Source organism: Mesoplodon densirostris, chromosome 9 (genome assembly GCF_025265405.1).
Source record: "Mesoplodon densirostris isolate mMesDen1 chromosome 9, mMesDen1 primary haplotype, whole genome shotgun sequence".
Taxonomy (NCBI): Eukaryota; Metazoa; Chordata; class Mammalia; order Artiodactyla; family Ziphiidae; genus Mesoplodon; species Mesoplodon densirostris.
Window position 1 is genome coordinate 102,027,702 of NC_082669.1, and position 142,135 is coordinate 102,169,836.

The 142,135-nt window shown below is 47.5% G+C and overlaps 5 protein-coding genes across 5 annotated transcripts; 2 read left to right on the forward strand and 3 right to left on the reverse strand.

The window, feature by feature from the left end:
* The first annotated feature begins 1,994 nt into the window (after positions 1-1,994).
* On the forward strand, positions 1,995-8,738 carry EPHB6 (EPH receptor B6). Its single transcript, XM_060108259.1, has 16 exons — positions 1,995-2,094; positions 2,378-2,442; positions 2,711-3,464; positions 4,133-4,288; positions 4,586-4,924; positions 5,019-5,143; positions 5,328-5,490; positions 5,713-5,827; positions 6,067-6,119; positions 6,301-6,420; positions 6,534-6,781; positions 7,028-7,201; positions 7,681-7,830; positions 8,040-8,245; positions 8,369-8,524; positions 8,630-8,738. The coding sequence occupies exons 1-16, from the start codon at positions 1,995-1,997 to the stop codon at positions 8,736-8,738; spliced, it is 3,033 nt and encodes a 1,010-aa protein (XP_059964242.1).
* A 902-nt stretch (positions 8,739-9,640) lies between these two features.
* On the reverse strand, positions 9,641-23,510 carry TRPV6 (transient receptor potential cation channel subfamily V member 6). The gene is made up of 15 exons (XM_060108126.1): positions 23,280-23,510; positions 15,822-15,919; positions 15,558-15,680; positions 15,043-15,180; positions 14,659-14,757; positions 14,337-14,512; positions 13,688-13,834; positions 13,373-13,585; positions 12,982-13,068; positions 12,804-12,880; positions 12,392-12,557; positions 11,961-12,027; positions 11,355-11,623; positions 10,212-10,318; positions 9,641-9,911 (listed from the first exon to the last, which is right to left on the reverse strand). The coding sequence occupies exons 1-15, from the start codon at positions 23,405-23,407 to the stop codon at positions 9,641-9,643; spliced, it is 2,166 nt and encodes a 721-aa protein (XP_059964109.1). The 5' UTR covers positions 23,408-23,510.
* A 14,911-nt stretch (positions 23,511-38,421) lies between these two features.
* Positions 38,422-66,081, reverse strand: TRPV5 (transient receptor potential cation channel subfamily V member 5). Its single transcript, XM_060108123.1, has 15 exons — positions 65,954-66,081; positions 63,802-63,899; positions 63,540-63,662; positions 62,945-63,082; positions 62,561-62,659; positions 62,237-62,412; positions 61,705-61,851; positions 59,328-59,540; positions 47,605-47,691; positions 47,417-47,493; positions 47,007-47,172; positions 46,738-46,804; positions 44,742-45,010; positions 39,825-39,931; positions 38,422-38,722 (listed from the first exon to the last, which is right to left on the reverse strand). The coding sequence occupies exons 1-15, from the start codon at positions 66,079-66,081 to the stop codon at positions 38,422-38,424; spliced, it is 2,196 nt and encodes a 731-aa protein (XP_059964106.1).
* A 4,169-nt stretch (positions 66,082-70,250) lies between these two features.
* Positions 70,251-71,111, forward strand: LLCFC1 (LLLL and CFNLAS motif containing 1). The gene is made up of 2 exons (XM_060107747.1): positions 70,251-70,392; positions 70,933-71,111. The coding sequence occupies exons 1-2, from the start codon at positions 70,251-70,253 to the stop codon at positions 71,109-71,111; spliced, it is 321 nt and encodes a 106-aa protein (XP_059963730.1).
* Positions 71,112-71,786: 675 nt separating this feature from the next.
* Positions 71,787-91,995, reverse strand: KEL (Kell metallo-endopeptidase (Kell blood group)). Its single transcript, XM_060107893.1, has 18 exons — positions 91,948-91,995; positions 91,581-91,725; positions 91,111-91,287; positions 88,941-89,065; positions 88,495-88,641; positions 85,570-85,629; positions 85,288-85,476; positions 84,909-85,057; positions 83,217-83,346; positions 75,997-76,107; positions 74,844-74,942; positions 74,519-74,596; positions 73,977-74,077; positions 73,705-73,815; positions 73,504-73,571; positions 73,105-73,274; positions 72,666-72,761; positions 71,787-71,948 (listed from the first exon to the last, which is right to left on the reverse strand). Exons 1-18 carry the CDS (start codon positions 91,993-91,995, stop codon positions 71,787-71,789), a joined length of 2,166 nt encoding a protein of 721 aa, XP_059963876.1.
* Positions 91,996-142,135: the final 50,140 nt, after the last annotated feature.

Consider the following 142,135-nt stretch of genomic DNA (forward strand, 5'->3'; position numbering starts at 1 on the left):
CTTTTCATGAAAACCATCTGGAGATAACACTGAAGGCTTCAGCTTACAGCATAGCCAGCATTAACTGAAAAAATTAGATGACAGAAATCAAATCATGATTCTCATATTAAAATTAAATATAGTTTAATTGCTTAGTTTCAGCTTCAGTGTGAAATGTGTAATTTTTAGGTTCCAACTTCCGACTGACTTTTTTTTTTTACTCTCAAACTCGTGTCTTTTAAGAAACATGCCTCTTGTTTCCTTCTCAACAGAAATAAATGACCTCTACTGTCCATGCAACTCACAGACTTTGAGACTCAGTCACAAGGAGAGACATAGCTCACCACTAACCTTAGACCAACCATCAAAGAAAGGTCTGAGCCTGCTTGTCTTCACCGTGACCCTGGAGGCAGCCAGCACTCCTGGGCATGTGCTTGTGAGCCGCAGCGCTGTGCTTCTTAAGGCTCGGGAATGTTTTACATAAAAGCGTGAAATCATTTTGAGAGCGTGAACACTATTTTGATGCGTTTTATTAAACAGTTATTATTTATGGATTTGAATGAAATTTTAATGATTTCATTGAAAAATAATATGTATGCAAGATTTTTAAAATATAAAAGTTTTAAGGGGATATAGTAAGTGTCTCTTGCACTAGCCCCCATCCTCTCCCTCTCCCCTTCTTAAAGATCCTTACATACATATGTATATGTAGGTCTTTCTTAAGTTACCCATCAATCGGGAGCATACTGTATATGGCTCTGCAATGGACTATGTACTTTCACTTGGAAATTATTTTCATATCAGTATATAAACACTAGTCCTTATTCCTTCTGAAGGTTGTGCCATAATTTTTTAACCATCTTCCTATTGCTGAACAGTTACTTTACAGTCTTTTCCCTTACAAGCAATGCTGCAATAAATATTCTTGTTCGAACATCTGCGCAAAAGGATCCAAGTATACGATACCTGAAGGACAGATTCTTAGAAGTGAAGCTGCTAGATAGACATCATCAACTGTCCTAAGAGGATCCACCAACTGGAGCCCGTATGCGCAATGAATGCAAAAGAGCCTATTTCTCATACCTTCCCCACCCAGGCATTGTTAATCTCGTAGAACAAAATGGCATTTCACTGTTGTTTCAACATGCCTCCCTTTCACTGTGAGCAAACTAGGGAGCATCTTTTCATATACATGAGGCATACATTTAGTTTTCCGTGAGCCAGAGGAAAAATGTGCCCCTTGTGGAGAGAGGACCTTGGTTCATAAAATGTAGGTGTGCCAGACCTACATAGCTCTATCCCCTCTCTGTCCCGGCTCCTTTATCAGATGGAATCTTTCCGCCTATGTTCTTCTCTGCGTCTGCTCTCACACCCTCCCTCCCATCATACCCCCAGCTCTCCTTCTTCGGTCCCTCTCGCTTCACTGCCTCTCTGAAATGTCTAGGGTATCCGAGTCTGATGGAGGTTGGGAGGTGTTGGGCAGGGGGAACTCTGTGTCCCCAGGGAAGGAGTAGCTTCTAACTCGCCTGCTTTTAATGAGAAGAATCTTCTGATTTTCTATGCAGGGTGGCCATAGGAGGAAGGGAGGAGAGCAAATGAAGAGAAAGAACTTGAATAGCTCCTTCCAGAAGCAAAGGGGTAAGACTGGCCCAGAACTACCCGGTGCTCTAAAGGGGAGGGCCACGGGAAACAGATGCTCAGAGATGGGTCACCTGTGGAGTGTAGTGGGTGACCGGGCACATGGTCCTCCAAGATGGTGGACTTGACACAGGTCAGGAGAGAGTCAGCCTCCTGCTGGCCCTCACCCATGCTTGGTGCTGGGGCACTTTGCGAGCTACAGGGGGAGGCCCAGGGCCAACTCTGAAGCAATGCGGTTCCCTCCCACCGGCCTCCTCTGGTCCTTTGTGTCTCCCTAGGAAGCCAGCTTGGCTGCAGACCCCAGTCTTACGAAGCAGCAGCCCCACCTGGGAGCAGGGTGGTGGCCAGAGCAATGGTGGGAGCCCTGAAGATGCCTCATGGCTGCTGAGCGGGCTGCCCCGTCAGGGAGCAGGGTGGCGGGCATGGTGTGTGGCCTGTGGGTCCTGGTGCTGGTGTCCTCAGTCCTGGCTCTGGAAGGTAAGGGGGAGGGGAGACGGGGGAAACCCCCCACCTGCCAGGGGAGAGCCAGCACTGACGGGAAGTGGGAAAGATTCAGAAAAGGCAGGAAAGGGTGAAGACGTCTGAAGGGGGAAAGGAAGTGGGAGGGTTTCAGAGAAAGGCTCCCGACAGACAGCTGTGCTCCTTAGTGAATTCAAGGAACCGGGCAGGGCAGTTCTCTTTTTCCTAATGGGAATGGGGTGGGGTGAGACCTTCTGGCTGAAGGCTTGCTAACTGCGTGCCCCTTCTTATCACTGGGCAGAGGTATTGCTGGACACCACTGGAGAGACATCTGAGATTGGCTGGCTCACCTACCCACCAGGTGGGGTGAGTGTCACGCTTTCATTCTGAACCCAACGCCCCCCCCCGCCCCCCCCCCCCCCGCCACCGCAGCTAGCGTGTTGAATTTGGGGAGGAAACCCTGAGCAGAGATGGATGGGATAAGATGCCTGCCCTCCAGAGGAGCAGATCTTCCGGGTATCCTCAGCTGCTTTGCATGTCATTACTGCTAAGTTTCACCTGGAGGGATATGCCCCCGCCTCCCTGCACCTTTCCAGCCCGGAGCAGCTAATGCCCTCTGTGGTCCTCCCTGCAGTGGGACGAAGTGAGTGTTTTGGATGACCAGCAACGCCTGACTCGGACCTTCGAGGCATGCCACGTGGCCGTGGCCCCTCCCGGCCCCGGGCAGGACAACTGGCTGCAGACACACTTTGTGGAGCGGCGAGGGGCCCAGAGGGCGCACATCCGGCTGCACTTCTCCGTGCGGGCCTGCTCCAGCCTGGGCGTGGCGGGGGGCACCTGCCGGGAGACTTTCACGCTTTACTACCGCCAGGCCGAGGAGCCCGACCGCTCCGACAGCATCTCCTCCTGGCACCTCAAACGCTGGACCAAGGTGGACACGATCGCGGCGGATGAGAGTTTCCCCGCCTCCTCAGCGTGGGCGGTGGACCCGCGCGGGGCGGGGCAGCGGGCGGGGCTCCAGCTGAACGTCAAGGAGCGGAGCTTCGGGCCCTTGACCCAGCGCGGCTTCTACGTGGCCTTCCAGGACACCGGGGCCTGCCTGGCCCTCGTGGCGGTCAGGCTCTTCTCCTACGCCTGCCCCTCCGTGCTCCGCGCCTTCGCCACCTTTCCTGAGACGCAGGCCAGTGGGGCCGGGGGGGCCTCCCTGGTGGCGGCCGTGGGCACCTGTGTGGCGCACGCAGAGCCCGAGGAGGATGGAGGAGGGGGCCAGGCAGGAGGCAGCCCTCCCAGGCTGCACTGTAACGGGGAGGGCAAGTGGATGGTAGCCGTTGGGGGCTGCCGCTGCCAGCCCGGGTACGAGTCTGCTCGCGGAGACAAGGCCTGCCAAGGTGAGACCCCGCTCCCTTGCACTTGCCCCCCACCTTTGGGATCCTCTCCTGAACGAGCCCACACTTCATTTTGTCCCCAGAAGGTTAGGAATAAGTTATTTTAGGAAAAGACCCCTGTTTTCTCCAGATTTATTTCCTAAAGCGCACAACCTTGCTCTCAGCCACTCATGTGAAACTTGTAGAACCTTGGAGACTTCCACAGCGATTGCTGGGGATCCTAGGGCTGCAGGCCTGAGAAGGGCTGGAGATGAAAGGACTTAAACTCCTAGGCTGTCTTGGGATGGGGTCCTTTGTCTGCATTTGCCATCTAGCTGGGGGTGGCTCACCCCAGGGCCAGGTGACCAGGAGGCAGGTAGAGGAAGGCCGTGGATACAGCTGTAAAGAATCCTGCGGCAGAGGCAGGATATGCAGTCGAACCAGGCGGCTACATCCGGTGCATGCTCTGCTGTAGCCCCTACCACACCTCACTTTTTCCGTCAATGGAAATGTAATTCTGTGCCAGCAAAATGGCAGAAGTAATGTCTGGCTGAGGGAGGGAAAGCGGGGAGAGAGGGGTGACGAGGAGATAGATCTCGGAAGCCTGGGAGGATGGCTGTGTGCAGGTGTGGGGGGCTCAGGAGGGGATGGACGGGGGGGGCCTGAGGCCTCTACCCTCCTCTGCCCCTCAGCCTGCCCCAGGGGGTCCTACAAGGCCTTGGCTGGGAATGCCCCCTGCTCACCGTGCCCTGCCCGCAGCCTCGCCCCTGACCCTGCGGCCCCTGCGTGCCCCTGCCTGGAGGGCTTCTATCGGGCCAGCTCCGATCCCCCAGAGGCCCCCTGCACTGGTGAGTCCCCCCTCCACCCCGGCCCCAGGGATGGGCGTGGGATGGGAGTGGGACCAGGAGAGGGAGAGCCTGGAGGGCAGCAAGGGGCAGCTGGTTTGCATTTGCAGTGACTTCTTTCTCCTGTGTCCTTGCTTTCCTTCCCCGCCTCCTTCCTCTCTCGCCCCACCGCTTTCCCCTGCTTTCTGTCTCCTCCCTCCCGGCCGTTCTCCCTCCCCTACCTCCTTCCTTCCCCAATCACCCCCGCCCCACGACTCCGGCCTTCTCGGCCTTTCCCTGCCGGGCACACGCCCTCCCCAGCGCCCCCGTCGGCCCCTCAGGAGCTGTGGTTTGAGGTGCAGGGCTCTGCTCTCATGCTGCACTGGCGCCTGCCTCAGGAGCTGGGGGGACGCGGGGACCTGCTCTTCAACGTCGTGTGCAAGGAGTGTGGAGCGGGCGGCAAGGGCCCTTGTCGCCGCTGCAGGGATGAGGTGCACTTCGACCCCCGCCAGAGGGGCCTGACTGAGAGCCGCGTGCTCGTTGGCGGGCTCCGGGCACACGTGCCCTACATCTTGGAGGTGCAGGCCGTCAATGGAGTGTCGGAGCTCAGCCCCGACCCCCCCCAGGTTGCAGCCATCAATGTCAGCACCAGCCACGCAGGTGAGCCTTGCCCTCCCCTAAGCTGCCAGCCACCTCCTTAGAACCCTCTCCCGCTCTCCCGCCCCTGGAAACCGCCACTAACCCCCCACGCCAGTTCCCTCTGCAGTCCCTGCTGTGCACCAGGTGAGCCGGGCCTCCAGCAGCATCACCGTGTCCTGGCCACAGCCCGACCAGACCAACGGGAACATCCTGGACTATCAGCTCCGCTACTATGACCAGGTGGGGATCAGAGGGGCGCCTGGCGGGGATGGTGGGAGCCGGAAGTGCTCCGCAGTGGGGCTGGAGGTGGGGAGACAGGGGAGGCGCCTCGGAGCCCTGCCGCAGGGGCTGTGAGGGGCGTGGGCAGGAGCAGGGGGCGAGGGGCCCTCACAGCCGGCAGGGAGTGAGCGGCTGTCGCCCCCAGGCAGAAGACGAATCCCACTCCTTCACCCTGACCAGCGAGACCAACACGGCCACCGTGACCCAGCTGAGCCCCGGCCACATCTATGGCTTCCAGGTGCGGGCACGGACGGCCGCAGGCCACGGCCCGTACGGGGGCAAGGTCTACTTCCAGACGCTGCCTCAAGGTGAGAGGAGGCCTGGACGGGGCGGGGGCGGCCCAAGGCATCGTGAGGAGGGGTCCAGGAACCATCCAGGCCTTGAACCTTCACCCCAAACCCCCCAGCCTGGGAGAGTGGCTGCCCACCAACCTTCGGGTCTGTGGGGGGACGGGGTGTGGGGAGGTGGGTGCTTGCGGGGCGGTGTGTGAGATCTTCCACACCTGTGACTCTGGATGGCTGGTTCTCCAGGTGAGCTGTCCGCCCAGCTTCCCGAGAGACTCTCCTTGGTGGTTGGGTCCATCCTGGGGGCGCTGGCCTTCCTTCTGCTGGCGGCCATCACCGTGCTGGCTCTCGTCTTCCAGAGGTGAGTCTCTCCCCGCCATGGCCTAGCACCACACTCTCCAAAGCACGGTCCCAAGCCCTGATGGCCCCCAGGTTCCCTGCAGAAGCGCCCACGAGTGTCCTCCACCACCACCCAGCCCCCGCCGTTGGGCCCAGCTCCTTCGAGCCACTGATCCCTGGCAGGACCTTGGCCCTCGTGGGCAGACTGGGGAGGAAAATGGGAGAGGGAGTGTGATTGCAGGACTCTGGTTTGTCCCCCAGGAAGCGGCATGGAACTGGCTACATGGAGCAGCTGCAGCAGTACAGCAGCCCAGGTGTGGGTGTGGCTGGGATGGGATGGGATGGGATGGGGGCCGGGAGGGCACCAGGCAAGGCTGGGCCCCCCAGGGTTGAGGGCAACTCCTGGGCACCGTCTTCAGCAGTGAGAGAGCATGCCTGGGGTGTGTGGGCCGCCCGCCTGCACACCTCCTCATAATGGACCCCGTGTGCCTGCAGGGCTCGGGGTGAAGTACTACATCGACCCCGCCACCTACGAGGACCCCTGCCAGGCCATCCGAGAATTCGCCCGGGAGGTCGACCCCACATACATGAAGATCGAGGAGGTCATTGGAGCAGGTATGGCAGAGGCAGAGGGAGGGCACGGAAGGGGTCCCAGCAGGGTCCCTCCTAAACAGGGCAGGACACCGAGTCCTTCCTGGAGACCCCCCAGCCTACGCCTGCTCTCCCAGGCTCCTTCGGGGAGGTGCGCCGGGGCCGCCTGCAGCCCCGGGGACGGCGGGAGCAGGCCGTGGCCATCCAGGCCCTGTGGAGCGGAGGCGCCGAGAGCCTGCAGACGGCCTTTCTAGGCCAGGCCGCAGTGCTGGGCCAGTTTCAGCACCCCAACATCCTGCGGCTGGAGGGCGTGGTCACCAAGAGCCGGCCCCTCATGGTGGTGACGGAGCTCATGGAGCTGGGCCCCCTGGACAGCTTCCTGAGGGTCAGTCAGGCTGGTGGCAAGGTGTGGGGGGCGGCTCGGGCCGGGAAGGTGGGCAGTTCTCAACTGTCCTGGAGCCAGAGTCCCGTCCGTGCCTTCGCTCCCCGCTGCCCCACCTCCAGGGTCTCCGTCCTTCCTTCCCAGGCCGTTCGCTGGTCCCCAGGTCCCTTTGCCTTTTGGTGCCAGTGTCTCTGCGTGATGTGCCGAGGTCCCCCACCCCTTGGCTGACCTCTGCCCCCCATCCCTCAGCAGCGGGAGGGCCAGTTCAGCAGCCTGCAGCTGGTGGCCATGCAGCGGGGCGTGGCCGCCGCCATGCACTACCTGTCCAGCTTCGCCTTCGTCCACCGTGCACTCTCTGCCCACAGTGTGCTGGTGAACAGCCACCTAGTGTGCAAAGTGGCTCGTCTTGGCCACAGTCCTCAGGTGAGAGCACAGCCTTGGGGCCCCGCATCCCTCAGGGGGTGCCGGAGGCTGAGCTGGAACTGGGGCGGTGGATGCCTCAGGTGGTGTATCTTAGTGTCTGAAAGGGCAGAGCTCACCTGTGGGATGGAGGGATTTCAGGGACTGAGGACACTGGGCAAGAAAGGGGACGGGGAGGGTGGGAGTCCTAGAACCACCTCCTTCCCTTCCCTAATGCTGACTAATGTCAGAGCCGCTGGGTTCAACTCGTGAACACGCCGCCCTCAAGCTCTGTGACTTTGCACAAGTTTGTACGTCTTGATGCCTCAGCCTTTGCATCTGCAAAATGGAGATAACGGCATCTATGCTACAGGGTTGTTACGGGATTAAACGAGAGGCTTGATGTGAAACCCTTGACGCACGTCTGGGCACATAGTAGTGGATCAGTAACTAGGACCACTGCTCTGATGATTGCTGTTGTTACTTTCAACCCCACCTCTCAGGGCCCAAGTTGTATGCTTCGCTGGGCAGCCCCAGAGGTCATTGCACACGGGAAACATACAACATCCAGTGACGTCTGGAGCTTTGGGATAGTGATGTGGGAAGTGATGAGTTACGGAGAACGACCCTACTGGGACATGCGTGACCAGGAGGTGAGCTCTTGACCTAGACACTGCCGATTCCCCACCGCTATCCCTCCAGCCCACCAGCCTTCACAGACTCACATATTTCGAAGCCCTCTGTTCGTGGCTCTCATTTTCCATATCTTTTAAGTTCCTTTCCAACCTTATGGTTACCTGACAATACATTCCTTTCCACTAGCAATAGCCTCCAAGCACCATGTGCTTCCTTTAACCCCCAGGTACTAAATGCAATAGAGCAGGAGTTCCGGCTGCCCCCGCCTCCAGGCTGTCCGCCTGGACTACACCTGCTTATGCTGGACACTTGGCAGAAGGACCGTACCCAGCGACCGCACTTTGACCAGCTGGTGGCTGCGTTTGACAAGATGATCCGCAAGCCAGACACTCTGCAGGGATCAGAGCAGTCCGGCGGGAGCCCCAGGGACAGGTCTGGAGCTTGGGGCTAAAGCCTGGGAAAGCCAGGGAGGGATGAGGCAAACCAAAACGAAAACTGAGGCGAAGGGGACTAGGATGAAGAGGGGACCTTGACCTGCCTGCCCCTCCCACTCAGACCTTCTCAGGCCCTTCTGGACCCCGTGGCCCTGGACTTTCCCTCTCTGGACTCCCCCCAGGCCTGGCTCTCGGCCATCGGCCTGCAGTGCTACCAGGACAGCTTCTCCCAGTCTGGTCTCCACACCTTCAGTGACGTGGCTCAGCTCAGCCTGGGGTAAGCAGGGAGAGGTGGGGGATGGGAGCCCAGGCCCCAGGGCAGGGGTCGCGCCTGGGATCTTGGAGACACTGGCCCCGATTTAATCCACTCCTTCCCCACCAGAGACCTGCCAACCCTGGGCATCACCCTGGCCGGCCACCAGAAGAAGCTGCTGCACCACATCCAGCTCCTGAAGCAGCACCTGAGGCCGCTGGGCTCCGTGGAGGTCTGAGCCCCGGGCAGAGAGCCGTGAACTGACGATGCCTGTGACCCAGTCCTGGAAGCAGGTCCAAGGAGGACATGTGAGCCCGTCTCCACCTTGGCCTCCGTGAGAGGCGCCCACCCACCACACTAAACCCGAGCCTGGGGACGCCTCACTCCCTGGCCCTCTCTGCCCCTCCACCGCCCTCCCCCACATTAAAGGGAAAGAAGGGATTTTGCAAGTTGGAGGCGTGGTGAGGCCTCGGTCTGCAGGGAAGGGGCGGGAAGGCCTTGGAGCGGAGAGGCGGGGCCGGGAAGACCACACTGCAGAGAAGGATGCACAAGGAGAGCAGGAAGGACTTTATTGGAAGGTAGGAGGTGGCTCCCCCCCCCGCCAGGCGGTACCCATCTCCTCATTACACCCTTCCCCAGCCTCCTCCGATGTCTGCAACTGTGACACCAGGGTGGAGACCGGTGTCTGAGGCAGCAAGCCTTTCTTAAAGTGCTTGGCTCAGACAGTGCAGCCGCCAGGGTGGGTGAAGCTGGGTCCTTATTTGCGCTGGGCCCTGTGCTTACCGTGAGGCGTGGGCCTGCTTCTTGGTTTCCCTTTATTGTGTTCTACCCTCTGGACCTGGCAGATGAGAGGTCTAGGCTTTGGGGTTTTTTGGGGTTTTTTCTGTTTGTTTGGTTTTTTTTGCGGTACACGGGCCTCTCACTGCTCTGGCTTCTCCTGTTGCGGAGCACAGGCTCCAGACACGCAGGCTCAGCGGCCATGGCTCACGGGCCCAGCCGCTCGGCATGTGGGATCTTCCCGGACCGGGGCACAAACCCGTGTCCCCTGCATCGGCAGGCGGACTCTCAACCACTGTGCCACCAGGGAAGCCCTAGGCTTTGTTTCTTGATGCTGCTGGGCACCAGTGTGGGCGGAGGCACTCAGATCTGGTACTCCCAACCCTCCCCGTCCTCCAGAGCCCTGTCCACCGTCCTCCTCCGCTCTCTCCTCCGGGTCGCTTCCCTCAGCCTCTCCCAGTTCACGCTGCCGCGGGAAGTACTTCGAGACACCGAGGGGACAGGAAGGGACAGGTGGGTGGCGAAGGGGCCGCCCAGCCACCGTCCTTCCGTGTCATCTTCGGAGCCTGGGTTGCAGAAGGCTTGCGCGTAGCCCCGGACGTGCTGCCGGTTGAGATTCTGTCTGTCTTCCACCCTGGGGGGAAGGAAGAGTTGATGGAGAGGCTGACCTTGGACCTTGTCTCCTGGCCCCGCCCAACCCTACTGCTGGTGCCCTTTTCCCTCATCTGCAGCCCAAGTGGGCACAGGGGTTGCCAGGCCTTGGGAAGCAGCACAGAGCCGAGTCCAGCAGCTCTGGGGATGCTTTCAGGGCCCAGGAACCTAGCAGGCCCCCTTCTCCCAGCGAGGCCTGAAGCCTAGGGAGCACACAGGCCTGCACAGGGCCCCTGGGGGCAGGAGGTTGAGCAGAGGGACGCCAGCCCCCGCTGTCACTCACCGCAGGAACCAACGGTCCCCCAGCCCGAACTTGCGCCCGCAGATCCCGGAGCGAGGCCACAGGCAGCGAGGCAGCTTCTTTTCCAGCATCACTGTGGTGGCCACGACCTGCGTGTGGGGCCAGAAGAAGATGAAATCAGAGGCTGGGTGCGGACCAGGAGAGGAGAGGAGAGGACGCCAGGCAGAGGGACGACAGCTGAGCAACATCTGGGAAACTCATGGTTTCCCAGAGGTGACAACACCCCTGAGGTGGGGATGGCAGTGTCAGCTTTTGTCAGCCCTCTTCTGCGGGAGAGAGTGGATGGGCCTTGAGCCCTACAGCACTTCACCCGTGACCTGCCATCCAGGCCAGGCTGGTCCTGTAGCAGGTGGGGAGACCTTGCTCCAAGGAGACAGGAAGGAGGGGAGAGCAAAGAGAAAGGGTCCGCAGGGCTACAGAATATTTTGACCCTCCAGATGTAAAGGCCACTTAGAAACACAGACATCCTGCAGAGAAATCTCATATCAATACATTCGCATGGAAAAAAATATTTTCATCAGCAAACCCTGTTTAGCCAGCTAAGGGTTTTTTTAACTCCATTTTCTACACAACACAGTTAGATGCCATCCAATTTGAGGGATTTCCATTTATTTTGCTGGAATTATTTTTGTTGATAAATTATTTTGTATTTTGAAATGATTTGATCCAATTCGTTCTTTTGTCCCCATCACAATTATCTGACGGAAGATAGTTTCTGCTATACAGGGAGTTGGTGTGGCATTACTTTTAACAGGTCCAATTTTTCTGGGTCACATTTGGAAGACTTAAATATTGCCAGAAAGATGTGATACTCCAGCTTTTTTATTCAGTAACAAAATTTACTGAATGCTGTTCTAGCCACTACTAAGCGTCATTTCTTGTTGATTCTAGAAAAGACAGATTTGGCTTTTTGAGAAAACCGTGAGGAATTCTTTTCAGCTATTCCAGTATTGCTCAGTCGTATTGCTAATCCAGTTCTGTACACTTTGCATAATCTTTTGTACTGTGCGCTAACCGTCCAAACCTATGTTGGGGTCAAAATATCCGGCCTCTTGAGTTTGGCCCCGTCCTTGGCAGGAAGGGAATGACTTGCACTAACCCTCCCAGCCACCAGGGGGCGCTCACCTGGGCCCTCCAGAGCTCGTCCCGCTCGTGGGCCACGCGCCAGTGAGTGTCCCCCATCATAGCGATGAGGAGGTTGAGCATGAGCAGAGCGGCGATGATGGCGAAGGCAGCGTAGGCGATGCTGTACATGAAGGGCAGGTCCACGTCGTAGTTGGCAGGGCCGTCGATGATGGTGAGGAACAGCTCGAAGGTGCTGAACAGCGCCATGGGGTAATTGTTGAAATGGCCCAGCTCGTTAGGGTCCTCTGTCTGGAAGATGATAAAGAAGGCTGCTCCGCCCCAGGGGGTGAGAGTTATATGTGAATAAACCACAGCCAGCTCTTTGCTGCCCATTTCAGTGCTGTTTTCCTTCCTCTCCCACACCACCATCCCAGCCCTGCTTCACTCTGCGCTTTGGGTTCTTTCAGTCCCATCAGGGGCTCACCCTCCTGACCCCAAGAGCCACCGCCCCCTAACGCTCCCGAGGGACAGCCCATCCTTAGAGCCTACGGCGGCCTCTTACCTCTGCCTGTCTTCCCACCTCCCCCCCCGCCGCCACGTTTATCCAGAGGTATCCTGTGCTATCTAGTTTCCTCCAGCCCAGGGCCCCCATCTCAGACGATGTACCTGAGGCAAAGCCCAGGATGACCACGGCCATCAGCCAGCAGAATCGCATCAGATCGCCAAAAATCATCTAGACGGAGGGGAGGGAGGGGAGGACAGCGCCACATCAATCCCTGGAGCAAATGCCCCTTCCAGCCTCTAAGAGGTCTAACCCTGAGAAGTCTTAACAGCTCCACCCCTCTCGCATAGGGTTGGCAAACTGGCCTGCTGGCCAAATCTACTTGGTCAGGTTCGGTTGGCCCTTGAACAAGACTTTTACATGTTTAAAGGATTGAAAAAAATTTAAAAGGAGGAAGAGAAAAAAGGAGAAGAAAATCAAACAGACTAGATGTGGCTCTCCAAGCCTGAGACCTCTGTTATCTGACCCTTTACAGAAATGTTTGCAGCCCCTACCCTAGGACCTTTCTCTAGAAAGCTTGGGAGGCGGCACGGACCTTCTGGATCATGACGGTGAAGGGGCCCAGCATCTGGAATCCTCGGGCGAAGTACATGACGTTGCACCAGCCCAGCACCAGGGCGAAGGACATAGGCACCACCTCCCCGTTGGTGTTGGAAAGCCTCATCGCCATGGTCACCAGCACCGTGCAGGCATAGGTGATGCTGGGGGGAGAGCAGGGAGGGGGTGATGAGAGGGAGACTGGGATGATCCTGGGGGTCCAAGAGCAAGGGGGTGATGGAAATGGTGCCCACACACTCAGGTTCAACCTCTGTAAGCTCGATACACAGGGTCACACACATACCAGAGGGGGGCCTCTGGAACTGGCGTTCTCCAGAGGTCAGGGATCCGGGGAGTAAAACTAGAGCCTCGGTGAGGAAAGGGATGGGGGTGAGAGAAAGGAGGCTCACAAGAGGACGTGGAAGGGTCCTCCAAGGATGGTCTGTCCAAAGAAGCGAGTGACCCCCACGCGGAAGATGTCTGGAATCTGGAGAGAGGCCAGGAAGACACAAAGGCCCTTGTAGACTGAGGCTCGGGCTGGATCCCCGCGGCAGACAACCTCACCCCCAGATCCCGACCACACCACACCTCTATGAGCAGAATGATCACAGCTCCAAAGACGGACACCAGCTCTCCCACCAGTCGGAGGTGATCCTCGGGGGTCACATAGGCCTCCTGAGGGGAGAGACATGGTCAGAGGACTCGGGGCTTCCCTGCCTGCCCCTGGGTACAAGTCAGCGTCCCTTGTCTAGGGTCACAAACCAGTCAGGTTCTTTTTAACCTGTTAAGTTTGGCGCCCTCAAACTCTGCTCTTAGAGCATCGCTATGTTTCTGTGTGCATGTATTTTGAATTTGTGCCTGTGTGTTTGAGGCTTGAGCGAGGGAGAAACGTGGGTGGTAAGACGGGAACGTGATTCACGTCTAAGAAAGGGCAGAGAGCTGGATCCCACCCGAAGTTCTGCTGCTCCTAGGGTGTCACCTGAAGTAGCTTCTGCTGTAGGAGGGTGTTGTCCCGGGGCCTAGTTTGGTTGTGGGTCCTGGGATCGAGGGGGCGGTAGACACAGCACGTGGTAAAGCAGACCATGTACAGCAGGTAGGTGGCGGCCAGCATACAGAAGTATGGCCGCCCGTATCTCTTCCACTTGAGGTTCACCAGCTCCTTCACCGGCGTCTGGTCCAGGATCTGGCGAGCCTGCAGCAGAATAAGAGGAGGGCAAGCAGCTCGGAGACCCCGACTCCCCTCCCCCGCTGCTCCCTACCCTGAAGACCACACACCGCCCCCCATACCCCGTACCTCCCGCTTCTTGGAGGTGACGATAAGCTCCAGCAGGGATTGCTCCTCCCCCGAGGAGTCGATGTCCGTGAGGTCGTAGAGAGTGGAGGTCAGTGGCCCGTACGTCCACTGGATGTGCTTCCGTTTTTGCATCAGGTTTTGGAACATCTAAGGTTGGGGGTGGAGGGCAGGTGCGTGCAGAGAAGCAAGCAAAGGGGACTGTCACAGGGTGCGGCTGGGAAGCCTGCCCAGATCACAGCGCCCTGGAAAGGGTGCTCGCTGTGCACTCAAAGACCACAGCCTTGCGGGCAAAAGAACCCATCTTCACGCCAGCCTCCAAGTTCACCCTCTTCCCCCGTAACTCCCTCTAGAGCTTGGAAACAAGAGGTGAGAGGATGCAGGGCTGCTGCTTGTGGGCTGAAAGGACAAGAGGACGTGGGCATTTCACACCACTCCAGGGTGGGATCTAGACCCTGTAAGTCCCCAACAACTCAGGGGAGAGAAAGTGGGCAAGAAAGAGAGACAGGGGCTGTGAAAGAAATTCCAATTGAAGCTGAAAACGGGACCTCAGCATCGGGGATAACTGGTGACATCTATTTCCTCAAAGGGCCAGAAACGTAAGATGAAGGTCAGGAGAAGGACACGGTGGGATTGGGGGAGGGTCCCTCACCGTGGTGTTACCCTCCACTCCAGCCAGCTTGAAGGGGGTGAGGCCCTGGTGATTGGGCACGAGGTCCAGGGACTGCAGGTGGTCCCCGCGCCCATCGTAGGACAGCAGCAGGTTGTACATCTGGCAGGCAAAGGTTTTGTTGGGCTGGAGGACGAGGATGTGCAACACTGTGTTTCCTGGGGGAGGACACGGGCTGTCACGTGGCCACTGGGACTAGAGTCCCTGATGCTCCCCGTGACCTCCCCCCCAACCCCCGGGTGGACCTGAGGGCTGTCCCGGCCCCTCCTCTGCAACCCAGCTCCCCCTCCAGCCCGGCTCTCACCCAGGGAGTCCTGGGCCCGGATGTCAGCGCCGTGCTCGATGAGCAGCCTCACGATCTCCTCGCTGCCCATGCAGGCCGCAAAGGACAGAGGGTGCTCCCCTGGGGATGCAGAGGGACCCGTGGCTTGAGGGTGCAGGCTGGCATGGGCAGTCTCTCCAGGGGACTGCCTCTCCCTCCCCACATCTCAGCTCTGGGCCTGGGGACACTTGTCAGCAGAACCAGAGGCGGGGACGGTGCAGAGTGCCCTGCGTCGAGGGTGGGCTCTGGCCTTCAGCCTTAGGAGGGCGGCCCTCCCAGCTTCCCCCCGCATGGAGCCCCCTCAGCCTGCCCTCCCTTTGCTCTTGGCCCCCTCCCCACCCTCCCAGCCCTGGCCCTGGCTCTCACCAAAGTAGAAGAGGTTGTGGGGACCGGGGCGGAAATTGGAGCCTGTAACTCTTGCAGACACGTTGGCCTCGCGGGCAAGCAGGGCTTTCACCAAGTTCACGTTCTGGTTCATGACGGCCATGTGCAGTGCCGTCTGACCTGGACAAGAGAGCTCTTGTCATGGGGTCTGTCACCAGGATCCTGCAGGGGGTCCCTCCCATGTCTCCACAGGGTCCTCTGAAGACCAGGGCAGCCTCTCGCGGGGAGGATGGGGTCGGGGTTTGCTGAGCCTGGCAGGGTTCCCAGGGGATCCAGCTGCTGCCTGCCTCTTCCCACTCTAGGCCTTTCCATTTCAGGGGTTGGTGCTCGAATGAGCTGCAGTGAGGATGCTCAGGTAGAAGGGACATGGAGAGGGGGATAAAGAGGAGGGGGGCTCACGTTCCCTCTTGGTTTCCCCAAATGATCCACCGCCAGGACTGCCCTGAAACACTGAGCTGGTCGCTCCTCCCTCCATCCTGAGCCCCTTGGCCTCTCACCCTCATACAGCTCAGAGGTAATGGGCTCGTCGACCAGCTCCGGGGCGGCCTCCATCAGCACGATGGCGGCCTCCAGGTGGTCATAGAGGGCCGCCACGTGCAGCGCCGTCTCCCCCAGGGCTCCTGACGTTGACAGAGAGAGTCACATGGCTTTGCTGGAGCAGGGGAATGGGGACTGGAGAGATTTGGGGGCCCACAGCGGAAGGTCCTGGGGCTGTACTGGCAGGAGGCTGGTGGAGGGCGAGCTGCGTGCACAGGGCTTACCTTTCTGGTGGACGTCGCAGGCTTCATATTTGAGCAGCTTGCCGAGAGCCTGGACATCGTTCTCTTTGGCAGCCGTGAGGAGAGGAGACTCCCAGATCCTACAAGGGAGGGGAGCGTGTCCGCTTGTGGAGCAAGGTCCGTCATACCCCCCAGTGGCAACGAATTCCACGGGTCCTCATCCAGAGAGGTGGGGCCGTTGGGGGGGGGGGGGAGCGCTGCCTGGTCTCTCTTTCTCTGACCCGTTAGTTAACCCAAAGCAACTTTTCCCCCTTTTAGCTTGCGTGGGAGAAGGTCAGGAACTGCTTTCCTTTCCCCTGGGTGCCGTGACCAGGGTGTGTGTGTGTGTGACCTGTGCACCTGGGGTATAGAGGGAGGAGTTCCAGTTAAAATACTCATTCACCTCCTGACCTATTGACCTCTGGAGGAACCCTGTTTCAGCTTCACTCAAAGTCTTGAGATCACTCTCCAAGATAAGCTTTGCTTTCATGGACTAAGGGTACAAGGAATGCCTTCCTTGTGTTTGCGGAGGCGGCTGACATGTAGACGCCGGCAGATGTTCCTCCTGTTGTGTCTTTCTCGCCGCTTTAGACCTCGGCAAAGCCCTTTGACTCCGGCACTTTCCTTCCTACAACAGCATATCTGGGGGTCAATCGAGAAGCAACCGTGGGTCCTTTTTTTCCTTCTGGCCCCTACATCCGATTACAGTCTCTCCCTGCTTCCTATCTGCTTCTCACTTGTTTTAGGCAAAGCATCATCTTCTTTGACTTTCCAGTCTTACACCTACAACGAACTAAAAAACCTTTTGTAGTATCAAAACTTAGCCCAACTAAGACACACGGGGTCCCGTTTATTTAATTTTCTCTCCTGGCCCAGAACCACTTGGTCTTTCTATGGGAGTGAATGAAATAACACCATTTATCCATAGATGGCCAGTTATGTGAACAGGAGCTCATACACCAAAGAACCCATAGTAGCAGGAAATTGACTCCACGAGCTGGGGGGGTGAGTGGGTGCTCAGGAGAGGAGGAGAGAGCACGACACGTCCGTCTCCCTGAATGCTGTGACCCCAGCTCCCCGCATCAGGCCACGGAGGCAGCCACCTGTCAGTTCAACATCTCCCTCCGTTGAGTCCCTGCCTTCTCATTCCTGTGATGCTCATTCATCCACGTCCTCATTCTCTAGGCCAGGATTAGCAAAATATTCTCTTTCCCTACACCCCTATTTACCTCAATCCATTCTTCTGGATGCTGCCAAGATACTCTCTCTAAAGGGCAAATGCAACCACGGTTCACAAAAGTCTTGATGGGTCCTTAAACACCCAGGAGAAGAAACTCAGAAATCCTCTACAGCCTTTGTGCAACTCCTTTTCCATGCTCTCTTCCTCTCTTTGGCCCTCCACCCAGCATTTCAGCCTCACCACCCCAGGGCACACCATCCTCCCCATTCCTGTGCTGTAACTCAACTCTCCTTCCACCTGGACTCTAATCCGCGACCCCCCCCCCCACCGCCCGCCCCCTGCCGTAATCACTCTCTATTCTGTGCTCGCGATGCCTGGGAATATGCCCAGCGTATGGCAGACACTCATTGCCAGTAGTAGAAGGAGTGAATTGTAGCAATGCCAGAAGGTGGATTGGCTTTACTGCCCTTCCTTAGTATCTCCATCAGGCCACCCCCTAAGCCAATCTTAGGCAAACGTATAATCTAAGTAAAAAATAGTATGCTTGGTATGCGCACACAGCTGCAAAACAAGTTTGTTACACCTTCCACCACCCCCACCCCCATCACCACTACCTTTCCCAACAATTTGCCCAAAGCCCCCCTTTATAGATGTTGTAAAGCAAGCAGTATTCCCCAACACACACACACACACACACACACACACACACCACACAGCAGGAAGTTTTCCACCCTCTCCTCTGGCCTTACTTTCCTTTTTAGCATTTTCACTGTGTTCTGTGATAAGCATCTGTCTCTTCCTCTACACTAGGGGCCCTTGAGGTCAGAAAGCAGCCACTTTCTCATCTTTGTAAACTTTCTCTGCCCCCCTCCAATTAGCTTCTAGTTTTGTGCCCCATTTTGACTGAAGGTTAATGGCAAAGCTAGAAATAAGTCCAAGGGGGCTTCGGACCCAAGTGCAGAGTCTCCTCCCTGCTTCCTAAGACATGAGGGGGGAGGCTAGTCAGTGGCAGCCCCAAAGATGTCCCTCTTGGTCCTGACACATCTCTGATGCCCATAAATGTCTCTCACAAACCTCCAGTCCATATGTGTTCTGTTTCTGGCCTCTGCTGACTGCCCTACTGGCCTGGGAAGAGAAGGGAGGTATTGTTCGAATGGGGCTGGCCAGATTTACCAAGTAAAAACACGAGGATGCTTGGTTAGAGTTGAATTTTAGATACACAGAAAATAAGTTTTTAATATAAGTATGTCTCATGCAGTATGTGGGACACACATATACTAACAACTTATTTGTTGTTTATCTGAAATTCAAATTCAACTCTGTCTTGTATTTTATCTGGAAACCCCAATCAGGTTTATGGAGACCTGGCCTCCTTCGGGTGGCAAACTCCAGAATCCAGCAAAAACGGAGGGCAGTGTCTGTCTGAATGGTTCCCAGGGAAGCAGGCAGAGGCATGACTTGCAATAGCATCACAGGGCCACAAGGGGGCAGCCGAGAAAGCCCTTGCTCTCATTCTTGGCAATAAGGCAGATCCCGCCCCCCTCCAACCACCTGCCTACCCTTGTGCCCCATAAAAAAGGCACAAGAGCAGACGCATCCAAAGATTCTTGCGCCTGGGAAATTAGCTTCTTCCAAAGCAACCCAGCACAGACGTTTAGATCTGGAGCAAAATCTACACATCTTCACCAGACACCTCCCTACCGCAGGAAGAAGAGACGATATTGCCAAAATGTCTTCTGATTTTAATGGTTAAATTATACTCCCTCCCTCCCAGGGGAGAGTTCACTTTATTTAGTAGAATCAAGAATGCTTAACATTACTACCAGAATCTCTTACTTACAGTGATTTAGAGCAGTGGTCCTTAACCAGCGGTGATCCCCTCCCGCCTCCCAAGGAACTGGGCAATGTCTGGAGACATTTTTGGTTGTCATGACTGCAGGAAGGGGTGCTACTGGCATCTAGCGGGCAGAGGGCAGGGGTGCTGCTAAGATTCTTACACAAGGCAGCCTCCTGTAACAGAGAATTATCTGCCCAACATGTCAAAAGTGCCAAGGTAGAGAAACCCTGACCTTGAGGTATAATTATTCATAATCTTCTTAGGAAAGTATTTTTCACATTAAATAGAGTAAGGAATTCCCTCTGTGTTTTCTTACAAATCATTAAATACTCAACTAAGAAAAAAAAGGTGAAGCCTTTCAAGCACCCACTGATTAAGTATTTAATAAAAGACTTAATAAAAGAGATCTGAAATTACAACGATATGAAAGGTGTTTCTGGAATTTAGAATGTCTTAGTTTGCTTGACAATTATAATATTGAACGGTATGGTTCACTCATGGACTAGTAGAAATGCCACTATAGGATTTCTGGCATAAACCTAGCACACTTTCTCTAGAGTAAATACGTCATTGATCTTCCCTCAGGGCTCCCTCTGGGCCCCAAGGATCTGTCACTCGCCTTTTCTCCCGTCCCCTCAGCCCGTCCCCTCTGCCTCCATTCTTGTGGATACATACACGCACATCTGTGTGTGCACTCACACGTGGACCTGCACACGTGGGTGCCGTAGGCACGCATGAAGTTTTATATTTGGTTGCTGGGAAACAAGGCAGGATCAAAGAGTGTCTAGAGAAGAATTCAAATCTGAATTTTAGAGCTAGAAAGTCCCTAGAAACTTAGTCTAATCTGTTCATGTAATCGATGGAGAAAGAAGCCTGAAGTCCTGAGGTGATTTGTCCAAACAAGTCAGAGGCAGCGCTGGGACTCCCAACGGCCATTTCTCTGTCCCTATTCTCTCTGTTAATCAGGATCCAAAGACGGGTCAGAGCAGGTACGGGGGGCACGGGAGCCACACGTGTGGGTCCCACTGGTTTCTCCACCAGCCCCTCCTGGAGGAGCGTGCCAGCTGGGCAGGGGAGGGCCACACCATCTAGAAGCCCTGACTCTGGTTCCCTGGGTGGATCCGGCTCTGACAGGAGGAAGCTCACAACCCCTCTAAGTCCTGCCATCACTGGGACTTGCCTTTTGACTTTCCTTATGTCTTTTTTTTTTTTTTTTTTTTTTTTTTGGCGGTACGTGGGCCTCTCCCACTGCAGAGCACAGGCTCCGGCCGCGCAGGCTCAGCGGCCATGGCTCACAGGCCCAGCCGCTCCGCAGCATGTGGGATCTTCCCGGACCGGGGCACGAACCCGTGTCCCCTGCATCAGCAGGCGGACTTTCAACCACTGTGCCACCAGGGAAGCCCCCTTATGTCCTTTTTCATCACAACAGTCCCATGGGTTAAATGTGCTTTTTAGCTTCCAAAACAGCATCTCACTTACTATCACGTTTGCTCTTTTCAGCCCCATGACACAGGCTGAATCATTCTCTCATTTTTCCGCAAAGGAAACCGAGGCAGCCAAGCCAAATCCTTGCCAGAAGATCAGACAGAGTTTAAGGCAGAATGCTTGGCTGAGAACCTAGCCTCAGGCTCTCACCACTCAATTATGCGGTTCTTCTAGTTTTATGGCTCTTCCCAATTTTTCTGGCGGTGGGGGTGAGGTTGGGGGAGCAGCCGGTGCAGTGACCACAGGTGAAGCAAAGAGCAGCCCTGAGTGGGGAGGAGACGCGCCCTGGCCCCTTGGGGCGACCTCCCTCCAGCTCAGGTTCTGGGCGATGGGATGAAGAAGCCAAAGCTCGGAAAAGTGGTTAATTCCAGATTTGGCCGCCTTTCTAGTTGCCAGAACCGCATCCTGCATGTGGTAGATGCACGCTCCTTCAGGGAGCGTTCCTGAGGCCGAGTCCTCACGTGCTGCAGGGTCCCAGCACTTACCTTTGACAGACACGCCAGTTCACAGATATTAATACAGGGATCTATCTAAACAGAAAAGAACCCCCAGTGTTCCCTGCCTTTTGCCAACTAGCGGGAGGGTGACCATGCCAGCGAGGGGGTCGGGGGAGGGTCAGGTTAGGCAGACAGACCCTGGAAGCTGCTCAGCACACCCAACACCAACCAAAATCAGAGCCTGCACTGTCCTCCTCAAGGGGCCCATGAGGCTTGTTCACAGCCTTCTGAGAACACTCGCTAAGCTCACTTTTAACCCAAGTCGATACCTACTGGTGCGTTTTGCCCATGAGAACGTGAGCTTCTTGAGAGCAGAGAATGTGTCATGTTCATTTCTGCAAACCTAGCGGAGAGTTTTACGCTCCGTGTCTAGTACATTGCGTCTCAGGAAATAAGATGCAAAGCTGAGAGAGATGATGCAGAGGAAATGAGAGAAAGTGACGGTTCAACTTGGATCCCAACAATATCCATTTAGGCAGAGGGAGCGGCGACGAAGACCCAAGAAGAGAAAGAGGGATGCTGGGTCCCCCATATTCCTGGAGAGACCTGGATGGCTCCCTTCTCGCTGGACCATGCTCCACCCCCAAGCCCACCCAGAGCCCCCTCTGCTCACTCTGGGTCTGCCTCATTCCCAGGGGGTGGGGGGATAGTAACAGGCCCTTCTCACCTGGCCATGCTGTCCTCACTCACATGGTCAGCTCACGTGTGTCTAGCTGCCCACAAATCTTCCCTTAAGCTGGTTGATGGCACAGCCTTGGACTCTCCCCTTCCCGGCACTTTCAGGTCCTTCTGGGGAGTATCCACCCAGAGGGGAATCAATATCCCAGGATCCTGGTGTCCGGGAAGAGGCGGGGGTCAAAAAACTGTGGAATCAAGACGGGGGAGATCAAGAAGGGGGGAGAATCAGGCCTTCCTAGCCCAGGTGACATCAGGCCTTCCTAGCCCAGGCCTGCCAGAGGAAAGCCCACCAGAAGTCCCTAAGGAACAGGGGCAGAAAAGACAAGGAAAGCAGCCGCGGGCTCCGGCCCGGGTCTTTCACTCTGTCCTCGCCACACATAGGCACACAGGGAGCCTCTGCCACCACTTCCAAGCCCCCAGGCCTTTCTGGGCTCCCGCCGGGCTCCCCCAGGCCCCGAGGTCCCGAGAGTGGGAAAGGGATGAATGGAACCAGTGATGGCCCCGTCTCTGACAACAATACATCCTGTTGCCTCAAGACGTCATCCGCCAAACATGTGCTCAGCCCCCACTCTCCCAGGCCTGGGGGGAGAGAGGTGGGCAGCTGGTGTGAGAGCTGGGAAGCCAAAACTCAAAAAAGGAGCACATCTCCAACCCTGAATCCTTGAGCAAAAGAAAGGAAACCGCAGGGCCTCCAGATAGCCGCCAGCCTCCCCGACAGGCTCAGGCAGACCCCTGCACTCGGAGGTGGAGAAAGACTCTCAGACACAAACACTTTGGACCTTCCCCTTTGAATAGACATAATATCTGCCTTCTCAGGGGCCCAGGAAAGTCCCAAGAGGAGGACTTCCTTCTAGCCTGCCAGCCCCTGGGTGGGGAGATCACAGAGACTCTGCAGAAGAAACCACACACTGGCATGGCCTCGAGCTTTCTCCCTGCCCCTCCTCTCCAGTTCCCAACTCTAAGCTGCCATGGAGAGGGGAGGAGCATCAGATGAGTTCAGGGCAGTTTCCAGGGGCTGGAAGCAACAAGTGAGATTTGCTTCGGGCTCAAACTCTAGAGCCTCTCAAATTCCTCAACCTGCATTTGACAGTGAGTTCCAAGCACATCTGGAATTTGGGCCCATTACCCATGCCTCTCTCCCTTAGCAGAGGGTAATAAATTTCAGGGCTGGGTTCCAGCTTTGTTGTCTCCATACCAACCCCCCTCTACCTGCCCCAAGAGTCTGACCCAGAGAAGGGCCTGGGTCAACGGCTGATGCAATAAGTGCACAGGAATGATGATTAGCAAATTTTGTCTTCTTTTGTGGTTACCAGTGCCTGCAGTTCCCTCTCTGCTCCATTCGTTCATTCATTCATTCCCACATGTGTACATATACGTGCTATGTGTTTCTGTCCGAGAGACTGTTCTAGGGGCAGGGGGTAGAGATATAAAGCACCTCCAGGCTGCAGGTCTATGATGCCATAATCCTTCCCGGGCCCAGCAAGGTGCCTGGCCTTCCGGGAAGTACTCACAAGAGGCTTCCCTAATTGATTGGATCTTAAAGACAGCAAACACCTGGGTCACCCATGCCAGCCCCCTCCCCTTCCACCTGGTGTCCTGGGGCGCTGGCCCCACAGGCCAAGACCCCTGAGACCAAATGCTCCCAAGGAGTCAGGCCTGGAGGAAGTCTGCCCAGACAGAGATGCCCAAAAGGGCTTGGGGCCGGGGGGAAGAGGAGAAGAGTGATTGGGGGGGGTGTGTGAGGGACCCGCCTGGGGGTGTAGGAGGATCCCCTTGAGGCTCACCTCTTCTGCTGCAGCATGTTCTGCTCGTCTCGCCTCTGAGCCCATGACTCCTGTCTCTGGAACCACCTACGGAACTTTCTCCACAGGCAGAGAATGTGCCCCTTCTCCCTGGGCAGCGGCAACCCCATGGAGTGTAGGGCCGGCTCCTTGGGGGGCCTGGGGCCAAGGCCAGACCCCGCCTGGACTCAGCCCTGGGGCCACCTCAGCAGCCCCTAGGGCCGGCCCGCCTTGTCCCCTAGAGGTCCCGTCTAGGGCCTCCCAGGTGCACCAGCCGGACACAGAGGCCTCCGAGTTTGTTACACTTGGCCGAGCTGGGACTCCCGCCACTGGGGCTTCTCCTCTGGCAGGAGCTCTCCTGGGAGCAGCAGAAGCCCTGAAGACACTCCCTCACTCCTCCCAAATTACCTGAGATTTAAAGAGACAGGCCAGCAGGTCTGCCTGCTGAGAGGGGCCTGGGTAAACTCCCTCTCCAGCCGGGTCACTCCCCCTGCCCCCAGCCAGTGGAGGGAGGGGAGGCCTTCTGAGAGAATGGAGAGGTCTCCTTGGACTTTGGGACACCCGGTGACCTTTTGTAGATAGGCCTGGACAGGTCAGTCTAGCCTGAGAGACTCGAGTCAGTGAGGGCGGACAGGGGGGTAATCAGGCAGGGCACCGGGTTTGAGGGGCCCGCGGTCCCCAGTGAACACACCTTCCTCACAGGGTCTTTTGGGCCTCCCGTCCTGGAGACGTAGCTTTGCTTAATCTCTCGCCTGGCCCAGAATAGGGACATAAATACTGAAAACTCTCACGCCCCTCACCAACTTGTCCTGTAAAGGGCCAGACAGTAAATAGTCTAGGCCTTGCAGGCTGCATACAGACATACAGAATCTGGCACACATTCCTCTTTGTTTGTTTTTATAGCCCTTAAAAGACGTAAAATCCATTCTGAGCTCACAACTAGGGCAAAAAATGACGCTGTGGGCAGGATGTGGCCTCCTGGACACAGTTCGCGGACCCCTACTCCGGAATTCTAGAGACCGTCCCCAACACGACATATAAGTACCATACAGGACACTCAATTCAATTTGAATTTCAGATAAACAACAAAGAACTTTTTAGTATAAATATGCCCCAAATATTGCAAATGTTTTCTCTGGCAACCTCCAGTGGAGACAGCATTTATTCACCCAGTACTTCCTGCCGGACCCTTCACTAAGTCTTCCCACGTCAACTCACATCGAACCTGTGAGGCAGGTATTATTATCAGCATTTTACCAATGGAAGAAAAAAAACGAAGCTCGCAGGGGTAAAGGAAATCACCCAAGGTCATAGAACCAATTGTAGCAAAGGCCAGATTCAGCCCATTTCCCTGACGCCCAAACCCCCATCTTTCTGCCCTACCACATTCCCTCATCCCAACTGGCAAAGAGCGTTCCAGAAAGAAGGGACCTGCACAGTCACACTGAAGAGTGATGACGGGAAGCACAGCCCATCCTGGTCCCACAGCACAGGACTCTGATGAGAGCAAGCTGGGAGCCCTAAGATCCCTCTTCCCCCTGGAAAGGAACGGAGGCCCTGGCTTCTGCCCAGCCCACGCGCGAGCCAGGGACCCGATGGCCTGGGCCTGTAGAGTGACAGGTATGTGTGGGTCACTCGCAGGCTTCAGAGCCTGTTTTTTCCTACCCGTCTCTGATTCAGAGAGCTGGAGGGTACAGCAAGGAGTGTGCGCGTGTGTGTGTGCGGTCTGTGCCTGTGTGTGCACCCCGTGCACTGTGTGGAGGGGGGAGGGGAAGCTTAGGTGCAGGGGTGGGGTGTCTCTGTGGGCGGGGGGAGGAGGGCCACCCTCAAATCTAAAGGGATAGCAGCACTTCTGTTCCTGCTGTTGGGCCCAAGCCCAGGCCACAGAGCCTGAGCAAACAGTGCCTTCGATTAGCTGCTTTCCCCACCCACCCGGGGGTCAGTGGGTTCGGGCTGGGGTGGGGGAAGACACTGGAACCCAAACCTTGAACCCAGGACCTTTGTGCCCATTAAGCCAGTGTGTGTCTGCCTGCCGACCCACCCACCTTCTCTGTCCTGCTGGGCTCCAGGCAAAGACCCCCATTCAGGATAAGGCGCTGAGGTATTCGTCATGGTGGGGAGGGGACCTCCAGGAGGACCCGGCAGCCACTGCCAACTTTCCTTTCCTTTCTCACCTCTCTCCACCTGGTGCTACCTTTGCAGGGTCACCAGGGCAGATGGGAAATCGAAAACAGACTCAAAATAGGTGTGGAGGGCTGCAGCCCAGCCCCGCTTGGGAGCATCGGAGCTGCCGGATGCTGAGTTCTCTCCTGGGGGCATGGTTCCTCCACCGGGGCACAGCTGATAGAGCTTGTTTGTTTTTAATATCTATTTGTTTGTTCGCTTGTTTATTTGGCTGTGCCAGGTCTTACTTGTGGCACGTGGGGTCTTCGTTGCGGCACACGGGATCTAGTTCCCCGACCAGGGATTGAACCCGGGCCCCCTGCATTGGGAGCGAGGAGTCTTAACCACTGGACCACCAGGGAAGTCCCCAGACTGATATTTTGGAACAAGTAATTCTGTAGCGTGGGGCGGTCCTGCACATTGGAGGATGTTTAGCCGCCACTCACCAGCACCCCTGCCCCTCCGCTCAGCCGTGACCATCAAAAGTGGCTTTAGGCATTGCCTGAGGTCCCCCAGGGAGCAAAGTACTCTCCCTTGAGAACAACTGATTTAGGGCCCAAAAGCGTTTACATATGATTTTTTCCTGGGTTTGTCCCTCTGGGTTTGTTCCATGTCTTTCTGTGCTTCCCTCTGGTGTTCCTCTCTCACTGCTTCTGTCTCTCTGCAACTGTATCTGCTCCCTTGGTCTCTGTGATGGCAAGTGTGGGGTGTGTGTGCATGTGTGTGTGCATGTGTGTGTATGCTATGGGGTGTGTGTGTGTCTGTGGCCATGACTCTGAGTGGTCTCTCTGTGGAACCCTGGGTTTCTTTCTCTTGACCTCCGCCCCTGTGTTTGTTTCTCTGTCCGGCTTACTGTGTTACCCCATCCCTGCTCCCTGCGTCCTCTTGCGGGGTCTCTCCTTAGCTGGGTTGTCAAGTGCAGCACTGGCTGGGCAGGCCAAGAGGCTGCAAGGATGGAGCCAGGCTGGGGCAGTGAGGTTAAAGCCACCTCTCAGTCAGCCTGGAGTTTGTTCCAGTCACTGGGTTCACGAGCCCTTGTGTGCCACCCACCCACCTTGTGTACCAGCTCATAAAGCCTGCACGGTAGCAGATGATAGGTCAGCGGGTGAACACACACACACACACACATCACAAGCTCCGCCCAGGGGCTCAGCCAGGATGGTGTTCTGCTTGGGTGTCTAAATTCCCGGGAGCCAGGTAAGCCGGGCTCTAGAGCTGGATTTCTGGCCGCCTGGATGGTAGTTTGTGCTAAAAACCCTCCAAGGTCCTTTTCAACTCAAACATCCTGTGATTCTGAAGAAACATGAGTCACATGGGGTTCCACGTGCACACACGGTCACCTCGGCCTGCACAGGTCCGGAGGTCTGAATTGGGGCAGGGGCCTCGTGCACTTTTCCCCGCTACGTGACCTTAGCCCCTGATCCCCTCTTTTCATTCCAACGGCTAACTGTAGCTCCATCCCTTTGCCCCCCTTTCTTACAACCTCTCCATCCTCATCCCTGAGCCGCTCACACCGTGGGGGACGTTGTGTAGCAGCTGCTGACTCTCCGCTTTCTTGAAGAGAGCTGGGGAAGGCCTCGCAGCTAGTCCTGCCTCCCCAGATATGTATGTGCACATTATTTGACACATGTTTCCGTGGGGCATGTTTTATGTCAACTGAATCAATATGTCATAGCAATGTTTGAGAAGGGTCGTTTGTGTTTGCATATGTGTCTGTTTCCTAGCATCCTCATAATTGTCTGTAGATTTTAAAATTCATAGGCATTGGCCCTCCTAGACCTTTACCCCGTTGCACAAGGTGCCAAAAGGGCACAGATGGCTGTATGGATGTGAGCATCCTCCCCTCCCCCAGTCTATGTCTCTTCACTGCCGGTCAGTTCTCCCCCTCCCACCCCACCTCTGCAGGAAGACTGATCAGCCTTGAGAGCTCTCACTTGGTTTCCAACCTCCTCCCACCCCTCAATGATTCTTGTTTCCTAAATCACCCACCCAGGAGGTGACAGGGAAGGGGGTGGGAGCTGGTTTGGGGAGAAGCAGGTACTGGCTCCCCTGGTTTGTGAGAGGCTTGACACTTTAGAGGGAGCCCCGCGGAGCTCTGACCCGACCCTAACTCTCTCTCCAGGTCTCTGCAGGCTGGGGTCAGGACTCGTAGTCCCAGCGTAGCCCCTCTGGAGACACGGCAGGGTGCAGAAGGGTGTCCAGAGCCTTCCCAGGGCAGAGCCTCTGGTCCTGCTGGCCAGGCTTCCTAGAGCCTCTTCTTCCTCCCTCTCTTCCTGCTCAGACCCCAGGGCCTCCCCCTTCCACAGCCAGACACCTCTGCTCTGCCGTCTCCCTCCATCTGTTTTTCCCCACCTTACCTGATCAGAGGCACTCTGCTTGCAGACCCGGAAGTCAACCAGGAACGCGGCTGCTGAAGCGTGCACAGCTCCCAAAGGACTTTCCAAATATGCCCAAGGGAGCCTGGCTTCTGGAAGAGGCACAGAGGGAGCAACTGATACGTAATCAGAACAGCTGCGTCCCAGCTCCATTTTCGCCAGAAATCACCGTGGGACCTCGGCCCCATCACCTTTTAGTGTCCTGATCTGCAAAAATAAGGACTATTTAAGTTCTTAAGCTTTCCTGTTCCTTTCAACACTCCCTGCTCCCCCAGGCGGCCCCCCTCAGCTTCCACATGCAGAGAGGATGGAGGCCCGAAGGGACCCCTTATCAGGAAGGGCTCTTATCTCTCAGGTGAGATCTGTCTGACTTTGAATCACAGGGGCAGATGCTCCACCGAGCAGAGAGGAGAGAGGGAAGGGAGGGAGAACACGGGCACACATGGCTTCTGATCATCCTCTAGCCTTACACGTGGCAGGACTCTGTGGTCCCGAGCAGGGAGAGGGCAAAGCTCCCCCGCCATGGGGACCCCCAGGGCTCCGGACAGCCAGCCAGAGCTGGGGCTGGGGACCAGGTGTGCGGTCCTCCTGACCAGGCAAGTGTGGCTGGCTCTCCCCTCGACTCCACTCCGCTCTGGGCAATGTCCCTGGACACTGGGCTCGGGGCGTGTGGGAAGGGAGTCTTGAGGCCACTAAGCCTCAGGGAAACAGCAACGGTTTGGCGTTCAAGAGACAGGATCTGGCCATTATCTCGAATCGGATCACTGCTATTAAAAATCCAAGCCCATGGGAGATTGGCATTGACATATACACAGTACTATACATGAAATAGATAACTAATAAGGACCTACTGTACAGCACAGGGAACTCCACTCAACAGTCTGTAATGACCTATATGGGAAAAGAATCTAAAAAAGAGTGGATAGATGTATATGTATAACTGATTCAATTTACTGTACAGCAGAAACGAACACAACAGTGTAAATCAGCTTTACTCCAACAAAAATTCAAAAACAAGACAAAACAACAACAACTAAAAAACCCCGAGCCCAAAGGAAAACCCTCTTCCAAAACCAGGTGTGCAAACCGTAGCCTTTCTAGCAGCCCTGCAGGGGCAGCGTTTTATTGGCCATCTCCCCCCAGTTTGTCCCCACCTGCACTTTTTAGTCTCTTTCTCTCCCCCCGCAAACAAACTCAGTGAAACAGCAAACGGGGTGATGATAGGAATGCCCAGATTCTATTTATTTAGCCCAAGCACTCACCCAAACACTCCACCACGTCTGTCATAAAAACCAAGCGAAATGCCAGACCTGTTATACAAGCAGCGGCAGTAGCTGAAGGTGGGGAGGACAGTGGGAGCAGGCAGGCGCGCTGGGTCTGAGAGTCGGGGAGCGGGGTCAGAGCGGCACAGGGGTGGGGGGTGCGCTGGGGGCCACTGCCTAAAGACCCCGCCCAAGAGGCAGACCTGACCTGAGGGGAGCTCTCCGCCTCCTCCTCAGCCCTCGATGGAGAGGCAGCCGGCAGAGGGGGTGGGTCTCCCCTTGGACTGCGGGGCAGCGCCAGGCTGGGGCTCGAGGGGCCGGGCAGATCCTAAGGCAGATACCTGAGGGGGGCGGCGTCGGTGGGAGGCTGAGAAGAGGGGAGAGAGGCCAGACCAGGGGGCCATGAGGTGGCGTCCGGGCTGGGAACAACGGAGGGACAGAAGCCGAATGCTACGTTCTCCAGATGGGTGGCTCCTGCGCAATTCTGGCCCTACGTAGGCAGGTCCCTGGTCAGCCACGGCAATGACAAGCACAAGGAAATAGAGGAAGCGACCTTAGCCATTCTGCACCTTCCCTCACTCCCCTGCCCCACTGCCTAGGCTTCCGGGACCTGGTGCCCTCCCGGGTGTAAGACCCCCGTGCACGTGGGGTGTGGCCGCGGGCTCTGCTTCAGCACAGGTGCACTGGGACCTGCATGGGGGCCCTGGCAGGGTATGCAGTGAGCTCCTGATAAGATCGGCTCACAGGCCAGGAGGGATCAGTCCAGCATCCACAGGCCCTGCCCTAGGGGCAGTTCTCAGGCCACTGGCTCCCTTCCCTGACCCCTCCCCCTTCTCCAGGACATGCTGACTCCCAACTCCAAGAGCTGACTTTGACGTGTCCCCAAGCTACAGGGAAGTCCAGAAACCGGTATGCAGTTGGAGCTAGGCCTAAAATCTTTGTGCACGGGCCAGAGTGCAGGAAACCTCAGAACCCTGGGCTGTCCACTGGAGTCTACGTTGGAGGTGCCGGTGTGTGATTCTGCGGCCAAGGTCGTGCCCGTCATCGAAGGTGACAGATGGATGTACTAAAATGTTTACTGTCAGAGGTACATGAGCGCCTGTAATATCAAGCTAAGACGTCCCTGCAGTTCTTCTTGCTGCAGACTTGGTGCAGAGGGTAGCCCTCTACCCACTAGGTCTAGATTTGTCCATCTGTCTCATACAGATGGGCAAGGGAACCATCATGGGGCTAGGTCTCTCCAGGAGCCCAGAAGCCATGGGTTGTTGTCCTGCTCTGCCCTGGTGAGCTCTGTGACCTCAATCATAGAATCTCTCTGAGAATCAGCCTGCTTGCCTGTAAAATGCAGATAACAATCCTGCTGCAGAATTTATTCTGTAGGGTTGTTGTTAGGATTAAAGAAGAGAATGAACATTAAAAATTCTATAAACCGAACAGGGTCTTATGAATGAAGTCATTTGTTTTATCATCTTTGCTTGGGCGGGAGTGTTTGAAATTGAACACATCCAGGAAATAACTTTCAGATGTCAGAGCTCTCTTGTCTCTGGGCCCTGAATCTCATGGTGGAAGGAGCACAGGCCTTGGAGCCAGATACCTCTGGATTCAAACTCTGCTCATTACTAGTTGAGTGATCTTGTACAGTTAAGGTCCCCCCGCTCTGAGTCTCCGTTTCCCATCTACGAAATGAGCAGTCATATACACTTGACCTTCGGCAAGGAACTCACCCTCTCTGGGCTTTAGTCACTGTCTGTGAAAGAATAACAACAGCTAACGTGCAGGCTTATTACGGGACACAGGTGAGGCAGGTGCCTGGCCCGTGGCAAATGCACAGTAATAGCCTCTGTTCCTATCCCCTCATTCTTCTCTTCTGCTGCTGTTTTTGTCCCTTGGAGCCCTTTAGGTGACCAGCTTACCCTCCTGTGGCCAAATCCCAGAACCCAGCCAAACTCTGCCTGTTACCCCGCACAGGGGGGTCACTGTATCATTCATCCCATGGACCTCACCCCCTCTCCCTCCCAAGAGGCTGTTTACATTGGGACTTCCCTGGTGGTCCAGTGGTTAAGACTCCGCACTTCCACTGCAGGGGGCACGGGTTTAGTCCTTGGTCGGGGAACTAAGATCCCACGTGCCACGGGGTGTGGCCAAATACATAAATAAATAAATATACTAAAAAAAAAAGACAGAGAGAGAGAGACTGTTTAAGTCAAACTCCCTTGTTCCCCGACGAACTAAGTAGGGAGCAATCAGGGTCTATGGCGTTTCCCTGACGCCAGCTCTGTAACTATGTCAATCCTGCCCCAGTTCAGGAGAATGCCACACGTTAATAATCTGGTTCGTAAACTCTAGCTCATCCCCTGAAGCTCAACTCCAGTGTCACGTTCTCCCTTTTCTTCCCTCGGCACCCGTCCTCAGCTACCAGGTGAGTCCCAGCCCATCTTCCACTCTTCATGGCCTTCCTACAAAAAAAAACTGCACCGAATTAAAACTGTCCCTTGACCGGGCTGTCTTCCGCTTCCTACTTGCACAGCCTCAGAGGAAGAGGCTAAATCACACCGTGTTCTTCTCTCTCCCCATCCCAGAACCTGGCACAGAGAACACGGCGCACTGTGTTGTATGGAGAGTGATCTGTGCCAAGGAAATTGCAAGCTATTGGTTTGGCCCAAAAGTTCGTTCGGGTTCTTCCATAACACCTTACACCTTACAGGAAACCCAAACGAACTTTTTGGCCAACCCGATATTTGGTGGGTGCCTGTCCTTTCCTAGGCCCCAAAGGCTAAGGTAGGGCTCAGTGTGCAAGGGAGGGGCCCAGAGGTGACAGAGGAACAGGGGAAGGTGGCAGGGGACCACGTGTACGGGGGTGGTGTACATCAATCCCCAGCCACACACACACAGAGAGCATGGCTTCTGCCCCTGAAAGGGTAATGGGCCTGTGGGAGGGGGGCAGGGACCAGCAGTCGGGATGAAGGGAGGCCCCGTGCCTGCACTCTCTCCATCCCAGCTGCTGGTCCTCAGCCCCCACTCCTGGCTGGCCTGGGACTCCGGGGTGGGGTGGGGCGTGATCACTGACGGACGCCCAAAGCCATGGGGCCTGGGAGCCGTCCCCTTCTTGCCTACCAGGTTACCCGCAGAGGGAGAGAGGAGATGAAAAGTGGAGGCTTCCAGACAAAGGAGGAACAATTGGCAGCTGTTTCCTCTAGACCTGTGAGGCTGGGGCGGGCTGGGGCCTGAGAATCCCTGGGAGAAGAGACTAGCCAGCCATGTGGGGTAACATGCTCTGACCCAGGGGCAGGAGACAGTCTCCAAGGCCTGGGTCAGAGGTCAGTGACCTTCATGGAGCCAGAGTCTGATATATCTGTCTGTCTCCCTTACCTTCTTATCTCTGAATCTGAAGGCCTGGCCCGGAGAGAGATGAGTGGCGAAGGCCTGAAAGAGGAGAAGTAGGAGAAGGTGAAGGTATTGAATCACGACCCTTTCCGTCACTGAAACGCTGGCAGCTCACGTGCCTTCCTGTGTGTGCTGCTGTTTGATGATCACAATCACAGCAGGTAGACAAGTCAGGAGTCATCAGCTAATCCCATCACAGAGCAGACACCAGACACTGGGTTTTGACCTGTACCCATCACCCCCGAAGGGCCCTGGCTGTCCAGTGGGGCTGCTCCTGGGGATGAAGAAGTTGGCAGAGGGCAGTGGAGTGGCCCTCACATTAGCCCAGCACCCAAGGCAGCCCCTGGCCCATGAATTCGGAGGTGGTGGCAGTGGGGAGGGTGGCAGTGACGGTGTCTGCTGGAAACTTGTGCCAGCCCCGCTCAGTCGACTCCACAGCTTGATCGGGAAGGAGTCCGGCAAGCCACCCGCCAAAGGAAGCAAAGCAACCCACTAGCACCTGTGCTCACACAGCGGACCCCTCCCACAGACGCTTGCTACGGCACAGGTGAGCGGGGACCCCCTGCTTGCAGCCTGGCCTGGCACAGTCCCCGCTCCGGCCCCGTGGCCATTAACTGTCACCTCCTCAATGCCACGAGCGACAAAGCAGCAATGCAGGCAATGGGAACCAGGTGTGTCCAGCCCCACCCAGGTGGCTCCCGCCTGGCTGCCCTCCCAGGGCGGAGAGAGGGGCCCTTGGATCCAACCTCCCTGTCGGTGTGACACCACTCTGTGTGTCAAAGTAGTTTCTTTCCTGGCATATTTCTCATCTTTTTCTCATTAGCCTTAAGAAACAGGTGGGCCCAACCCAGAGAAGTCAAAGATCCTGGCTCCTACATCAAAGTCAAGGCACTTTCTCCATTTTCATCGAGTGATCTCGGCTGCTGGAGGGGCCTTGCCAGCCCCCATGTGCCGCCCCGTCTGTGCTCACGGGGCCCACAGAGGCTCCCGGCCTCCACTCAGCCTCTCTCCCTCCCTCAGCTGCGGCGCCCCAGACCTCAGCTGGCCTTTCTCCAGCCAGCACCCTTCCTTCCCTTGGCTGCAGGTAGAGCTTTTCTCCAGAGGCTGTACCACCACTGTCCCCAGAACTCAGAACCTTGTCAATCAAGCGCTTTGCAAATAGCTGGGAGGCGACACATTTTTAAAGTCCAGAGATACCTGTAAGAACACAACCTCTCATCAGCTTCTTGCCTCTGGCTGGTGAGGTGCATGGGAACCAGAATGTTCTGCTTCTCTATTCTGAAGAAACCAGGGAAGGGGGAGACAGGGGAGAATGGTAAGCGTGGGGGGTACCTGAAGACTTCCAGACGCAGGAACCGCAGTATTTCTGTTTCTCCGTTGGCGTGTCCCAGTCTCTGCAGCCCCATCAGTGAGCGTGGCAGCCACCCTGTAGTCACTGGGACAAAAACATCTATCAGCTTCTTTAACACTTCAGCGCCCAGTTCACTTACTGCATCTGTCGTGCTGCACAGCAATGCCTGGGTGTCTTTTTTTCATTTCTCACTTGGGCTCCTGCGGGCAGATGTAGAATCTTGTAGGCTGCCTTGAGTGCTTCTTTCAGCGGGTACCACGTGCCGGTTTCGTGAGCTTTGCCTCAGAGCTTTGCTGCTGGGATCGTTCCCTCTTTTTTTCCTTCTTCATAATATTCCACAAGCTCTCCTCTCCCCCTACTCGCTTTCTCTTTTTCTCTGTCTCTCTTTCTGTCTGTTGCACACACAGAAGTATATACAAGCTGAGAAAATTTCCCAACAATACTGATGTTTGCGTTGCTTTTTATCCTTTGCAATGTGTTTCCACCCCTATTATGTCTGTAATTATTACAACCCTACACAAAGGCTGGTAATTTTTTTTAACCACCTTGGACAAATGGAAAAAAGTCTGAAATATGTCCAGTAGGAGAATTAGAATAAAAACAGGTCAATCATTCATAGATTCGGTTAATGAATATTTATTACCCACTACATTGTACCAGGAATCACGCCAAGCGCTGGGAACACAAAGATGAATGAGATGGACATCACATTCTCCTTTGTAGAGCTTACAGTCTGTTAAGGAAAACAGACATTTAAACAAGTAAGTACAGTAAAGTGCAGGGTGTATAATAAGAAGAAATTATAGGTGGCCTGGAAACAGAAGAGGGAGACTCCAACCTCGCCTATGGGTCAGGGCCCCCCACCCCCCAAAACACACACAAACACAATATACAATTGTTAAGCTAAGACTAATAGGATGAATAGAAGTTACAAAGATGGAAGGGAGGATGGTGCAGAGAGGTAGAAAGGTCCAGAAACTGTGAAGGCCAAAAGGAAGGAAAAGAGAGGAGGAATGAAAAATTCATCTTGGTGAAACAGAAGGCCAGGAGAGGTTGCCAGATGTCAGCTCATGGAAGGGCTTCCAGTAGATCACAGGTTGAGGCAGGAGTTGCATCTTACAAAGATCAATGTGGCTCTAGTGTGACTGATAGATTGGAGAAAACCAAGACTGCATGCAGACAGCACAGGGAGGACCCCACTCCTGGACTTAAGGTGGGACACGATGGGGGCCCGTTTTGGAAGAATAGCAATAGGGTCTGGAGAGGTAGAGACAAAGGAAACAGTCTTCAAAGCATAGTAAATGAAAAAAGCAAGAAGTGTTTTTCTAATACATTGTACTATATTATATGTGTTTTCAGAGGACTATATACATAGGTATGCTCAGATATGCATAGAGTATTTTTGGAAGGATAGATAACAAACTTTTGTTTGTGAGAGTGCCTGGCGAGAATACATGAGGGGCTGGAACAGAGGTAGGAATGCTTTTTTCTCTGTATATCTTGTGTGCTCTTTGAATTTTGCACCATGTGGTGTATCATCTACTCAAAAGTTATTCTTTTTCAAGGGAGATGTTTTATAGAATCTATGAGACTTGAGATTAACTGCGTATGAGAGTCGAGACAGGTGTGTTGAGGATGACACCTAGGATTTGAGCTTAGGCAATTTTGCCTACTTTTTTGGCTGGAAACACTGGTGGAGCAGTGGGTTTGGTGAGGAAGAAAAGCTGTGCAGTTTGGGACATGCTGAGTCCCAGGTGTCTGTAAAATATCCAGGTAGAGTTGTCTAATAGATAGGCATCCAAGCTGTTCATGCCTGGAGCTCAGGAGACAGATCTAAAGTGAAGGTAAGGAGTCGGGATCCATGAATGTGTGTGTGTCAATACCATCTACGGAGGCAGCTGGAACGTCCCAGGTGGTGAGGAAAACAGAGAGCCCTGTGGACCAAACATGTTTAAGGGATGGACAGAAGAGAAGCAGGCACAGTAGGAGGCGTACGTGGCACTAGGCATGTGCTGAGGAGGGGTGAGTGGTCCACTGGCATCTGAACGCCACAGGGTTTGCGCAAGACTCGGATTTGCTCAGTGTGGTTCGCTGTGGGTAGATGACCCTGATAAGAGGGCTATCAGTAGCCAGAGAGGCGAGGTCAGATCACAATGGGGTGAGGACTCAGTGTGAGGTCAGCAGACAATAAACTCTTCTCTTAAGGAGTTTGGCCCCGAAGAGAGAGTGAAATGAAACGAGAAATGGGAGTTGAGGGAGGGCGACGACAATGTCTTTGCAGGTGGGAACGAGCAGGGCATGGTTATTTGCTGACTAGCATCGCTAAGGGGAAAGAGAGAGAGGCTGAAGACACAAGAGTGAGAGGAGTTACAGGACACAGTGACAGACAGAGCTGCCTGAAGAGACAGAAAGAAAACTGCATCTGGAACACTGATGGGGGTTTAGCTTTATACAGGAGGAGGAGAGTTTCCACTGTGAAAGAAGATCAGAGGAGTCATGCTGCGCACGCTTAGAAACCATACAACCTATGTGTGTGTGCGTGTGTGTGCGGGTGCATGTAGGTGTGTATGTGTGCGCGCATGTATGTGCGTGTGCGTGCATGTGCATGTATGCGCATGTGCATGTACGTGTGCGTGTGTGCATGTGTGTGTGTGTGCGCGTGTGTGTGTGATCCCTCACCGTTTCTGCACTCATTTGTGCCTTGCATGAGTGTCTGGATGAACGTGTCTGTGGCGTTGCAAATCCCACTTACCTTTTTGCTGTTCCAGACCACAGACCTCTTGAGAGCTGTTATGGCATTGTGGTCAGGGTGATGATAGGGCTGGGATGAGAAGGGCTGGAGGCCAAAGCGAGGCTGTAAAGAGTACCCTGGATACCTAGTTTCCAATTTCCTTCCTGGAAAGGGATGGCCCGGGCTCTATTATTGCTGTCTACCCCACAGCTCAGCACAGGGACAAAGGGAGATGGGGGTGGAGGGTGGCTGTTGCAGAAAACATGGTTGGGAGCCTGTTACCTCCAGAGGCAAGGAGGAACAGCTGCTAACAGACAACCAGAGGCACAGGCCAGGGATGGTCTCCTAAAACAAATGATGGGGCCATCCAAGCATAGAAAGGAATAACTTACCTCACATATTTAAAAACACACCAGGATGCAAATGACATACAAACACTTCAGACTCCAAGTCTCAAAAAACAAGGATAAGACAACCCAAAAATAACAACCAAAAAAACCCTGAAACAATTCAAAAATGGGCAAAGGACTTGCATAGACATTTCTCCAAGAAAGAAGATATGCACATGGCCAATAGGCACATGAAAAGATGTTCAATGTTGTTAGTCCTCAGGGAAATGCAAATTAAAACCACGATGAGATACGACTTCCTAACCAAAAGGATGGCTATTATCAAAGAAACAGAAAGCAACGTAACATATTGGTGAAGATGTGGAGAAACAGGAACCCTGTGCCTTGCCTGAGGAAACATACAACGGGACAACTGCTGTGGGAAACAGTATGGCAGTTCCTCGAAAAAATTAAACGTAGACTTGCCATAAGATCTAGCCACCTGCTTCTAGTCATATACCCAAAGAAACTGAAAGCAGGAACTTGAACAGATCATTGTATACCAATGTTCATAGCAGCATTACAATAGCCAAAGGTGGAAGCAACCCAATCGTCCATCAGCGGATGAATGGACAAACACAATGTGGGATATACATACAATGAAATGTTATTTGACCTTTAAAAGGAATGAAATTCTGACTCATGCTACCACATGGATGAATCTTGCAAACATTATGCTACATCAAATAAGCCAGGCACAGTAGGCCTAATATTGGATGATTCCACTTATATAAGGTAACTAGAGTAGTTAAATTCATAGACAGAAAGTAGAATATTGGTTATCAGGGACCATGGGGAGGGGATAATGGGGTGTTAATGTTTAATGGGTACAAGAGTTTCAGTTTAAAGAATTCCCTGGATGAACAGTGGTGATGGTTGCCCAACCATGTGAACGGACTTAATGCCACTGAATGGTACACCTAAAAATAGTTAAAATAGTAAATTTTATGTTATGTATATCACAGTGCATTTTTTTAAAATAAAGGAAGGATAAAGAACCTTTTTTCTTGCAGTTTTCTAGTTGGGGTGTGGTTGGTAGGTGGGGAGAGAGTCCTACGGGGTCCAAGAAGAGGCGAGAGGCTACAACCTCAATGCCATGCCTGGCTCTTCCCACATGAAGCCCTGTGGAACCAGGGAGGATTCACAGCTTACAATCTAGTGCCTCATGGGGTGGAAAGGGAGATGACCCAGTCACTGGCCTAGCACCCCTACCTCATGTCTTTAGTTGCCAAGTCTAACTCTGCTTGAAAAGATACCCTCTTTTCCCCAGATGTGGGACTTCCAAGACAGAAGATATGTGGGGCCCTTTGCTCATCCCTAGATGCTGATGTGAAGGGCAAGGCATGGATGGCCTTTAAGAATTATTCTGTCCACCCTCCCAGGATTAATGGGCATGAAGGTCAGATGCTTGCATAGGCAGTGTCTCTCTCTCTCTGCCCGCCTCCCCCCAGGCCTACCTGGAGTCGGGAGGAGAGTAACAGGGGTCCTAATCATATGTGATAGACACTTTCCTCTCCATCCCCCTCCCCAAGGTCCAGTCCAAGATTCAAGTGTCCCAGGGTGTTGCGACGAATGATCTCCCAGCCTCGGTGACTGCTGCTGCTTCGAGATGTGGTCCGGGACAGGGAGGGCGTCGGGAGGGCCAGGGAGGCTCTGGCTAGAATCCCACTTTCAACCACAGAGGGCTGTTTCTCAGAAAGATGTTCATGTTCTTCCTCCTTGTCTGAGCCCTTGAAAGCTTCCACATAGCGACGTACTCGCAAAGCATTCTGATCTTGGTTGGTCTCAACTCTGAAGAGGGGAAAGGGGAGAGGACTCAGCTGAGCTGGGGAGAGATGGGCCATGGGGAGAAGCAGAAGTGAGTGGGGCACAGGTGGGAAACAGGAGTGAGAGGAAAGGGGGAGGAAGTTAGCAGCGTTGAAGCCAGAAGACCCTCTAGGATCAAATGAAGGGAAGTAGAGGGAGATGGAGGATAACTAGGAGAGAGACCCAAAAGGCTGTGCATTCAGGATTTGGAGGGTAGTAGGGCTTGTGATGGTGGGGGGAATGTGGGTGAGTATGAAAGTGAAAACAGAGCCAATTAAAAGATAAGCGTGTCGTCAGGATGAGAAGATGCAATTCAGGAAATAAATGAGAGAGGAGAGCCAGGTCAGGAGATGAAGGTAGAGTACGAAGGAGCAGGTTAGTTTCAAGTCTAGACTAGGAGCTTCAAGAATGTACTAGAGGGCTTCCCTGGTGGCACAGTGGTTGAGAATCTGCCTGCTAATGCAGGGGACATGGGTTCGAGCCCTGGCCTGGGAGGATCCCACATGCCGCGGAGCAACTGGGCTCGTGAGCCACAACTACTGAGCCTGCGCGTCTGGAGCCTGTGCTCCGCAACAAGAGAGGCCGCGACAGTGAGAGGCCCGCGCACCGCGATGAAGAGTGGCCCTCGCTCGCCACAACTAGAGAAAGCCCTCGCACAGAAACGAAGAGCCAACACAGCAAAAATAAATAATAAATTAATTAATAAACTCCTACCCCCAACATCTTCTTAAAAAAAAAAAACGAATATACTAGAAGTGGGCGTCAGGTGGAAACAAGACTAGACCAAGTTGGGTAACCCATGCCCACATTCGAGCACGGACTCATATTCTTAGCCATTCACATTACTGCCCTTATGTACTCATAGCCTGGCATCAGCTCTCAGCATTCTTTGCACCCCTCCACTTCAGCTCCACCCACCTCCCCCAAACAGGCTAACACAGTCTCGCTTTACGGAGTGATGACACCTCCTTTAGGTCCAATTTGGGATCTCAAGAATGGGGAGGAGGGTCATAAATGTGGAACCGGTCACCCTTGTTCCCATGGCCCCACACTGGTTGACAGTTCACACGTCTACACTGTCACTCACCGCAGGAACCAGCAGTCCCCCAGCCCGTACTTGTACCCACAGATGCCAGAGCGAGGCCACAGGGTGCGAGGCATCTTCCTCTCCAGCATCACCGTGGTGGCCACGACCTAGGAGGAACCAAGAGATAGAGGAAGAACTCAGAAAGAGCCATGAGGTTCAGAGAACCCTGAGGCTACTGACAGATGGAACCAAAAGGAACCTGTGGGATGAGGACACCAGAGATCAGTGGAGGTGACAGCCACCTACTCATCCCCTAGCCTGTGGGAGGTGCCATGCTACCTGCCTTACTCATCACCCGCTATAAAAGGAGAGGATATTTTACGAGTGCTTTGAATAAAACAGTGACCCCTGCATTACTATTCAGATTCTTGGAAAATTAGTCACTCCAAACTAATCTCATTTCCTTTTTCATATGAAAGTCATAAACCAATTATCTTGATTTAGATAATATGATTAAATAGAATCTCTATGATCTTGGGGATGAAATGATGCTGCTGATGTTCAGGGAATTTGCAGCAAATTAAATGAATACCCATATGCTAAGAAGGAAAAGGGTGCGTGAATGACTCCAAACTTGGCAGGGAAAATTCTAGTGGCATGTCACATGTTCTGTCCTTTGCCCAGACCTCATTAATTACCTAGATGAAACATAGAAGACAAGCTTATCAAATATGTCTGAGACACAAAACTGGGAGGGATATGTAATATACAAGATGACAAAGCAATATAAAAATGATCTCACCAGACTGGAATGCTGGTCAAAAATCACTAACATGAAATTTAAGTAAACCAAATGTAAGGTCCTACATTTATGTATAAGACTAAAGTATCATTCGAAAAGACACATGCACCCCAGTGTTCATTGCAGCACTATTTACAAAAGCCAGGACATGGAAGCAACCTAGATGCCCGTCAACAGAAGAATGGATAAAGACGTGGTACATATATACAATGGAATATTACTCAGGCATAAAAAAGAACAAAATAATGGCATTTGCAGCAACATGGATGGACCTAGAGATTGTCATACTGAGTGAAGTAAGTCAGACACAGAAAGACAAAGATCATATGATATCGCTTATATGTGGAATCTAAAAGAAAGGGTACAAATGAACTTATTTACATAACAGAAGTATAATCACAGATGCAGAAAACAAACTTGTGGGGATAAGCGGATAAGGCAGGGAGGGAGATGGGGATTGACATATACACACTACTATGTATAAAAATAGATAACTAATAAGAACCTGCCGTATAGCACAGGGAACTCTACTCAATGCTCTGTAATGGCCTATATGGGAAAAGAATCTAAAAAGAAAAAGGACGGATATATGTATATGTATAGCTGATTCACTTTGCTGTACATCTGAAGCTGACAACATTGTAGATCAACTATACTCCAATAAAAATTAAAAAAAAGAAAGACTAAAGTGTCTGTGTTAAGTACAGGAAAAACGGTAAAGGAGCTTAGCTAAGTCAGTCATGTAACAAAGATGTGGGGGTTCTAGCTGATCATAAGCCTAGTAAGAACCCACCGCATATTTTCTAAAAGACCTGATGCCATTTTAGGTGCTATTTATAGTATAGTGTCCAAAGCAAGGACAGGCATGACCCCTCTTCATGCTGCATTCCTCCAATCATATCAGGACCATTCTAGTTTTGAAAGGCCCAGGATACAGTAGGTCTGAACAGAGGATCAGTCAGGATGGATTGGGCTCAGGAAACTTGATTAATTGAAAGAACTAGGAATCCTTAAAGTAGCTCAATTCTCCACTTTGTCTTCTTCCATCTCGTCTTTCTCGGTACTCCACACTTCTCTTGGCCTTCTCTCTGTTTCTTAGCTGCGCTGAGTTCCCTCCAACCTCAGGATTTTCTCTTTTCTTTTCTTTTCTTTTTTAAAGATATGACTTCTTTATTTTTAATATAGAAATGTATTTTATTTATTTATTTATTTTTGGCTGCATTGGGTCTTCGTTGCTGCGCACGGGCTTTCTCTAGTTGAGGCGAGCAGGGGCTACTCTTTGTTGCAGTGCGTGGGCTTCTCATAGCGATGGCTTCTCTTGTTGTGGAGCACGGGCTCTGGGTACGCGGGCTCAGTAGTTGTGGCTTGTGGACTCTAAAGCACAGGCTCAGTAGTTGTGGTGCACAGGCTTAGTTGCTCCACGGCATGTGGGATCTTCCCGGACCAGGGCTCGAACCTGCATCCCCTGCATTGGCAGGAGGATTCCTAACCACTGTGCCACCAGGCAGGTCCCCAACCTCAGGAGTTTCAATCATTCGATTCCCTTTCCCTGGACAGCGCTTTTCCTTTTTCTTGAGAAGGACATTTATTGTTCTTCCTGTGCCATCATTCAGCAACCCCCCGGCCACCTTCTTCTGGTAAGAGAACCCAGCTTTCCTTTAGAGAATCACTCCTTCTCTACTCTGAGTCCATCAGTTAGAGTAGACTGGACTTCACACAGCCCTGGTGAATTAGTCTATTCTCCCCCAAACTCCACCACCACCACCACCACCTGCGCCTATGATCAAACTTGTTGCAATGAGATGGGTTCGGGGGGCAGGGGGAGATGCTCTTTTAGAAGCTACAGATCCACAGCATCGGGAGGCACACAGAATACCATAAGAATGGGCCCTTGGACGAGATAGTGAGAGGCCCGCGCACCGCGATGAAGAGTGGTCCCCGCTCGCCGCAACTAGAGAAAGCCCTCACACAGAAATGAAGACCCAACACAGCAAAAATAAATAAATAAATTTATATTAAAAAAATAATAATGGGCCCTTGGAATTTGGAACACAGCGCACCTGCTCATTCCTTTGTGAGTTTAGAGTTTCTCAAAGCTATCTCACCAACATGATGCAAAAGACTGACTTAAAAGAGGACCAAAGAGAGAAGAACAGAAACTGAAGTATAAAATGGAGATCCAGACTCTGGCCAGCCATGTCTAAAGCTGATTTAATTCCTTAAACTTTCCAGTTATGAGGCTCAACACACCCTCTTCCCACTGCCCTTTTTTTTTTTAAGTCTACGTGAGTTTGGTTTTCTGTCCCTGTAGCCAAGAGTCCCAATAGATGCAAATCCTAACCTCCCTCCCTTCCTCTCATTCTTCTTAACTGACTACTTATTACCCATGTTTAGGGGCTCATCTTAAATGTCACTCCATCAGGAAAGTATTTCCTAACTTTCCAGTCAAACTCCTCTGTTGCCTCCTGTTTTTAGCATCTTCACGTCTCTATGACATGTTTGCTATTCGAATTGTACAGCTTTCTGTGAAGTCATTCGTTTAATGTTTGCCTTCCCAGCCAGACTGTAAGCTCCATGAGGGCACAGACTACATCATCATGCCTGTGTCCCCAGATCCTAGACATTTTCCAACACAAAACAGGCTCTAAATAATTACTACTAATGAATGAAAAGTCTGAGGGGATAAATGATGACTGTCTTCAAATATCTGAATGGTGCTCCTATGGGAGAGTGTGTTCTGCATTATACAAGAAGAAAACACTTGGGCCAAAGAGTGGAATTACAGAAAGATAGGTTTCAGCTCAATGCAATATGGACTTTTCTAATAACAAAAACCTTTGAAATATAAAAAAGCTCTCTCCTTCCAACCTCTACCCAAATCCACATGATAATAAGATCCTCATCAGCATTAAAGAAGATACTGAATGATCCTCTGACCAATAAATGAGTATACGTTGGGTAGGAGCTCAACTAGAGGACCACTAAAGGTACTTCCAACTCTAAGATTTTATTAGCCTATGATGATATAAGGAAAAGATTATGGAGAAACAGTTATAGAAGCAAATAGAAGATAAGGTCCAAATTAAAAACTAGAACATCTAAGAACAAAACAGTTTCTAGTTCCCACTGGATTCAAGGTTGGCTCCTGAATCCCTTCCTCTGTGCTCTTGGGTGTTGATTCTAACCCTATCCTACCATCCTACACTCTTTTAGATAAGAAAAGACTTTTGGCTAAAAGTCCCCTCCATCTACCCAAAAGTACCTCTGTTGAGGTGACAGCCCCACAGGGTTGTTCCGTGACTCTCCTAAGAGTCATCTGCCGCGGCATATTCCACTTTGATTTTTCTCTCCATCCCCTGCCCCTTAGTAAGACTAACACTAATAACAATAGCCAGGACATGGAAGCAACCTAAATGTCCATCAACAGAGGAATGGATAAAGAAGATGTGGTACGTATATACAATGGAATATTACTCAGGCCTAAAAAAGAACAAAATAATGGCATTTGCAGCAACATGGATGGACCTAGAGATTGTCATACTGAGTGAAGTAAGTCAGACACAGAAAGACAAATATCATATGATATCACTTATATGTGGAATCTAAAAAAAGGGTACAAATGAACTTATCTACAAAACAGAAATAGAGTTACAGATGTAGGAAACAAACTTATGGTTACCAGGGGACAAGGGGGGAGGGATAAATTGGAAGATTGGGATTGACATAAATACACTACTATATATAAAACAGATAACTAACAAGGACCTACTGTATAGCACAGGGAACTCTACTTGATACTCTGTAATGGCCTATATGGGAAAAGAATCTAAAAAAGAGTGGATATACGTATAAGTATAACTGATTCAATATGCTGTACACCTGAAGCTGATACAACATTGTAAATCAACTATACTCCAATAAAATTTTTTTTTTGCGGTACGCGGGCCTCTCACTCTTGTGGCCTCTCCCGTTGTGGAGCACAGGCTCCAGACGCGCAGGCTCAGCAGCCATGGCTCACGGGCCCAGCTGCTCCGCGGCATGTGGGATCTTCCCGGACCGGGGCACGAACCCATGTCCCCTGCCTCGGCAGGCAGACTCTCAACCACTGCGCCACCAGGGAAGCCCAAATTTTTTTTTAAATAATAAAAAAAAAAGACCAACACTAATGAACTCACCTGGGCCCTCCAGAGCTCGTCCTGTTCATGGGCCACCCGCCAGTGTGTGTCGCCCATCATGGCAATGAACAGGTTGAGCATAAGCAGTGTGGCGATGATGGCGAAGGCAAAGTAGACGACACTGAACATGTAGGGCAAGTTCACGTCGTAGTTGGCAGGCCCGTCGATGATGGTGAGGAAAAGCTCAAAGGTGCTGAACAGCGCCATGGGGTAGTCATAGAATTGCCCCAGGTTGGATGGGTCCTCTGTCTGGAAAATGATAAAGAACGCTGCTCCGCCCACGAAGAGGGCATGGAGATCAGGAAATGGGGAGTTATCACAATAAGCATGGGCCTGATCAGCATTCATTCTACCTCCAGTATATATCTCCATACAATTACACACAAGCACATATATGCACACAGGCACATAAATGTAGAATTACACATATAAGTCACATTTTCCCTGTGGACCTGGCTAACCCTCAGATGTCCTATGACCAAGTTTATCATACCAGTAATACTCAGAATTTAGCAAATATCTATCGATCGATCGATCTATCAATATAGTATATGTCACCTAACTGGGTTTTACATTTTAGAACCAAATATTTAAAAGGCAAGTTGTTACAAGAATGCATGGAATCGCCAACAATTTTAAAGAACTGAGCACATGAAAGGGCTAAAAGAAAAGCACCTTTAAAAAAAAATCTCAGTATCCTCTAGATAACCATCCATTACTCTGAGATTTCCTGGGTGAGCTTGGACCACCATAAAAAAGTTTTCCCTGCTCAGTGTGTAGCCTACTGGGTGGTACTGGGCATCCTGGAAACTTACTACAGCGTTAGAACCTCTAAAAGACCCATCTCTGTGTGGGGAATGGAAATATAAATAAGGGGACCCCAAGAGCAGAACCAGGGTCTATGACAAAGCATGGCTTTGCAACAACAAAGAAGAGATGGTTTAGGAGATCTACAGAAAACGACTCTGTTAGAGTTCCTCATTTTGCATAAGTGTAGCTGCAGGTGGAGGAGAGGGTGGGGAGGAAGGGGACATGAGGAATCCTCCAAACAGGCAGCCTTTCAAAGTTTGACCCTCTCAGAGTTCAGATCTTGGTGTGGTTTTTCAGTCTACTGTTTCGTGGGAACCCCCATTAAGCAGGGGAATGCCTAGGACAGGAATGGCGTCCTTTGTAGTAAAAGTCATTGTCTTTAGGGTTGTGGGTCCTCACGTGTCATCAGGTGCATCCACCTGCCTTCTGGAGGTTCCGCTGCAGACATGGAGGACTGGGTGAGCCTTGTTGCCTTTTGTTCTTCCTTCTCCTTTCTGCCTTTCCCCAAGAACTGGCTTCCACTCATTCGTTTGTGCTCTCCCTCCCTCTGCTCTGTCTGTTCTGTTCTGGATGTTTCTCCTCTCTCTCTGGCACCCTCCCCCTGTGCCTTGGTCCGTGACTAATGCCCACTGGGCATTCTTCCTCCAGCCTCTCTTCCCAGCTCTTCTGCTTTCCTTTCTCATTCTTCACAATCTCCAAACCCTTTTTCTGTGCCTCCTTTTTCAAATTCCTTTCTTTTCTTTCAACTCTGACCACACATAGGGGAAAAAAAGGCGCCTTATGTGTTATTGAATGCTTTTCGTTTCTTCTTCTGAAGTGTAAACATAGTAGAGTTAAATACTAGACTTTTTGCCTATGGCACCTTTCACGACTGGCCAGTCTTTCTTGTTTAATATTCTTCTTTCTCCAAAGCCCTTTTTCTATCTCTCCTTTAAAGATCTTGCAGGGCAGTTAGTCAACATGAATGTTATTGGCCCAGAAATTCAGAGCACAGGAGTCTACTCTCTAGGCCAACCTGAGTGACCCAGATCCTAAGAATGCAAGTGTGTTTTTTGATTCACCTTCCACCATGGGGAAGAAAAGCAAAGGGGATTGCAAAGGAGAAATAACTGAGAGCAAGAGTAAGAGAGAACTTGCTGGAGAACTGAATCGGATGATCTGATGGAGGAGAGAGTGAGGCTCTTACCTGAGGCAAATCCCACAATAACCACAGCCATCAGCCAGCAGAAACGCAACAGGTCTCCAAAAATCATCTACAGAAAACAGAGAGGGGAGGGAGGATGGAGGGATCCTTTCTCCACCTGCCTCTCTGCAGCTACTGCTGATAGACTGGAAGCCACCGGAGTTCCACCAGGTCCACTCGAGCAGCATTTTCCTTTTTGCTCCCACTCCCTCCCTCTGTCTGGGAAAGGTCCAATGTCTGAAGCCAGAGGAAACTCTGGGGAAAGCACTGACCTTCTGAATCATGATGGTGAAGGGACCCAGCATCTGGAATCCTCGGGCAAAGTACATAACACTGCACCAGCCCAGCACCAGGGCGAAGGACATAGGCACCACCTCCCCGTTGGTGTTGGAAAGCCGCATCACCATGGTCACCAGCACCAGCAAGGCATAGGTGATGCTGGGGGGAGAGCAGGGAGGGGGGAAGTGAGAGGAGGGCTGGAAATATGCTAGGTCCCAGCATGGCACTGACCTACATGGGACCCAAACACTCAGGCTCAGTCTTCATACCTAAACACATACACCATCACACACACAAGCCCACTAGAGAAAAATCCCTGTAAGAGAGGGTCCCAGAGAGGGATTGGGAGACCTGGGACATTTCTGGCAAGGGACGGCAGGGGGCTGGAAGGAAGGACACTCACGTGATGACATGGAACGGCCCCCCGAGGACAGTCTGTCCAAAATAGCGCGAGAAACCAACCCTGAAGATATCTGGGATCTGGGAAAAGGCCAGGAAAACAAAACAAAACAAAACAATGACCGATATGGACTTCAGTTCCAGCTGAGGCCTCAGGTGGGCGGCCTCCGCCTGAATGCAGCTGCACCTCACCTCTAGGAAGAGGATGATCACAGCCCCGAAGACGGTCATCAGCTCCCCCACCAGCCGGATTTTATCCTGCTGAGTCACATAGGCCTCCTGTGGTGAGAAATTCAGGATAAGAAGTGCTTTCTGATGGTCTGAGAGTCCAGTCCTTTTGAGTAAGTGGTTTAAAGCAGCTCAACTCTATCCAAGGTGAAGAAAAGCTCCCCTTACCAACACCCCCCCTGCCATTGTGGCTCAGTCTGTGACCAGGGCATTAAGTAACCAAGGCGTTGGTCTAAGTAACCAAGGCTTAATATACATATGTTACATATGCTAACAACTTGAGTAACCACCTAGCAAGTCACCTCTTATATATATGTTGTGAGCAGTTATTTATGATGATGTGTGTCCTGAGGGGCTGAGGTCACATTTCAGAGCATCAAGTTAAGAAGGCTAAACCAACAGGAAGAGGTATTAGTGGTTTGGGCTGATTTCAGCTATGCTGAAAGGCCAGCTTTTCCAATCTCCTTGCGGTTCCCAGCAAGCAGAATATAAACACATCACAGAATTCAGGTTCCCGTATGGACCCAGAACCTGTTAGCTCAAGTGAAACCTTGAATCAGTCACTAAAACTCCCTGAGCTTGGGGTTTCTCATCTGTAAAATGGAAACTATAATGCTTACCTCCCAGGGTTATTGTGAAGACCAAATGAGATGTATTTGGATGTATTTTATAAATCACAGAGCGCTATAGATATGTTCATTGTGGTTTTATTATGATTTGGCAATATAGAAAAGGGCTAAAGACACTATATGGATTTCAGTGCTGAGGAAGGGCCCTGCCTTATCCGGGACAGTAGGTGTAGAAGGTACAGTCCTAAGGTCAAGATGGAATAAAAACCATCTTCCTTCTGCACATGTTACTTCACAGGAAAAGGCTTGCAATATTACCCAGATACAGCAATAGAATTCTACAATAATGCTCCTTAACTTTTTTGAAGTTATGAGCCCATCTGAGAATATCATAAAGACCACAGATCCGGGGCCTCCCTGGTGGCGCAGTGGTTAAGAGTCCGCCTGCCGATGCAGGGGATACGGGTTCGTGCCCCGGTCTGGGAGGATCCCATATGCCGCGGAGCGGCTGGGCCCGTGAGCCATGGCCGCTGAGCCTGCGCGTCCGGAGCCTGTGCTCCGCAATGGGAGAGGCCACAACAGCGAGAGGCCCGCATACCGAAAAAAAAAAAAAGACCACAGATCCTCCTTCCAGAAAACTGTGCTCATATGTACGTAATTCCCACGTGAAATTATACGGACAATTTCAACACATTCGAGTACCCCTTAGACTTTGGGGAACTCTATTCTCCACGGTCACATCTCTGAATTGTTCACTGAAGACAGGAGTTGAAAGTCCCTGAGGATGATCTAAGCTGGGAAGGACATGATCCCTCATTAAGCATGAGAAATGCTAATCATCTCTGTCCTGCTGATAAACTGGAATCTCTCAGCATCCCTCTGCAGGCTACTTCAGCAGTGTACACCCTGGTCCAGTGAGAGGCATAGCTTTTGAAATAGGAAGAGATGCTATGTAGTGGGAGGTGATCTATGGTAGAAAGGAGGCACCCACCAAGCATCCTGTGGCCACTCAGAGGGTGTGTGTCAGCTCAGAAGAAGCTAAGGATATAGTCTTTAGGGAAGAACAGGACCAGACTTACCAACAGGTGGTGGAAACGTTTCAGGTAAATCACATGGGAACAGGGAAGACCAGAAAAGGAGTTGGTGACTACATATCTAGTAAACAGTATGATCTAACAACCTGTGACTAGATATCAGTTCCTTTGTTGTTGTTGTTTAAAGAACTGATGTTCTGTAAACTTCTCTGATGTTCATCTCTCTTGAGAAACTGGCAAATTTTATTTTATCATATAGTGGGACATTTCCTTTTTGCCTTGCTTCCAAGGAAGCTCAGAGTTCTCTCTCTCTCTCTCTCTCTCTCTCTTTTTTTTTAATCCCCAGCTCAAACAACTATCTTTGTATCCCCTCTCCTCTATCCTAAAATTCTGATCATGGGTCTGGTGATCTTAATGTTCCTATAGCATCTGTCTTTCATTGTAAAACAGGCCAACTCCTTCTGAGAATCAGGTAGTAGTATAAATAATAAGTTCATTAACTATAGGAACAAAATAACATTAAATATAGAAATAAAATAACAGCATCCGTGCCATATATGTGTCTGTACAAAATTTTTAAACTTTAAAAAAAACTTTGGACCTTGGTTGCATACGTCTGGAAAACTGTCACCAACCTTTTTCCTTGGCTCAACTAAGAAGAAAAGGACTGCACTAGTTGGCCAGGAGAGTTGTGGGAACCAGAGTGCCCCTAGAGGAAAGCGAGAGAGTGGCATCAGCCTTCTCCCTCAGGAGATGAAAAGGCAAAACCCTAACTAATGGAGAATATTGGGGACAGTTTGGGTTACCGTAATCTCCTTCTGGGGCTGCCCCTCACCAGCACCCCTTTGTTTGTTCAACGGGTTCCTTTACGAGTAGGAGTTCCCCTGCTCAAGGTCACCAGTGAGTAACAGAGGTGTCCAGGGACCCCAGGCTTTTACCTCTGCTCCACCTGGGATCTGATTGCCCTAAAGTAGCTGCCTCTGCCACTCTGTCCCCAAAGGTCCTCTATTTAAAAGCAGAATGCCGAGTGCCACAGTCTCCTGCGAGCCCCCTTCCTTGCTGCTCTCCAAGACCGCCACACAGACCCTTTAGTAGGGTTTTAATTTTTTTTTAATTGCTCTCTGGAAAACAAAAGGTAATATACATGCATTTTGCATACATTGTATGCATTGTATGCACTGTACGCACTTTGCATACATTGCATACATTGCAAAAGTTGCAATGAAAATAATGGTAGTTCATACAATTCAGTAACAAAAAACCCCAAACAATCAGATTAAAAAATGGGCAGAGGACCTAAATATAGACATTTTTCCAAAGAAGACATACAAATGGCTGATAGATTCAGAAAAGGTACTTAATGTCACTAATCATCAGGGAAACGCATATCAAAACCACAGTGAGATATCATCTCAGACCTATTAGGATGGCTATAATCAAAAAGACAAGAAATAACAAGTGTTGGCAAGGATGCAGAGAAAAAGGAATCACTGTACACTATTGGTGGGGATGTAAATTGGTGCACCCACTACAGAAAACAGAATAGAGGTTCCACAAAAAATTAAAAATGAGACTGCCACGTGATCCAACAATTCTACTTCTGGGTATACAGCCAAAGGAACTGAAAACAGAATCTGGAAGAGACATCTGCATTCCCGTGTAAATTGTAACGTTAGTCACAGTAGCAAAGATATGGGAACAACCTAAGTGTCCATCAATGGAAAATGGATAAAGAAGATGTGATATACATATATATACACACACATATATATACAATGGAATATTATTCAGCCATGAGAAAAGAGGAAATCCTGTCATTTGTAACAATATGGATGGAGCTTGAGGGCATTATGCTAAGTGAAATAAGCCCATCAGATTAAGACAAATACCTCATGGTATCACTTACATGTGGAATCAAAAAAAAAAAAAGGCAAACTCCTAGAAAAAGAGGGTAGAAAAGTGGTTGCCAGGGCATGGGGGTATAGACAAAATAAGGAGAGATTGGTAAAAGGGTACAAAATTTCACCTATAAGACGACTAAGGTCTGAGGAGCTAATGGTAAAACGAGGTGACTATAGTTAATTACATGGTATTATACAATTGAAATTTGCTAAGAGAGCAGAACTTATTCTCACCAAAAACAAAAAAGGTAAATATGTGAGGTGATGGATGTGTTAATTAACTAGATGATAGGAATCCCTCCACAATTTATACGTGTATCAAATCACTGTGATGAATGCTTTAAACGTCTTACAATTTCATTTGTCAATTACACCTCATGAAAGCTGAAAAAATAATGATAGTAGTGGGCTCTTAAAACATTTTTCTTTTCTTTGATTTCAAGGAGAATTCTAGTGTTTCACATTCATATGTAATGTTGGCTCTCATTTGGAATAGATATTCTTTTCAAAGTTGAGAAAGAGTTTAGTGTTTTAAAAATGGACAGGGGTGGGCTTCCCTGGCGGCGCAGTGGTTAAGAATCCACCTGCCAATGCAGGGGACGCGGGTTCGAGCCCTGGTCTGGGAAGATCCTACATGCCGCAGAGCAACTAAGCCCGTGCGCCACAACTACTGAGCCTGCACTCTAAAGCCTGCGAGCCACAACTACTGAGCCCGCGTGCTACAACTCGGGAAGCCCCCACACCTAGAGCCCATGCTCTGCCACGAGAAGCCACGGCGATGAGAAGTCCACACACCGCGACAAAGAGTAGCCCCGGCTCGCCGCAACTAGAGAAATCCTGCGCACAGAAACAAAGACCCAATGCAGCCAAATAGAAAATAAAATAATAAAAAAATAAAATTAGTAAAATTAAAATGGACAGGGGTATTGAATTTTAACAAATGACTTTCTAATGTCTGTTGAACTGATAATAAGAATGCCCTCTTCATCAACCACGCTTGCCCCTCTAGAATTAAACCCTAAACTCAAAGTGGTAATGAGTTTTTCTTTGAATTTTTTAGAAGTTTATTCTTTGGGGATTGTATACAAGATTTCCTGTCTATAGGGAGAGACGGATCTGCAGCTTTCTAGATTTGTGGTTCTTATGAAAAGCTTTCGGGAGCAAGGGTATATTTAACAAAGTGAATGAACAGAGACACTCATTTTCAAGGTCCCGATTATTTAGCCTCCCAGTTCTTTCAAATGCTCCCCTGGCCCTCAACCCATAGCACCACTGCCTTAATGCAAACCCATGGCACCCTGCACCCAATCCCCGCTCACCTTGCTTTTGGATTGACCTTTCTCAAATGCAAATATCACCCCATGGCTTCTCTGTTTAATGCCTTTCCTAGGTCCACTATGTCTCTGGAATAAACATGAGGGGGAGATGGGAGTGATGGGTATTCTCTAAATCCTTATCAGAGTAGAAATTCAATCGCTAATGTCTAAATTTAATTAATGAATAGAGATAGAAGTGCATTATTCAGCAGTGCACAGGTGACAACAGGGGTGAAGAACTTAAAGAGGGAAACACTGGTTGCCTCCAGGAAGTGAGGCATGGGTGAGGCCGGGCAAGCCGGTGCACTCTTGACCTTCATTATACCTGCCGTTTGATTTTTAAATCATGGGCATGTATTCTTTTACTTAGAAGTGCTCATAGTGAGATAGGAATAAAAGATAAGACTCAGACTACCAAGCGTGATGTACAGAACCCTTGCTGGTTGCACATGTGTTCTTTTACTTAGAAGTGTGCATTGTGAGATAAGAATAAATACAAAATAAGACTCAGACTTCTGAGCATGACGTACAGAACGCTTGCTGGTCTGGCTCCTGCCCTAGGTCCCCATACTCTGTGTGAGTTCTGGCCACGTTGAATTATTGGGGTCCTCAGTTTGTTAAGTCAGGACTTCGTGTGGACTGTGCCCTTTTCTTAGAATGCCTTCCTCTGCCACATTTTTCTGGTTCACCCTCAACCTCAAGACCCAGGTCACAGCATTCCTCTTGAGTCTCCTTTCCTGCCCCTCCGTGGTCAGGTCAGGTGTCTCCCCTGCAGGTTCACGGTGCCGGTCTCTGGTTACAGCCCTTCCCCAGCACACTGCAGTCGTCTGGACGTTCCATGTCTCACCAGGAATCGAGCTTCCTGAGAGCAGGGACCTCTAACTTCTTTTTTTATCCACAATGCACACACAGCAGATGCTGCGTTCGTAAGAAAGGAAAGGAAGGAAGGAGACAAGGGAGCAGGTAAGCAGACAGGTGCACGCTGAGCATGACCTAAGAGTGGCAGAAGGGAGGTAAAAGGGAACCAGGAAGTGGGAACCAGGAGGCAAACGGCGAAAGGATGACAATGAAGTGGGCTTGTCTGGAATTTCCAGATTCCAAGCTCCAGGTCGCCTAAGCAGGCTCAGCTAATAATGCACTGAGAAAATACTCCCCTCAGCCCCTTTCAAAAATAAATGTCAGGGCTTCCCTGGTGGCGCAGTGGTTGAGAGTCCGCCTGCCGATGCAGGGGACACGGGTTCGTGCCCCGGTCCAGGAAGATCCCACATGCCACGGAGCGGCTGGGCCCGTGAGCCATGGCCACTGAGCCTGCGCGTCCGGAGCCTGTGCTCCGCAACGGGAGAGGCCACAACAGTGAGAGGCCCGCGTACCGCAAAAAAATCAATCAATCAATAAATAAATGTCATTCAACAATGACTGGAATCCTTTACCTCTTTACATGGATTAGGATTTTAGGACTTGTCCACAGCCAGATCCCCTGCGGAGGCTGACAGGTCCTACTTTGCTGAGAAAAGAGAGTGTTTGCCAAAAGAGAGTGTTTTCACTTACCGGCTGACTGAGCTCACTGTCTTGAAGGAAATGCCCAGAGAGGGGTGGGCCTAGCTGAGCCTGGGTACCACTGTGGGGAAGGCTGGGGAGCAAGTGTAACCACGAGGAAGGGGGAACGCACTGGAAACAACTGTCCAACCCCATCCTAGACCCCCTTTTTTCCCCAAGATCCTTACAGAGGAATTAAGCTCCCAGAAAGAGACCTGCTGGTTCCTTATGAAGAGTTACTCTCATCCTCTAAACTGTGCAGGGGCTCCTAACCAGGCTGCCCATCAGAATCCACTGGGAAGCTTTGTTATAACACACGTGTCCAGGCCAACCCTGAGGACTCTAATTCAATTCGTTTGGAGCAGGGACCCAGCATCTTCTTTTTTAGATGTAAATGTTTCTGCTACATACCCTCACTTGAGAACCACTGGGGCAAAATGAGAGGAAGATCTCCTGGTTTCCATCTAAGTCTACTTTCCAAGGGCTTATTCCATGTCCTAGCCCCTGTGTTGTCTCAGGAAGATGAACTTGGGAAAGGTCTGCTCGTTCCTGAGGAGTCTTTACCCATTCCCGCGGAAGCGGGACGCACCCTATCCACCAAAAGGCTAATCACATCAAAACTGTGGTCTAGTATCAGAACTAGAGCCCAGACAGTAGCTCAGTAGCTAGAGGTTGGAGACAATCCCAGATCTGGCTCCCCACCCCTGCTCTCCAGCATTCCTTATCTTGACAGGGAACTATCAGGTGTGCCCAGGTACAGGTGAGTGTGCCAGGCCCTGGCTAGCTCTCAAAGCCTGGAGACATGAGTTCCTCACGCAGTGGATCCTCCAAAGAAGAAGCCTGGAACTGAGCACATCACTCTGGAGGGAGAAATGCCTGGCTTCGTATTAAAGGTTCTGAAGTGACACAGACCAGAACCCCTACCCCAGCGCTGCCCTTACTAGCTGAGTGTCTTTATCGAAGTACTAAACCTCTCTTGACCTCAGAGTCATCGTCTTTAAAATGGTAATAATAATTGTATTTACTTACTAAGGTATCTATGAGGATCAAATGGTGTGATGCTTTGTCATCTGAAATGTGGTCCACAGAATCACAACATCAGCATCACCCAGCCGTAAGTCAGAAATGCAGAATCTCAGGGCCCACGCCAGCCTTATTCTTAGAATCTGCATTTTAACAAGATCTCAGAAGCACTGGTAAATGCACATCAAGTGCGCAAAACAAACACCCAGGAGATGTTATTTTTATCTACCAGCCTCCCTGCTTCTCCTCACCTCTGTCTTGTCTTTAATTTGCTGTGCTTGTTCCAAAGTGAGTTGGTTAGGACCCCTGAGTAAAGGAGTATAGAGTTGGAGATCAACTGGGTTTTCAAATAGCTGTAGTGTTTTGGACCGTCGAGAGCTTATGAGGAATTGTGATGTGTAGAAATAGCAAACCCAGTGACCGTGACAGGTAGAGGATGACTTAAACTAAATGGAACCTATGCCTAGTCACTCCTGCCACGTCCTCTCCCTGACTATCTACACCCCATCCACTGTGCAGTAGTGATGATTTTACCTTTGATAAGTCCCCTGATGCCAACCCCTTCTCTCCGTCCCCCCATCACATCCTGAGGCCAATCCACCATTATCTTTGCTCGCTGAACTGTAATTGTCTCTTAACTGGTCTCCCCACATCTTCCCTGGCCCCCTCAAACCTGTCCTCCACCCTACAAACAGAGACATTCTTCTGAAACAAAAGTGTTATCAAGCATCTCCCCTGTTTAAAATCCTTCCGAGCCTTTCACTACCTTTAGGATAAAGAGTAAAATCCTCAGTATGGCCTGCAAGGTCCTGTATGATTTGGGAAAATTTTGGGAAAGATCTGCCAGGACAACCTCATCTGGAGGCCCCTGTCCCAGCTCCCTCTACTCTAGCCAATCTTCCTTCAGTTCCTAGACACACTGGCAAGGGTCTTCCTGCCTCAGGGCCTTTGTATATGCATCCTCTCTGCCTAGAACTCACTTTCCACCTTTAATTCATAACCACATCTTAGCTCAGTTACCTTCCTCAGGGAAGCCTTCTCTGATCTCCCAGAGTGCCCAGGCCCCTGTTATAAGCTCTCTCAGCACTCTGTTTTCTCATCATAGGAAAGAATCATGTGAATTGTAACCATCACAGGCTGCAATATCTAGTCATTTAATTAATGTCAACCAGTCTGTAAGCTCCAAAAGGGCAGAGGTTACTTGCGTTTTGCTCAGACCAGGTTGACTTTCCAACACCTACAGCAATGTTCAGGCCCCACTAGGTTCTTGGTGATTACTTGTGTAGTGAATGAATTAGCAAAGTGATTTTGGGAAAAGGGCAGCGGAGAGATAAAGGAAATCTTCAAGACACAAAAAGGAAATCTGATGATGGGAGATCAATGTCCTCTTGCTGAACAGCAAATCAGGGCTCTAAATGATCCGAGTGATCAACTTCGCACTGGAAAGCTGAGTAGATCTCAAAGATGAAGCCAGAAGCTCTCAGTCCGAGCTGAGAATGAGAATCACTCAAAGAATTTCTTAAAAATACCATTGCCTGGACCTCAGCTTCAGTCTTTCTAATGTATCAGGTGTGGGGCAGCTTAGGAACCAGTACTTTTACCAGCCTCCCATGTTTCTAATGTGTAGTCTTGGTTAAAAACTACTGATCTAGCAAGAGATAGGATCTGCCCAAGGTCAAACAGCTATTTGGTTTCAGAGTTAGGACTCAAACCTAAGCTACCTAATCCCAGACTTTGAACTTTCTGCTCACCTGGAAACCTAAGAGAACTAGGACCATAGTGCACGGGGTCCTGCCTAAACCAAGTAGACACTGAATGGAGACAGAAAATGAACTCTAGTTAATAACAGAGTTCTTGGGAAACCCTGGAAAAGCATAACTTTTATGGCTGAACAATGAGGCATCTTAGAGTGAAGACACTGAGATTATCTCCAAAACTGCACAGAGATAACCTGACTTTACCCTCATATATGTCTGCTTTTGTGTAGCTTGTACCACCTCATACAAATAAAGGAGTATTTTTCTTTCATTTCAACTGTCTTGAGATGGTGTTCTGGGCTACTCTCATGGAGCCCAGCGACTTTTCTGGATCCCATGAGACCCAAAGAGGAAATCCTACAGTGACCGAGAGCTCCATATGTCCAGATTTATTAATATACTTGGATATAAAAGTATTCATTTAACTAAGAAAAAGCTCCATGGGCTAATGAATGTGGAGACAATTGCATTCATCAAGTCAAGACCCTGTATTGGTACATTTTCATTTTTCTAAGACTTTCAAGTAATGAAAATGTAGAAAAAAAGAATTTCCCATTATTTAACAAATGTGGCACATCATGAAAGCAGAATCTTTCAAGTCACGGTGATGGGTTTGGGAGCCCCCGATCTCATCCCAACTGATTTCTGACTGAATAAGAGGAGCTCAGGGGTTCCATCAACTCAGGACTAAGGCTCAAGGGGTAATGTCAAAAGACACAGACCTCCACTGATGTTCTTTGCTATTCAAACCTCTTAGGGCAGCATTCTTAAGTCCACTCCCCCACCAAGAAAAGAATATTTGAAAGTCAGGAGTCTTCTATTTGGGCCAAAGTGGCTTTAATCGAAGTGGAAGGCAAAAGGGTAAAAATGCCAAAGGGGACAAGGGAGGCATAGGAGAGCAAACAGAAGGGAAGCTCGTGCACTCAGCTATAATTATGCTTCACCTAGTCCTGAGGCAAGGGGAGGGATCTCCTAATAATAATTCAGACTATCTGGGTCAAAGGAACAGGTCTGCACACAATTAGTCCTGCCCCAGAGAGAAAGAGACACGTAGGAAGAAGACTCAGTGGTAATCAGTTGCTCAGCATCACCCAACTCTTAGGCTAGAAGGCTATCTACATTCTAGATCCAGAAAATCCCCCAAGTAAGTTTGAAACAAAGGAAGGTTGGAAAAGAATGCATCTGAGGAAATAGAGCCAAGAACGCTGGAAAAGTCCAGCCACCCCCATGTTTACCCATCCCCTCCCTTGCTAGTCCCTCGCCTGTCTCAGCTGGCCATCTCCTAAATGTCCTTATGTCCTGTTGTGTGGTCTCCACACCAGGGACAACCTTCATGTCTAGTTTGAGATGCATGGAACACAACCTCCCCTGAGCACGCCTCTGCCCGCCTCTAACAAGGCAGCCCCACCCGACTCAGGCTTGTCTTCTCCAGGCAGCAAACCCTGCTTTGTGAGAGACAGAGGCTCTGGATACAACAGCACACTGTATACCTACCGAGAGGAAATTATAGAAGCATGGAGTGTCTTGACCTACTGCAGGATTCAGTGAGGCTCTTGGCCCTGTTCTTTCTCTGTGCATCACTCTCTTTGGTCTACCTTGACTCAGGTTCTTTGCTCCTTAACTATCCCAAACTACCCCTCTTCCAAGTCCAGGCTGAGCTATACCTGTGGCTGGCCCATCCTGCATTGGGCATAAATCTCCAGTCATCGAGCTCTTACTCGCCTGGCAAAATTCTTCCTCCTCTGTCTTCTGCTTTCTGCCCACATGCCTTCACTCCCTTTCAGCTATTTTCAGGTCACTAGGACAAGCATTTTGGTTACCTATTAAACGAACCCAGTGTTGAATGTATATGCCCAGAAGTACACACAAGAGTCAGCTCATTCTGTCATGCCAAGGGGTTTGCTCTCTTCAACAGCAGGGTCTGACGTCTACTCCACACCTCTACCCAGTCATGCTCACCCCAGGTCTCTGAAGGTGACCCACAGAATGGCAAGCCCACAAGAGTAGAGGGGACCTTAGAGACTATTGACTTCCCCCTGCTACCCAGTCCAGGCATCCTTCTGCAGCACACCTGACAGGTGGCCAGACAGCTGATACATCGTTGCCAGTGTGCTCGTATTGGCAGTGCTCAGAAGAGAATGCAGGTCAGAAAGATGCCTGTGTTGCCCTAACAGACCAGAAACAGACTCAGAAATGGACCTGGAGCACAGTTTTCTTCCCTTTACAACAGCACGGTTTCTGCTGAAGGTCACATATACAAACGTCTGGTCCTCTTTGTAAATGACAAGGAATTTTACAAAAGGATGACGTTTTTAATACCAAGCATTCTTTCGAAGTTCACAAGAAAGCCATCGCTCCCTGGACAAGCCCACTCTGACTCATTAAGCCCCCACTCTGGTCCCTTTCTCTCCCTCCTAATTTCTGTCTGGGTGATCAGGAGCCTGCCCCTGCCAGAGCCAAGGGAGTGGGATCTTTCCCTGGTAGCGTGCTCCTGGTTTCCAGCACCATCACCCCATGCAGCCAGCTCCCTTCATCCCCTTTTGAGAGTCACCTGAAGCAGCTTCTGCTGGAGGATGGTGATGTCTCGGGAGTTTGTGCGGTTGTCACTCCGGGACTTGAGAGGGCGATGGATGCAGCACATGGTGAAGCAGATCATATAGAGCACGTACAAGGCCCCCAGGATGCAGAAGTATGGCCGCCCATACTTCCTCCACTTGAAGCTCACCAGCTGTTTCACTGGGGTCTGTTCCAGGATCTGGCGAGCCTGCCATGGAAGAAGAGTGAAGCTGGGGGTGACCACCGTAGCGAGAAGCAGCGCTGGGTTTCCTGCTGGGTTTCCCACTGGGTCCCAGGTGGTCAGGGTCATGGTCAGCGTGAGCATCATGCATTCAGTTCGTCTGTCATTTCTTTTTTTTTTTTTTTTGCAGTACGCGGGCCTCTCACTGCTGTGGCCTCTCCCATTGCGGAGCACAGGCTCCGGACGTGCAGGCTCAGTGGCCATGGCTCAGGGGCCCAGCCGCTCCGCGGCATGTGGGATCTTCCCGGACCGGGGCACGAACCCATGTCCCCTGCATCGGCAGGCGGACTCTCAACCACTGTGCCACCAGGGAAGCCCCTGTCATTTCTTTGACACACAACCAGTCAGCTTCTACTGTAGGCTAGGCCTCATGGTAGTGCTGTAGATAAACCATGACAGAAGTAAACACCAGGACCTAGAGCACCACAGAGGCTCTGAAGGATGAGCCGTAAATGGTTGAGTGAAGGGACAGTTAGGCAAGGTCATTCCATAAAGTAGCAGCAGTTGCCAAGGCAGGAAGGTGCGAGAAGACATTGACAGATGAGGTGTGGCTGGGGATATGGCAGAACCTGTTGGAGGGGTGGGCAGGGGTTATCATGGGTGAAGCAGCTAAGGGCCAGATCATGGTACCTCCTGAAGGCCAAAGTAAGGAGTTGGACTTTATTTTCTGAATGCAGTGGAAAGCAATTGGAAGGTTCAAGCAAGGAGGCAGTCAGATTTGCTCTACAAGTATTGTGGACCCTAGAGGAGCAAGAGAGGACACAAAGAGTGGGGAGTGGCCATCATCTCAGCCAGGTGGGCTTAGTGCTCGGATGTACGTAGGCAGTGAGATGTTACAGATGCTCTGAGAGAGGATGATGGACAGCACAGCAGATCTGAGAAAGTAGGAAAAGGCAAAGTCAGAGCGTAGCTGGCGGGAGTATCCGCTGGCAGAAAGAATAACTTTTCCATTGAGCCTAGAGGGAAGGAGAGAGACAGTGGGCAGTTTCCAGATCTGCTGGGCAGGACGAGGCAGGAAGCTGAAGAAGCTCCAGCCAGAGAGCCTCTATTTTCATCATAATGAAACGAATCTGGGTCTCCTGATAGAACTGAAGGTGAAGGTAGTGAGGGATATAGAAGGGGCTAGAAAGGAATTTTGAGGGAATAGAATAGCTGACCAAGACAAGAATACAACCTGTAGCAGAACATTGAGAACCAGCTGAAATCAGAGACCAAGGCTTTGTGGTGGCACAATCCACCAGACGGACTGGGGTTCCAATTCCTAAGAAATCCTGCTCTGAGGAAGTTCATACCAACCAGCCACTCACCTTTTCCCCTGTTCGTTAGGTACCAGTGATCACCTGAGTTGGGCTCTAGAAGGGTTCCTAGGAAATTGTCAGGTGGCAGACACACAATGGGAACTACATTGTGCCACCATCTTGGAGGTTCCAGAAAACACAAGCCATTTTCTCCGCCCTATAAGTCTTCAACAAACTTTCCTTTCCCTCATATCACTCAATCCAGTACTGTCTGAATGACCCACGTGTTTTTCCCTCTCTGGAAAGCTCTCTTTTTCTTCCTCTTCCTGGTGATTCCCAACTCCTCCATGAAGCCCCAGCTCAAGCACATCCTCTGTGACATCTTCTCTGGTCTATCCAAGCCAAGATAAACCAACCTCCATTCTGCTGCCACTGTGCACAGTACAGACCCTTATGATGGTTTGTGTTGTACCCTATTACAATTACTGAGGACAGGGATGGGCAATTGACAAAGGTGATTGAAAGGAACTGTGTTTTATTTATTTCTGTATTTGTAATTTCTGGTACAGTGGCTGGGACACAGTAAGAAGCTCAATATGCTGAAAGGATGAATGAATGAATGAATGAATGATAGGAAGCAATTTCCATTTGGAGAGTTCCTCATATGCAATGTTAGTATGAGAAAGGTAAGTGGAAGGGACCAGAGCTCAGCAGAGGGAGAGTGGAGTTAGGAAAGGGGTGTTGATTGGCATTTCCTCCCAAAGGTCCCAGGAGTCCGTCCTCACTCCCACCTATTACAGGGCAGGGAAGTGTCTGGAGCCCAGGATCTTAGCAAACGGACAGGCTCTGCACGGATACCTCTGACAGCTCCTGATTCTCCATGGTATCCATACCTCTCGCTTCTTGGAGGAGACCACAAGCTCTAGAAATGACACGTCCTCTCCCCAGGAGTCGATCTCCGTGAGGTCGTAGAGAGTGGAGGTCAGCGGCCCGCACATCCACTGGATGTGCTTCCGCTTCTGCATCAGGTGCTGGAACATCTGTGTGGACACAGGGGTGAGGTGGGGGAGTCAGCGTATAAGGAGTAGGTCAAGGGCAACAGCATGGTCGCTTACTCCTTGGGACTGATGGACACTTGAGAACTGACAAGGCTCTGTTGACATGAACCTTTTAATTTTTTGGCTACCTTTCCTTCCCACAAACCCTATAAAGATCTGAAAGAAGAGAACAGGCGAGGGGAGCAGAACCCTGGGTTACCATAGCAGATATTCTCAGGTAAGATTCTCTAACCCTCCTGAGTCAGGAATTTCTGAGGCTGAGGATTTTAGTGATGGTGTTGGGAGGTGAGGGACCACCACCCTTCTGGAGAGTTTTGGAAAAAGGGTCATGAGAAGGACACGGTGGGATTGGGGGAGGGTCCCTCACCGTGGTGTTACCCTCCACTCCAGCCAGCTTGAAGGGGGTGAGGCCCTGGTGATTGGGCACGAGGTCCAGGGACTGCAGGTGGTCCCCGCGCCCATCGTAGGACAGCAGCAGGTTGTACATCTGGCAGGCAAAGGTTTTGTTGGGCTGGAGGACGAGGATGTGCAACACTGTGTTTCCTGGGGGAGGACACGGGCTGTCACGTGGCCACTGGGACTAGAGTCCCTGATGCTCCCCGTGACCTCCCCCACCCCACCCCCGGGTGGACCTGAGGGCTGTCCCGGCCCCTCCTCTGCAACCCAGCTCCCCCTCCAGCCCGGCTCTCACCCAGGGAGTCCTGGGCCCGGATGTCAGCGCCGTGCTCGATGAGCAGCCTCACGATCTCCTCGCTGCCCATGCAGGCCGCAAAGGACAGAGGGTGCTCCCCTGGGGATGCAGAGGGACCCGTGGCTTGAGGGTGCAGGCTGGCATGGGCAGTCTCTCCAGGGGACTGCCTCTCCCTCCCCACATCTCAGCTCGGGGCCTGGGGACACTTGTCAGCAGAACCAGAGGCGGGGACGGTGCAGAGCGCCCTGCGCCGGGGGTGGGCTCTGGCCTTCAGCCTTAGGAGGGCGGCCCTCCCAGCTTCCCCCGGCATGGAGCCCCCTCAGCCTGCCCTCCCTTTGCTCTCGGCCCCCTCCCCACCCTCCCAGCCCTGGCCCTGGCTCTCACCAAAGTAGAGGAGGTTGTGGGGACTGAGGCAGAAGGCTGAGCCTACCGCCCTTGCAGAGACACTGGCCCCGTGGGCGAGCAGGGCTTTCACCAAGTTCACGTTCTGGTTCATGACGGCTATGTGCAGTGCCGTCTGACCTGGACAAGAGAGCCCTCAGTCATGGGGTCTGTTCCCGGTTCTCTTGGAGACACAGCATCCGCCTGGCTTACAGGAGATCCCTGACAGATCCTTGCATGGATTTCTGCCCTCGACTCAGCAGAGTGGTGTGAGACTGAGGATAAGTCATCCCTCCAGCAGTTCACTTAGCTGTCCCCACCTCGACTACTGGGGGTGGCATATAAAGGTAATCACTGTGCTGCTAGGAAAGAAAGAGAGTTCTGTCCTTCAGGGAACATGAAAGGAGATGAAGGGAGATAATAAATGGCTCAGGAAGGTCACGGATACCCAAAGCCAAGACCAGGACCTTTGCCTTCCTCCCAACTCAAGGGAGACCTTCACTCCTTCCCCGACCTACCCTCCGAGGCTCATTTTAAGAGATGACTTCAGACCTTCTCCTACCTGTGTCCACCTTGAAAAACCGTTCAGGCTCCTCACCTACAAACGGCTCACAGATGGTGGGCTCCTTGACCAGCTCCGGGGCGGCCTCCATCAGCACGATGGCGGCCTCCAGGTTGTCATAGAGGGCCGCCACGTGCAGCGCCGTCTCCCCCAGGGCGCCTGGAGTGGAGGGAGACACGAGCGTCGAACACTTCCCAGAGACACGCTCCAAGGCCCCTTTGCAGGACCCCTCAGAGCCCTGGGTAGGGGAGGGGCGGGGCTTCTGCCCCATGGCCATCACATCAAACTCTCATCCCACCTCGTTGCCGGAAGTCACAGGTTCGGTCCAGCAGAAGTTTCTTCAGGACACACAGGTCATTGTCCTTGGCTGCCCGAAGCAGAGGAGACTCTCGAATCCTGGGAGAGGAAGAACAAGAGTCAGGAAGAGACAGGAGGGCAGAGAGGTCAAGGGCAGAGAGGAACAGAGACAGTGTGTGCCTAGGACAGACACGGGTCCCACAGCCTGTGCAGGGACCCATGGCAGCGTTGCTTCCTGGACTCTAGCTGAGGGTCAGCCTGGGGCAAGAGCCTGTCTCAGGGTCCCCGTGTGGTCACATCGTGTCACTTCCTCCCACGTGGGGGGCCTCGTGGCTCAGCTGAATGAGGGCTGGTGCGCCTGAGGGAGGAGGGCTCGGGCCACGGAAGGAGTGGTCCTGGTGGGCCTGGCCGAAGCGGTCTAAGCTGAGTAAACGTTTCGGGAACTTGGGGATCTGGAGCAGGTGGGGGAAAGGGAATTTCTGCCCGATTTCATTCCCGCTCCCAGGCCTGCTGAAGCAGCTCTCTTTAGCCAAGGGGAGTTTGAGAGACCAGAAGGGGACTGAGAGACAGGCCAGCTCTTAGAGCTAGGAGACTTGGGAGTTGCTGAAGTTCTGACTCTCCTGGGGGCTGTTTGGATACACACCCCTGCTGCGGGGAGGGAGAGTTTTGAGGTGGGCTACGAAGGATCTATCCTTCCTCTGGTGACCCTTAGACTCAAGCATCTAAACACGCTGCTTGTAACTGAGGAAGGGTGCAGCTGTGAGCTTCTCTGAGCATGTGCATCTTGGAGTGGGTGGGAGGAGCCTGTGCAGATATCCATCCTGTGGTACCTCTGCCGGTTAATCTTTGTTTCTCCCCTGCCTGGGTGAGCCAAACAAGAGATAAAGCTGAAGCCGATTCCTGCTGGGCAAGTATGCGTTGGCTCTGAAGGTGAACACAGGGACGGTAGGTAGAGGGTCGGGCGGGGAGAGGTGAAAGGCAGGAAAACAGACTGACCGGTGTTTCCTGTGATGTCCCCCAGCCCCCAGTTCCTCGGGTCGGGCGGGGAGAGGTGAAAGGCAGGAAAACAGACTGACCGGTGTTTCCTGTGATGTCCCCCAGCCCCCAGTTCCTCTCTTCCAATGGCCCCAGGAGCCAGGGGAAAGCAGCTTTTTATTGGAAGGAGAAGTTTGGATTTCGAGGTAGCGCCAGGCTCTGCCCCTCAGGGAAGTGCTCTCCGGGGGACCCGGCGGAGTGAGGGCCAGCTCCCTCCACCATCTCACCTAGACCCTCCGTGTGAGCGCGTCCAGCTCAGAGCGACCAGGGCCAGGATTGCAGAGTCCACCCCCTGTGCTGAGAGCTCTGCTCACAGCCTTGGTGCTCAGGCCTCTGGCCTGGAGAAGCCACTGCCCGTGAGTCCAGCCCTGGCTGCCCCCAGATCTGCTAACGGCGGCTCTCCGACGAGAGACAAGTCCCCCGAACACCCCGAGGCAGAGGCCTGCCTTCAGGATGGGTCCCTGCCCCGGCTAGTCTTCCAGGATCTGGACCTCAGGGCTGGCCCTCGGGGCACCAGTCCTGCCTGAACTGCCCCAGGAACAGGCCCAGGCCTTATTCGATCTCTGTCTCCTCGGGACCTAGCACAGCCCTGCACCCAGGAGACCCAGTAAAAGATGGATGGACTCTGTGAGTCCCCTCTGGGCCTCCCCAGTGGCCCCTGGGTTTCCCCGGTCAGCTGGCAGCTCCAGGTGCTACACAGACCAGAGCTCTCCTCCCCTGTTCGCACGTCAATCAACCCTCCTTCCCGTTAACAGCAATTCTGCACTCTCTCTTCAACCAACGAGTGTCCTAAAACCCCCAGGATCTCGGCGCTGCCCCAGCACCCTGCTCCCCACCAGTCCGCACCCACCTGCCACACCTCCTGGCTTCTCCCGCCTGGTCCCTCTGGGTCCCCCGCCCCCCTTCTCCACCAGGTGAGAGCCCTGGCATGCTTCTGCCTCCCTTCCTGTGGCCCCAATGCCACACACCCCGCCGGCACTGACAGAGGAGCCGGGCTTTGGTGACAGGTGCGCTGGGCCCATGCCGGTGCCTGGCACTGAGCTCTGGATTGCTCTGGCGGGGAGACAGACCCAAGTGGGCAGAGGGTTTGAGGCTCAGGGAGAGGAGGGGCAGCCTACCTCTTCTGCTGCAGCATGTAGGCCTCGTCCAGATGCTGGTCCCAGTCTTGCTGTCCCACCAGCCAGGAGGTCACAAGTTTCTGGAGTTGGATCCAGAGTCCCCTGGCCTTGGGTGGAGGGGGCCCCATGTTTTCTCCTTTCGGGCACTGGCAAGTTACAGGGATGTGGCTCAAGGGAGTGGGTCCAGGACTCAGCAGCAGCTGAAGCGGGGGCGAGCAGGTGGGGGCTGGGATGGAGAGCGAGTGTATCTCCAGGGTGCCCTGTGTGCGCTGTGGGCTGTGGGGATGTGTGCACGTGCACTGAGGGGACTGGGGGCCCTGCCGGGAGAGAGAGAGGCTTTACCTGGAGGGGAGGAGCTCTTTCTAGAGAGAGCCCTGGGGCACAGAGCCTGCCCCAGAGCGGGGAGGGGAGGGGGAAGGAGTTTGTTCCTATCAGTGGGCTAGGGCGGCTGAGACCGGGACAGGAGAGGGGTGTGGCCCAGGAATCTGGACTGGGAGCCTAAAGGTGGGTCCCACAAGCCAGGTGAGCAATTACCTTGGGTGCAAAAGAGTACAGAAGCAAAGCCCTCCAGCTCCACAATCAGGCAGGTCCAGGTTTGAATGCTGGCTCTGAGTCCTTGCAAATCAGTTAGGCGAGTTTTCTGTGCCTCAGTCTCCTAATCTTCTAATCTGGAAAATCGGGGTAACACTTACACGCTCTCATGGAAGTGTCTGTAAAGCACAATCGTATCAGCTCAAGGACAGTTGATTCTTCTTCCATAGATGAGCTCAAAAGCCCCCAGACCTGCTCGTCTGAGCTGTGGTCACCTCTGCCCTCCACCCTGCAGCCCTGCAGCCCTGACTCAAAGGAGGTTTCCTGGCTGAGCCTCCTCCTGGCACAGCCCAGTGACTCCTCTTCCCTTCCAGCTCCTCCCTTCCAGTCAGAGGAGACCCCAGAGAGCCCAGCACCCCCACAGAGGCGGAACAGCAGGAACTTGGAGGAAATCTTGGGACTCTCTCCAGGAGTAAGTCAACAGGAGGCGTATGCGTATAAAGATAAGACAGTGTTTGATTATTTTATGGTATGACAATTTCCACTTTTCTTCCTGTTGTTTTCCAAGAGGTATATCCACGTTATTGAATTGCAGTCATTCAGTAGATCTGCGAGGTACCTGGGAACAGGCTGAAGGTTCTCTGTTTCCTAAATGAGAAGACAGAGCAGGGAGACGTGCGTGTGATTACCCACGGCTGGTGGCAAAGTTGGAGCTGGCTTGCAAGGTGGAAGCCTTAGGTCCGAATCACCCGTCAGACCTCGTGACTTCTTGGGAGCCTTCTGCCTATAAAGGTGAGAGGCTTGGGTGGAGACAGGCTGGGGACCCTCCCCCTTGGAGGTGTTCAGGAACAGGGACCTCTCCTTTCTTTCGCTGTAAGAAAGAGAGCGCGTCTCCAGAGACTGAAGGATGGACAAAATTACCTTTAGAGACGGACGAAAATTGAAAGGAAAATAAGAAAAGGAGGTGCCTGAGACGAGGAAGCATGCTCTCCCTCAGGAAGCGGAGAGATGCCGGCTGGGAAGGGGGAGGGGTCACCTTGTGGGACATTTTCTGCTTTGCTGGGGGTTGGAGCAGTGTGGGGTTGCAATGACCTCTGAAGCCTTGGGACTTGCAGTCTAAGGAGATGGAGGGAGAGATAAGGGTGAGCTGGGGGTGTAGATGTGCTGATAAGAGGCCGGCAGAGGAAAGGAGCACCTGCCCGGAAACGCTCAACCCCTAACGCTGGTCCTGGAGGGAGTGGAGGCGGGAGGGGCCGGTCAGAGCCGCACAGAGCAGGTGTGCAGGGCTGGCCACCAAGGGCATGGTCCTTGGGTCCCGGAGGAGGAAAGGGGGCCCCCCTCCATGCGTGGGTCTCCACCTCTGGGTCTTCCCCTCCCACTTGCGCTCCTTGGCCTGCACCGTCCTCTCCAACGAGAGGGGCAGGAACAAGCTGCCTGAAGGGGACCAAGCTGTCCCTCCTGTCTTACCTGGTAGGCTGGAGATTCAGAAATGGCCTCCTCATCTTTAAGGAGTTCTCTCCTCTGGCTTCCCTCCCCGTCCCCCCATACCCTTTGTCACGTCCTGCATCACCACCCTCTTCCCCCTTCTCTCCTCTCATCCGTCCTCATTCTCCGGCAGCTTTCCGCAGACAAGGAGTCCTACAAGCTCTCTCCCTCAGGTAGCAGCTTCCCTGCAAGATGATGCCTCGGGGTCCAGAGCGAGTATGTAAGAGCCAGTCCAGGGACCCGACCTCCCTGTCTTATCCCAGAGACCCTTGGTGCCAAGGGAGCCAGATCTCTTATTCTGATGGGATGAGGAGAAGGAAAACATATAAACCCAGATTTCAATGTTTAGGTCATACCCTCCCACCCCACCTGCTCACAGCCATGTAGGGAAAGAATTTGAATACCATCCTTTAAAACATGAAGAGGAATTGTCATTGGATGGTAGAATTATTTGCCTTTTTCGTTTTTCATAATTTTTTAACATACTTTTGTAATAAGAAAAAAATGTGAAGGGGTTCCTGGCTTCCTCCAAGGATTTATCTCCTCAGCACAGGGCATCAGGCAGGCGGGTGGTGAAGGAATGGGGGCAGTGGGAGCGATGCCACCCGGTTCTTTCCTCTCCAGCCGCCCCTGTAAGACACCCCGACGCCCAACTACCCTCCCCAGGCAAACTCACAGAGCCGGAGATGGCTTCTCATTTAGCCTTAAACCAAGAGGCTCCTCCCCCAAATAGCCAGGAGGTTGTTAGTGATTTTTTTCCATTCAAGCATCATTTCCTGAACCTGCAGGTCAATGAGTGCAAGGGACAGGTGAACAGGGTCACCTGCTTACTTGAATCGTGCCTCTCCCATCATCAAGTGACCTCCTGTACCGCTGCCCAGTCACCCTGTCACCTGGCTCGGATCACCAGGAAGTATACAGGAGGCCGTGTCGGCTGTCCAGGAGTCTCCTGATAAGCCCGTCTGCCGGCATGGGGGGCATCCGTGGGAAGGAAGCTCCACGGGCCCTTCCATTTCTGTGATCCCCTCTTTCAGGAAGGGTACGTGTTTCTGCACACATCCTCACCCCTGCACTTGGTGGCTCCTTCAGGTGCGGGGTGTGTGGACGCCAGGAGCGGTGTGAGCTGGTGGTGATTGTTCCAGCGTGTCTAAGACCCCCCCTCCCACCTGTCCTGGCACCCCCTCCTGTCGCTCATGGCCAGTATCTGTCTCTGGCTTTTCAGGGTGGGGCTTCATCCTGTCTCCCCATCTCTCTGCTCCAGGAAGCAGACGCTAATTAGCCACAGCCCATTACCAACAGGTCTGTGCTCACCAGGGTCATGGGCAGGGGCAGGCACTGGGACGTGAAGGCAGGTCTCTTGAGACCCGTTACTTGGGATCCTTGCCTCTGTCTGCCACACTGATTTTTCTCTGAAGACTGTAACTCCTCCCACCCTTTAGAGATGGAGTTTAGACACTGGGTCTCTAACAACTTTTCCTCTGTGTCTGAGTACAGGAGGATGTGGAATGAGGGAAGACGGTGTTCAGTCTATCAGTACAAGACGGCAATGGCTAGGACAGAGGGAAGTCCGGGAGAGGACGAGGAGAGACAGGTTTCCACTTGGGTTCAAGGCACTTGGCTCTCTGTCTCTCTCACAGCCAGAGCAGGTACCCATCCCCTCCTCCACCTACGCCCTCCCCCTCCTTCATTTCTGATGGAGCTGAGTTTCATGCACAGCCCAGGACTTGAAGATGCCCATTTCGACATCTGGTCTGGGTCTCAGTTTATGCAAGTCGCTTTCCTTTGAGAAAGGCTATACAGAGGAGTGGGAAGATGTGATATTTAGAATCTAAAGAAACGGCCAAGAGCCCTTCTCTGCTCTATGTCATCTTCAGTGGGCGAAGCATTTCTTTTGTGAACCTGTTTCCTCATCTATATAATGGGTATGGCAATACCGTGACTTTGAGTCCTGGTTACTATATGGATCTAATGATATAATGGACGTGCAAGGACTCCACAAACTCTTTTAAGTCATTGCTGTGGCTCTGCACAGAATGGCCCACTGTGGTCATCCTGGAAGCCTCAGTTGCCCCCTGCCAGCCACTCTCCACGCTCTTGCCTGCCAACGGAACTCTCCAGGATGAGGGTCAGGCCCACGGCTGTGATGTCACAGAGCTCATGACATCAGAGGTCCTATGGAAGGGAAGGGGAGAAAACGGTGCTGGGAAGGGGTAAGGTCTGGGACAACAGACAGGGAAGGGAGGAGGGGGTCCTGCCGGGCACTGGGGACTAGGAAAGGCCCATGACTTCCCTGGGCTCCCAGCTCTGCAGGGCAGCATTCCTGGCATCCATCCTGCTGCTGCTGTGGGTCAAGGGGGTGATGCCTCAGAAAGGGAGCCCAGGCCTGGACGAGAGGAGTCAGAAAGAGAAAACACCCTCTACAGGTAGGTGAAGAAGTGGGACGATGCCTGAAGCCGGGGACCAGATCTCTTTGGAGTCAGATCACTGGTCAGGCCAGAGGGAAAGCTGAGATAGGTTTGGATTATGGGCGATCACCCCAGGCCCTACTACTGCAGTGTGAGTGTCGTGTAAAGGGCCTAGAGCCGCGGTTCCTCGCCAGGGCCATACTCAGGGTGTGCCTGGGCCAGCTGATGTGCATGGGACCCTGTGAGTACGGGAAGAGGGTCTTTGAAGTCCACCCTTCTCTACGTTGGTCCCTCACTCCCCAAATGAGGTAACACCTTGGAGGAGGCAGTTTGAATTGGCAGTGGGGAGTGTGTGCCCTTGAACTGGGGCTATGGCTGCACACAGACCAGAAGAGACCCCCCCCAGATGGAGCATCGCCTCTGTGGTCAAGAACAAGGGTGTGGGTAGTTGGGCTCCCAGGTTCCGCAACGCCTCCCTCTTTCCAAGGCGGGCCAGGGGCGGGGAGGTGGGGCAGTCACAAACAGTCCTTTCATGCTGTCCCCCGTCCCCTGTTTCAGACCAAGATCAAGAACAGTTTGAAGAGCACTTTGTGGCCTCCTCAGTGGGCGAGCTGTGGCAGGCAGTAGACATGACCCAGCAAGAGGACGACCAGACGTCAGAGGCAGTGGCAAGCCGTGGCCGCCTGTTTGACCTCGCCTTCTGCTTTAACCTGGCCAGCATCGTGGTTTTTCTATGAGGGACCTGGAGGCCGAGGTGGTGGCCTGATTCCTGGATGAGGACCTGGACATCTGCCTCCGCTTCACGGTAGCTTACTGACCGCCTCCCCGTGGGTCTCCGGAGCGCTTCTCCCAAGGGTGACGTACATGAGGCTTCCTGGCTCTTGCCCATGACCCTCTCCCTCGGGACGCAGCATCAGAGAGACCCCGTGCTGGCCTCTCAGCGGTCCATGGCCCCTGCCCACCTTCCTCCCCACCCTCTGAGGGCCATGTCCAAGAGCCGAGACACCGGGACCCCTGCCCTCCTCTCTCCCCCAGCCTCTCCTGGCTTTGTTCAGGACAACAGATTGGGGGTAGGAAGGCAGCAACAATGAAAGTAATAACAATCAAATCCTGGAAACAATTGGGGGCAGCTTAATTTTGTCTCTAACCAGTTTCCACCGACCTTTAGCTCATTCATTGGTTCTTTCCTTGTCTCACGTCCTTGGAACTCTGCTTGGCGGTTTCTCCTCTGATTTTTTCTGACTTCTAGGCATCGGACATAGCAGGAAAGTGTTCTTAAGAGACAGGCAGAAGCCAAGGGCCAGCTTTTATTTTTGGAACAGAAGGGGAGAGGAGGTATTGCCCTGATTCCAGGGATGGGGCAGGGAGATGCTGATACACCTGTACTGAGGTCTCTTTGGGAGCCAGCTGGGTTACCAGAGTTGGCAGCGGCTGGAGGGGTTCATGAGGGTGCCATGGGGACAGTGAAAGTGTCTGGCGAAGGCTGGGCTGTTGCTTAGGGGCCCGTGGATTCGAAGGGTAGGAGGGCTGTGAGTGTCCTGAGGATCCTGGGTGCTGGGGTCCCTACACATCACCTGGGGAGAAAGAGAGGTCCATACAGGGTAAGGAGAACAGCAGGGTATCAGGGTCAGCAGGACACGGCAGACCTGGTGACCAGGTGGTAACTAGGGACAGCAAAGATAAAAGCAGGGATAGCAATGCTCCAAGGGCCACATGGAGAAAGGAAGATATTTGCCATTTGCAGGTCATTTAATCTGGCAGTGGGTATCTGGGGAGGGCTGGTCTGTGCAATCATACCATTTGTAAGTGCCCTAGAGGTGGGTCTGTTGTAAGAACACTGTGCGGGTCTTTAAGTATCCTGAGGAATTGGGGCACTATCTGCTGAGGGAGAAGATGGCACTTAGCGGGGGTTATGTCATGTGGGGACCCCACTGCGTGGTGAGGTCTCTGAGGAGGGATGTGGTCTACAGGTAGTCTGCTAAGGCCTTTTTGAAGGGATCTGTGTTTCTAGAAGAAATGAGAGAGAAGATAAAAGTTGGCCTCATCTCAAGGAGGAATTTGGGAATAGAGTTGTTCTCCTTTTTTTGAAGGCACTGCTGAATCTGGTAGAAGAATTTATAGTAGGATGAAGGGATGGTCCCAAGGGGACATGTGTGAAAGGATGACAGTGGGGATGTGTGCAGCAGAGGGTTGGTGGCATTGGGGGAAGATGTTTAACAACATCTGAGTGTTAACAATAGGGTATTTATGTGACATGGACTAAGCCCTGGTGGGAGGCGTCGGCTGCCTACCTGGGCATAGCTTCGGAAGAAGAGTTGCCAGGGGCTGAGGTTCAGGTTGGGCAGGGTGGTCTCCCCACGGTACCATAATAGCCTCTTGTTGTATGCCTGGATATGGGAGTGGGATGGAGAGTCGCCCTTAGGCTCTAGGCCCGTGGCCATCTGGAAAGCTGATGCCCTACACGCAACATCCAAAACCAGTTCATGCCAAGTTCTGCACTGACCCACTGCTCTGAGCCAGGAGAAAAGGTACTTGCCGTCAGATCTATGGATCTAGAAAAGAGGGCTCTATGGAGTCGGAGGGGGTCCTCAAGTTGCCACCTGTTCAGTGGGGATGTGAAGGGCCCAAAGTTTTGCTATGTTTGCCTGAGGGATGGTGGAAGGAAAAACTGGGGACAGGCTGTCTATTCTGCTGGTACAAATAGATCGCAGCCCTTGGGATGTGAGGTACCTGCAGTGCGATGGCCAGTCCCCCCGTGTCTGCAGCATCCTCCAGGAATGTGCGGGAGCCATTGAAGAAGGTCCCGTTGGGTAATGGAAAGGCAGCATAGTGGCGCTCCAGGCACACTAGCGCCCCCTGTAGGGCATGGGTGTCACAGGCTGGGCAGCCCCCAGGGAATACTGTTGAAAATGGGGCAACGGAATGCAACGGTGAGGCGTGATGCAGGGGTGAAGACATGGGGGTACCACAAACTGGGCTGGCTCCCAGGAGCACTGCAAAGGCTTCAGAACTGCCCCCCGCCCCCGCTGGAGCCCTCGCACAGCCTCCCTTCTCCCCCTCTAGGCTGCCTTTGGGGCCTTCACCTGGGTTCCCGATGGCCCCATCTCCCAATGGCCCAGTGCTACTCACAGAGCTGGTAGAAGATGTGCAACAGCTCATGGGCCATAACGCTGCCGGCGGCGCCAAAGTTCACAGCCCTAGGGGGCAAGGGCTTGTCTTACCCTCAGAATCCTTCCACGTTTTTGGCCCCAATTCTCCAACCATAAGTCGCATCCATCATACGTCATAACATTGGTCCATTGCTCGTGGGAAACTTAGAATGGCCCATACCTGGGGTAGCCAGGGTGGAAAAATGGGGGTTGGAGGAGTCCGGCTGGGAAGACCACCACATGGTCAGGTATTGAATAGTAGGCATTTACGCCCCATGGGAGCACCTGCCACCTGTGGAAAGAGCACATATGAACACCAGCTCTATCACTTACATGCCGTCCTTCCCCAATACTGTCACTGTTCCTGCTCCCCTGAGCCTCTGGCTTTCTTTCCTGCTAATCTTGGACGGCTATCTTTGGGATGCGGTATCTGTGTCTCCCTCGCCCTCATACCTGTGGTTGGGGAAAGGCTGCAGGAAACTCCGAATGATTCTAGCTCGGCGGGATCGGACACAGCTCAGGAAGGACTGCAGGAAGCTGGGTCCAAGTTGTATCTGGGAGGAGGCAGGAGGCAGCTCGAATACACGGAGACAAATGTAGAGGCACACTGATATACCCTGATGCGGACATCTGAACCCAGACAGATAAGCCCTGATGCGCAGACATCCCCAGAATGGTGGAAAACCAGCGCCGTGACACCAGTGCCTGTGTGGTACAGACAGGCGTCACACGTACCAGCACACAAAGACTCAGGCAAGTCACACGAATGCGTGGGTGCGAGGGCACACACACGCTCAATGTGACCTGCAAAGATTCTACTCTTCTGTTGGCAAGATCCACAGAGTGGCTATTCGCCCATCAGGCCCCAGCAGCACCAGGGCAGGGAAGGGGTTTTTTAGGATCAACTAGGGAAAATGACGGTCTGCCCCTCTGGTGGATCAGGGTGGGTGAAGAAGTTGAGGATTTAAGAGTAACTGGCAAGGGCAGGAACCCACATCGTTGTATTCTTGTCTGGCTGGGTCTGGCTTCAAGGCCCATTCCGGGGCCCCCATCTTCACCTGCAGCTGGGTGACCTGGGAAGAGACACAAAGGTGGAAGGAACCTAGCTGCCCCAAGTCTTATCAGGAGGAATCTCTCCTGCTCACTGCCGTCCCTTCCTTTGGTAGCGTCACCAGGATGTGTGTGCGGCATATTGGTGTTTATACTTGCCTTGTGCCCGTGTGCCTTGAGCACGCTTCTCCAGGCCCTGTGATCTCTTGATCCAACACTCAATTCACACCTACTACACGTTCCCACACTGTCTCCTTCTCCTGGCCTTACCTTGTCCTGGGCCTTTGCCCGGGTCTCTTCATCCATCCAAGGAAGCACCTGGAAGCGAGCGATGAGGGCATCCTTGATTGCAGTGAATAATTCCATGGCCTGTGGGCAGCACAGGGCAGGGAGAAAGAAACAGGATCAAGATCAGCCTCAGTCCTGGGCCCTGCCCACTGGGCCTCTAGGAAGGGTCCTTGACCCTGAGGGGCTGCCAGAAGGAGGAAGATCTCAGAAAGGGGAAAGGGCTACCTACTAGGTGACCAAAAACTCAGGGTACGGAGAGCTGTGGGGATGTGAAGGAGGTACCAAGCACAGAAGGGGAAGGTGGGGACGGGTCACTCCTGACACTTTCCGTGACACTGTCCTTTCTCTCGGCCAGGCAATCCGCTCAGAAAGTGGCAGGAGGAGGTGGACCACCATCCCCTTCTCTGCTCTCGAGGGCCCTCGTCCTCACACCCTGTTTCTTACAGCCTGCATTTCCTCTCTCCATCTTCCAGGGTTCCTCAGCTTTGCAACAAGCCGAAGCCTGTCCAGCTTCACACCCTGACTGTGTACTGACTGTATTCTCAGCCATCTGCCACCGTGTGTTTTTCCTTTCCTGATGGAGGAAAATGGATGACAACATTGGGAGCCTGAGTTCAAATCCTAACTCTGCTATTTGGTAGCTGTGTGATCTTGGGCAAGTTATTTAGCCCCTGTGCTTCAGTTCTCTCTGCTTTAAAATTATAATAATAGTAGGAATTAAAGTAGTTGGTGCAAAGTGCTTATAAGAGTATCAGGCACATGGTAGGCACTGAAAAGTATTCAGTAGTTATTTATTGGCACTTCTGAAGATGATAGCATTCCATTCTGACGTCATTTCACGTGTTGTTAAAAAAATCATAGGTAAACAAGGGGTAGGCTTAGAGGTCATGCAGTTCAATTTTCTCATTTTATGGTTGAAGAAACACATGAGCAGGAAAGCTGGGTGACTTGTCCAGGTCACTGTGTGTCGTGCGGACTTTGTGTCTCAGAGCTAAACCATGCAGACCCTAGGGATGCAGCGTGTCCCTCTCTGGGTTCTCTAACTGGCTGGTTCTCTGACCACAGAGACCATGGAGACGAGCAAAGTTGCTAGAACTAGGAGAGGATGGGTGGGCGGGGAAGGGCCCTCACGTACGGCACTTCGGGTGCTGGGGCCAAAGGCCTCACGGACAAACAAGGCTGCCAGCGTAGGCTTGAAGAAGGCTTCTGTCTTCTCAACACACGTCATCCAGCGAGGGTGGGAGGGCTACAGAGACAAAGCTGGAATGAAGGGTCCCCGCCAAGGCGTCGTCCTCATCCACTTTCCCAGGCCGGTCTTACCGAGACCTCCACCCCCAGAGCACGCTCTCTTTGCTGGACGTTCTGGGCTTGTCTCCCTTTACTCTATAACCCCTTTTGGTGACACACATGGGGTCCTGCTGCTTAGCAAAGAGGGGCTCACATCTCCTCCAGGATTAGTCTCATGAGCCTGGGTTGGGCAAACGATCCTTGTTTATTGCCTATTGAATTTGAAAGCCAGGCCACTGGGAGGCATCCTTCTGGATGACTGAAAGGCTCCTGGGAACGACAGGACTAGAGCCAACCCTCTCACTTCAGCAGGTCTGCCTGCCACCCTGTCCCCGCCCACCATGCACAGAGCCCAGCGGAGACTCCCATCCTCCCAAGCTTCTTTACTTAAAAGAGAAATTGAAGAAGGAAAAGTCTCCCTGCCTCCTGCCTTCCTCCCCCACTCTCCAAATGGTTATTAAGGATCATATGGTAAGACCTTGTCTTATAAAGAAGAAAGTTATCAGAGTAAAGTTGGGTTTTAGATGCCATATTGTTTGGTAGAAGAGGAAAAAAGAAAAGACTAAATATACGCATTCAGAGCGCTGAGACACTTTCTGCCAAATCAGGGAAAAGGATATAGGATGAGAGGATGGACGTCTTCAACTTCAAAGGCAGAGAAATGGTTAGACAAAAACTCAAAAGAGGGGACTTCCCTGGTGGCGCAGTGGTTAAGAATCCGCCTGCCAATGCAGGGGACACAGGTTTGAGCCCTGGTCCGGGAAGATCCCACATGCCATGGAGCAACTAAGCCCGTGCACCACAACTACTGAGCCTGCGCACCTAGAGCCCATGCTCCACAACAAGAGAAGCCACGGCGATGAGAAGCCTGCACACCACAATGAAGAGTAGCCCCCGCTCGCTGCAACTAGAGAAAGCCCACGAGCAGCAACGAAGACCCCACGTGGCCAAAAATAAATAAATAAATTTATTAAAAAATAAAAACTCATAGAGGGCCTTGGCAACTGGGGTGTTTTTTAACACGTTTGTCCAGAGACCTATTACTGCCACAGGCATTAGTTTCTGCCAAAATCCCCCAGTCAAATAATGTGTTAACAGCAGGATGGAAAGACTAAGAAACATAAAAGAGAGATGTTGGGGTGGACGGCTTTGAAGAGACGACCAAGCGTAGGCCCAGAGATGACGCAGGGCAGATGAGAAACAAATTCAGGAAGCTGGCCTAAGGGAAAGCTGAGCTGGGACTTAGGCAAAACCGGCTAACATGCTAATGTGGGCTGAGTGGGATGAAGTCACAAGACTCCATTCCTGTAACTGATTTATTCCCCCAGACCTCCTGGCAGCTAAGGTAGTTAGGCGGCCACCACACATTCCGGACCTAAGGTTGGAGAGAGTTTATGGGGCTTCCAACCAAAGAGGAAATAGAAAGGAAGGCCAGTACTTCTGTCATTGAAGACCCTCCCGGGCCTGCCTATTAGAACGTTTATCATTTTGGAGGTTGTTCCAGACCCGGTTGCCCACGTCTGTGCGTTCTTGTCTGTCCCCTCGCCGTGAGACCTATTCAAGACCCTCTCCTGGTTAGGAGAAGGGACTCAGACACTTTCTATAGTGTATTACTTGGAGCTCTGAAACTCACAAATGTGAAAAAAAAAATACAAATAGAAAGGCAACCTCGGTCTGATAGCCATGCCTGGGTCAAGTGCAGGTGCTGCTGGCCACCTTTGGTGTCCATCCCCTGCAGGCCCCCGATGACAAGCTCGGCTCTGAGACTGCCTTTCATCAGACTGCTGCCGGGGATGGAGGGCTGCACCCAGGACAGTAGCAAACACATCAGCCTTGAGCTTGGTAGTGTGGACCTGCCTGCCCTTTCTATACCTCCTGGTTCTTGAGTTGTTTCCTGATCCCTTTTGCTGGTGCCTACCCTTCTCTCCAACAGCCTTTGCCTGTTCCATGCTGTCGCCCATAGCTCAGGCCACGGCAGGCCCTGACCTGATTCCTGGAGAGTATGGACACCACCTCGGACCCCCCACTGCTCACCCTGTGCGACTCTGGGATTCTTCTGGTCACACTTGTGCTGAGTCATATGTTCTATGTGCAGGAAAATAACTTCCAGAATCTATAAATGAACATAAGTCTTAGGAGTGGAGGTTGGCAGGTTGTATATTCATCTGCTGGGGGTTATGAGTATCTGAGCTCTCTCTCAAGACATGGAGTGATAGAGTATACCACATTGATTGAAAATAGAGAAAAAGAAAACAAATCATTGCTAAAATATGAAGGATGGAAGAAATACTTCAAACCCAGGATAATGAGGCTCAAAAGATTAATTTTAAGGAATAGAAAAACGTTGCGGCAGTGGGAGTGTGGGATTAGCAGGTGAAAACTATTATGTACAGGATGGATAAACCACAAGGTCCTGCTGTAGAGTGCAGGGAACTATATTCAAAACACTGTGATAAACCATAATGGAAAAGGATATGAAAAAGAATGGATATATATGTGTAACTGAATCGCTTTGCTGTACAGCAGAAGTTAACACAACACTCTAAATCAACTATACTTGAAAAAAAAATCTTCTAAAAAAGAAAGAAAAAAAGTTGCAGATACAAGCTTAGAACCATGAGTAATGATAGACATGATAAAAATCAGGAAAAATTCCAAGAGTCTGGAGAGAAGCAAATTTTTGCACAATTTTCAGTAAGGGGAAGGTAGATTTTAGAGATTACAGGTGAGTCAGGAATCCTTAATGTTAATTTCTAAACAAAATTCTAGAATGAATCATTAAACCGACTATTTTTGAACACTTGGAAAATAATGTGTAACTACTGAGGGCCAGCATAGCATCACTGAGGACGAATAATATCAAAATCCTTTTTAAATGTCATCACTTTTAACGGATCATTAAATTAGGATAAACAGTAGATCAGGAGTCACAAACTCAAACAGGGGCCATGAGGTAACCTAAGTGAGAGAAGCAGTCCAACATCAGAACCCCAGGACAAGAAGGGGTACGGCCAACCGGAGAGAGGGACGCAGCCCTACTGGCTGCATCACTCAGCTCCAGTCATTTGTTGCCCCTGGAGACGGCTAGTTCAGTGTTAGCCAGAGCTTCACATTGACAACAACAAAAAAGGCTGGAACTCTGACTCCTGCTGTGCCATCACCTAATATTTGAAAGTCGGCCGTTCATTAACAGTTTGTAAAAAGCTTCAAAGGCCAACAACACACACCTATGGGCCAGATTCAGCCTCAAGGACCACCGCAGTGCTCCCTCTGTACAGAGAATTCAGTATTTACTAACTGTGGATTATTAACTTAAACCCTCATACTTCAGTTACGCCAGCTATAAAAACGAGCCTAATGCCTGTTCTGCCTGCCTCACAAAGCTGCTTGGGAGAGCAGGGGAAATACTACGTGGAACGTGCTCTGTAAATCCTAAAGTTCTACCCCACTCTGTTGGCATTATTTTGATTTCAAGACAGCAGTTGGTAAAACCAAAAATTACATCTTTGTGAAATCGATGGAGAAATCCACGTTAAATGACAGTGTGATTTGAGTGGATTCTGACTGGCTGATCCATAAGGGAACATCAGTGATTAATGACTCCAAGTTAGTACAAGCTTCCCCGACCACCCCACTGGACACTGTAGCACGTCCTCACCTAGTATGCCTCTCTCTCTTTCCTGTTTTATTTTTTCATAACACTTAATACCATCCAATATGTTTTATTCAGCTTACTGTCATTCTGCCTCCATTAGAATGTAAGTGTTTGAGGGCAAGGATTTTTGTCTATTTTGTTCATGAAGATTCCCGAGAGCCTGGAGAAGTGTCTGGCATATAATAGAGGCTCAATTAACATGTGTTGCATAAATGAACTGACGACTCTACGCTAGGTCTTCAGTAACCTGACCCAATACTCTTCCCTCTGCAGAATTTTACCAGTAATCTAGATGAAGATGCAATAAATAAAATCATGAATGACCCGAGGCAGAAATAACAGATCATTGAAACAAAGGCTAAAATTACCTGAATAAATTGGGATGTTGGGCTGAATGTAAACAGTTCACATTTAATGGGCAAAAATGTGAAGTTCTGCTTTTAATTCCCCAACTCAGCTTCTCAAGTTAAATAAGAGGAAGACCTGGCTTAACAGCCAGTTTCATTAACAATATATTCAAAAGTCATAAACAAAATATGGTCAGATAATGAGACCTAACAGTCCTCTGAATAAAGGCATTATCCATTAGAATTTGTTCAGAAGAATATGGTTAGACATCTGTAATTAATAACCATTGGATAGGTGCTTCCCTGGTGGCGCAGTGGTTGAGAGTTTGCCTGCCAATGCGGGGGACGCGGGTTCGAGCCCTGGTCTGGGAGGATCCCACATGCGGCAGAGCGGCTGGGCCCATGAGCCACGGCTGCTGAGCCTGCGCATCCAGAGCCTGTGCTCCGCGACAAGAGAGGCCAAGAGAAGCCGCGATAGTGAGAGGCCTGTGCACCACGATGAAGAGTGGCCCCCACTTGCCACAACTAGAGGGAGCCCTCGCACGGAAACGAAGACCCAACATAGCCATAAATAAATACATAAATAAAAATAAAAATAATAATAACCATTGGACAGAAATACAAATTTTGGTCAAATCAAGGCCAAAACCTTGGTGGTATCTTTGACTCCACTTTCACTCTCACACCACACATCTGTCAGGAAACACTGCTGCTTATCTTCAAAATATGATCTTTTAAAACATAAAACAGATAAATCCCTCTATAGGCCCCTGTTACATGCAGAGAAAAACCCAGGTCCTTACAGTGACCTACCAGGCCCAGTATAATCCCCTCCTCCCCTCTCTGATTTCCTCCCTACTTATCCTATTTGCTTTCTCTGTTCCAGTTGTGCTGGCCTCCAGGCTGATTCTCAACCCCCCAGGCCAGGCTCCAGCAGCAGTAGGACAGCCTGGCCTGCAAGCCCAATCACCTCTACTCAGCCAGAGCCACCAGGAGGATCCCTTACACTGCACCAGGCCTTAGCCAGCCTGCCCCATGCCTTGTTGCAAAGAAATGATCTCCCTCTCTCCGCCGGAAAACCTGTTCTTCTCCCTAGATGCTGCTTCCGTCCTACCTCCCGTTCAGATATCCCACTGATCATTTAAACCCACCCTCATCTCTCCCTCCTAGGAATTCCAAGAGTATCTAAACCAGAGTTTTCCCAGAACCCAGTGACGCCCATTCATTTACTTAGCGTATGACTGCCTTTGTGTTACAAGGACAGAGTTGAGTGGTTGCAACACAGATCACATAGACCACAAAGCCAAAAATATTTACTATCTTGACCTTTATAGAAAGAATTTGCCAAAGCATTTTTTGTTACCACCCACTATTTCTCAATCCTGCACAGTTTGTGGTTAAAAATACGGCCTCACAGGTCAGACAGACCTGTTTTGGAGTGTGTTCCTTCACTTAGGAGCTGTGTGGTCTTGGGAACATTACATGTCCTTTCTGAGGACCTCAGAGTGGTTCTGGGAGTAGTAAATAAAATAAGCAATGCCTGCCACAGAGTAACTCCTCAATGTATTTCAGCTTTTATTATTAATATGTGTCATACCTGGTGCTGTTCCAGACAGGTGAAAGGGCTTCACCAAGTCACAGAACTATTTGTTGGTAGGGTTTGATTCAGCTTTTAAGCCCAAGGACAATTATATATCCTATTAGATATATAAGGATGTTTATAATATGTATATAAAGGATATATATATGTGTATAAAGGGTGGTGACTTTAGCAATTCATAAGCCTTCTAAGTTTTTTAAGTGTGAATTTTAATGTTGGCATTCTTACACCTTTCAAGAAGTGCCACCAGGCCATGGTTTTGGGATTTCCAGGAGGCTGTTTGGTGCCAGGGATTTTGTAGCAACCCTAACTAAGAGGGGTTGGGGCTCTATCTCATCTGAGTCAAGGGAAAGGCTGAGCCAAAGGTTCTTGGGGACTAGCCTACCTAAGTGAAAATTCTAGGAAGTTTTTTGGTTTTTCTTTTCTTTTTTTTTTTTTTAAACAATGATTAAGCACACAGACTCTGGAGCCAGACTTCCAGAGTTCAAATCCTAGCTCTAACAGCTTACTAGGTACATTACCCAGAGCAAGATCCTTAACCTTTGGGTCTCAATTTACCCATCAATAAAACAGGGACAGAATGGTCTGCCCACCTCATGGAATTGTTGTGAAGATCAAATCAGCTCATATATCTAAAGGGCTTAGAAAAATGTGTGGCACATTTGAAAGGCTCAATAGGCAATAACGACATTCCAGTCCCTGTGCTTACAATTCCCTTCTCTGAATTCCACAGATATTTCAGGTTGCCAAAGCCATGAGTTTCTCCAAGGCAGAGCAACGGTCCACAAATTACTAAGAAAAGAAACCCAGTGATTTTCAAGACTACCCCGAGGCCTTGCCTGAGGTTGGAGGGCATCTTATGTTCTAGATGCCTCCTCTTGGGATTGGATGTGTTGACCTAGGATTTCAAAGTTCTCAGCAACTGAGTGTGGACAGAGTAGACTTTGGTTAGTGGAGCACGTTTGGTACAGCTCCTTCCCCTGATATGTTGGGACCTGTACCACGAAGCCCACGGTGTGGCCAACAGAACCCGGGATGTCAGAGATGAGCTCTTTGTGAAGCACCTTTGGACATGGAACACTGGAGTCACCTAGACAAAGGGAAGGCCCCTGCCTCTTACTCCAGTGAGCCCTAGGCTGTATGTCCGGCCCCTCAAATCACAGCGCTCAGGATAACCAGGCAAATAGTCTAGGGGTCATGACAAAGGAAAAGCAGGTCCTGATCACTTTAGAGCTTTATATCTAGACTTTAACAATCAGCAAAAGGCCCTCGAGGTAGCCAGATGTGTGCCTAAGGGTCTGGTCCCTGGTGCCTCAGCTCTCAGTGTAAGTCTTGAGTGCCTCCAGACCCTGGGGCATCTATCTTCATGCCCCTCCCTGAGGGGGCTAGGCCCCCGTTTATCCCCCCATATGACAGATGCTCCTTTAGCCCCCGATCCGGGAGAATTCTTCCCCTCCTCTCCTCACCGTGGGTGGTCGTCCTGTCAGCTCCCCCAGTTTCTGGCTCAGCAATCTACGTGCCTCTTGGAATTTACTGTCCAGGGCTGGAGAAAGGGTCCCCACCAGACCCAAGATCATGTGGCTCTGCAGAAAGTCCCTGTGGAGAGAAAAGAGACCCACAATATACCCCCGGGCTCTGGGGAAACCACCAGAAAAGCTTCCCCTTGTATAGGTCACCTTGATATTCTTGGGGAAGCCCTTCTCTGTATTTATAGAGAATAACTACTTCACATGTGAACACGTCAAGAAGGGCTTTTCTTTCTATCTTTTTTTTTACCCTAGTTTAAAAATACTTTATTGCTAAAAAATTCCGAAACGATTAAAGTATCATCAAAGTTCACTGATCACAGATCACTTTAACAATTAAAATAATACTGAAAAAGGGTGAAATGTTGTGAGAATCACCCAAATATGACCCAGAGACATGAAGTGAGCAAATGCTATTGGAAAAATGGTGCCCACAGACTTGCTTGACACGAGGTTGCCACAAACCTTTCATTTGTAAAAAACCACAATCTCTACAAAGTAAAATACAGCAAAGCAAAATTAAATGTTATCAACTATAGTCACCATGTTGTACACTAGATCCTGAGACTTTGTTCATCTTACAACTGAAGGTTGGTACCCTTTCACCAACCTCTCCCTATTTCCCCAGCCTTCAGCCCCTGGCAACCCCTGTTCAAAACTTTTGTCTGTTTGAGGAAGAGCTTTTCTTGATGTAGGTTGGGCTGGGGTGGAGAATGATAGAAGAAAGAACCAGATGAAGAGGCGGACCTCTCAAGTCACAGTAGGGGGGTGGGGGAGGATCTGGGCTAGATGAAGCCTGCACTTAGATTCAACCAAACAGATTCAGCTACTTCCACAACCAAGAAACCTCAGCTCATCTTAAGATGCATCTTCTAAGAGCAACAAAGCTGGGATCCAGGACCTTTCTCTGCCCTGCTGGCAACTCTCTCACCAGGTTTGATTTGTATCCTTACATAGACCTGCTCCCACCTGTATGAATGGTTGTTTGCTTCTCCCTGAGAGAATTTCTAGATGTTGCTGCCACTGAGTTACTATGAAGATGGGCTTTGAGCCCAAGGCCCTGGAAGGAAGTCACTGCCTCCAAGTGGTGGCCACACAGTATCAGGGACAGCAGCGAGCCCAACACGGAGCCTCACCCTCCCTCCTCCCACCTTCCTCGACGCCCTGGTCTTTCGCACAAGGGCCCCAGAATCCTCTCACTAGAGATGAGAAACAGCCTCTCCCCCAGGTTCTTCCCAGCCTTCACCTCCTCCATCTACTCATCCCACGTACCTTCTCCTCCCACCCACACCCCTCAGCTGCTGTCCCCAGCAACTGGCCTTCGAGCCTCTCCCACAGCTCAGAGTTTCTTCACAGGCTGGGTGCTACTCCCAGCAAACCCCATGTCTTGTCAGATACCTGGATGCCTCATTGCGTGTGTGTTTCCCTACCCCATGCCCCCCGAGCCCCTCTTCCTGTTTCCACCATGTCCTCCTGGGCCGTCCATCCCACCCCCTCTCTGCCCCCACGTGGCCCCGGATCCCTCCCATCTTTCTGCGAGGCCCTTACTAGCCTGCACTCTCCAGCCTTCTTTGTCCCTGAGACCTCCGGTCCTTGGACCCTCTTTCCGTCACCCTCCCACGTGGGGCAAACCTGTGCTTCGACAGCTGCTTTTCAACCAGTTGCGACATGTTTTTCAAATACTCCAGGTCATGGACTGCGACGGGATGAGAGGGGCTCAGGGACATTGGTGCGAATGTCGCTTGCAAGCAGGACAACCAATCGATGGCAGGGGCCATTTCCTTAAAGGAGGGATACGGAGGCTTGGGGGGACAGGAAAGGAGGAGGGGGACCATCCCCTCCCTCAGGTAGGAAAGGGAGTGGGGAGGGGGGGTTGAGGGAAAGGATGGAGCCAGGAAAGTTAGGGATGGAACGGAATGAAGGAAATAAGGAGAAAGAAGCCAAGAAGGTCAAGAAAGTTTGGGAGCGAGACCCTCAGGCCCATCTTCATCCAGTCCCTGGTTCAAGGTACCTGCAGTTGGTCAATCGTGACTATCTGGAAGAGCTTTCCCTGTGCCTGTTGCTGCTCCAGGGGCCTCAGAAACTGGTACAGCTGTGAGTTAATGGAGATGGAAAAGGAGGCGTGTTCTCCCACCTTGTTTGGGTCTCCTCCCAGCAAGGTTCCCAGGCGATTCAGGTAAGTCAGGTATTCCCGCAGGATCTGGGGGAGAGGCAACCTCAGTCACAGCCACCATCGGCCCCTGCCTTTCTCTAGCACAAGAGGTCAGGACCTTGGTCCCCAGTGCCATCTTACCTGGGCATAGTTCATTTCCTGCTTTTGCTTGAGGGGAACGTCAAACTCTGGCTGGTCTATCTGGACACAAGAGAGACTGAGAGAAGTGGGGAATGTGGAAGAAGGAGAGGACAGGTGTGGGGAGATGGGGATTTACCAGGAAGATGGCCCCAGGAGATGGACTAAAGGGGGCACAGAGGAGGAGCCAGAGAGCAAAGAAAGGCAGGGACTGGGGGCAAGGGACATGGGCAAAGAGTACAGACATGCAAATGTGCAAAGAAGGTATTTCAACCAGTTTGGGGTGCTCAGCAAGAGAGAAGCATAATAACCCATGTCCTGTAGGGAATCACTGTCTGTGCCAGGGCCAGGTCTAGGGTAAAGGGAATGAGATACCCGTCTCAAGTGCAAAATTTGAGAGGTACTGAAAACTCAGTAATCAAGATCGATAATATTTGAATTGAAATTTTAAAAATCTAAATTAATGTTAAAAATCCCCACAGAATAAAATAGCAAAACTTTGCTCATCATGTATTTTTCCCAAAAACCACAATGTATTTTTGATCATTTATTTTGAATTGTAGATGTTTCCCCAAAAGTCTGCAATAAAGTTTTGATCCATTGTTTTTTCAAAAAAAATCCACGATGAACAAAAATTTGATATTTTGTTCATCATGGATTTTTGCATTGATTTTGACATTTAAAAAATATTTATTGAAATACTATTTATCTTGATTAGTGAGTTTTAGTACCCTCTTAAATTCTGCACCCCAGGAAAGTAGCCCACTACCCTCACATGCTTCACCCTACTTCTGACATCGGTGTGTCCTTGTTTCTATCCCGAAGATCTTTGCTCCCATGTTTTTTGTTTTACTTCTCCGACTTCAATATCCTACTCCCACCTGGAGCTATATACTTTTCTGCTATCTTGAATAAAGCTTTCACTTGACTCCTTTGTCACATTTTCTGTCCAAACTTTAAAGAACTAAAAGGCATCTATGCCTTTGCTTCAACTTCCTTACCTTCCTCCTAACTCCATAAAATGAGTCCATTTCCATGACTATTTTGATGCTATGTCTAGAAGGTTTCCAATGGTGTCTTTTCATTCCTTATTTTCTAAGCTCAGAAGTCTCTGGAATCAAAGACAACCCCTCCCTCCTGAACTGGTCTCTCCCTTGTCCTCTGTGGCTCAGCTGAGCTGATCTGACCCCCACCTCCTGACCATTCTTACTCTTCTCCAGCACCACCTCATAGGGGTGCTCCCACTGTAGTCCACTCTCTCTACCTGTATTTCCCCTCAGAGACCATTCAGTCTCAAGGTGATGGGAACCACCCTCCTCCCATTCACACCAAACCAACACTGTGGGGTCATTGTCTAGTTTCTCCATTTCTGTTATTGATATTCAGTCAGTCACCAGGTCCTGTTGAATCACCATGGACCATCCATCACCACTAGGATGAGGATGTAGGTAGTTGCCTACATCCTCATGCCTGGCCTCACTTTCCATTTCTGCCACAATCATCTTAGTTCAGAATCAACGTTGCTCATCTAGCTGCCTCAGCACCTCTAGGTTGACCTCGAAAACCGCTGACTGTACTTGGGCTCTATGTACAACCATCATATTTGAAAGGCCTCTGTAGCTCTTTTTTTTTTCTATTATGTCAAAAGTTATCACCTCAGTCCAGTGTCGTAGGCCGGGAATAATCAGTCTCAACTTCATGTCTTCAGCCTTACTTTTACCTTCCACTGCACCCCACCCCTACCCGCAAATCCTCTGTTCAACAGACCAGCCTCCTTGCTGACCCCACAGAGGGGTCACACCATTCCAGGCTCTTCCCTTAGCTCAGGACTTCCCCGCAGCCCTTATAAGGCCCTTTAGCTTCACCGTCAGCTGTATGAATCAACCAGGCTTCAGGACAGCCCACACTCTCCCTCCTTTGAGCTTCTCCTTAACCATTTCAGCTCTTAACCAATTTCCAAAGGCCACACCAGTTAAACTCCTCAGCACACCCTTTAGAACTGAATTTGAGAATGCCTCATGTGCATTATCAGTTCTTGTATATTCATCCTCATGTAATTTCGTGGCATTTTTCAGAGTAGGGGCCAAATATATAGGGTCACATTGCCTACCACAATACCGATGCCTCCAAGGCTTTAATTTTTTTTACCCGCTCAGCAAACACCTGGTGTGGGCCTCTAGATGCCTGGCCCTGTGCTAGGTACCAAGGACCTGAGCTGAATAAACCGTGGGCCTGTTCTTAAGAGGCTCAGTCTTCAACACAGTGCTAAATGCTGAGATGACAGGAAATGGGAGAACAGAGGGGTTCACCTACATCTCAGCCAGGGTTTCAGTGAAGATTTCCTGGAAGGGATAGTAATCAAGGCCAAAATTTGAAAAATATGTATGAGTTTTCCAGGCTGAGTGTGCGAACTGAGGCGTAGCATTGCAGGCAAAGGAAGCCATGTATGCAAAGAACTGAAGAATATCCTTGGGGCTGTAAGTGAGGGAGCATGGCTTGGGGTATAAGGAGGAGATAAGGCTGGAGGAGTTTGTAAGGGTCAGACTTGCAAGGCTTTGCTAAGGATTAAGAACCAGATCCTGATAACCTAGTGAGCCATTTAAACAGCGACAACAGCATAATTAGCTCTTGGTTTAGAAAGGTCCCTCTGGGGACAATGAAGACTAAATAATAGGAGGGCAATACTGGGGAACTAGTTGAGAGACCCTGGGGGTGATTCAGAGAAGCTACAAGGAAAACCAAGACTACTTCTGTCTTCCCAGAACCGGCCCTGCTGCTCCTTTCCCTAATCTCACCTAAAGTCCCTGGTTCTCACATCAATAATTTCCCTAAAGATAAGTCTCTTCCCTGGATTGCACATTTTTCCTCTCAGAGGAAATCTGAGTCAGGCCCAGGTTTTACTACATTTTTTGCCAGTGCCTCCCTCACCTGGATGACTGGCGTGTACGGAGGGGCGGGAAGAGGTCGCAAATAGGCTCTGAAGAATGGGAAGTGACCATATTGACTCATCAGAAGGCTCAGAGTTCGGTTAAAGTCTAAGGGAGTCCAGTCACCGGAGATTGGCCAGCCTCCAAGCTGGGAAGAAGAGAGAGAGGGCTCAGCACAGGGACAGTCTCTGAGACCAACCCCCCCACCACCATTGCTACTTCCTGACCTCTACTCTGAGTCCATTAACCCCTTTAGGGCTCCACCTCTATCCCTCTTTCCCTACCCTCACCCAAGGTCCTAATACATCCACAGGCCATTGCCATTTCCATCTCCCTCCCAAATTCCTAGGAAAGAGACCCATCCTCTAGGGGGAAAAAATGGCAGCCTTGAGCATATGTTGGTCTTGCGTGTTATGCATCCAGAAAAGTTGATGCCCCAGGTCTCACCTCCTCAATAACTTGTCTGAGGGGACCAGCCCCTGCAGCCTCAATGGCACCTGTGTCCATGCAGGAGTTGTAGAATTGGAAGGCTTTCTCCTCCCCAGAGGCCAGACGCCAGGAACCTGGGGCTTCTAGAAAGGAAGTGTGGGAGAATTAAAAAAGTGGGGCAGCAAGGAAACCAGCCAGGAAGGTGGGAGACAGAAAGGTTATAGGAAAGGGAAGACTTCCAGGGATAAGGAGGGAAGGGGAGAAAGAGAGGGATGAGGAAAACTGGGAAGACGGGATGAGCTGGATCAACTTGATGGAAGAAAAAGAGCTGGGAACCGGAGCACGGAGAAGACAATGAGGAAGATAAAGGAAAGGTGAGGGAATTCCCTGGCGGTCCAGTGGTTAGGATTCCACCCTCTCACTGCCGAGGGCCCGGGTTCCATCCCTGGCTGGGGAACTAAGATCCCACATCCCACAAGCTGAGCAGCGCGGCCAAAAAAAAAGGAAGAAAGGTGAGAAAGGAAATAAAGACAAAAAGGGGGGCCTCCCTGGTGGCGCAGTGGTTAAGAGTCCGCCTGCCGATGCAGGGGATACGGGTTCGTGCCCCGGTCTGGGAGGATCCCATATGCCGCGGAGCGGCTGGGCCCGTGAGCCATGGCCGCTGGGCCTGCGCATCCGGAGCCTGTGCTCCGCAACGGGAGAGGCCACAACAGTGAGAGGCCCGCATACCGCAAAAAGAAAAAAAAAAAAAAAGACAAAAAGGGGAGGCAGAAAAGAGATGGAATAAGTAGAGTTTGGAAAAAGGAGAAAGTAGAAATGAGAGGCAGGAGGGAGATGAATGAAGGAAGTAGAAATATTGGGGAAATCAGAGGATTTCTCAGGGATCGGAGAGAGGAAAGCGCATGAGGAAATGTTTAGCAAAGAGAAAAAATCGGGGCAGGCTCCCCTAGTCTGGACTCTTCCCTCTCTTTGATCCCAGGAAACAAACAAACAAACACAGGACCATAACCCAAACACAAACCCATTTGAATCCTCCACCTTCTAATATCTAACACCTCTCCCTCAGTCCCCCTGACATCCTTTCATTCTATTATGGGCAGCAGAATTTGTCCGAAGTGTATTTTTTCTTTTCGTCTCCATACCTTAAGTGAAAGCGTGCCCCTCTACCATGCAGGCAATACCCACCTCCACTTGTTTCCCATCAAAAGAAGGAGGGCAAAGGGATACATGTATTTCTTCCAGATTCCAACTGATACTGTCAACAGGTTCTCTGGGTTCCCATATGCAGGAAATGCATTCCTTTTGTTACATGCTTCCTCCCAAATCCTCGCCACCATCCACCAACTTCCTGGGACCAACTTCCTACTTCCTATGTGGCCTTGGTTCCTCCCTCATAGTTTTCCTCTCAGTTCTTTTCAACACCGCCACCATCTACAGGAATCTTCTTACCTCCAGGCTTTTTAACTTGGTCCTCCTCTCCCTCCAGCATCTCTTTTGTGCCCATCTATATTCACTCCCTTACACACAACCCAATAAAGACCCCTCCCTCACTTCTCACCCACTAGGCCACTTCTTTCCTCCCACCATCATCTCCAATCAGTCATCTCCATCATCCCAGTTCAGCTTCTTCCAGTTCAACTTGCACACCATGGTCCAAGGTTTCAGGGAGAACAGGAGATAATGGTGAAAAGAGGGGGGTCTGGGAAGCGATGGGAGGGAGAGGATAACACTGACAAGGGCGCATTAGGAGACAAGAAGGATTTGAAGGCTGGACAATGAGAGTGATGGAGAGAAAGGTTAAAGTGCAACAGGTGTTGAGGAGATGCCAGTGTGGGAAGACACCTGGCATAGGGTAGAAATTGAAAATTTAAGGGAGATAACACAGAAGATGGAACTTGGTGAAAGGGAGAACTTGGAGAGAATGGAGCAATCATGGATAAATGGGAAAGGAGAGAGGATAGGGATTAGGTAAAGAAAAGATGAAGGGAGGGACAAGAAGAGATGGAAGAGAGGTGGTACCTGTGATGAAATGTACGGTGATGGAGAAGCAAATCTAGCAGTTCCCTGAGAGCCAATGGAGGATGGTGCAAACCAGGTGTTCCACAGGCACACAGGCTTGGAACAGTTGTGATCATTCTAGGCTCAGTGGCACCCATGGCAAGAGAATCTTCCACCCTGATTTCCTTACCCAGTATTCTCTGAAGTCGGCGCTTGTTCTCCTTTGCAAGAGCCTGAAAAGAACTAGTGGTCCTGTTGGTGTTTCCACAGGCAAAGCTAAAGAAATCAGTGCAGGGGGCCACACTGGTGTTTCCAGAGGCCAGGTAAAGACTCAGGAGGTCCCGACACACAGGCGTCTCACAGTGGGCTGTGGGGAAAAGCTCAGAGCTGGGAAAGAGAAAGTGATGAGGGCTCCCCCAAGGGGCTAAGCAAAGGAATGTCTGGTGAGGGAAAGGGACAGAGACCCTGGTGAGGAGGAAATGGTCTGACTGGCGGCCAGGAGCGTGATTCAAGGGGGAAGAGATCAGGAACCCGGGGCCCCAGAGGGTCAGGATGAGTGGCAGTTAATGGACACAGAGTCTCAGGATGATGGATGGATGGATGGGGTCCAAGAACGAGGGAGGGCTGAGTGGGTCGTGGGAGATCTAGGATCTTGCTTACCAGGACCACAGCCCTGGAAAACGTAGCCCCAAAGCAGCAGAGAACCACCAAGGATTAGACTGAAAAGCAGGACTGTCATTAGCGCTCGCCTGGCCATCGCCCACTGTCTGCTGTATACAGTGGGCAGCCCCTCTTCTGGAGGTCTCTGCGCAGAGAACCAGGAGGTGAAAACCCCAAGATGGAGAGGATTGGGAGAGGAGGGGTGGGGAAAGGGAGGGGGAGAGGAGAAAGAAGGAACAGTTAGTGCTAGGGCCCCTTTGTATGGAGATAACACCCCTCATTATCCCAAACCCAGCCCTCTTTGGACCCCTGGGAGCTGGCAGGGTTGTCATAAATCTGCCCCGCACAGGTCACAGAGGTCACTTACCTCCCGTCTCCTGCGGGTCCCCGCTCCACTCGCTGGCTCAGACCCCATGGCTCTCCCCGACTCGTCTCCACCCTCCTGAACTGAATGAGGAGGAGGGACGACAGAGGAGCTGGTTCAGGAAGGGGGGACATTGAAGAGAGTTATATCAGGCCATTTGGACACCTCCCCCTGCCCACCTACTCCCCCATACACACACACACACACACACACACACACACACACACTTGTGTATCTGCATGCCAGGGCAGTGCTCCCAGAAGTGCTTCAGAAGGAACCTCTCCCCTAAAGGTATCCCTAACCTCCCTCCCTCCTTCGCCCGTCACCGGTCCCGTTCTCCAAACCTCACATCCCTCTTCTCCAGGGGCAGGCAGGGCACCCACACACACCATCCAGCCCCACCTCCCACCCTAGGCATCTGACTCCAAAAGGGAATGGCTTTCTCCAGGGGACTTGCCGTCTGTCTGGCCTTTTCTCTGGCTCCCAGAATCCTTCCTGGTCCTGCTCTAGGTGCTGAGTCTGAGGACGGGGATTCAGGAAACGGCCTCCCTCCTACCCCACCCCAGTTCCTTTTTCCTGGAGAAAGGGCGCTTCTGCCACCTGGCGCCCCTGTGCCCACTCACAAGCTATTGGCCTCTGGGTGGAGCCTGTTTATCAGTCAGGAGACACCCCAGCCTCTCCTCCTCCTTTATCTCAGCCTCTCAGAGGAGACGGAGGGAGGGAGACTTCACTCCCCAAGCAGTCTTGCCCTGGGTGGCTCCTCTGGCCCTGCTCTGTGCCTCTGCTCACAGAGCTTCTTTATTTCTGAAATATTCTTTCGTCTCTCCTTTCTTTTATGATTGAAACCTCTTGAGTCCTTCAATGCCACCTTCCCTGGGAGGTCTCCCTGCTCCATGCCCATTCCCCCTGCTTCCAAGCATGCTTGATGTCTTCCCTGGTGTGTCAGAGCCCTGCTGGCTGCAGGCAGAGCCGTCCACGAAAAAGCCCAACAAACTAGGAGATCTGCTAATTACTAGCCCTGTGACAATGAACAAGACACTTAAACTCCCAGGCAGGTAAGTTTTGTCATTTGGAAAATGAGGATGATATTGGCCTTTGAATATCTCACACGGTCTCATACCTTCTACAAAGAATAAAGTGTGGACAAAGAATGTTGCCTGTCATCTTAGTAAACAAAGGATGTTACAGCCATAAAGCCATTAGCTACTGTAGCCGCCCCAGTGGTGCATGCTGAGAGGACTCAGGATGGGGAAAAACAGGATCCTGGCCCTAGATAGTAAAGTGCATATGAAAGGAATGATTTCTATAAGTCCAGACTCTTGCATCTTCCATACATAGAAAGGAACTAAATTCATTAACTTGAGATGTCTGGCTTTTCCTTAATTAGCAGTAAAACTCCTATATATCCTGGTTCCTCCCTTACCTCTTTGGAACAGTCCCTGAGAGCTGAGAGGCTGTTCCCTGGGCTTAAGTCCTCACTAAGTCCATTAAGTAAAACATAATTCTCAACTTGTAGGTTGTGCATTTTTTTTCAGTCGACAGAGGCATGACCGACCCTCTAGTTCTATTACTCAGGTGGCTTGTATCTTCATCTCCCTGTTGACTGCAAACTCTTTGGTAGCAGGGACAATGTCCCTTTTTCCTCCACACCCACCTAAGATGTTTCCTAAATACTTGTAGGAATGAGTTGCATTCTAAGCCAGAAATTCTCTTTCCCACATCATACTGAGTCCTCACCTGGGGTCTTAGCACATTTCTGAAAGAAAGTATTTCACCTCTGTCCCTTGTTTCCCCATCTCAGGCAAAATGGAACTTACTAGGATAGTCACACTAATGATACCTTGACAGTATTTCCCCATCAGCACTGTGCTATGGTGCACTTGCTAGGATGGGGTAAGGAAGGCTCTGCGGCTGGAGAAGAGGAATAAAGCTCCTAGGCTGATGGGCGGCATACAGCAAAGCATCATGAGAGTCGGTGAAGAAAAGGCACAACTTCACACGTTAGGATAAAAAGGGACTGAAGGATTTGAGGAAGAGTGTGACATAATGAAAATAATATCTGCAAAAGGCTGGTGTGGTCCTGGGGATCTGGATTGATTAGATAAAAGACAAGAGAAACGGTGCTGGTTCAGTGGTACAGGAGTGAGGAAGTGCTGCCTGGCCCAGGGTGACGGCAGAGGGAGGGGAATATATGGAAAGAAAACACTTACAGAGGAAAATAAAGTCATGGAAACCGGTTGAAGGGGGTGGTGTAGAACAGTGTCTATCAGCCACAAATGAGCTTCCGAGTTTACTTCTGGATGTCTAGGAGAATAGTGATGCCAGTTGGTTAAGGGCTGAGAGCAAAATGATGATTCAGGATTTTAGAGGTTTCTGGTCTGTTTGGATACAAATCCATCGTACCTTCTCTATTCCCTTCTCCAAAAGGCCAGCACTCTACCCATGGACTTCTAGCTTCCTTCACACCTACCCCCCCTTCCCCACTCCTTTTCCACCAACCAAGTCCTCTGGGCTGAAGTTTCTCTAGGAAAATGATAACGGGGCCGATTCAGATTGGATAAGAGCAAGTTGAGGCACAAGTGCACTGTGGGACATGAGCCCCCCTGGCCTGGGCTTAGGCTCTGAGCCAACCGTAGAGACACAGCCACCAGGCCACCCCTCCCTACCTTGCTGCCACCTAAAGGCAGAGTAACCTCTGTTCTGGTTGCTGCCTCTGGAGCAGGAGGCCCCTTATCTCCCCCGTCCTGGTCTGCATCGTCATCTCCACCACCGCAGCCATTCCCAGTCCCAGCAAAGCACCTCCAGGCAGCCCCAAGGCAGCCTCAGCTCACAATCAACCCCAGGCTCAGGGAGCAGATACACACACTTATCTTCGCAGACACTGCCTCCTGGTCACTCTCATTGTTGTGTCCAGTCCATCCTAATCCCAGGACCTTCTGTTTGATACCATAATGATGTCCAAATAATCACAGCAATATTTACAACAACATCTTTACTGACTACTTCCTATGGTGCAGGGACTACAGTAAATGCTTTGTTTACCTCTATTTTTCCATTCAGTCTTCACAGTAATTCTATGAAGGAGATAAGATCTATTTTCCCCAGTCTACAGAGGAGAAAACGGAGCTACATGGAAGTACAGTAAACTTACCCAAAGTTATAAAGTCAGTAACGATCAGAGCTGGGAATGGAACCACAGCCTTACCAATTGGACCTCTTGGTCATTAAGATTCCGTTTTTGGAAGTCTCTTCCTAGTTAGTCTTCCTTTGTCTAAACTCTTTAAACTATCCTTCGTGGCTTGACCTTGTTCTGTGACTGCCTTGGGGGCTGTTATTCTCCAAACCCTCCAACATCTAATTTCCCCTTTTGAAGATCGTGGCCTTTGTTGTCTGTTCACCATCAGCTACCATCTACAGCGGGTTAAGGTATCAAAATCAAGAATGGGCCCTTTATCTACATATGGTGGCACTCTCAGGTGTACACATCTAAGATCACTTGATTTTGGTGATAACAACTAAGAAGCTACCTCCTAAGGGCAATAAACCTGGTTCTGAATGAGCCAGAGGAGGCCTTGATGTCACAGGCAATGCTGGGGATTGACAGGATGAGGAAGAAAGAGATTGATGGGTCAGTTTGAGGGCATTCTAACTGCCCTTTCAAAAGAAGCCATATCGAGGGCTTCCCTGGTGGCGCAGTGGTTGGGAGTCCACCTGCCGATGCAGGGGACACGGGTTCGTGCCCCGGTCCGGGAAGATCCCACATGCCACAGAGCGGCTGGACCCGTGAGCCATGGCCGCTGAGCCTGAGCGTCCAGAGCCTGTGCTCCGCAACGGCAAAAAAAAAAAAAAGAAGCCATATCGAGAGGTAGGGATCACGTTTGGGAAAGAAGATTTTATGACTTTTGAAACAGTTTCAGTGGCAAGTGATGGAATGCTCTTAATATTTTAATTTGCATATATACTTTTTCTTTTATAGATATAAGACTAAAATACATAATCCCCGTTCAATGAAATTAGTAAATCAACCAAAAATATATTTAACAGCAATAGTTCAGTTGGTATTGAATATGGCAAAAACTTGAAAGTAATGCCCCAAAGACTGAAGTTTCAAATGTGTACATCAACACGTCTCAGAAGGAGGATACCTGTCCTTTACTTTTCTTAGTATTTTTTTTTCCAAGCCACCACTCTCTTCTTCCCAATCCAACAGGTGTCCAGGGCAATACTCTGGAAGCAAGAGACTCTAATTGACACAGGTATCAATTCAATGTATGTGTCCTCAAAAAGAATTTGCGTAAGCTCTTGCTAAGTCTACTGTCTTCGTCAAATAACGCCATAATAACGCCTTGTAACGTATCACTCAAAACTCAGTGGTTGCAAAAACAAGCATTTATTCTCATGATCAAAGATCTGTGTGTCGCCAGCTGTTCCACTGATGTAAGCTGTGTTCTTTGGTGCTTTGGGCTGCATTTGGGTGGGCCTGGATCTAGGCATTAGGTTCCTGCAGGTCTGTCACATGTGTGTTTCTTCCAGGGCCCAGGCTGAAGGGGCAAAAGCTAAGCAAGTCATGTTTTCCCATAAAGAGTCACCAGAGTGTAAGCCTGAAGCCAAACCATGCAAGTAATTAAGACTCAGTTTTTATCATGTTTACCAGTGTTCCACGGGTCAAAGTTAATCACATGGCTGAAGCCAACATCATTGGACCAGGAGAAGAATACTTTCCTCATAGGAGGGGAAGAGTAGTGATTATTTGCTAAATAAGAAATCCAAACCATCGCACCTACGTCTTTGAAAACCTTACATACTCTCCAGCTAGCGTGAGGGGTTTGGTTCCCCTGTGTGGTAGCAGAAATATTAGCACCCTAGGTGAGACCAGCAAAAACCTACACAGAAAAGAAATGGCAGGAACCCAAATGGTTCAGCCTTCTATGTGAGGAAAGCCCACAGATCTTTACGTCACACAAATGGTGGTCTTTGTTTCATCTGCCCTGCAGGGCATCTCAGGACATGTGGCAAGGTGGCATCCCCTCATCTATGAACCTTTACACCAGCCTGTCCACTCATTCATGCAAATGTCGTAACGCCACCCTACTTTTGCAGAAAAAATTTTTTCCAAAATTCTTATCAATTTAATATTGAACTTGACCACTTAATTTCTTCCTGGTTCTCCTGCTGACTCTCGACTCTGACCCCGCTTTTAGGCCTAGCACACATCCTTCACAGTTGACGCCTGAGCTTCTTTTCACCAATTTAAGTTTGTACACACTGTGAGGATTCTGGCTTACACTTATGCCTTGGATCTTCAATTCCTGGCAGAATCAGGAAAGGTCCTATAATCCAGCTCCATCCCACAGAGTTTATTCTCAATCTCCAACACTGGCTGGATAATACCTGAAGTGGACCATAAATGGGGATTACAGGTGGTGGAAATCCTTTGGAAACCATGAATAGAAAAACTCCAAAATCAAGGCTAACTGGTAAGATGTGTCGAGTTCAAGAAGTAGAGATAGAATGAAGTTGCCAGGGGTTGGCAAGGAAACTAGGCTCCAGAGAACAGTATCCGTATGGTAAACCCTGCAGGTGGTTTTTGGTTTTTTTTCTTTTTTTGTAATGCAGGTGCCTGACTTAAGCTTAGATTGCCTAGGCGTCCATTTCAAAGAGATGGTCCACTTCAAAGCCAAATATCACCAGCCATAGATAAAGGGCCAGGCTGCCTCCCCCACTGAGGCTGCTTTGTATTAGAGATCATGGTTGATTTCAGTAACCGACCATTTGGGCTACCTGTTTTTTTTTCCTCTTCCCGTGCTTTAAATTCCTGCTCTTATGTTTTAAATTCACCAACAAACAGTGAGCCACAAAACCCTAGGCCCTCACCCTCAACCCCAATAAAAGCAGAACCCCAGGGCCTTGCGTTCTCTCTCTCTAGCCTCAACTTCGCTGTGTGGCCCTGGGTGTGCTGTGCAATTTCCAGGTCTTGTAAGTAATAAAACATTATGTTTTTCAGAGCTTCCTGATGGTTATTGCTAAAGGCCTTCTTGCAATCATAATAAGAACCACGAAAGCTGGTTCAACCACAACATTACTTATTGATAGGCTGGGACAACACAAAAGAGTATCTAACTTCAGAGCCTGGGGAAATCTGCATAGATAGCAATCAGCTAGCTGTGTGTGTTCTCTTTGTTGTCCAAAGAATCACCTTTGCCTGGCCTGATGCCCTGATTCAGTTTTGTTTTCTTTTGTTTTTCTTCCAGTTTTATTGAGATATAATGGACATACAACGCTATACAAGTTTAGGGTGTACCACAAAATGATTTGACTGACATACATCATGAAACGATTATCACAGTAAGTTTAGTATCTTATTTCTTTAATTTTGTATCTCATATAGATACAAAATTAAAGAAATAGGAAACAAAACTTTTCCTTGTGATGAGAACTGTTAGGATTTATTCTCCTAACAACTTTCAAATATTGCATTTTATGTAATATACAACAGTGTTAATCATATTTATCATGTTGTACATCACATCCCTAGTTATCACTGGAAGTTTGCACCTTTTGACTGCATTCCTCCAATTTTCCCTCCCCCACACCCCCACCCCCGCCTCTGGTAACCACAAACACAATCTCTTTTTTTTTCTTAACATCTTTATTGGAGTATAATTGCTTTACAATGGTGTGTTAATTTCTGCTTTATAACAAAGTGAATCAGCTATACATATACATATATCCCCATATCTCTTCCCTCTTGCAGGTCCCTCCCACCGTCCCTATCCCACCCCTCTAGGTGGTCACAAAGCACCAAGCTGATCTCCCTGTGCTATTCGACTGCCTCCCACTAGCTATCTATTTTACATTTGGTAGTGTATATATGTCAATGCCACTCTCTCACTTTGTCCCATTTACCCTTCCCCCTCCCCGTGTCCTCAAGTCCAATGTCTAGTAGGTCTGCATCTTTATTCCCATCTTGCCCCTAGGTTCTTCATGACCTTTTTTTTTTTAGATTCCATATATATGTGTTAGCATATGGTATTTGTTTTTCTGACTTACTTCACTCTGTATGACAGACTCTAGGTCTATCCACCTCACTACAAACAACTCAATTTCGTTTCTTTTATGGCTGAGTAATATTCCATTGTATATATGTGCAACATCTTCTTTATCCATTCAACTGTCGATAGACAATTAGCTTGCTTCCATGTCCTGGCTATTGTAAATAGAGCGGCAATGAACATTTTGGTACATGACTCTTTTTGAATTATGGTTTTCTCAGGGTATATGCCCAGTACTGGGACTGCTGGGTCATATGGTAGTTCTATTTTTAGTTTTTTAAGGAACCTCCCTACTGTTCTCAATAGTGGCTGTACCAATTTACATTCCCACCAACAGTGTATAAGGGTTCCCTTTTCTCCACACCCTCTCCAGCATCTATTGTTTCTAGATTTTTTGATGATGGCCATTCTGACCGGTGTGAGATGATATCGCATTGTAGTTTTGATTTGCATTTCTCTAATGATTAATGATGTTGAGCATTCTTTCGTGTGTTTGTTGGCAATCTGTATATCTTCTTTGGAGAAATGTCTGTTTAGGTCTTCGGCCCATTTTTGGATTGGGTTGTCTTTTTGATATTGAGTTGCATGAGCTGCTTGTAAATTTTGGAGATAAATCCTTTGTCAGTTGCTTCATTTGCAAATATTTTCTCCCATTCTGAGGGTTGTCTTTTCATCTTGTTTATGGTTTCCTTTGCTGTGCAAAAGCTTTTAAGTTTCATTAGGTCCCATTTGTTTATTTTTGTTTTTATTTCCATTTGTCTAGGAGCTGGGTCAAAAAGGATCTTGGGGCCTCCCTGGTGGCGCAAGTGGTTGAGAGTCCGCCTGCCGATGCAGGGGATACGGGTTCGTGCCCCGGTCTGGGAGGATCCCATATGCCGCGGAGCGGCTGGGCCCGTGAGCCATGGCCGCTGAGCCTGCGCGTCTGGAGCCTGCGCGTCCGGAGCCTGTGCTCCGCAACGGGGGAGGCCACAACAGTGAGAGGCCCGCATACCGCAAAAAAAAAAAAAAAAAAAAAAAAAAAAAAAAAAAAAAAAAAAAAAAGGATCTTGCTGTGATTTATGTCATAGTGTTTTACCTATGTTTTCCTCTAAGAGTTTAATAGTGTCTGGCCTTACATTTAGGTCTTTAATCCATTTTGAGTTTATTTTTGTGTATGGTGTTAGGGAGTGTTCTAATTTCATTCTTTTACATGTAGCTGTCCAGTTTTCCCAGCACCACTTATTGAAGAGGCTGTGTTTTCTCCATTGTATATTCTTGCCTCCTTCATCAAAGATAAGGTGACCATATGTGTGTGGGTTTATCTCTGGGCTTTCTATTCTGTTCCATTGATCTATATTTCTGTTTTTGTGCCAGTACCATACTGTCTTGATTACTGTAGCTCTGTAGTATAGACTGAAGTCCAGGAGCCTGATTCCTCCAGCTCCATTTTTCTTTCTCAAGATTGCTTTGGCTATTAGGGGCCTTTTGTGTTTCCATACAAATTGTGAAATTTTTTGTTCTAGTTCTGTGAAAAACGCCAGTAGTAGTTTGATAGGGATTGCATTGAATCTGTAGATTGCTTTGGGTAGTAGAGTCATTTTCACAATATTGATTCTTCCAATCCAGGAGCATGGTATATCTCTCCATCTATTTGTATCATCTTTAATTTCTTTCATCAGTGTCTTATAATTTTCTGCATACAGGTCTTTTGTCTCCTTAGGTAGGTTTATTCCTAGATATTTTATTCTTTTTGTTGCAATGGTAAATGGGAGTGTTTTCTTGATTTCACTTTCAGATTTTTCATCATTAGTATATAGGAATGCCAGAGATTTCTGTGCATTAATTGTGTATCCTGCTACTTTACCAAATTCATTGATTAGCTCTAGTAGTTTTCTGGTAGCATCTTTAGGATTCTCTATGTATAGTATCATGTCATTTGCAAACAGTGACAGCTTTACTTCTTCTTTTCCAATTTGGATTCCTTTTATTTCTTTTTCTTCTCTGATTGCTGCGGCTAAAACTTCCAAAACTATGTTGAATAATAGTGGTGAGAAAGGGCAACCTTGTCTTCTTCCTGATCTTAGTGGAAATGGTTTCAGTTTTTCACCATTGAGGATGATGTTGGCTGTGGGTTTCTCATATATGGCCTTTATTATGTTGAGGTAAGTTCCCTCGATGCCTGCTTTCCGGAGGGTTATCATAAATGGGTGTTGAATTTTGTCAAAAGCTTTCTCTGCATCTATTGAGATGATCATACGGTTTTTCTCCTTCAATTTGTTAATATGGTGCATCACATTGATTGATTTGCGTAGACTGAAGAAACCTTGCATTCCTGGGATAAACCCCACTTGATCATGGTGTATGAGTCTTTTAATTTGCTGTTGTATTTTGTTTGCTAGTATTATGTTGAGGATTTTTGCATCTGTGTTCATCAGTGATATTGGCCTGTAGTTTTTTTTTTTTGTGACATCTTTGTCTGGTTTTGGTATCAGGGTGATGGTGGCCTTGTAGAATGAGTTTGGGAGTGTTCCTCCCTCTGCTATATTTTGGAAGAGTTTGAGAAGGATAGGTGTTAGCTCTTCTCTAAACGTTTGATAGAATTCGCCTGTGAAGCCAGCTGGTCCTGGGCTTTTGTTTGTTGGCAGATTTTTAATCACAGTTTCAAGTTCAGTGCTTGTGATTGTTCTGCTCATATTTTCTATTTCTTCCTGGTTCAGTATTGGAAGTTTGCACATTTCTAAGAATTTGTCCATTTCTTCCAGGTTGTCCGTTTTATTGGCATAGAGTTGCTTATAGTAATCTTTCATGATCTTTTGTATTTCTGCAGTGTCAGTTGTTACTTCTCCTTTTTCATTTCTAATTCTATTGATTTGAGTTTTTTCCCTTTTTTTCTTGACGACTCTGGCTAATGGTTTATCAATTTTGTTTATCTTCTCAAAGAACAAGCTTTTAGTTTTATTGATCTTTGCTATCATTTCCTTCATTCCTTTTTCATTTACTTCTGATCTGATCTTTATGATTTATTTCCTTCTGTTAATTTTGGGGTTTTTTTGTTCTTCCTTCTCTAATTGCTTTAGGTGTAAAGTTAGGTTGTTTATTTGAGATGTTTCTTGTTTCTTAAGGTAGGATTGTATTGCTTCAAACTTCCCACTTAGAACTGCTTTTGCTGCATTCCATAGGTCTTGGGTTGTCGTGTTTTCATTGTCATTTGTTTCTACATATTTTTTGGTTTGCTCTTTGATTTATTCAGTGATGTCGTGGTTATTAAGTAATGTATTGTTTAGCTTCCATGTGTTTGTATTTTTTACAGATTTTTTCCTGTAATTGATATCTAGTCTCATAGCGCTGTGGTCAGAAAACATACTTGATATGATTTCAATTTTCTTAAATTTACCAAGGCTTGATTTGTGATCCAAGATATGATCTATCCTGGAGAATGTTCCATGAGCACTTGAGAAGAATGTGTATTCTGTTGTTTTTGGATGGAATGTCCTATAAATATCAATTAAGTCCATCTTGTTTAATGTATCATTTAAAGCTTGTGTTTCCTTATTTATTTTCATTTTGGATGATCTGTCCATTGGTGAAAGTGGGGTGTTAAAGTCCCCTACTATGAATGTGTTACTGTCGATTTCTCCTTTTATGGCTGTTAGTATTTGCCTTATGTATTGAGGCGCTCCTATGTTGGGTGCATAAATATTTACAATTGTTATATCTTCTTCTTGGATCGATCCCTTGATCATTATGTAGTGTCCTTCTTTGTCTCTTCTAGTAGTCTATTATAAAGTCTATTTTGTCTGATATGAGAATTGCTACTCCAGCTTTCTTTTGATTTCCATTTGCATGGAATATCTTTTTCCATCCCCTCACTTTCAGTCTGTATGTGTCCCAGGTCTGAAGTTGGTCTCTTGTAGACAGCATATATATGGGTCTTGTTTTTGTATCCATTCAGCCAGTCTATGTCTTTTGGTTGGAGCATTTAATCCATTTACATTTAAGGTAATTATTGATATGTATGTTCCTATTACCATTTTCTTAATTGTTTTGGGTTTGTTATAGTAGGTCTTTTCCTTCTCTTGTGTTTCCTGCCTAGAGAAGCTCCTTTAGCATTTGCTGTAAAGTTGGTTTTGTTGTGCTGAATTCTCTTAGCTTTTGCTTGTCTGTAAAGGTTTTAATTCCTCCATCAAATCTGAATGAGATCCTTGCTGGGTAGAGTAATCCTGGCTGTAGGTTTTTCTCCTTCATCACTTTAAATATGTCCTGCCACTCCCTTCTGGCTTGCAGAGTTCCTGCTGAAAGATCAGCTGTTAACCTTATGGGGATTCCCCTGTGTGTTATTTGTTGTTTATTCCCTTGCTGCTTTTAATATTTTTTCTTTGTATTTAATTTTTGATAGTTTGATTAATATGTTTCTTGGTGTGTTTCTCCTTGGATTTATCTTGTATGGGACTCTCTGTGCTCCCTGGACTTGGGTGACTCTTTCCTTTCCCACATTAGGGAAGTTTTCAACTATAATCTCTTCAAATATTTTCTCAGTTCCTTTCTTTTTCTCTTCTTCTTCTGGGACCCCTATAATTCGAATGTTGGTGCGTTTAATATTGTCCCAGAGGTCTCTGAGACTGTCCTCAATTCTTTTCATTGTTTTTTTTTATTCTGCTCTGCAGTAGTTATTTCCACTGTTTTATCTTCCAGGTCCCTTATCCGTTCTTCTGCCTCAGTTATTCTGCTATTGATCCCTTCTAGAGAATTTTTAATTTCATTTATTGTGTTGTTCATGATTGTTTGTTTGCTCTTTAGTTCTTCTAGGTCCTTGTTAAACATTTCTTGTATTTTCTCCATTCTACTTCCAAGATTTTGGATCATCTTTACTATCGTTATTCTGAATTCTTTTTCAGGTAGACTGCCTATTTCCTCTTCATTTGTTAGGTCTGGTGGGTTTTTACCTTGCTCCTTCATCTGCTGTTTGGTTTTTTTGTCTTCTCATTTTGCTTAACTTACTGTGTTTGGGGTCTCCTTTTCGCAGGCTGCAGGTTCGTAGTTCCCGTATATGTATGTGTGTATATATATATATATATATATATATATATATGTATATATATATATATATATAAAATCATTGCTCCCAATGTCCACCTCCTCAATTTGGGATGATTCGTTGTCTACTCATGTATTCCACAGATGCAGGGTACATCAATTTGATTATGGAGATTTAATCCACTGCTCCTGAGGCTGCTGGGAGAGATTTCCCTTTCTCTTTTTTGTTCGCACAGCTCCCGGGGCTCAGCTTTGGATTTGGACCCACCTCTGCATGTAGGTCGCCTGAGGGCGTCTGTTCTTCGCTCAGACAGGATGGGGTTAAAGGAGCAGCTGATTCGGGGGCTCTGGCTCACTCAGGCCGGGGGGAGGGAGGGGTATGGATGTGGGGCGAGTCTGCGGCAGCAGAGGCCACTGTGACGTTGCACCAGCCTTAGGCGCGCCGTGCGTTCTCCCGGGGAAACTGTCCCTGGATCATGGGACCCTGGCAGTGGCGGGCTGCACAGGCTCCCGGGAGGGGAGGTGTGGACAGTGACCTGGGCTTGCACACAGGCTTCTTGGTGGCTGCAGCAGCAGCCTTAGCGTCTCATGCTCATCTCTGGGGTCTGCACTGATAGCCACGGCTTGCGCCCGTCTCTGGAGCTCCTTTAAGCGGCGCTCTGAATCCCCTCTCCTCGTGCACCAGGAAACAAAGAGGGAAGAAAAAGTCTCTTGTGTCTTTGGCAGGTCCAGACTTTTCCCCGGACTCCCTCCCGGCTAGCCGTGGGGCACTAATCCCTTTAGGCTGTGTTCACGCTGTGAACCCCAGTCCTCTCCCTGGGATCCAACCGAAGCCTGAGCTTCAGCTCCCTGCCCCTGCCCGCCCCGGCAGGTGAGCAGACAAGCCTCTCAGGCTGCTGAGTGCCGGTTGGCACTGATCCTCTGTGCGGGAATCTCTCCGCTTTGCCCTCCGCACCCCTGTGGCTGCGCTCTCCTCCGTGGCTCTGGAGCTCCCCCATCCGCCACCCGCAGTCTCTGCCCGCGAAGGGGCTTCCTAGTGTGTGGAAACCTTTCCTCCTTCACGTTCCCTCCTAGAGGTGCAGGTCCCGTCCCTATTCTTTTGTCTCTGTTTTTCCTTTTTTCTTTTGCCCTACCCAGGTATGTGGGGAGTTTCTTGCCTTTTGGGAGGTCTGAGGTCTTCTGCCAGCATTCAGTAGGTGTTCTGTAGGAGTTGTTCCACATGTAGGTGTATTTCTGATGTATCTGTGGGGAGGAAGGTGATCTCCACGTCTTACTCTTCTGCCATCTTGAAGCTCTTCCTGCAATCTCTTTTTAAATGAGTTTGTTTTTGAAGTATAATTGACCTACAACACTATGTTAGTTCCTGTTCTACAACATAGTGATTCAATATTTCTATAAATTTCAAAATGATCACCACAATAAGTCTAGTTACCATCTGTCACTATGCAAAGATATTACATAGTTATTGACTATATCCCCATACTGTACATTTCATATGCATGACTCATTTATTTTGCAACTCAAAGTTTGTACGTTTTAATCTCCCTCACCTATCTTTTTCCTCCTCCCGCCCCCCTCCCCTCTGGCAACCACCTGTTTATTCTCTGTATCTATAACTCTGTTTCTGTTTCATAATGTTTGTTCATTTGTGGGTTTTTGTTTATTTATTTATTTTTTTCATTTGTTTCGTTTTTTAGATCCCACATATAGGTGACATCATCCAGTATTTGTCTTTCTCTGTCGAATTTATTTCACTCAGCATAATACGCTCTAGGTCCATCCATATTGCCACAAATGGCAAGATTTCATTCTTTTTTTATGGCTGAGCAATACCCAATTGTGTATATATATACTACATCTTTTTTACTGATGCCCTGATTCTTAAGTTAGAGCACCTGCTACCCATATCATTCATTAGCTGTTGATTAATTGTATTGTCAACCAACAGGGGAAGTTTACTCTGCATTGGAATTGAGAATCACAGTCATATCTCCACCTGGGATGCTATTCCATTTACTCTTTCTTTTCCTTTTTTTCCCCTAAAATTCAACTCATTCACTTACTTCTATTTAAACACATGCACATACACACACATAGAGTATCATCTAGGAAATATTGTTTCCTGCATTGTAATTTTCTGTATCCTTTATTTTCAAAGGTCTACCTTTTCCTGGAACTGTTAAGACAGAGTGTTTTGGTCTTCTCTCCCTTTTTCCTTCCCAGCAGCAGGGCAATCAGTGGGGTTGACATCTCAATGGGCCACATCTTTCCTGTGGTCTAACCTCCTCTGCCCCCCTTTTTCAGTCTTGGTTCTACCATTCTTCATCGGATAGCCTCATAAATATATTCAGTATATTTTCCAATAGAAATGATGTGACCTAGCATAAAGCAGAAATTTTAGCTCTAGACAGGCTGGAGTTAATTTGAATCTGGGTTCTACCAAATACAGTCATGTGATGTTGGGGAAATCTCTTAATGAACCCATACCCCTAATTTCTATAAAACAAAATCATCATACCTTCTATGACAGATTAGCATAAGGACCAAGTAAAGGAAGCCGTGTTTTGTACACTGCCTTGCAAATTGTAGGCCAAGAACAAATGATAGCTATCATCACTTGCGTGTGTTTGTTTATATTGTTTCAGAGCTTCCAAAAGCAATACAATAGTATCAGTTCATCTGTGCAGTAATGAATAAATGATTCTGAATCTGGTTTTTCTACTTTTAGTTTGTCTCAGATCTCGACGGAATATCAGACAAGGTTAAGAATTTGCTGAGAGGTTGAGGACATTGGAGAATGTCTTCTTTAAAAAGAGTTTGGGGAGAGTGTGGGTTTTCCTTTCCCTCATCTCACCATGAATCGTGTTTACCACTCACTTTGAGCCTAATAAGGAGGTTCAAGAGAATGATTTGGAGAACCTGAGATACCAGGAAGTAGCAAATGACTTATGCCTGAAAATTATAAAGACAAGAGAGTGTGGCTGGGTACCTGCAGAGCAAAGCACGCTGCTGTGGACAAAAGATGCACCGCTACAGATGTGCGCATTCAGTACACCATCTGTGCTCCGTGAATTCCGTGGAAAGGAGCTGGCCAGGAGCTGACATGCTGCAGGGCTTCCTACCGGAAGAGAGACCACCCAGAAGGAAGAGGCTGGACACATGCCTATGGAAGAAAAAATGAAGGCAAATTTATGAAGGGCAAGCCAGGAGAAGCGTAATTCCATTTGGAGGTCTTGAGGCAGATGTTTCTAGTGAGAATAACTCCACAAAAGAATCCATAAGAGAGACAACTTTGGATATCAGCCTCATCTAGAGGGCTCCAAATCAGATTAAAAGTGAATCCTTTTCCATCTCTTACTTCTCCTCTGTTCCCAAGCATCAACCTGGAAGGAACCAAAACTGCAGTTGCAAGTTAGAAAGGAGATCGGTGGAGAAGGAGAGATGCTGACCATGACCTGCATTTCTTATTGCAGCCGTCAAGCCTGAGACAAGTGCAAATTGGGAAAGGGGAAAAATTTTGAAAGCAACAAAAATTCAGAGTTTTGGTGGTAGATCAGACCACCCTCATTATTACCTAGAAATGACTGGAGATTCTGTTATTACCTAAAGTAACTGGAAAGCTACTGGACCTTCCCCAAGATTTCACCCAGAGGTGAAAGATTTCACCCAGTGGTGAAAGATTTCACCCAGTGGTGATGAATAAGCTGCTGGAGCAGGTTTTGTGGGAATAGTTGTAAGAAAGAATAAAGACAATTTTGCATGTGCCTTGCTGAGTCTAGTTCCATTATTAAACTAACTACATTAACTGCATGACCAAGGATAAAGAACTTGACTTTTCTCATCATGTGAAAATTGAGAGAATTATACTTTGCATTATTTCAAGTAACTATCTTAATAATACTAATGTTATAAAACATTTAGCATGGATTGGTCCTGTTTAATATTCAGTAAGTATTCTGTTTTGCATAAAGGATTGGTGAACAATAATTTCCCCATTTGGAAGAACAGAAAACAAGAGAATGGAACACATTGTGTGGTTTCCCTTTGTGAAATCCTTAAAAAACACAAAAAATATGATTGACCTGTTAGGAAGTATACCAGTATTGCTCTATAATAAACAACCCCCAAATCTGGTGCCTTAAAAAGCAATGGATTGGCTCTCCATTCTATGGATTGGCAAATTAGGTAGTTGGAGCGTCAGCTGCACTCGTTTATATGTTTGGTTTCAAATGGCAGCTCAGGGCTGCCTAGTCCAGGATGGCCTCCCTCCCTGTTTGGTGGTTGGCTGGGATTGTTAGCCAGGGCATCTCCTTCATGGGGCCCCTCCAGAGGCTAGCTCAGGCTCATTCCAGTGGCAACTGGATTCCAAGGAAGCAAGAGTGGAAGCTGCAAATCTCTGGAGACCTAGGCTTGAAATTCATACAACATCACTTCTGCCATATTCTCTTGATCAATGCAAGTCTCAAAGCCAGACCAGACTCAAGGAATAGAAAAATAAACTCCACCACCTGAGGAGAGGAACTGCCAAGAATTTGCAGCTATGTAATATGCCACAGGGAAAAGAAAGAACAGTCTTCCCCAAGAGGTGACATATCATGAAAAGATCACTGAACTAGGAATCAGAAGACCTGGCTTTCAGTCTTACATTTCTCATTAACTAGTTATGTGATTTTTACCTAATTTCCCATATCTGTAAAATCTAGTACTCAAAGCCTGTGAGTCTAGGTTTCTGATTTAGTCTCTATTTCTTCCTTCTCTGGGGGCCTTAGAAGTCGCTATAGATTTAAGGCCAGAGCATCAGCATCAACTTATGGGAACTGTTTCTCTGTTCCCCCTTAAAGATAAGCAGAGACCAGAGAAGGAAAAACCTAGGTCCACCCAACCCTCACTTCTGAAGTTCTGGCCAAAGGTATCTAAGTAGAAGTGCCATGTGGTATCTATTTGAAATCTTCCTTAGGGGATATTTGGCATTTTCCCATTGCCTACCTGTGCCCCCCCGCCTACTTTTTTTTGGCCCTTTCTTCCATTCTGCTGTCTGGAAGGCATATGCCTCACGGATAATTAGAATGAGGTTCACACTTGAGAGATGGCACATTGGTGAGCTAGAAGGAATCCAGTGTCTGGGTGGCTATGGACTTTGTGGAGATGAGCATCTATACCAGCCCTGAACTACATCCCTACAGACTTTTATATGTGAGAAAATTACTGTTTTATTTAGGGTACTGTGGATTTTTTTTTCTTTCTTTCTATCTCTTAGAGTTGACTCCAGTCCTACAAATAACTAGATGTCACTAACCAATAAAAATGAGCTTTGGGCAATATCTACCCACCCAAGTTTGTTAGGTACAGATGACCATGTTGTGAACTGCACAACTCTAAGGACTGCCAATTACATGGACTAGAATGTGAATGGTTTTCCATATGGTTGTGTCACAGGGCAACCCTATACTTAACAACTAACATAATGTGAAACGAGGAAATAGATTTTACATCTCTATGTTATTCCTATACTGCTTTTTGTTTCACCCAGAGACCTAGATGTCCTTGTTCAAACTGTTCAACTTGGCATTATTTTTATGAGAGCCTTTAATAGTTGGAGTCCTCCCAGGAAAACAGAAACCACTGTAGATATTTCAGACAGAGGAAATATGATATATGTAATTGGATACACAGATGATGGAAGAATTGAGAATGGGTGAGGGGACAATGAGACAACCCCAAAATTACCATCAAGAAGCTACTACAATCCTTAAGGCTGGGGGAACAAAGGATAGAATGTTACCAGAGACCTGGAGTTGGGGCCACCCCGCAAAGATGGAGCCATATTGGATCTGCTCAGCAAGCTTGGACCATGGGAGACAGAGCTGTCCAGGGGGAGCCATAGCCACAGAGGAGATACAGGTGGCACTGAAGTGCCAGCTGAAGCAGACAGAGAAGGATAAATACCCTGGCTTTATCTCCACTTCCACCCTCTTCCTCTTGGCTGAATTGTCCTAGAATTCACAGAGGAGGGGGCCTTGGGAAACTTAGATTCTTATGATACAGAGCATGGCAGAAGAGGTCAGGTAACTGATCTGCAAACAAACAAGTGATTTTAAGAGTATTTGTCTTTATAAGGCTCTGGGCACATGCACTGCTGCTTCAAGGCCCAGATAATCAATGTTGACTCAAAGCTGGGAAGAAAACTCTATCTTCTCTTATACAAATCTCAAGAGCATCTTGTGAATTAGGTGTTTTTCTTCATCTAGAAACAGCATCCTTGGAATGAACATGGCTCTTCTCATGATAGTCTGCAATCTACAGATTAGATACCAATCTCTATCAAAATTCCAATGACATTTTTTACAGAAATAGAACAAACAATCCTAAATTTCATATGGAACTACAAAAGACCCAGAATACCATAGCAATCTTGAGAAAGAACAAATAAGCTAGAGGCATCATGCTTCCTGATTTCAAAATATATTGCAAAGCTACAGTAATCAAACCAGCATCGAACTCTATCAATGGACAAGTAGAATTTGGAATTAAAAACACAATAACATTTACATCAGTATCCCCCCAAAATAAATACCTAGGTATAAATAGAACAAAATATGTATAAGATCTATATGAGGGAAACTGCAAAACTTTGATGAACAAAATCAAACTAAATAAATGGAAAAATATTTCTTGTTCATGGATAGGAAATCTCAATATTGTCAAGATGTCATTTCTTTCCAACTGATCCATAGATTCAGTGCAATTTCAATCAAAATTCCAGCAAGTTATTTGTGGATTGACAAACTGATTTTAAATTTATATGGAGAAGCAAAAGACTCACCAACATGATATTGAAGGAAAAGAACAAAGTTAGAGGGTTGACACAATTCAATTTCAAGACTTACTATACTGATACAATAATTAAGACTATGTGATATTGGGGAAAGAATAGACAAATCAATGGAACAGAAAAGAACCCAGAAATAGACTCACATAAATATAGTCAATTGATATTTGACAAATGAGCAAAGGCAACAGAATGTAGCAAGAGACTCTTTTCTTTTTTTTAATTTTTATTTTATATTGGAATATAGTTGATTAACAGTGTTGTGTTAGTTTCAGATGTACAGCAAAGTGATTCAGTTATATGTATACAAGTATCTGTTCTTTTTCAAATTCTTTTCCCATTTAGGTTATTACAGAATATTAAGCAGAGTTCCCTGTGCTATATAGTAGAGAGTCTTTTCAACAAATCATGTTGGAACTAGTGTATATCCAGATGCAAAAAAAAAAAAAAAAAAATCTAGATGCAGACCTTATACTCTTCACAAAAGCTAACCCCAAATTGATCACAGACCCAAATATAGAACTTAAAACTATAAAACTAAGATGGCAGTGTGGGAAGACGTGGAGTTAGCATCTTCCCACAACTAGGGCACCTGCCGGCTGCTGGTAGGAGACTCTGACCCCCAAGGAAATGGGAGGAACCCCAGAGTGTAATAGTAGGACGTAGGGGGACCGGGGGGGAAGGAGAAGTGGAGGCCAGACAAGATCGGGGCCCCTGAGGCCAGGGAGATCAGGAGAGGCAGGTGGGAGGGGCCCTCTGGGAGGAGTGGGAGAGGAACAGAGGGTGATTGCCCCTCCCACTCGGGCACGGGGAGCCTGCTGAACTCCCACGCCAGTTCCCTGCCCTCCAAGGCCTCCCCTTCCCCACCCCACCCCCTCTGGCCGCATTGCTCTTGGAGGCATAGTAGGGAGGCCAGGGAGATCAGGAGAGGCAGGAGGGAGGGGGCCTCCCAGACCCAAGACTGGAGAAGCAGGAGAGGAGGAGAGGGCATTTGCCCCACCCATTTGAGCCCAGGAAGCCTGCTAGGCTCCAAGGTGAGGGCCCCTGCCCTCTGAGACCAGGAGTGGGGGGCACGCCTGGGCCCCTTCTGTTCCTTGAGCCTAAGCCCCACCCTCCACAGCCCCCAGGGCCTTTTCCATCCTACTGGGTCCTGAGCATTGGTCCCGCCCACCGCCCAAACCTTGCCCTTGCTTAGGCCCAACTCTCCACAGCCAAGGTCTTCCCCCATCACCATTTTTATTTTTTTTCCTTTTCCCTCCTCCTCTTTTTTACTACTTTGGTATTGATGCACCTTCCAGTTGTTGATTCATCTATATTTTTATTTTTACATTCTTTCTAACATATCTGTTAGTTTCGTAGTCTAATTTTATTTTTTACCTTTTTTTTTTTTTTGCCACCCCACACGGCTTGCAGGATCTTGATTTGTGAGCCTGGGGTTCAGTGGAAGCTCCTGAAGTGGGAGCTCCAAGTCCAAGCCACTGGACTAACAGAGAACCTCAGACCCCAGGGAATATTCATTGGAGTGAGGTCTCACAGAGTTCCTCATCTCAGCACCAAGACCCAGCACTACCCAATAGCCTACAAACTCCAGTGTTGGAAGCATCATGCCAAACAACCAGTAAAACAGGAAAACAATCCCACCCGTAAAAAAAAAAACAAAATGAGACTGCAAAAAAATATGTCACAGATGAAGGAGCAAGGTAAAAACCTACAAGACTAAATAAATGAAGAGGAAATAGGCAATCTACCTGAAAAAGAATTCAGAGCAATGATAGTAAAGATGATCCAGAATCTCAGAAATAGAATGGAAAAACACGGACTGAGAAAATACAAGAAATGTTTAACAAAGATCTAAAAGAACTAAAGAACAAACAAACAGAGATGAACAACACAATAACTGAAATGAAAAATACACTAGAAGGAATCAATAACAGAGGCAGAAGAATGAATAAGTGACCTGGAAGACAAAATGGTGGAAATAACTGTCGAGAAACAGAATAAAGAAAAAAGAATGAAAAGAACTAAAGACAATCTCAGAGACCTCTGGGACAACAGTAAACACACTAACATTCGAATTATAGGGATCCCAGAAGAAGAGAAAAAGAAAGGGTCTGAGAAAATATCTGAAGAGATTATAGTGGAAAACTTCCCTAACATGGGAAAGGAAATAGTCACCCAAGTCCAGGAAGCACAGAGAGTCCCATACAGAATAAACCCTAGGAAAAACACACCAAGACACATATTAATCAAACTAACAAAAATTAAATTCAAAGAAAAAATATTAAAAGCAGCAAGGGAAAAACAAAAAATAACATACAAAGGAATCCCCATAAGGTTATCAGCTGATTTTTTATGGAAACTCTGCAGGCCAGAAGAGAGTGTCAGGATATGCTTAAAGTGATGAAAGAGAAAAACCTACAACCAAGATTACTCTACCCAGCAAGGATCTCATTCAGATTTGAGGGAGAAGTCAAAAGCTTTTCAGACAAACAAAAGCTAAGAGAATTCAGCAGCACCAAACCAGCTGTACAACAAAGGCTAAAGAAACTTCTCTAAGGGGGAAACACAAGAGAAGAAAAAGACACACAAACATAAACACAAAACAATTAAGAAAATGGTAATAGGAACATACATATCGATAATAACCTTGAATGTAAATGGATTAAATGTCCGAAAGAAAAGACACAGACTGGCTGAATGGATACAAAAACAAGACCCATATATATGCTGTCTACAAGAGACCAACTTCAGACCTAGGGACACATACAGACTGAAAGTGAGGGGATAGAAAAAGATATTCCATGCCAGTAGAAGCCAAAAGAAAGCTGGAGTAGCATTCTCATACCAGACAAAATAGACTTTAAAATAAAGACAATTACAAGAGACAAAGAAGGACACCACATAATTATCAAGGGATCAATCCAAGAAGAAGATATAACAATTATAAATGTTTATGCACCCAACATAGGAATACCTCAATACATAAGGCAAACGCTAACAACCATGAAAGGAGAAATCAACAGTAACACAATAATAGTAGGGGACTTTAGCACCCCACTTACACCAATGGACAGCTCATCCAAAATGAAAATAAATAAGGAAACACAAGCTTTAAATGACACAATAGACCAGATAGATCTAATTGATATTTATAGAACATTCCACCCAAAAGTAGCAGAATACACTTTCTTCTCAAGTGCTCATGGAACATTCTCCTGTATAGATAACATCTTGGGTGACAAATCAAGCCTCAGAAAATTTAAGAAAATTTAAATCATATCAAGCATCTTTTCTGACCACAGTGCTATGAGACTAGAAACCTATTATAGGAAAAAAACTGTAAAAAACACAAATACATGGAAGCTAAACACTGTGCTACTAAATAACCAAGAGATCACTGAAGAAATCAAAGAAGAAATTAAAAAATACATAGAAACAAATGACAGCGAAAACACAATGACCCAAAACCTATGGGATGCAGCAAAATCAGTTCTAAGAGGGAAGTTTATAGCAATTCAATCTCACCTCAAGAAACAAGAAATATTTCAAATAAACAATCTAACCCTACACTTAAAACAACTAGAGAAAAAAGAACAAAGAAAACCTAAAGTCAGTAGAAGGAAAGAAATCATAAAGATCAGAGCAGAAATAAATGAAATAGAACAAAGAAAACAATAGCAAAGATCAATAAAACTAAAAGCTGGTTCTTTGAGAAGATGAACAAAATTGATAAACCTGTAGGCAGACTCATCAAGAAAAAAGGGAGAGGATGCAAATCAATAAAATTAGAAATGAAAAAGGAGAAATCACAACTGACACTGCAGAAATACAAAGAATTATAAGAGACTACTACAAACAACTATATGCCAATAAAATTGACACCATGCAGAAATGGACAAATTCTTGGAAAGGTACAATTTTCCAAGACTGAACCAGGAAGAATTAGAAAATATAAACAGAGCTATCACAAGTAATGAAATTGAAACCGTAATGAAAAATCTTCCAACAAACAAAAGTCCAGGACCAGATGGCTTCACAGGCAAATTCTATCAAACATTTAGAGAAGAGCTAACACCTATACTTCTCAAACTCTTCCAAAAAACTGCAGAGGGAGAAAAACTCCCAAATTCATTTTACAAAGCCACGATGACCCTGATACCAAAACCAGAAAAAGATATCACAAAAAAAGAAAATTATAGACCAATATCACTGATGAACATAGATGCAAAAATCCTGAACAAAATACTAGCAAACAGAATCCAACAGCACATTAAAAGAATCTTACACCATGATCAAGTGGGATTTATCCCAGGGATGCAAGGATTCTTCAATATATGCAAATCAATCAATGTGATATATATACATTAACAAATTAAGGAATAAAAACCACATGATCATATCAATAGATGCAGGAAAAGCTTTTGACAAAATCCAACACCCATTTATGGTAAAAACTCTCCAGAAAATGGGAATAGAGGGAACCTACCTCAACATAATAAAGGCCACATATGACAAACACACAGCAAGCATCATACTCAGTGGTGAAAAACTGAATGCATTTCCAGTAGGATCAGGAACAAGACAAGGATGTCCACTCTTGCCACTCTTATTCAACATAGTTTTGGAAGTCCTAGCCTCAGCAATCAGAGAAGAAAAAGAAATAAAAAGGAATACAAATTGGAAAAGAAGAAGTAAAACTGTCACTATTTTCCGATGACATGATACTATACATAGAAAATCCCAAAGATGCCACCAGAAAACTACTAGAACTAATCAATGAATTTGGTAAGGCTGCAGGATACAAAATTAATGCACAGAAATCTCTGGCATTCCTATACACCAACAATGAAAAATCAGAAAGAGAGATTAAGGAAACACTCCCATTTACCACTGCAACAAAAAGAATAAAGTACCTAGGAATAAACCTGCCTAAGGAGGCGAAAGACCTGTACTCAGAAAACTATAAAACACTGATGAAAGAAATCAAAGATGACATAAAAAGGAGAAATATAACATGTTCTTGGATTGGAAGAATCAATATTGTGAAAATGACTATACTACCCAAAGCAATCTACAAATTCAGTGCAATCCCTATCAAACTACAAATGGCATTCTTCACAGAATTAGAACAAAAAATCTTACAATTCTATGAAAACACAAATGACCCCAAATAGCCAAAGCAATCTTGAGAAAGAAAAATGGAGTTGGAGGAATCAGGCTCCCTGACTTCAAACTATACCACAAAGCTACAGTAATCAAGACAGTATGGTACTGGCACAAAAACAGAAATATAGATCAGTGGTACAGGATAGAATGCCCAGAGATAAACCCACACACATATGGGCACCTAATTTACAGCAAAGGAGGCAAGAACACACAATGGAGAAAAGACAGCCTCTTCAATAAGTGATGCTGGAAAAACTGGACAGCTACATGTAAAAGAATGAAATTAGAACACTCCCTAACACCATACACAAAAATAAACTCAAAATGGATTAAAGACCTAAATGTAAGGCCAGACACTATGAAACTCTTAGAGGAAAACATAGGAAGAAAACTCTTTGACATAAATCACAGCAAGATCCTTTTTGACCCACCTCCTAGAGAAATGGAAATAAAAACAAAAATAAACAAATGGGACCTAATGAAACTTAAAAGCTCTTGCATAGCAAAGGAAACCATAAACAAGATGAAAAGACAACCCTCAGAATGGGAGAAAATATTTGCAAATGAAGCAACTGACAAAGGATTAATCTCCAAAATTTACAAACAGCTCATGGAGCTCACTATAAAGAAAACAAACATCCAGGTGAAACATGGGTGGAAGACCTAAATAGACATTTCACCAAGGAATACATACAGATGGCCAAGAGACACATGAAAAGATGCTCAACATCACTAATTATTAGAGAAATGCAAATGAAAACGGCAATGAGGTATCACCTCACGCTGGTCAGAATGGCCATTATCAAAAAAGCTAGAAACAATAATTTCTGGAAAGGGTGTGGTGAAAAGGGAGCCCTCTTGCACTGTTGGTGGGAATGTAAATTGATACAGCCACTATGGAAAACAGTATGGAGGTTCCTTAAAAAACTAAAAATAGAACTACCTTATGACCCAGCAATCCCACTACTGGGCATATACCCTGAGAAAACCATAATTCAAAAAGAGACATGCACCACAATGTTCACTGCAGCTGTATTTACAATAGCCAGGACATGGACGCAACCTAAATTTCCATCGACAGATGAATGAATAAAGAAGATGTGGCACATATATACAATGGAATAATACTCAGCCATAAAAAGAAATGAAATTGAATTATTTGTAGTGAGGTAGATGGACCTAGAGTCTGTCATACAGAGTGAAGTAAGTCAGAAAGAGAAGAACAAATACCGTATGCTAATGCATATATATGGAATCTAAAAAACTAAAAATGGTACTGATGAACCTAGTTGCAGGGCAGGAATAAAGAGGTAGGCATAGAGAATGGACTCGATGACATGGGGTGGGAAGGCAAAGCTAGGGCAAAGTGAGAGTAGCATGGACATATATACACCACCGAATGTAAAATAGTTGGCTGGTGGGAAGCAGCAGCATAGCACAGGGAGATCAGCTCTGTGCCTTGCGATAACCTAGAGGGGTGCGATGGGGAGGATGGGAGGGAGGCTCAAGAGGGAGGGGATGTGGGGACATGTGTATGCATATGGCTGATTCGCTTTGTTGTGCAACAGAAACTAACACAGTACTGTGAAGCAATTATACTCCAATAAAGATCTATTTAAAAATAATAATATAAAATAAATTAAAATGAAATAAAATAAAATAAAAACTATAAAACTCCTAGAAGATAACATAGGAGAAAACCTAGATGACCTAGGCTATGACCTTGCAATGACTTTTTAGGTAAAATGTCAAAGGCATGATCCATAAGAGAAACAATTGATAAACTTGACTTCATTAAAATTTAAAACTTCTTTTCTGTACAAGACAATGTCAACAGGATGAAAAGATAGGCTAAACACTGGGAGCAAATATTTGCAAAAGACACATCCAACAAAGAACTGTTATCCAAAATACACAAAGAACTCTTAAAACTCAACAGTAAGAAAACAACCTGATTAAAATATGGTTCAAAGATCTTAAAAGATACTTCACCATAGAAGATATACAAATGGGAAAGAAGCATTTGAAAAGATACTTCACATCATATGTCATTAGGGAAATGCAAATTAAAACAACACTGAGATACCAATACACGGCTATTAGAACTGCCAAAATCCAGAACACTGACCACACCAAATGCTGAAGCAGCAGGAACTCTCATTCATTGCTGGTGGGAATGCAAAATGGTGCAGGCCCTTTGGGAGACAGTTTGGCAATTTCTTATAAAACTAAACTTACTCTTACTACATGATCCAGCAATTGTGCTCTTTGGTATTTACTCAAAGGAGTTGAAAACTTATGTCTACACAAAAACCTGCACACATATATTTATAACAGGTTTATTCATAATTGCCAAAGCATGGAAGTAACCAAGATGTTCTTCAGTAGAACAGATAACAGATGTACCATTGATTGGTACATCCAGTCAAGGGACTATTATTCATTGCCGAAAAGAAATGAGCTATCAAGTCACAAAAAGACATAGAGAAACTTTAAATGCATACTACTAAGTGAAAGAAGTCTATCTGAAAAGGCTACATTCTGTATGATTCCAATTATATGACATTCTGGAAAAGGCAAAACTATGGAGATGGTAAAAAGATCAGTGGTCGCCAGGGATTTTAGGAGAGGAGGGTGGGATTAAAACGTGGAGCAGAGAGGAATTTTGGGACAGTGAAACTACCCTGACGAATATATGTCATTATACATTTGTCCAAACACATATAATGTAAACGAGTGAACCCTTGGAAACTACAGACTTTGGGTGATTATGTGTCAATGTAGACTCATCAGTGGTAACATATCCCTCTGCTGGGGGATGTTGAGGATGGAGGAGGCTATGTTAGTGAGGGGAAGGGAACATATGGGAAATCTCTGTACTTTCCTTTCCATTTTGCTGTGAACCTAAAACTAAAACTGCTCTCACAAAATAAAATCTTAAAAAAAAAAAACAGTATGATACTGGCATAGAGACAGACATAAAGACTAATGGGCCAGAACAGAGAATCCAGAAATAAACCCACACATATATAGTCAACTGGTCGTTGACAATGGAGTCTAGAATTCATAATGGGGAAAGGATAGTCTCTTCAACAAATGGGATATCCACATGCAAAAGAATGAACTTAGACCCTTATCTCACACCACACACAAAAATCAACTCAAAATGGATTAAAAATTTAAATGTATGACCTGAAACAGTGAAACTTCTAGAAGAAAATATCGGTTAGAAGCTTCTTAACATTGGTCTCGGCAATGATTTTGTGGGTATTTCACCAAAAACACAGGCAACAAAATCAAAAATAAACAAGTGGGACTATATCAACCAAAAATGCTTCTGCACAGCAATAGAAACAATCAATAAAATGGAAAGACAGGGACTTCCCTGGTGGCGCAGAGGTTAAGAATCCATCTGCCAATGAGGGGCGCAGGTTTGAGCCCTGGTCCGGGAAGATCCCACATGCCCCGGAGCAACTAAGCCCATGCGCCACAGCTACTGAGCCTGCACTCTAGAGCCCACAAGCCACAACTACTGAGCCCGTGTGCTACAGCTACTGAAGCCCAGGTGCCTAGAGCCCATGCTCCACAACAAGAGAAGCCACTGCAATGAGAAGCCCATGCACCACAACGAAGAGTAGTCCCCACTTGTCGCAACTAGAGAAAGCCCGCACACAGCAATGAAAACCCAACGCAGCCAAAAACAAATTAATTAATTAATTATTTTAAAAAAAGGAAAGACAACCTACAGAATGCGTGAAATGTTTTCAAGCCATATATCAGATAGGGGTTAATATGCCAAATATATAAGGAACTCATATGGCTTAACACCAAGGAAATATATAATTTGATTAAAAAATGGGCAGAGGAATGGAATACATTTTTCCAAAGAATTCATACAAAAGGACAACAGGTACATGAAAAGATGCTCTACACCAGTAAGCATCGGGGAAATGAAAATCAAAACCACAGTGAGATATCACCTTACACCTGTTAGAATGGCTATTACCAAAAGGACAAGAAGCAAGTGCTGGCAAGGATGTAAAGAAAAGGGACCCCTTGTACACTGTTAGTGGGAATGCAAATTGGTACAACCACTACGGAAAACAGTATGGAGGTTCCTCAAAAAATTAAAAATAGAACTATCAATCCCATTTCTGGGTGTATACCCAAAGGAAATGTAATCAGGATCTCAAAGAGATACCTGCACCCCAATGTCCTTTTGCAGCATTATTCACAATAGCCGAGGTATGGAAACAACATAAATGTCCATCAATGGATGAATGGATAAAGAAACTGTGATATATATATATATATATATATATATGTACATACACACACATATATGTACATACACACATATATAATTATATATGTTATATATATAATATATATTAATGTGGTATAATGTATATGGAATACTATACTGCTACTAAAAATAGGGAAATCCTACCATTTGTGAGAGTATGGATGGACCTTGAGGGTATTATGCTAAGTGCAGTAAGTCAAAGAAATACTGTATGATTTCACTTATATGTGGATTCTAAAAAAAAAAAGCTGAACTCATAGAAACAGATCAGAATGGTGGTTGCCAGTGACGAGGGGTGGGAGAAATGGGGAGATGTTGGTCAAAGGGTAAAAATTTCCAGTTATAATAGGAACAAATGTGGGGCATCTAATAATACAGCACGGTGACTATAGCTAACAATGTGATATTATATACTTGAAAGTTGCTGAGAGTAGATTTAAACATTCTTACTACAAAACAAAATAGTTATATGAGGTGAGGGTTGTATTAATTAACCTTATGTGGTACTCATTTCACTTTTATATATGTATATCAAATCATCACATTGTACACCTTAAACTTACACAATGTTATATGTTAATTATATTTTAATGAAGCTGGAAGGAAATAAAGATTACCCTCCCCGAAGTGTGTGGGTATCATCTAATCTGCTGTATGCCCAAATAGAACACAAAGGTGGAGGAAGGGCAAATTTGCTGTCTTTGCCTGAGCTGGGACATCCATCTTCTCCTGCCCTTAGACACTGGCGCTCCTGGTTCTCAGCCCTTCGGATCAAAAGCACAATCCATAAAAGGAAGAATTAATGAATTTGACTTCATCAAAATTTAAAATTTTTGCTGTTCAACAAATCTTGTTAAGACGATGAAAAGACAGCTTACAGGGACTTCCCTGGTGGTGCAGTCATTAAGAATCCGCCTGCCAATGCAGGGGACATGGGTTCGAGCCCTGGTCTGGGAAGACCACGTGCCGCCAAGCAACTAAGCCCATGCACCACAACTACTGAGCCCGTGAGTCACAACTACTGAGCCCACACGCTGCAACTACTGAAGCCCACGCACCTAGAGCCCGTGCTCCACAACATGAGAAGCCATTGCAGTGAGAAGCCCACGCACCTCAACGAAGCATAGCTCCCGCTCGCCACAACTACAGAAAGCCCACACACAGCAACGAAGACCCAATGCAGCCATAAATAAATAAATAAATTTATATTTAAAAAAACATTTTAAAAAAAGACAGCCTACAGACTGGAAAAAATATTTGCAAACCACATATCTAACAAAAGACTAGCATCTAAAAAATACATATGTGTGTGTATGTATATACACATACGTATTTAAAAACCTCTCAAAACTCAACATTATAAAAATAAACAAGCCAATTAGAAAATGGGCAGTAGACATGGAGGGGTATTTCTCCAAAGAGGATACAAAGATGACAAATAAACACACTGAAAAATGTTCAACATCATCAGTCATTTGAGAAATGCAAATTAAAACTTAAATGAGCTATCACTACTACATATCAGAATGGCGAAAACATAGAGTGACAACCTCAATCTAGCAAGTATGCAGAGAAATTGAATCATTCATACATCGCTTGTGGGAATGTAAAATAGTATAGCCATTCTAGATACCAAATGGCAATTTCTTAAAAAACTAAATATGCAACTACTATAAGACACACCAGTTGCACTCCTGGGCATGTATCCCAAAGAAATAAAAGCTTACGCTCACACAAAACCTGTACACAAATATTTGTAGCTGCTTTATTCATAACAGACAATCTGGAAACAACTCAGATGTCCTTCAATTGGTGGATAATGAAACAAACTATAGTAACCTATACCATGGAATGCTACTCAGAAATAAAAAGCACAAACTATCAATACATACAGCATTCTGGATAAATCTCCAAAGGATTATGCTGAGTGAAAAAAAGTCAATCTCAAAAGATTATATACTATATTATTCCATTTATGTAACATACTTTACATGCCAAAATTATAGAAAAGAAAAAATTAGTGGTTGCCAGGGGTTAAGGAGGGTAGGGGTAAAGTGGAAGTGGGCATAGCTGTAAAAGGGGAACATGAAGGATGCTTACGGTGATGGATGTGTTCTGTACGTTGACTGTATCAATGTCATACCAATGTCAATGTCTTGACTGTGAAATTGTACTATAGTTTTGCAAGACATTACCACTGGGGGAAACTGAGTAAAGGGTACATGGATTTCTCGATATTATTTCATACAACTGATTGTGAATCTTCAGGTATCTTAATATATAAAATTTAACATTAAAATGATTGTCAAGTTGTAAGATAGGTCCAAAATTGTCCCATAGAATAAACTGGATAATGTATCAGTTTGCTTCTTTATTACAAGCAACAAAATCTGTTTTAGACAGTGTAGTCAGAAAGGGAATCGATTCAAAGGTATTTGGATATCTGAGATAGGCAGAGAGATAGAATCAGAGTCTATGCAGCAAAAACACTAGAATCACATCATGCTCTAGCCAAAGTACCCCTCCTGCTGCCCAAACCCTGTGGCCCCCATGAGTGATTCTGGGGAACAGACAGCAGAAGCTCTGACACTACATTTGCCCAAAGTTGATCCACACTCTGTACTTTCTCCTATTATTCACTTTACAACTGATACCTGGTGCAGGGGTCTCTGATTGGCAAAGTCAAGATCATAGCCTGTGCCTGACAGCAGGAGAGTCTGAGAGAGCATGGTCCAAGTTCTACCCTGGAAAAGAGGGATTTATAATATGGGAAATTCCCCCAAGATAGGAAGGTGTTCAAAACATACTTGTCAGGCACAAACATGGCAAATGTCCACCACAGTTATAATACCATGTTTTGCCAAAAGGGATTATTTACTTTTTGAAAATTTTCAAATTCTGGTGAACAGGGGAGGTGAAAGAAGGAAGTGTGCCTCTTTGATAACTTTCTCATTGTCCCCTTCAGTTCTTCTTATTCCTTATTTCTTGATTCAATATTGACATATTGTATTTTTACTAACAAGTCATTCATTTCACTGACCTTTTCAATTGTATTCAGTGTGCCTAAACTTTCAACACTTTCTCCATTGCTATAGATTCTCTTTATTTCTAATTTTATTTTTTATTTCATTTTCTTTTTTATTACACAATACATGTTCATTACAGCCAATTTGAAAACCAAAAAATCACAAAAAAGACAAAACTCTTTTGAAATCTAGGATCCAGTAATAACCCCAATGAATTCCCCAATACCTATTCTACTCGTATCCCAGGGTAAATGCAGTTTAGGTGAAATTGACTCCACCACCATACTATTTGACCTAAGGCAATCAGAATGATTTTACACACACACACACACACACACACACACACACACACTCACTCTCTCTCTCTCTCTCTCTCTCTCTCTCTCTCTCTCTCTCTCCCCAATGCCCCACCAAGGTAATTAGTTCAGTTATAATCAAACAGTGCCAGGCATCCTTCTGGCCACAGATTGGTCCAAGAGTGGGCATATGACCTATTTTGGTCCAGTTTTAAGAAACCCAAGACTCATGTTTGTTAGAAGTTCTCTTCCTTCTACTACCATCCAGGTCTGCCTAGTGTAAAGGAGAAGGTATTTAGCTGTAGAGCTGCAGGAAGCCTATGTGGAAATAGAGCTTATATTCAGGAGATGGAGTTAAAAGTGGAGAGAGAAAAATATCTTCATCCCATCATTTGCATTCCTAACACCGGATTCTTGTAAGTCTAGTCCCAGGTGGTTTTTACTTCTTAAATGAACAAAAAAGATTTTCAGATTTATCATATGACAATAATAAAATGTGTATTTTGCCTCCATCCATGCTCTAGAACTACTTGTGTGACTATCTTGGTAAGGGGTCTCCAGGACAATTCTTTCTTGGGGACTGGAGTCTCCCAACCAAATGCTATTCTGAAATGAAATTTTCTTACTTTGCTTTCCAGATTGTCCTCTACATTTTCTTAAGCCTGTGGTCCATAAATATAGAACTGGCGGATGTAACTTGATTTTAGTACCGGAGTTTAGCTTTTGGTGCCAATGCTATGTTTGAAATGTAAGAGTGTTACTGGATTTTTACAATCTATATTTAAAAGACTAGTGAGTTAACTAAGCCTGGAATGGCCAACCATTCTTGATAAGGTCAGAACCACACTTTGTGGTTCTCCTGAAAAGAGATGATCCAGAGCCTACTTGACTGTGGATGTCTGTGGGTGACCTCTGTCCAGGCTACTACTCCCGAGCTTCTTGACATCCACTTAAAAGTGCAGCCAATTTCCTTGAGGGCTCACAGATGGTCAAGATGATCCCCAAACTTCTCTCCCAGCACTTCCATACACTGTCCCTGGAGTAGTGAGAAGTCATAACTCTTTAATCCTTTCTTTGATATAAGCTTCTTCCCTGAAAGGTGGATTAAAGCTAGCATGCTTTGCTGATACCTTAAGATGCACTTAGAGAAATAAAGTATCCATTCTTAGCACCACCCAGCAACTAGAAAGAAAATCCAAGTCCAGGGACCTTCAACTCCAATTCTCATATTTATGGATAGCACATAGCACTCCCAGGCCTTGTCTATATTTCTAGCAGGTATTCATTAGTACACCTGTTTTCAACTGAGGTCATAGCTTCTCAATTTTGCATTAAAACTCTAATCATTAGCGTGTGATGAAACTACTGTGCTCATTGTACCTGCCTCCGACCATGATACATGGGGTTCTCACAGCCTCAGAACATGCACTACCTTCTGGATTTCCACTCCACCTTTCTGCCTGTTTTGGGAAATCGCTGTTTCTAGATTAAAAAAAAAAAAGTAATAAAAGTGGGGCAGGGCAAGGGTATGTGCAGTGTTCTGGCACCCAGAGGGAGAGACTGGCAGACCATGAACAATACACAAGTAAATGCTGCAGTTTTAGGTAGTTATAACTGCTATAGCTGTTTTAGGTAGCTATAACTGTGAGGAAAAATAAAACAGGAAAAGGGGGTGGAGAGAGATGGAGGGTGGTGGTGATGAAGTTCCATTTCTCGTAATGTGATCTGGCATTCAAGCAGAGGAGTCTAGGAGTCAGCTGTACAACTGGAGGGAAGACTTTGAACTTTTTTTATGTGTGACGGGAAGACACTAGAAAGTTCTTAAAGAATCACCCAGTCTCCTGGGGGAGGTGGTGTTGAATAGAAGCAGGAGGCTGTTAGAATCATTGCACAATTCAGGTTAAGAGATGATGAAGATACGGATTAGAGTGATAGCAATGAAGGTGGTAAGAAGCAGCTGAAATCTAGATGTATTCTAAGATAGTGCCAAGAAGACCAGTTGATGGATTCCATGTGCGATGAGATGAGAGAGGGAGACGTATCAAGCATAATGCCTAAGTTTGATATCTGAATAGCTCAATGAATCATGGTGTCATTTCCTAAGGGAAAGAACACTGAGGGAGAAACAAGCCGTGAGTGGGTGCATGTGGAAATCTTATTAGGCACTGAAGTCGAGATGTTGAGTAGGAAACTAAATATAAACATCTAGAGATCAACGGAAAGTTCAAGGATAGAGATAACAAACTGGAAGTTTGAATTTAAAAAGACTACCTTTATAATGACAAGTTGGCTGAAGAATATAGGGGGTAACTATGCAAATGTCTAAAATTTGCTCTGAAACGCATCCAAAAATAAAATGGATTGTTGCATAGGGAGAAGGATGGATAGGTAGTTGGATATGTTATAAAACAAGTAAAATGTTCGTTGTAGAATCTAAAAACAAAAGGCTATCTTTAAAGCCAAGAGACCAGAGGACATCACCTAGAGATCAATCTAAGAGGTCAGAGCATGGGCCTCTCCAATATTTGATGGCCAGAAAGAGAAGAAGCCAGCAAAGAAGATCAACTGGGGGAATGTTGGGATTTTTCATCTGTGTGTGCGTGTGTATGTGTGTGTACTTTGATGTTTTTAACTGGCAGATGTTGCGGATAATCCAAGAGATGCGACGGGAGGTGTATGGAGATCTATCCAGATCCCTTTATGCACCAGAATTATTCTATGTCTTTTTAATTACATTTATCAGAGGTCTATTAATTTTCTTCTCCTCTTAAAACAACCAGCTCTTAATTTTATGAATGATTTATACTAGTTATTTTTCATATTATTCATTTATACTTTTACATTATTTTCCTATTTTGCTTTAAATGAATACTTTGTTCTATTCTAGAATTTTGCAGTATAGTAGTTTTTTCATTAATATCTCTTTTTTTAAATTTCTTATTAAAGACATTTAAATGAGTACATTTTCTTCTAAACACTGTTCTGGCCACATCCCAAAACATTTTGATATGCAGAACTATGTTTATTATTACTTTAAAATAGTTTTTTATTGCATTCTTAATTTCTTTCCTAAGCCAATTTTTTTAAAGTATTTTTAGTATACCAAGAAATTAAACAACTTGTTAAAATTTTTATTATTCATTTCTTCTTCAAATGGGTTATAGTTACAGAATGTGTTAGCAGAATTCCTGCTGTTAGAAGGTTGGTGGCTGGTATTTTAAAAACACCTCTATATAGAGTCTGTCATACAGAGTGAAGTAAGTCAGAAAGAGAAAAACAAATACCGTATGCTAACACATATATATGGAAACTAAAAAAAAAAAAAAAGGTTCTGAAGAACCTAGGGGCAGGACAGGAATAAAGATGCAGATGTAGAGAATGGACTTGAGGACAGGGGGAAGAGGAGGGGTGGGCTGGGATGAAGTGAGAGAGTGGCATGGACATATATACACTACCAAATGTAAAATAGATAGCTAGTGGGAAGCAGCCGCATAGCACAGGGAGATCAGCTCAGTGCTTTGTGACCACCTAGAGGGGTGACATCGGGAGGGTGGGAGGGAGACGTAAGAGGGAAGAGATATGGGAACATATGTATATGTATAGCTGATTCACTTTGTTATAAAGCAGAAACTAACACACCATTGTAAAGCAATTATACTCCGATAAAGATGTTTAAAAATAAATCAATAAATAATAAAAAAATAAAAACACCTCTATGACTTGTTTATGATTTTTTTGGGTGACAGTATATACAAGTATATTTTGCATTTTTCTCACCTAATTTCATAAGCATTTGTTTAAGTTGCCTGAATAATTGGATCATCCAAGTCTTCAATATTTTCATTTATTATTTTATCATGTTGGTGTTGTCCATCCCTGCCTTTCCCGCCCCTAAGAATCACCACTCTTTGAGGTAATGCCAACCAACAAGAATTACATACAGGTCTTTGTACTATGAGCACGAGAGTTTGATGAGAGTGTGATGAGTGCTCCTAACAGCTGATCTGTGGTGGCTGGATGAGCCTCCTGGGTCAACACTTTCCTACTGTGACCTCTACAATGACTGGTGCCAAAGAACTTCTGTATCCATTTCTGGTTGTAATCTCCACTAGGACTGGATCTCAGCTCCACCTCAACCATTGCTGTTCCCTGGGAAGCTTGATTCTGTTCCCTGAACCCTCAGCTCTCCAGGTACAGATGAGCCAACCACACTTATGTATCCCTGGTTACTGCCTGGTGCTGACACTTCCTGCATTTGAGGCCCTGTGTGGGACCTTCCCGAAGTACTGAACTCTGCCTCCCCAAAATCCATGTTTGCCCCTGGGATCTACCCACCTTGGAAAGTCACTAGACTGTTCAGTCTAATCCCCGCTTCCTTCTCTTACCACAACTAACATGTGAAGGTTCTAGCATGCCTGCTACCTGAACGTGCTGAGGTCACTCACGTCCTGATACTGTACACTCTCACCACAAATGCATTATTTTGTCACTCTCTCTGGGTTAGTCTGGGTTATCAGAGAAGCAGATTACCTAGGCAAATGTTTATTAGGGAAATGCCTGGGAGAGAATATGGGGAGGGAGACAGAGAAGGCGGGAGAGTCATCAAGCACAATGCAAGCCTGACCTGGAGTGAAGGGGAGAAGGAGACAGGGCGGGTGGAAGTACCTTAGACGGCCACAGAGACTAAGGAGGCTTGGGAAATCACTGGGGAGTGTCGGTCAGAGAAATCCCTTGTCTCCAGGGATGGGTGGGCCTTAGATCCCATGGGAGCAGCCTGTGGGTGGCATAGCCTCCACAGGGATGGATTTCACTGCCCAGAAGCTGGAGCTCTCCTCAATTAGTCCATGGACTTGTAGGGCTGCAAGGAGAGTTCTGACAGCTGCCATACTTTCCTCCATTTTAAACAAGTTTTCAGGGACTTCCCTGGTGGCACAGTGGTTAAGAATCTGCCTGCCAAGGCAGGGGACATGGGTTTGATCCCTGGTCCGGGATCTCCTAGTCTTAGAAGATCCCACATGCTGCGGAGTAACTAAGCCCGTGCGCCACAACTACTGAGCCCACATGCCACAACTACTGAAGCCTGTACGCCTAGAGCCCGTGCTCTGCAACAAGAGAAGCCACCGCAATGAGAAGCCCACGCACCACAACGAAGAGTAGACCCCGCTCACCACAACTAAAGAAAGCCCGTGTGCAGCAACAAAGACCCAATGAAGCCAAAAATTAATTAATCAATTAATTAATTAAAAAATAAACAAGTGTTCATTCATATGTTTTAATGCTACCTCGACTGAATGTAAAATTAAGTGTTCTTTTTTTATTGTGCATTTTCATTGTTATACAGTGACTATTATGATGAATAATGTATCCATTGTCTTCTAGTATATCGAAATGCCATTTATACTTTCCCCATAATTTAGTAGTGATGTCTTAGTTCATCTTCTTTTTTTTTTTTTTTTTTTTTTTTTGCAGTACGTGGGCCTCTCACTGTTGTGGCCTCTCCCATTGCGGAGCACAGGCTCCGGATGCACAGGCCCAGCGGCCACAGCTCACAGGTCCAGCCACTCTGCGGCATGTGGGATCTTCCTGGACCGGGGCACGAACCCGTGTCCCCTGCATCAGCAGACGGACTCTCAACCACTGCGCCACCAGGGAAGCCCCATCTTCTATTTTTAAACTTTATAAATTGGCTTTGTTTTTAAATATAGAATGAGACTTTCCTTGAGAAGTGAATTTTATCTTTTTGAGAAATAGTAGTTAAGTTTGAAATCCACTCTACTGAATTGTTCTTCTCCCTTTCCTACTTGTTATTCTGTTTTGCTTGAACAATTACGCCTTTTTATACATAGACGGCATTTATATGTACTATTTTCTAAAATGGGTTGAAGACAGTTTTATTTAACTCAATTCTACAAGGTTAAGTAACAAAAACATTCTTACCTCTATTCATATTAAACACCGGAAACAGGAACTTTGGACTCTGTTCTCTGACATGAAGCTTTGCACTAATTTCGCCATGTCTAAATGTGTGTTTCGTTCATTCCGTGTTTTGATCTCATATATTCTTTTGAGTCCAGCATTATCCTGATCATAATATTCACCTAGCAGTTATCAGAGTTTTCAATTAAATCTTTCAACACGGTTTTCTCACACAGTAAGCTGCTGAAAATAACTTCTAAATTTATTTAGAGATGAGATGCAGACAGAAAATCTCTCTAGTCTTTGAACCTGTGAATATTCATTCTACCTTTTTTTCTCAAATGATTGATCAGTCAACTAGAAAAATGGCCTTTGGAGGAATAGATATTCTTTAAGAATTCATAAATACTGCCCAATGCCAGGATTTTAGGATTTAGGTTCTAAAAGTTATAGTTATCCTAATCTGTAATCTTTTGAATATTAATCAGCTCCTTTTTAGATTCACATATCTTTACACTGTCATTGAAATGAAGGTGGAAGCAAATAAATGTGTTAGTTTGTTCATCTTTTTTTTTTTTCTATTATTAGCCAGTATGTTTTTGGTTGTGAAAGACAGAAACCCAACTTGAACCAACTTAGTCAAAGAGGAGAATTTTTTCCCCACATGACGGCAGGAAGGAATGCAGGGCAGTTGTTATAGCTGGATTACTTTCCTCTCCATCTCTCTTCACAGCTTCTTTCTAATATTGGCTCCATGATCTACTGCAGCCTAGCCTCCTCCACAGGGGTAGTTACTGTTCCAAGGATGCATGTCCCCTAATTCCCACCATCAAAGCAGGAATGACTCTTCTCCTCCAAGTCCAGTTTGAAAAATGATGAGAAAGAGCTGTGATTGGTTTTGCCTGAGTCAGGTAGATACCTGCATGATCAATTATAATTGGGGTGAGATGGTGGTTATATGATTGGTTCAGTTGAGGTTCGATATCTGACTTTTGGCCTATCTTTTGTGGTGGGGAGCATGGAGTTGGAAAGAAAATTGCATATTCTTTAAGCCAAATGTTTGCAAAGGGGAAAAAGGAGTATTTCCCACGAGAAAGAGCTGTTGCCTCAGAAAAACAAGGGAGGAGTTGTAGGCAGACAAAACAATCCGTATTCGTGATAACAACTTTTACTGATTTAAAACCACCGCTTCAGGAATTCCTTTTAAACGCAAGACAAATCATTATATACCATTCTCAAGCTCAGTCACTGTCTATTACTTCATCTTAATCCAATTATAGTTTGGGTTTAATTTCTTCGTCTATGCCACGAGTTGGACTTTTAAGAGTTAACAACATTCTTCTTTCTAAACACTTAAAAAATAATTCTAAAAAATCAAATAATATTGCTATGTGCAACATACAATGTAAAAGTTTCTGGCCTGTTGCCCATCCCTCCCAAATCTCCAATCAACTGCTATAACAGTGCAGTGTGTATCTTTCTAAGCCTTTTTCCCACTCATATCCTAACACACAAGTACAAGGATACACACACATACAGAGAAAAAAATTTTAACATAATAATGCTTTACATAACATTCTGCAACTTGCCTTTTTAAAGTGCTCAATTTTATACATCAGTACATATAGTATTCCCTGTTTAATGACTACATCGAATTTTATTGTGTAGATAAAACATAATTTATTTAATCTGTCCCTTTTCAGTTAGTGGTTAAGTTGCTTCTAGTTTCATTAGTTCAAAGCAAAGGAAACATGTTTCCAACAAGGGTACACAAATCCTTGTGTATATATCTCTGCACCCATGTCTAAGTATATCTAGAAGAACAATTCCTAAAAATGGATAGCTGGGTCAAAGTAACATTCTTAATTACCCTATGATAGCTAATCATTATGTTACTGCTTCTTTTATTCTAACCTGCCCTGGTTTCAAAACTGCTACAATTACTCTCATTTCTTTGTTAACAGATTTCCATTCTTTACATTTTGTTCATGATTTTTGAAGTCATTCCATTACAGAGAAGTTAGAACTTCTTTTGGGCTCTTACGTATTATGCAACTGTTTTATTGTGCTAGAATACTGTTCTTGACTCATTTTTGCCTATCCACTGTGAATTTTAGATATCGATGTTTTCATTTGTTGAGACTTTGTGTTGGAATTTTCTTGTGTTCATTAGAAAAAGGAATCTCTGACCGGTTATTCTGCCATTTTGATGACAACTTCAGTTAAGCATTTTAAACAATATACTCCAAAACACCACCAGTCTGAAAATTATCATTTTATTTTCCAGAGAGCCTAAATTTTAAACTCTTTATCATTCAAAGCTTTTCTATTTCATTTAAACATCAGGTATGAAAACCAGTCTCAACAGATCCTACTGAGCATACCTGAAGGTGATTTGGTCCCTCATGACCACCATTAGAAGGTCAGTCATACAGGTATGATCTCTAAGGTTTGTTCCTGTACAGAATGAACCCATATGTTGCTGTCTTAAATCCTGGGATTGGCTTTGTAGAGTTTTTTCCTCCCAACATGCATCTCAGAATGTGAGCTGACACACTCTCAGTGCTTCCAGTAGACCCTGCCCCTTCCTATCTACTTTGCATGAGTAAATCATGTTATCAAGCTTGATATAACTGTCTCCAAGAAATAAATAAATCGAATGAAGGAATCCTAACAGATTTCTGGTGAGGGACGTGCCTAAACTTTATTTTGTACATGGACTTGGACATCTATTTTGCCTGCTCGATGGCTTATTTTTGCTATTTCCTGATCGTAGCCAGAATCTAGAAAGGGGAGGTGATGCTACAGTTAAATTTTGGATGAATAAGATCTTACTATACATATAAATTAGCATATAGAGAACTAGGATTCTAGAATATCCCAAACACAGCATTTTTTAAGTGCCAGAATATCAAAGGAAGATATAACCATATTCAAATATTAAAGCATCAAAGTAGATTATATTCACATGGTTCAAAATACAAAAAATATTTTGAAACATTTTTCTCCCCATCTGTCCCCAACCACTTGATTCCCTCTCCCTCACAGGCAGCCAATGTTATCAATGTTCTAGTGCACATGTATATAAGTATTTTAAGCACATATATGCAAATACATACAAACACATTTTTCTTTTTTGTGCAAATGGCAGTATATTAAACACATGCCCTATGCCTGGCTACATATCTTGCAGATTATTACATATCCATACATGAGGAATCCCTCTTTTTCCTTTTCCTTTTTCAGTGGCTCCAGATTATTCTACCATATGGATGCGCCGTGGTTTATTTTACTGTTTCCCTACTGATCAATATTTGTTTTCAATCATTGCTTTTACAACCAATAATGCATTTAATAATCAAATACAGACGTCATGTCCTCATGCCAGAATATGTGAATGACAATTCCTAGAAAAGGAATTGCTAGGTCAAGGGTAGATTTTTAACTTTGACAGATATTACAAAATTGCCCTGTATGCAGGTTATTTCATTTTACATTACCTATATTCCCACAGTGTGTTATAAAACTTTGATATTTGCCAATTTAATAAGTGGAGATGGTATCTCAATGTCGTTTTAATTTGCATTGCACCTTTATGAGTAAAGATGAGGTTATTCTTGCATGTTCTTATATTCTGCCTATTTTTTCTACTAGATTACTGTACTTTTTCTTATTGATTTGTAGGAGTTCTTTACATATTAGGCAAATTAACCTTCTATGATATGAGTTTCAGATATATTTCTTGGTTTGTCATTGTCTATTTACTTTGTTTTGGGTGGTACTAACCATATTTTAAAAAATTCTTAATAAAGTCAGATTTGTCAATATTTTCTTTTTTGACTTCATTTTATGTCACACTTAGAAAAGTCTTGTCCATTCCTATAAACATTCTTTTATTTCTTATGCTAAGTTTATGGTTTATTTTTTGCATTTAAACCTTTGACCCATTTGAAATTCAACCTGGTGTAACATGAAGGAATGGATTTAACTAATTTTTTTTCCTAGATGGCCACCTAGTTGTGTCACCATATATTGAATAATCTACCTTTTTCAAATGATGGTAGTTGAGTGTTTTAATTATAACTACATGCTCTGCTTTACAGGTGGAGTTCCTCCTCATTATTCTCCTCTTTCTGAATATTTTTGGCTATTTTTTTCCTTGCTTATATAACCACATAAAAATTTTAATCAGCTGTCTAGCTTAAAAACTGCTGTCATTTTTTAAAAATTTATTTTTTTTGGCTGCGTTGGGTCTTCATTGCTGCATGCAGGCTTTCTCTAGTTGCGGTGAGTGGGGGCTACTCTTCATTGTAGTGTGCGGGCTTCTCATTGCGGTGGCTTCTCTTGTTGCACAGCATGGGCTTAGGTGCGCGGACTTCAGTAGCTGTGGCACGTGGCCTCTAGAGCGCAGGCTCAGTAGTTGTGGCACACGGGCTTAGTTGCTCCACGGCATGTGGGATCTTCCCAGACCAGGGCTCAAACCCATGTCCCCTGTATTGGGAGGTGGATTCTTAACCACTGTGCCACGAGGGAAGCCCTAAAAAACTGCTGTCATTTTTAATTGGAATTTTATAATTCTTACGGATGAATTCAGGGGAGAATTGATATTCTTGCATTGTTAAGTTCACCTTTCCATTTGTTCAAGTCTTCTTATGTCTCTCAGGAGCATTCTGAAGTTTATGTAGACCTTGAAAAATTATAAAGTTTATATAATAGTTAATTTCTTTGTTATTGTTGCTTTTGTAAATGAGTTCCTTTTCCATTATCTTGTCTTCTAATTGGATTTTTTTTGATGTATGTGAAGGATTTTGTTTCTGAATATCAATTGTGTACCCAGCCACATCACTGAGTCAACTTACTGTTTTTTAGTTTCTTTTCTTGAGTTTTCCAGATAGCCAATCAAATTATTTGAAATTAAGGTTAACTTTGTCTTCTCTTTTTTAATATTTTATACCTGCATTTTTTTCTCTTGTCTAATTGCATTGGCTAACATGCCAGAAGCTTTAATTAATTTACTCTGACTTACAGGGGAAGTATACACATTTAAATTGAAGGCCTGTCATTTCATGAGACATGTAACCTCTGATCCATCCTTTCACCAGGCGCACAGGCATCTGTGAAACTCTAGGAAGAGAGCCAGAGAAAGACAGTAGTCTGTTAAATGGAATACCTGTATAAGCTCTAAGTGAAGAGGCAAATATCCTTTCCTAGCCAACCACTTTGCCTCTAAGGAGGTTGAAGACTGATATTACCAGCTTTGCTGACCTCTTCTGGCAAATCTGAAATCAGTCAGAAGATGGCAGATTTGAATGTTTTCCCCAAGAAGTTCCTGCATTTTCCTGGGCTGCCTATCTGAAAAGATTTTTCAATATCCTGAAAGTTATTTTAAAATTCCACCCTTTTCTTTAACTTCTCTGCCACCTCCTTTTCTTCCCTTGTTTTTGTAAAACTTTCATATTTTTATCTCCTCCTTTCCTCCCTTAGATTTTTCGTTGTTCCCACATTCCTGTATCCACAACTATCATCCCTGACTGAATTTATTTCTGAGCTCCAAACTCACACAACTCTTGAAATAGGGCAGTTAGGAAGTCAATGATTGCCTTGGCTGGAGCAGTTTCAGTACAGTGGAGTGGAGGATCCATCCTGCTGTGGGTGAAGAAATGAATGAAAAGTATGGGAGAGATAACAGTGGGTGTGTACTTCTATTTCAGGAAACTTGGCCAAGAAGGAAAGAATAGATTGAATGGTAGCTTACTGGTTAAGCCAGAATAAGGAAAGGATATTCATTTACTCGTTCATTCTTTTTTTTAAACATCTTTATTGGAGTATAGTTGCTTTACAATGTTGTATTAGTTTCTACTGTACAGCAAAGTGAATCAGCTATACGTATACATATATCCCCTCTTTTTTGGATTTCCTTCCCATTTAGGTCATCACAGAGCACTGAGTAGAGTTCCCTGTGCTATACAGTAGGTTCTCATTAGTTATCTATTTTATACATAGTATCAATAGTGTATGTATGTCAGTCCCAATCTCCCAATTCATCCCACCGTCACCCCCCCTTCCCCCATGGTATACATACGTTTGTTCTCTACATCTGTCTCTATTTCTGCTTTGTAAATAAGATTGTCTACACCACTTTTTTCAGATTCCACATATACATGTTAATATAAGATATTTTTCTCTTTCTGACTAACTTCATTCTGAATGAGTCTCTAGGTCCATTCATGTCTCTACAACTCACCCAATTTCATTCCTTTTTATGGCTGAGTAATATTCCATTGTATATATGTACCACATCCTCTTTATCCATTCCTCCACTGATGGGCATTTAGGTTGTTTTCATGTCCTGGCTAGTGTAAATAGTGCTGCAATGAATACTGGGGTGCTCATTCATTTTTTGTTCAGGGTGTGAGGTGACCGTGCAAATGCACCTCTCATGTCTCAAAGTGCAAGAGTGTAACTGATGGGCCACCGTGTTCTGAAACCCTTCCCTTGTCTTCACTGGGGCCATGCTTCCCACGGGCTGCTGCTCCCAGCTGATGACTGTGGATGACAGGGACACCAAGGCAGGTCTGTTCCTGGGATATTCAGGACAGCTCAGATGGCCACTTAGGCTCTAGAACAACTCAAGTCCTTGGTGAACTTTGCTGGGAATGTGCTGCAGTGTAAGACTCTTTCACCCGATCTTCTCACCCGCCCTCTCTCCTTTACAATACTCATACCTGCATGACAATCTGATGGCTCTTCTTGGCTTTCCAATCCCAGGATTCCTCCTCTTTCTCTCCCATAGGCATTTACCCTAAGAGATGTCTTGGACTTCTGATCCTGTGAGGTGTCTACTTCTTGGAGGACCCAGTCTAACACAGAGTGCAATAGCCTTGAGCATGTTTGAAGGATAGGAACAAGGGCAGAAGAATACTTTATTCCCCATCTTCTCTCCTGCATCTGGGGAATGCAGGAGATGGGGAATAAAGTATTTCCCAAACTTTGTAGCCTCTGTCTGTCTACCAGCCACATGTCCTGCTGCCTTACCATAGCTTTCCTCTCAATATCTTCATTCTCCTGATCCCAGACCTTGTCCCAACTCTAAACTTCCCATCTGCCTTTCAACCTAAGTAAACCAAAGGCATCTGAATGAAATCAGTGGACTCCAAGGTGGGCAGCTATCATACTGTCCTGCAGTTTTGTTTCTTTTGTGGAAATGTTGCTCATTTTCTGATCGTCCACATAATAACATATTGAATGGACATTTCATTATCACAGAGTTTCAAAGGCCACAGCTCTGGAAATAGATGTTAAATACCACAAAATCTAAAGGAGAAATGCCAAATATAACTCAGCAAGACTTATTAAAAATGGAATGACCAAAAAAAATGGAATGACAGTCCACTGACTTTCATTTCACCATCCATCCAAGCTATAAAGACAAGACTGAAGTTACTAGTGGGAAGAAATTCATAGGGGTAGAGTTCTATAGTCACCCTGTCCCACATGCCCTAGGCAAGTAAAGGCAGTCTCCAAGACAAAACCCCACAGAGATGAGAGATGCAGACATGATTTGTTATTTATCCCACTGCCTGGTTGGATGCAAAATCCCATGGGCCCGCCCTGGTGCCACTAGAAGAGCAGTATGGTGATAGAGTTTTCAAAAGAAATGAACAACTATCCTCAGAGTTTGAGAGATCAGGGAGAACTCTTGCCTCATCAAATATGACAATGATAGCAAGCCTTCACTCCTATCATCGATATGGCAAAAGGGGCCAAGTAGATACTATGGAAGGTGGGAGATATCTTCAAGGTGCCTGGTCTAAGAGGGCTGCCTCCTTGAATGAGGAGACTCTGGCACAGAGAAGCTGTAAGTTGAACAAGCAGTGCAGGAAGCAGAGAGGATCATTAAGTAATGTGAAATGCAGATGTCCTTTCAGGATACCTAAAGAATCCACACATGTGCCCAGTGAGAAAGATACCATTTGGACCCCTGCCCCACAAAGGGCATTAGCAACTCAGCAAAGAATAAACAGCTCCAGACAAGTAAAAAGACTTCAGTTCCTTTCCCCCTAACCTCCTCTTTCCTGTCCTGACACCAGAAGGCTCAGAGCAGAGATGGAGAATTGAAGTAGACCAGCAAGGAGGAGAGAAAGAGCAAACTGTTCCTGCTCTCCACCTGCAGGGCTCCAAGGCACAGGTCAGACACAACCAGGGGAGAAGAAACTCTTTAAATGAGATGAAACATTGAGGTTATAACATAGACTGGGATGCATGGTTTAACACCAGATAATGGGTCTTTATGAACAATATGAAGCCGTTTTTATAAGCGAAGTGACTGGAAAATTGCAGGAGCTACCCTAAATGTCACACAGAAGAAGGGAAGCAAAATCTGATGGAACTTGCTGGAAGCAAAGGTTGGAAATAAAGAAAGCCATTTCCTTTTCCTATTCTATTAAATTTAGCTTATTTACTACATCAACTACACACACTTTGAAACGTCCTTACATTAAAAAGCATGGATTAAAAGACTCAGCCTAACCAAGTTAGTGGAAGTGTTGTCAGGGCCTTTCAAGGGAGCCCTATATTTTATTCACAGTTCATGTCATTCCTCTTGAGGGACAAGGGTCTTCCAGTACCACGGGCTCCTCCAATTTTGTTACATCGGATTGCATAATCCCCACATACGCTGTGTTCTCTAGGACCGCACTTACAGGGCTCAGGCAAGGAATAGAAGTATTACCTTTTAATCTCAAGAAGCATTCCTTATGGTTTGTTTTTGATTCTGCAAGACCAACCATACTCATTCCGATCTGGCCAGTGCTGCATACATTCAGGAATATGAAAAAGCATACTGTTCTATTTAATCATCATGTATAATTTTAAATATTAGCTGGTTACAATAAATTAATGGTTGCTTGGCAACCAAAGAGCTGAGATTTAGAAAGGAAGTATTCCATTCTTGTTCAAATCAGAACAGCAAGATTGGTTGGAACACTGTGAGTTCTGTCAAATTCTTTATGATGGAACCAAACCCTGGTGCAAAGGGAAAAGCAAAGGAATGCTCACATTTTACAGCTTAGTTAATTTTAGGAGAGAAGAGAGGAAGTAAATTGCATCTCATCTCCTAGCTTGGGTTAGAACTGCCCAATTTGAGAACAAGTACTAATTAGCTGAAAGTGAAGCTCAGCTGTGACTTGGCTAAAAATGGGAGATTTTGCAAAAATGTACTGTAAAACTGAGTGCAGTTGATCTGATTCACTTTGCATGTGAAAACTGGACCCATACTGACAAAACAACATGTGGGAAAAGAGTTTTAAAGCATTTTGAAAACATTAAGACATCTGGTTAGAGAAATGACCAACTAGCTTGCTCATAATATATCCAGAAATAAAATCCAAACTGGCATTTTCGGCTCAGGCTCTTTGATGAGAGTGTAACTAGCCAAAATCAACTTGATTGGCTAAGGGTCAATCTAATAACCAAGAAAAGGATTTGGGAATAAGAAGAATATTTTTAATAAAAGAAAGGGAAGGGAGACAGACTCTCGGTATTTGGAAGATCTCCAAGAGGGCTTTGGGAATGCATATAAGCTTTGGAGAGAAATTAAACCATCATTTTAAGGACTTACGTTAGTCGTCACTCAAAACTATTCAAGTGAATGAATGGTGAATTAACATTTTATTTTTTAAATTCTCTATACTTAATTTTGATTGAATTTTAAAGTCTATTGGAGCAGGCAAGGGAATTTTAATTTTGAGGCTTAAATTAATTAACCTCATTGTGACTTTCTGCATTAATCATAAAATTTGTTATAATGTTGAAGACTCCATCATTTTGATGTTACCATTTCTTAATTATACATATGGATAAAATACTCTGGAAAGATATACAAGATTCTGGCAAGAGAGGAATGCCTTAGGAGGGGGAAATGAAGGCTGGGGTAGGAGAGAGATTGCTTTCACTTGCCCTTTTTGTTTTCATTTGATTTTCACTTGCTCTTACACTTCTAGACTTTTTGAACTTTATACCATCTGAGCTTATCAATAATTCAACAAAATATAATTTAAAATAAACTTTAGGGCCTCCCTGGTGGCGCAGTGGTTGAGAGTCCGCCTGCCGATGCAGGGGATACGGGTTCGTGCCCCGGTCTGGGAGGATCCCATATGCCGCGGAGCGGCTGGGCCCGTGAGCCATGGCCGCTGAGCCTGCGCGTCCGGAGCCTGTGCTCCGCAACGGGAGAGGCCACAACAGTGAGAGGCCCGCGTACGGCAAAAAAATAAAAAAATAATAAAAAATAATAAAATAAAATAAAATAAACTTTAAAATTATATTTTAAACGCATATGGTTCAAAGAAAAGCAACATGATGTGGTGGAGAGAACAGGATCTGGAATTATAGACCTGGATTTGAACTCCACCTTGGCCTCTGAGTACTTAGGAGAGCGTGGGCAAGTAATTCAGAATCCCTGTAACTCCGTTTTCCTCATCCTTAACATGGGGCAACATACTCAGTAAAAACCGTCTAATGTCTACTCCCCACAATTCCCACATGTTTCCAATCGACCCAGTTAAATATGTATATGAGAATCTGGTTTTCCCAGACACAGCCCCCTGGGTTTGACAGTTGTAACCATTTCACCAACATGTGTCCCCAGTTCCTCGGCTCATCTGGAGGAAATCAATACAGTACTGGACCTCCTTCAGTTATTCTACTTGCTTAAGACCATAGTTCAATCCACCTCTTAAAAACTCATTACATCGTGTTTTCCTGTTCATGGAAATAAACTGTTCTTCTCAGGTAGTGAGTCTCTCTGCTCATGAGTCTCCCTCAATTTCTGAAAATCCAATTTATGTCAGAAATATCTAGTATTTTATTTTCAAGTTTTCAAAACACTGTTCCTAAAATGTTCCTTTTTTTTTTTTTTTTTTCTCCCTTCCCCACTCCAGAAAAGGGTTCTTGCTTTTCCCTATGACATCATCCCTGAAACCAACCCACTTTGCAGATCATCGCCTGGGAGATCTGAGAGATCAGTACCGCCGATGCATTATTCAGAGCTGCCACTAGGTGGGGGTGTATACACATGTCTGAGAAGGTACACACCTGCGATTCTTAGGATCTTGATCTCTGAAGTTTCTGGTTCTTACTTTGGAGGGTAGGAAGTAACAACAATAAGTTGTTAACATTAATTAACTTGGGAAAAATGAGATAAATATAATGAAGATACCTAGAGTCAAGCAGACACTATCTCAAGCCAAAGACATCTCATATCACCTCGGGTCACTATCAGATTCTAGTTAAGCATCCCAGACCGAGCTCATTTGCCTTTCTTTCTCATTCATTCCATAATGTGTTTCTCATGTACCTCATAGTCACACATCTGTATTAAGAATACAACGCCTTTCTGCACACTGACAAGGGTGCTTGCTCTGTGTATGTTATTGGCCTGCAAATTATATACAACCTGGGTTAACATGAAGCAGGACATGGCAGGCTTGGGAAAGGCAGATGCAGTCCTTATGTAAAAGGACTCCCTTTGAAATGGTTAAAAAAAATCATGAAAACCCCCACTTGACACTAAAAGTTATAAAGTGGATCATTTTAATGTCCTTAGTTGAGAAAAGTCCTACAATACAAAAAGGCAAAATCAGCAATGTTTTTCAGTGGATGGGCATTTATCAGAGCATCCACTCCAGGCATTAAACACAGCCATATTATTTGTTCGGTGTGTTGGCAATGCTTGTGCACACACACATTTGCGAGCACCTTGCAATAATGATGGGTGGCAAGCACTGTGGCGGTGCCTTGGCATTGGACCTGAGTTCAAACACAACTTCTGTCACACGCTGTGTTTCTTAACCTCTATGGGTTTCATACTCTTTATTTGTATAATGGTAATAATAACTTTTTTTTTAGCAAGGTTGTTGTGAGGATTAGAAATAAGGTATGCAATATCACCAGCATGAGGTCTGGAGGTAGTTCTCAGTAACGGTGGTATTTATTGTTAAAACTTTCACTCTTAAGCAGTTTTGCTCTATCTGTGGTATTTAGAGACATTCTTCAACCTTTCCTATGGGATCCCTGGATTTTCTCTTCTTTTGTCAGCTGAGTTAGTTGTCTGAGCTGAATATTGTCTGCGTAAATTCTTCCCAGCTGCACCAGCCCCAGCCTCGGCTTCTCACTCCAAGCCCCGCCTTTGCTTCCTCGAGTCCAGTCTCATTCTGTTCTAAATGGAATCATCCTTTCTAATATTAAGTACTTTCCTCTTTACTGGGTCATCAAGTCCCCTTCTGTCTCTTTCCCTCTACACATTTCATGGTCTTAAGTGATGTTGATATCTAGTCACTATCAGGTCTCTCCCCATCTTCCTTGACCCTGCAATTTCCTATTCAAATTTACACGCACATATAATTCTTTATTTTGATTCAAGACAAAGAACTGTAATTGTAATCTACATATAAACAAGAGATTGGTCAATTTATCATGCCATTAAACAGAGTCGACCTTTTTCTAATTTTTTTTTAATGTCTCTAAACTTCTAACACATTACTCCTATACCCCAACTTCTTTCAAAATGCTTATTTGGATAATTCATTCCA

Excerpts from the sequence above, each read along its gene's own strand:
- EPHB6 (XM_060108259.1), top strand. The coding sequence starts at position 1,995 with ATGGCTGCTGAGCGGGCTGCCCCGTCAGGGAGCAGGGTGGCGGGCATG. Across the intron at positions 2,443-2,710 it reads TCACCTACCCACCAGGTGGG|TGGGACGAAGTGAGTGTTTT; the intron begins GTGAGTGTCACG and ends TCCTCCCTGCAG. Across the intron at positions 5,491-5,712 it reads CTTCCAGACGCTGCCTCAAG|GTGAGCTGTCCGCCCAGCTT; the intron begins GTGAGAGGAGGC and ends CTGGTTCTCCAG.
- TRPV6 (XM_060108126.1), bottom strand. The coding sequence starts at position 23,407 with ATGGGGTTGCCGCTGCCCAGGGAGAAGGGGCACATTCTCTGCCTGTGG. Across the intron at positions 14,513-14,658 it reads CCGGGCCCAGGACTCCCTGG|GAAACACAGTGTTGCACATC; the intron begins GTGAGAGCCGGG and ends GTCCTCCCCCAG. Across the intron at positions 9,912-10,211 it reads GGGGACCGTTGGTTCCTGCG|GGTGGAAGACAGACAGAATC; the intron begins GTGAGTGACAGC and ends CCTTCCCCCCAG.
- TRPV5 (XM_060108123.1), bottom strand. The coding sequence starts at position 66,081 with ATGGGGCCCCCTCCACCCAAGGCCAGGGGACTCTGGATCCAACTCCAG. Across the intron at positions 62,660-62,944 it reads CCACAACCTCCTCTACTTTG|GGGAGCACCCTCTGTCCTTT; the intron begins GTGAGAGCCAGG and ends CTGCATCCCCAG. Across the intron at positions 61,852-62,236 it reads GAGTGGAGGGTAACACCACG|ATGTTCCAGCACCTGATGCA; the intron begins GTGAGGGACCCT and ends GTGTCCACACAG.
- LLCFC1 (XM_060107747.1), top strand. The coding sequence starts at position 70,251 with ATGACTTCCCTGGGCTCCCAGCTCTGCAGGGCAGCATTCCTGGCATCC. Across the intron at positions 70,393-70,932 it reads AGAGAAAACACCCTCTACAG|ACCAAGATCAAGAACAGTTT; the intron begins GTAGGTGAAGAA and ends CCCCTGTTTCAG.
- KEL (XM_060107893.1), bottom strand. The coding sequence starts at position 91,995 with ATGGGGTCTGAGCCAGCGAGTGGAGCGGGGACCCGCAGGAGACGGGAG. Across the intron at positions 88,642-88,940 it reads TCAGACAAGTTATTGAGGAG|CTTGGAGGCTGGCCAATCTC; the intron begins GTGAGACCTGGG and ends TCTTCTTCCCAG. Across the intron at positions 73,275-73,503 it reads GCACATCTTCTACCAGCTCT|TATTCCCTGGGGGCTGCCCA; the intron begins GTGAGTAGCACT and ends CATTTTCAACAG.